Source organism: Chamaea fasciata, unplaced genomic scaffold (genome assembly GCF_029207755.1).
Source record: "Chamaea fasciata isolate MVZ Bird 193981 ecotype frontalis unplaced genomic scaffold, bChaFas1.0.hap1 SCAF_1, whole genome shotgun sequence".
Lineage (NCBI taxonomy): Eukaryota > Metazoa > Chordata > Aves > Passeriformes > Sylviidae > Chamaea > Chamaea fasciata.
Window position 1 is genome coordinate 7,930,535 of NW_027094086.1, and position 144,179 is coordinate 8,074,713.

At 43.2% G+C, this 144,179-nt stretch overlaps 1 protein-coding gene across 6 annotated transcripts; it reads left to right on the forward strand.

Moving 5' to 3' along the window:
• Window positions 1-17,606: 17,606 nt before the first annotated feature.
• ST3GAL1 (ST3 beta-galactoside alpha-2,3-sialyltransferase 1) lies at window positions 17,607-95,327 on the forward strand. Of its 6 annotated transcripts, none has more exons than XM_066175612.1 (8): window positions 17,609-17,694; window positions 33,704-33,831; window positions 69,333-70,136; window positions 79,681-79,877; window positions 83,147-83,326; window positions 88,062-88,107; window positions 90,321-90,440; window positions 91,852-95,327. In XM_066175612.1, exons 3-8 carry the CDS (start codon window positions 69,825-69,827, stop codon window positions 92,023-92,025), a joined length of 1,029 nt encoding a protein of 342 aa, XP_066031709.1. In that variant the 5' UTR covers window positions 17,609-17,694; window positions 33,704-33,831; window positions 69,333-69,824; the 3' UTR covers window positions 92,026-95,327. The 6 variants fall into 6 exon arrangements, with proteins under 6 accessions (XP_066031689.1, XP_066031709.1, XP_066031720.1 ...); XM_066175623.1 differs by lacking the exon at window positions 33,704-33,831 and adding an exon at window positions 33,347-33,379 and having other exon boundaries at window positions 17,679-17,694; XM_066175603.1 differs by lacking the exon at window positions 17,609-17,694 and adding an exon at window positions 33,346-33,412.
• Window positions 95,328-144,179: the final 48,852 nt, after the last annotated feature.

Here is a 144,179-nt window from a genome sequence, read left to right on the forward strand (position 1 = left end):
ACCCAGCTGCTTAACATGCCATGCTCCCTCACACAGACCCTTATCCTCCCTCTTATCCTTCCTTGTTTTGTTTTTCTTGCAAAGAGAGAATATATTTTAATGCCATTTAAGCTGAAGGAATCTGGCTGTTGTTACTGTGCACTGTAATTCTGCTGCCCTTCCAGCACAGCACAGCCCTTCCCTCTTCATGGCAGCTAAAAGAAAAGGAGAGAGGAATGAGATCTGGGCTACACTGAGGTGATTATTTTAAAAAGCTCATTGAGTAGATCATTTGGCAGGACAGATGTCACCTGAGATTAAAATGGGAAAGGAATTTGCTCTTTTCTCTAGCACACAGCTGTGGGTTTTGCCTCACTGAAGTGTAATCCAGGTAACTGCCCCATTCAGGATGTACTTCCAACCCTGCAATTTGGGAGTTACAGCTGTTTGACTCCTTAGGTAAACAAAGACAATAAACTCTTCCCTAAAATAAATAGGAAGCAGAAGACTGGACCTCATAGCTAAAAAACATCATGTGAAATCATGCAATGCCTGTCCCTTTGTCTCTGTATGTCCACGTTATCTCCACGTGACATGCACAATCACCAGTTCACATCACCAGCAGTGAATTGGGTAGCTGTGGTTTTCTGTGTGCAGTGACCAGCTCAACCCACCCATGTCAGAGAAGAAAACAGAGAGGATTTGGTTATTCAAAACACTTCATAGCCATGACAGTCTGAAATTAAATGGAAATGCTCTCATGTCCTAGCTAGGACTAACACCCTCTAGGCCCAAAAATTGGCCTGGTTGCTGCCTCAGAGGGCAGATATTAGGCCTTGAGCTTGTTCAGAAGTTAAGCAGTTAGTTGATGTCTCTTAGCTGAGAGAAAAGGCCTCACACATGGAACAAACCCAGCTCTAAGGAGTTAATCCGCTCAGGTGACCATGTTCCAGAAGTGGTCTCTATCCCTCAGCTTTGCTGAGGGGCAGCAGCTAATGGCTCCCTCTCACAGCTGCAGGGAGCTGAGTGTTTGTGTGGGTCACTGTCAGCATCAAAGATGGGACAAAACCTCCTTGGCGTTTACTTTCACTTTCTGGTGAAGCTTTGCTCTCCTTCTTCTGAAGAGTTTCCTAATCTCACTGGGGTGAGACAGTGCTAAATCCAGCATTTAAAGATGCTTAAGGATTGAGTGAAATATGAATCAGGATTCACCTCCTGTCCCAAAGGCAGGTTTAGCGGGAAGCACACCTCCCTTGTTTGTGCTGCTTATTCATTGGCCTTGCTGTGATGAACTTACACCTTACAAATATATTTAGATTTACTTTTCAGACACGGTCTCTCATTGGATACAGTGAACCTGGAGTTGTACATAGGAAGAATAAGGCAAGTTGTAACTCCAAAATACCCCATACCTGCAAAAAGGTCGGTTAAATGTGAATTCAAGAGCTCCAAGGCAAAATCTGCTTGGGCTGCAGTTGTGTGAGGTGCTTTGTTTCTTCTTGACTTCTAACTGAGCATCTGAAGCCTCTCCTTAGACCTTCAGCGTGCTGTGGTCTGCTAGCACGGAACCCTGCCTGTTCCATGGAAGTTCCAGTCAGCCCATATAACTTCCAAATGCACCCAATAGATCCTCACTGATTTTCATAATAATACAAAATTCTAAACAGGTGAACTAGATCATTCCCAAATCTCCAAATCAATGTTAAAATAGCATTGAATATTTTAATAAATTTTGGAAAGTTTTGGGTTGCATTCTGGTTTCTGAACCTTCAGGGCACATTCAGTACATGTTCCTAGCAAAATTAGAAATAGCGTATATATAAATTAAATTACAATTAATATATATTTACATTATATTTAAGTATAACTGTATAAACATCCAAATACATAAATGTTAATATAATTCATCAATGCTAGAAATATTATTTAGAAATACTATTTTTCTAAATCATAGGATATTTCCATGTATATTTTCTTCCAGTGATAGTGTTAATTTTCTTTATAGTAGCTCATATGGTGCTGCTGGGGTTTGGATTTGTGCTGAAAGCCAATGTTTTCATTACTGCTGAGCAGTACTTATACAGAGTTGAGGGCTTTTCTGCTTCTCAGCCCACCCCACCAGTGAGGAGGCTTGGGGGGAACAAGGAGTTGGGAGGGGACACAGCAAGGACAGCTGACCCCAACTGACCCAAGGGATATTGCAGAACATTTGGGGTCATGCTCAGGGTATAAAGCTGGGGGAGAAGAAGGAAGAAGGTACATTCAGAGTGATGGTGTTCCCAGGTAGGGAGATGGATCCTGGCTTTCCCAGGGATGGCTGAACACCTGTCTGCCCATGGGAAGTGGGGAATGAATTCCCTTGCTTGGGCATGCAGTTTTTGCTTTACCTGTCAAACTGTTTTTAACTCAACCCACGAATCTTCTCACTTTTACCCTTCCCCTTCTCTCCCCTATCCCACATGAGGAGATGAGCTGACTATCAGGGTTAAACCACAACACCCTCAAAAAAGCTATTTCCAGAATTGGGGGATTTCAGCGAAACAGCAACACTTCTGTGCACTGTGTTTGCTCAAATAGTGGCAGTGATTTTTCTCCCCTTCAGATTTTGTTAGGGATTGAAGCCTTAGCACAGATCAGCTCTAGAATTGCCACACAAATATTGCTTGTTACATCTGTAATTTGAATGCTGAGTATTCAGAAATGACAATTCAGCTTTCTAAAACTGAGCACTAAAAAGTAAAAGCTATTTCCAAAAGTCCATGAATAACTTGCTTATGCAATAACATCCACAATTCCAGTGTCAGAGTTAAACTTTGAATTCCACAAACTTTAACTTGCAGAAACACAGCCTCTGCATATGCTACCTTGGGAGATGAAGATCCATCTGAAAAAGACTATAAATTTGAAAAATAACTCTCATAAAAACTAATGTGATTTATGTAAGCACATTAAGGGGAAAATACCCTGAACAGTTGGTTTAAGTGCTTAGACTTCTTTAGCTGAATATTTCCATATGGTTACTTTGTAATTTTAGATTTTTTCGTTGCTTCATACTCTTCTTTGTTAAATTTAAGAAACAAATCAAGGTACTGGCACAAAGAAATTAAGCAACAAAGATGCCTCCAATGAGTGCTTGATTGTTCCCACAGGAAGCAATGATTCTTTCTACAAATTCCCCTAATCCTCAAGGAAACATTATTCCAATTGTCACAGGGTTGTTTGTATGATTGTGAACAGACAATCATAATTTTTTTCTATATAAAAAGCAGAAAAAATAAGTGAAGAAATGAACTACATTTATTTTTTAGAAAAAAACAGGATTACATTAGCTAAGTAAAGATTAGCTTCCAAATACCAGACATGGTTTGAATTCTTAGTGAATTGTTTCATGTTTTTAACACTTTCACATTTATCCCACAAGATTTTCACTTTTGCCTAGACTTTACTACCCCTGCAATGATCCACCACTAAAAATACTCAGTTTATCTGGAGCTCTCAAACTCGATTATGTGCTGTTTTTAAAGTACAGCTTCCAAAGATTATTGAAAATGATTATTTAAACCAGCACAACACATTGTGTGAACCTTCTCAAACCAATGCAAGCCCACATTATATTGATTTAACTGAAGTTGATTCCTACCAACTAAAACTAAATGGATACAAATCACTTTTAGAGCAATATGGAGCTGCAGGGGAGTGGTGTGATCTCACCTGCACATCTCAGCTCACTGACTGCAATATTTTACAGCAATATTCAACAAGATTTTTTTTTTTTTTGAGGAATTTCTTCTCCACTGCAATTCATTCTTCCTGTCCTAAAAGAACATGGTAAGAGCAAGTGAGAAGACAAAGTAATAAATGCCATAATAAATTATCTGTGTTGGACCAGTTCATGGCTAAAGAGGAGGTTGATGTTCAGATGTCAGAGCAGGCTGAAACTTGATTCTCTAGCATGGCCTGAACATCTGTGGGGGCACAGACAGAACTAAGCAAAAATGGCAACATTTGTCCAAAAGTGCTGTTCATTTTCCTGAAAGTATCTGCAATCAGAGCTAGTAAGCATGATGGGGAGAAGAAGACAGGGAGGGAGAAAGAATGGGCAAAAAAGAGGGGAGAGAGAGATGTGGGGATAGGACTCACCTGAGCTGCTCCTGCAGCTTGTGGTGGAAGACCTCCATAAGGAACAGCAGGATTGTCTTGGGAAAACTTCTTATTTCTCCCAGACAGAAAGACTGGAAGTTCCCTCTCAGCCCTACCTGCCACCCATGCAAGTAGGCAATATATAAATATATCATATTTATCACGTGAGGACATTCCAACCAGCCATTCTTAACACAGGGATAAGATGCTGGGCAGGAGAAAGGATTTTAATTACACTTCTTTCCTTCAGACCTAATAAGCCACGATGGATTGATGGTCAACACCCCAACACTTAACACACTGTGTGAATAAAGGGAACCTGCTGAGATACACAAATCTTTCGGCATTTGTTGCAGAGTATGTAGTTCATAGCGTGTCTTCTTCAAGTGACAGAGGGAAAAAAAGCCATCAAGAATGGGTTAGTTGCTTTCTGCTTTATAACTTGACAGATGTAAGAATTTATTTAACAATAAAACACCTGGCAGCTGTCTGGCAGGGCTAGTGGCTGAGCCTGGCACAAGTAGATACAGCTGAATGGCTAATGCTGGAAACCAAGCTGGATTGGAGGAGCTGAAACTTGTGATGCAGCAATGCTTTTTTGTATCAGAAAAAGGGAAAACAGTTATGGGGAAAAAAATCAACATCAATAGTTACATAATCTTCTCTTTTTCCAAGGGACCATAATTATTAAGGCATTTTCTCATCTGAGCCACATGCAACTCATTTAAAAGGTACAATCAATAGCAAGCACAGACTGTGGACAGCATAAGTATTGAAATGCAGCTCTATCTCCCTAACCAGACTTTCAGTGAACTGCCCCTGTGTGCACCCCCAGCACTTTAGAGTGACTCCTCTCATACATAGGCAATAACACTGTGCATCTGCTGGAGATCTGCAAAGCCTCATCAGTGTGATGTGCAGAGGAGGGTGCCAAGGAAATGATTCAAACCTGGGAAAATGCCTTAGTCCAAAAGTCAGATTCATCTTGCCTAAATACAGAAGTCTATAACGTAGGCTGTGATATGAGAGGTAGCCAGCACAGGGTTCCTTGATTGTTGCTAGAGAGAAACAGGAATGCTGTGAGGGACATTTATCCAGTATGGTTTAAAGTTTCACTTTGGGATGAGATGAACTTCAACGTGAAAGGGCTCACTGCTCTGAGCTGACTCCAAGGGGATGGTGACTAGTGCTGCATAGCCATCTGTTGGGTAGGAGTGCACATCTGGCCAGATATATCCATGTGAGAGACGGAAAAAGTTCAATCTACTTAATTCTTCAGAAGCGGATCACAGTGCTAACATATCAAGGACACCTTCATGTAAAGACAGTTTTGTTTCCAATGGGCATTGTAAACAGCAGACAGAAACAGGAATTAACAGGTGTAGGCTGAAGCCAGATACGTGCAAAGAAAACACAAAGTGAAGGGTTTAGTACAATGAATGAAATAAGCCACTGCTCAACAGTAGAAGAGGTGGCTTCTTGATCTCTGGGAGCCTCCAATGTCTTCATGAAACATCAGTGCCCCAGTTCCACTTGATGTAGATTAAACAAATAAACTTATTAACCTGAATAAAACTGTGTTGCTCTATAAATCAGACCAGATCAGATTACTTCAGTACGTCTGGCTGGTCCCTGTCTTAGATTTAAGACCTGCATAATCTTCTATACCTAACAGTCTTCTCCTCTGTTCTGCAGAGGAAATAAATAAACACATAGAAATACAGTAGGCTTTTTTGTCTTTAAAAGAAAGATAACGCTTTTCAAAAATAACTGCGTTCTACTCAGTCATGGCAGTGAGCGCAAGGATTTATCTGCACAGACAGGAACAATTGTGCAAGCCAAAGAGAACAAGTCACCTGAGCTGCTGTCCCCAGAATTAATGGTTCTTCAGTCTTGTACTTACTCCAAGTGAAAAATGTAGGTTAGAGGGGTTGAGTTTGTTCAGCCCCCTCCAGGTGGTACTGGTGTCCATAACACCTGGTTCCCGAGATAACGAGAAATATTTGCCCTGAGCTCTGCATTGCTGACTCAGTTTAGATCTTAGAGAATTCAGTAGAACATGTTCTATAGCCTCACATGAACTGCTGCCAGCTCCTCTGAGTTCTTTGTGAAGCAGAGTTAGAGTATCACAGGGATATCTGGGAGGTGATGCATGCACTGTGCTATGTCCTCATGTCTTTACATGCATTGTTTCTTGCTTTGCACGTTTTCCGTGCTGGAAAACAAGAATTCGTTTTGTGGAAACATGAAGATACCATTCTTTATATAAGGAAATGTAGATCTAATGTATTAAGGCAGGTTATTTTCTCAAACAGGAAACCATATAATATATTTGTCAGGAATGCATCATGCCCCATATGCAAACTTCAGAGAATTTGTTCTTCCTGGAGGCTTTCTTGCATCTTTTTGACTTTTGATATAATGGTTACCAACATTATTTTAATTTACAGCCTGAATACATTCACCTGCACGATACTCTTTTCTCCTTCATCTGCTATACATCCTCCCTTTCCTGACATTTACTTCCCTACCAATCGACAGCAATAGGATCCCACCTCAGCTTTCCCTTTACAAGGCTGAGCAAATTTCATTCGCCCAGTTCACGGTGTCAGCCTGCCAGCAGCTTAAAGTCATCATGTACATCACAATCTTTCCCCTCCTACAGGAAGCAAATAAAGAGCTCTTATCCCAAGGCAGACTGTTTAATAAATTTCTAAGGGTGAGGTTCATTCAGTTACCTTGCCCTAAAGGACATCTTGGCAACTGCCTCAAATGTGTTGACTGCTGTCCAGCAGTTAATCTCTCAGTCCAGGTAACTCCTCCTACACAAATCTTGGAGATAGTTTCCAATCTCAATGATTCCATGGTTCTGTGCTTTATTTGGATACCTTCTCCTCCTGAGTGGTGGGTTTACCTATTACCTTGGGTGATGTCTCACCCTGTCTCATGGAAGTGTGCTATGCAGCACACTTTGAACTATACTGGACGTGACCCTTGCTCCAGGGGCCTGTTTCTGCACCCTGGCAGCAGGCATAGCCCTGTAGATCAGCTGGGCTGCAGCAGTGGTGAAGGAGAGCACCTCAACATCAGTAAAAAAACAGTACATCCAATGAGGTGGTAGGAGATTGGGAAATGTTCTCATGTATCCGTCGGAAGCCATTTTGAATCCACTTTCACTAAAAGCACCAAAGGCTCTGTCTGGACTTTCATAGAACCATAGTTTGGTTTGGGCTGGAAGGGATGTTTTGGGTTTTGTAACCAAAAAAACATGTTATTCTATTTCATCTGTTGAAACCGGGTGGAGCAGTGTTGCTTATCTTTGCCCAAATGGGTCAGTGTTGCTTATCAGATGGTGCAGTGATCCTTAAACAGATGGTGCAGTGATCCTTAACACATAGTGCACACCTTGTCCCACTACCCCCATGGGATATCTTCTGCTAATGGACCATTAAAGCTTACCAATGACATGACACACTACATAATCCTATTGTGAGATGCTCCGCCCAGGGAGGCGGAGCCAAACCATCCTCACCTAGATAAAAAGGAGCCACAAGTGCCACCAGGTATCCAGTTTTCCACTGGATTCCTGGAGGAAGACTGGACCCATCTCACCATTACTGGACCCTTTTCTTTGACGGGACCATCTCTACTCCAACAGAACCACATCTGACACTCCAGGAGGGCTTAATTTGGACAGCTTCCAACACCCTGACCAACAAGGCATCAGGTTGTATTTCTGACTCTGTCAGGGTTTTTTCTAGGATTTCTTGTTTGTTTGCTTGCTTGCTTATTCTTCTGTACTACAGCATTTATATTTTTATATCCCTAGTAAAGAACTGCTATACCTATTCCCAAAATCTTTGCCTGACAGTCTTTTAATTGCAAATTTATGATAATTTGGAAAGGGGGGAGGGGCTTACATTCCAAGGGAGACTCCAACCTTCCCTGGCAGATACCTGTCTATCTAAACCAAGACAAGGGAACATAAAGATCATCTAATTCCAACCCACCTGCCCTGAGCAGGGACACCTCTCACTAGTTTAGGTTGCTCAGACCCCCATCCAATCTGGACTTGAACACTTCCAGGGATGGGGCATCCACAGCTTCTCTGGACAACCTATTTCAGTGCGTCACCACCATCACAAAAAAGAATTAATTTATAATACACAATCTAGATCTCCTTTGTCTCATTTCAAAGTCATTCTCCCTTGTCTTATCACTACATGACTTTAGAAAAGTCCTTCTCCAACTTTCTTGCAGCTCCTTTAAGTCCCCAAATGTCATCTGAGGTCATTGGTCAGAGACAGACAAACAACAGGAACTCACTGAGGGTCATCAGCAAACAGCCTATTTTTATTGTTCAGAACTTCTTTTTATGGAGGGTTGAATTTCCCAGGTTTGGATAGCTGACTACTTGGGATCTGCACCATCCAGATCTCTAGCCAGCGATGTGTCTACGTTTATGGTTGCATGGGATTCATTGAGGTCTCTGTTTGAGTTCAAATCCCTCCCATCATTGCTCACCCAGGGACTCAATTTCTAGGCTGGTCGAGTGTGTGGGGCAGCTTCAGACCAGCTGCACTGTGACACCCAAAGGTGCTGTAAGTTCTTCTTGCTGACATTTCTTACCTGGGCTGAACAGCCTCAACTGTTTCAGCCTGTGTTCATAGGAGAGGTGCTCCAATCCTCTCATCATCTTCAAGGCCTCATTTGGAATTCCAACAGATCCACATCCTTTTCATGTTGGAGACACCAGAGCTGGATGCAGTACCCTAAGTGGGATCTCACCAGAGCAGAGCAGAGGGGCTGAATCCCCTCCCTCACCTGCTGCCCATGGGGCACTGGGTGCAGCCCAGGACTCCTTTGGTTTCTGGGCTGCCAGAGAACATTGCAGGGTCATGTTCAGCTTCCCATCCATGAGCACACCCAACTCCTTCTCCTCAGGGCCGCTTCTGACCTGTTCCTCCCTCACTCAGTGTTTGTGCTTGGGATTGCCTCAAACCAGGCACAGAATAAACCATGCTTAGCACACATGGACTCTGGACTACCAGTCTGATTCTACCCTTTTCCCCCATGAAAACAGCCAATTACCTGCGTATCTTTTTTCTGCTTAAGTCCAGGTAAACACAATATATTATATTAATCTTTTCCTGAGAATCATTTCTTGCCTCAATAAACAAGGTTGTGGCAACTGAGATAGCTGGGATGAATAATACCTTACTCAGGTAGCCTATGCAGAAACCATAAACCTGAGACCATAGGAAGCAAAATACAGAAATTAGGATGCTAATTGTATCATTGCAAAATAGGTCATGTCTCTAGTTCTAGTTCTCCATTAGTTTGGGACCTCTGAAATATACAGTCAAACCCCTATCCCCTGTTTGGGATTAGACCCCTACCCCCAAGTAATCTCATACATTGTTAGATTAGCCACACCCCTGGGTCTTTAGTTGCTGCCTCCTAAACCATGTGGCCACTTCGTTTGTGATTGAACCACTGGTAAAGTTCTGGTTTCAGGCGCTCCGTTGTTCCCGTCCCCCCTGTGTGTTTTTGCCACGCTCCACCTGGCCAGACCGGAGCCGGAATCACACAGCCAACTGTGATACAAGGTAATCTTGTTTACTCCCTCTCTGAGAAACACAGATTTGCATTCTCCGGTTTTCTAAATCATTTTTTTCCCCAATTTCTTAGATGTAAGCTATGATCTGAATGCAGCACCTGTCTAGTTTAGACTAAGACCGTTTCCAAGTCTTTGAAATCTTTTGTCCAGATCTCGTATCTAATCATAAAAGCAATTCCATAGTTTATAAAACTTCACTCTTCCATGAAGAAGGCGGTAAGGTGTCTAATCCCGAACGAGGGAAAGAGGCTTGACTATATATGTCACCTTTGATGACAATATTTTCTCTAAAATTATTTATTCATTTGTTAATATCAGGTCTAGAACAGCATTGCAGCTGAGTTAGTGTTGCTTTAGTGAAGAATTCTGCTACCTTTTGCACACAGAAATAATGTGACATAAGTATTTTCTAGGCAACATCTGGGGAACTGGTTTCTAAATTCTTTTAGTTTTTTTTTCTTTAACAGCATCTCAGCTGGTCTGTCCTGCATTGAGCTCCAAGCTGTGGGTTAACAGCAGATCATCAGAATTACCCCTGCACAAGCACTCACCAACCCTCCTCTGAGGGGTTCTGCTCATACCATTTATCCCTTCCCAGCCTATCTCAGTAGCTGGAATAGACTGAAAAGTTATTTTACCCTATATATCTGGCAAGAAAGAAAAAACACACAAACTTTTCTATCCTAGCTGGGTTATTATATTGCTTTTCTACCATTCAAAATAAATGCCTATCCATACTAAATTAAGCTGTGTAACATCTGCCAGGTGTGCTTCAGTGTTTTATTCACAATTTTCCCTGGCGATGAATTCCACCTGCAATTACCATTTTGTGTTTTTTGTGTTTAAGTTAATACAGAATGTACAGCCGCTGGTATGTGTGTGATGTCCTTTGAGGAAAAGAATTTATCTTGAGAACTGAGTGGCACAGCTTGTGTACTTCTGTGATATTCAGGAGAGATGAAACTGTTAGCTGGTGCTGATCAAACAAGCACATAAGCCTGACTTTTAAAAGGTTCTTCTGTGTTACTATATTTATTTTGTTGGAGCCACAGAAAAATGCGTTCTTGTCAAAATGTGTCTTTAACAGGCTTTGCTTGCCATTCTTCTTGTGGGCTGGAAACTTAAACAGAAGCCTAATAGACACTTCAACCTAATCAACAACATTTATTTTCTGGGTCTAATTTCACCTTCTGGTTTATTCCTGACTGTCCTGGGGGATAAGTGAAATGAAGTAAAATTACATGATGCTAATAACTCCACAACCACTTAATGCACATATTTTCAAGTCTGTGCTTGGGAATACATGGTACTCAAGGCACTGTGAGGTCCAGATGGCTAAAGGTAAATTAGGTTTATTGTACTTTTGTGATGTTCTGTAGGTGATGTCTGAACTGCAAAGAAGGGTCATTTATATTGGAGAGATTGAACATGCTACATGTTCAGTCTGTGAAACACACAGAAAATACACATGGCTGTCTCTCTTTGCCATGTAGTTGCTTACCTTTATCCTCATTTTAGGTGCTTATGCCATTTCTTTCTTTCTGCAGTAAAATATTAATGGCAAATTGTTTTCATGTTATTTAAATTTTCCTGTATCCTGACAGAGGTAGAATCATAGAATTGTTAAGGTATGAAAAGACCTCTGAGATCATCAAGTCCAACCTTTGACCCTGCCCACTGAGCCATATTCATGAAGTGCCATGTTCACTTGTTTCTTGAACAGTTTCAAGGATGGTGAGTCCACCCCTACCTGTGTTATTTTTTTTCTAGTTTCATATCCCATCTGTGCCTTTTAATTTTTTTTATAAGTGTTTATTATTCCTCTAAAGCTTTATACTGTCCTTATAGCAAAACGTGCATTTATCTAAGAGTACAAAAATAAAGAAATATTTCATAGCACAGAGAGGGTTTTATGTGAGTTTGTGGGAACTCCAGATTTGCTGAATATTTCTGCAAATCCCGCTTTTGGTCTTTACTGTGTTTTTGTGTGCTGCAATAATGAAAGGTTTCTCTGACTTTCACAGACATTTATTGAGAGCAGATTGTAACAAATCACAACCTTTACCCATAGCCAATGCTCCCACATACAGCACTAATGAGTCCTAGCAGGTAAAAATGCATCTCTGTGTAGTAGTTTGGCCTCACAAGAAATCTTTCTCTGATGTCACTGCTGTCTCTGATGTGGTCCTGCACCCAGATCCTGTGAAGAGATGCTGAGACCACTGACTGTGTGTCAGTACCACTGAGCTCTTGCAACTCCTCACCATTTGAATTCCAAGAGCAAGCAGGGAAGGAAGGATGTTGTTTATTGTTTCTCTTCTCTTTGCTCTTAATGAACCTCCATGCCAGAGCCTGGCCATGTGAAGCGTGGAGGCTGAGGATGTGATCTAAAAGCCACCTTTAAGCATGCACTCTTACCACTTGCTTCCAGAAGAGACTGGATCAGGGAAGGCTGTTATGTCCTGTGACATCTGTCAGAAGTGTGGGGTGTGGTTTGCAAAAAAAAAAACAGTGAGAAGACCAAGCCAGACATGATAAAACTGTGAGTCAGTTATCGCAAAATCTATGGCCACCAAATAGCCTTATCAAGTTTGGTAGCATGGTGTATAAAGTGCTATGGTTGCAAGTTACACAAAATGAGGGCAGTGATTCTTAAGTGTTTGAATACAGAACACAATGTACCTCTTCAGTGGAGATAAGGTAGGTATACACATATCATCTGTCATATGTATGGATACACATACACCATCTGCCTCTTCTGCCCATCAGAATAAAGAAATAGTGTGCAGTCCATCTGTGGTCAATCTTCTTAGTTTCACATATATAAAGTTTGGAAGTATTTCATTGGAAGTATTTCTTTGGAAGTATTTCACATCTAGTCATACTGATCAATAGGTGTGTTTCTGTATGGCATAAAGTAATCATGAATCATTAGATAATATATCTAATCATAGTTAATAATAAATATATAGATTACCAATAAATCACTTTGAAAGAGAACCACCTGTGTGTAGCTTGGTCCTGATCTGGGTGCATAACCAGCAAGGTCAGTTATCACTCCTATTCTGTTCACTGAGACAGGAATTCTCCAGTGGCCTTTTGGCCTGTGCAAAGAACAATCCCGTTCAACAGAATGAGTGGGAGAAGCTGGGCATGGGACACTAGCTGGTCACACTCCTGGAGCCTCTCCTCTTTCCTCCCAACTGGGAGCATAGGGTAGTGGTAGCGCTTAGCACATCTTTTAGAGTGAGCCAATCATTTCTGAATGACACTTTATTTACATAGGCAAGGAGAAATAGCTTCTTGGCAACTCTGTACATGCCAAATGCTGATTTTCTATTTTAACTTCTAGACACAATGGCAATTGGCTTGTTTGAAAGATGATGGATTATGAACTGAAGGGAGAGCTAATGAGGGGGGAGCAAACATGAGCACAAATCTGCACTTTCCCAGTGCACTGCCTCAATTTATAGCCTGGTGAAACACTTGAAATTGGGTTTGGGCCCAAGGAGCTTTTGAAATAACCAAAACAATTTATTTTTAGCTGCAATTAGGGAGTAACTTCAAAATAGAAATAAAAAGCTGGACAAGCCAGGAAAACAAGGAAGAGTGTGGGAAACAGTTGATAAGGTTGAAACCCAGGCTGCTTTGAGCATCTGCAGGGTAGATGCCTCCTCCCTTTCTTGTTGCAAGGAGTCAGGAAAGGACAAGAAATTAAATCCATACAAGGTTGTTATTCACCAGCAATTAGTTTTGCCTATTAAAACTGTCAAGAATTACTCAGATGGCATTCCTAGCACAATACTTAGGGAGTTGACAGGAGGCTGGAAAAAAAATACTCCAGCCATCCTTCAAAAAATAACCCAAAGGCATGTTTCATGGCTCCTTCTCCAGCGCCACCTGGGTCCATCCCTTTTGCAGGCTTAAAGCAAACAAATCACAGCTCCTCTACCTCTACCTTGAGATGAGGCTTCTTAAGATGGGAGAGCCATAGTTCTGCCCACATCTGGTTTAGCAATGTGTGTAAGAGGAAAAAAGCACTGCAAGTGCTGGTGATAACAGTTTCCTTGTTATGGCTTGTAGACTCCAGCACGCTGCTGTGTTGGAGCATAAGAGGGCTCAAATCTGACTCTTAAATAAAAAAGCTTTTGGTTCCAGCACAGCATGTTTGTAAAATATCTACTGACAAGTCAAAAACTCTTCCACATGGCCTGTAAAGCATATGTTAAAAATTACGCATCATAGACCAGCTTTAAATTATTCATTTTTAATTCCTTCAGCCTTCAAGGGCCTTTAAACATTGACTACTGAGAAACAATCCTGCCACTGAGGGAACAGCTATAAAATAAAAAAGCTGGCTACTTAAAAATATAGAGAAAAATGCTTTACCTAGGCATAGTTTCTGAATTTTAAAATATGAATAAAGGTCTGGATCCCCACTTGGTAAAAACTGATCCAGCTCCTTTGAAGTCTGGATAACTATCCCCCATCTGCAGTTGAAAGCCCTGGCCCAGACTTTAGAATAGATATAGTTTCTCTACATAAGACGACAAGCAAGATTTGCATGGTTAGTTGAAACTATTCCATATTCACTGAGCTGTTGAGGAAATACTGTCTGTGAAGCAAATCCTGGATTCTTTCCCAAAACCATCTAAATGACATTTGCTAGTGAAATGCCACAGCATGAGGGGGATCGGATCCAGCACGCTGGGCTGGACCCTGCTGTAATTCCAATGGCATTACCAGAGAGCACTTGTTACCTCCACCCTCGTTGGGGTGCATCAGGGAAGTTGAGAGCGTCTGAAGGAATGGAGTGTAACACTGATATAAAAAGGAGAAATTGGCTCCACATTTGCTGTTTCAGGTGGATTTGGTCTTGTTTGCTCTCAGCAGAGGTGGTTCTCTTGCTCTTGGCTCAGGCGCCGGCAGAGACCTGTGGATCTTCTCCATGCTCTGCACTTACCCATGAAACATCCCTATTAGTGTCATGCCTCCCTGAGGCATCTCTGGGGCAAACATGCTCCTCTTCCACCTTGCTTTACAGAAAGGAGTCTTTCTGAGCAAACCCAGCCACTGCAGAGCTCATTCCATATCTCCTCCTTGAAACTTGTGACCAGGGTTGGTGTGGCTGGAGGGGTGCACCATATCTTATCTCTTTTATGCTCCAGAGAAAAGGTGCAGAGACAGGACTGAAAACACAGAAAAAAAAAATCTCTCACTTCCTTTCTTCAGTCACAGAATCATAGAAGAGTTTGGGTTGGAAGAGATCTTAAAGATCATCTCATCTCAACGCCCCTGCTATGGTCAGGAACACCTTCCACTAGACCAGGTTGCCCAAAGCCCCATCCAGCCCAGCCTTGAACACTCCCAGGGACGGGGCATCCACCGGTTCTCTGGGCAACCTGTGCCAGTGTCAACTTAATAAACTATTAATAATTAGGACATTCTTCGCTGCTGGGTTAAGCTTTCCTTGATACAACCTAGTGAAAATTTATATGTTGTATGACGATAAATCAGCTGTTTTACTAGATACATTCGTTCTTTTCTGTTAAACTCATGGACAGACCAGGTGTGGTACAACAGACTGTGAAATGTAGAGTGCTCAGACTCTTCTTTCTCATCACTCTCACTCCCCTTTCTACCCCTGGAAATGCTTGGGAGAAATCTCCAAACCTGATGCACAACCCTATTACTGGTGAGCTGCTCCCCAGAGATTCTTTTTTGTAAACAGTCCCACTAGCCCACTATTATTGTGAAGCAAATGAAGTGTCAAATTTAACCAATTTTCCTGAAAGTATGAGAGTGTCAAGGCAAAAAGGTAACAGAGACACTAACAGACAATCAAATTGAAACTCCTCATCCCATCTCCAGCAAAGTGTCAAGCAGCTCCTGGGAAAAAGCAGTGAACAGCTATTTAATAGACAGTTTCCACCACACAGTAATTCGTTGTATTGATACATTCCTTGTAAAAGAAGACTAATATGGTTTTGGTTTTCTTTTTTTTTTTTTTTTATTTTTTTTTTTTTTTTTTTTATTTTTAATGCTCATTACTGTAAATTAAATCCCTTCCAAACCTTCTTTATGAGGGACATAACACTATGCTGTTCTTCAGTACCCAGAGGCAGGATTTAGAGATGGGGTGAGTCCCTCGAAGGGCTTGTATGGGCTCATGCTCCCTAAGCAGGAAGCTCAGGCTGTCACAGGTGCTCTCACCCGCATGCAAATGTCTGGACAGCGCGGCACACGATGTGACACTGCTCCAAGTCCACACTCAGGCTTTTGCTAATACAACTCTATGGAAACAAGCTCTGTGGTGATTGATGAATTACAGCTCCTACATAGCACGTTACAGTTTCCAGTGGAAGTACCTTATGCTGGATTTAATAAACCAACAACGTGGGCAGCTTCAGTAACTAGATTAATCACCTGTAAACTCATCTGCTTTGCAAAGGGAGCTGTGCACTGGCTGTCCAGTGTTAGAGAACATGTTTTTCAGAGCTCAAGAATGCATTCTTCTCTCTGATATGTGCTGTGCATGTTTACTGTGTATATTCACCTGCCTGCAGAAGGGTGGAGGAGAGAAGATCAGAGATCATTTGCTTCTTTGGAGGTGCTATAATCCCCCCATTTCTAGTCATGGCCCCAGTCTTTACACATCTCATGGCTACAGTCTTTACACATCGACACTAAAAAAGCCAGCATTATGTTGTTAAATAGTTTTAGCAGACACTTTATCAGAATGTATCTGTCTAGGGGATTCTTTAATGATGCTGCTTTTTTTTAATTCTACAGTTTTTTATAGTCACCTTAAAAATGTCTGATGCCGGACGGAAAGAAGAGGGCTGAAGTATCTCTCTTGTAAAAACAGGCTAAGGGCGGGGATTGTTCAGCTCAGAGAAGAGAAGTCACTGGGGAGACCTTATAGCACCTTTCAGCATCTACAGGGGCTGTAAGAAAGCTGGAAATGTTTGTCTGTTTGTCTGGTGGTGTTTTTTTGTGGGTTTGTTTTTTGTTGTTGTTGTTCTTTTTTTGTTTGTTTCCCCCCCCCCCCCCCAAGGGAATCTAGTGATAGGACAAGGGGGAATGGCTTTAAAATGAAAGAGAGTAGGGTAAATTAGATATTCAGAAGATATTCTTTCCTGTGAGGGTGGTGAGACAGAGGACCAGGTTGTCCAGACCAGTCATGAATGACCCATCCATCAGTGTTCGAGTCCAGGCTGGATGGAGCTCTGAGCAACCTGGTCTAATACAAGGTGTCCCTGTCCATAGCAGGGGGATCAAAACTAGATTATATTTAAGACCCCTTCCAACCTAAACCATTCTATGACTCTGAATATCGACTATACACTATTTTTATTAGGGATGCCACTTAGACTTTCTGTCCTGAGAAGCGCCAAATTTCTTTCCACTTTCCCTGCTGCGATCACCTTTGGGGTCCACGCAATTTCAGACACAGCAGTTTGGGGGCTGCGGGGAGCACAGACATTCCTGGGAGGTGACCCTCGAGGGAGGACCCGACGAGAGCCGGATTTCACCCCGGCGGCGCTCGGGGTCAGTCCGGGTTCCCATCGCACCTCTCCGGGCGCAGCCCCGCTCAGCGGCCGGGGGGAGGGTGATGGGAGGGGAATGGGGGTGAGATGGGCGGCGATGGGGGGCGATGGGGGGCGATGAGGGGTGATGAGGGGGTGTTGGGGGGGTCCGCCCCTCCCGGCCCGGCCCCGAGGAGGAGCCGGCGGGCCCCGCGCCGTCCACGTGGCCGAGGGCGCGCTATATGAGCGGGCAGGAAGCGCCGGGGAGGGAGTGAGGGGAGGGACGGGGCGCCCGGAGCGGCTCGGCCGGCAGGGCCGGCAGGGCCGGCAGACGGACGGACACACAACGCAGCGGCGGCAGCCACATCAGCGACTGTCCGTCCGTCCGGCCGGCCATGGGGCTGGGCCGGACCCTCGCACCCCGCTGTGAGTACCGCCGGACCCTCTTCCTCTCTCCCTGCCGCCCTCCTTCCTCCCCGCTTACCTGCAAATGCCCCGCTCCCCGCTGCTGCAGAAGGCGCGGTGGGAGCCTCCCAGCCTCCTGACTCCTCATTCGGCTGTTGAGTTGTTGTGTTTTTTAAAAAATAATTTCTGTTGTTTAGAAGCAGGGGTGGCCCCGGCGCTGGCGGAGCTCGCAGCATCCTCCGGTTCGGTGCCCCGGCACTCCGGAGCGGGGAGACTTCTCCCCATCCAGCCGGGATTTCCCCACTGGAGGGAGGCAGAGGGGAGGCGGCGGGTGCTGGGGTGGGCTCCGGAGCAAGGGGGCACCTTCGGGCGATGCTCGGGGGGCGACAGCGCCGGGGAACCCCCCTCCAGCTGCCCCACGGGGGCCGGTCCTGCCCAGCGCCGCCGCCGGGTGGGAGCAGCGGGAGGGACCAGCCCGGCGGAGACCTGCACCATGGTGGTTTTGTGTTATTTCTTTCTCCCCTGGGTAGGCTGTGTGCCGGAAGAGTAAAGCCAGTGTTACTCCGTTAGAGGGCAAAACGCAGACTAGCTGTCTTAGGTATCCGCTCGCACGTTCCTCCTTGCAGAATTATTTTCTAGAGGAGCGTAAATAACTAATCTTCGAGGTCAGCAGTTTGTTTTTATTGTGCTTGGTATTTTTAACTCAGTGGCAAACATCCATCCCGGGTCCTTGGTGTGACTGTGTGTAGTCTTAGCACAAACGAAAACAAGCCAGTAAAAAAAAAAAAAAAAAAAAAAAAGAAAAAAAAAAAAAGCCTTGATGTATATTTACTAATTTGAGGCACACAAGATTTTTCAACTCTTTGTAGCGGTTGGACTTGTATGTATCCAATATACTGAAATAACTCATTCACGTAATTGTAAGTCTGAATTATATATTTGTCTGCTGGGCACATATGTTGAAGGAAAAACCTCCCTAATTATGGATCTTTGAGAGATATTGGAAGGGTGACAAAGCCCTTGTAATCTTTTGGGTCAATTTTCATAAGCTCCAAAAGCTCTCTTTGAAAAGGAAATTAAATTTCCGTGTACAAAAGGGACAGGCGATTCAAGGATATAAAAAAAGAGTCTCTTATTCTACTTTGATCTTGTCCTCAGGAGTTCATTTACTTTGGTGCTCTTCAGTGACACAAGTTAAAATTAAGAGTTGCCTTTAACTGGAGTCTTCCTGCCTCTTGGCATTTTGGGAGGTACTCAATTAGCAGCACACCCCTCCTGTACATTATTTACACAGCTTCAGCTGGAGGGGTGACTCTTTGTGAAGCATCTGCTTGGAAACACTTGGCTTGTTATATCCACAGCACTCTGTGCCACCCATGCCTGCCAGTACCTTCCACAAGGCAGTGTGTTCACCCCTCCTCAATTTTTCTGTCCCAGTCCAGAGCTGATTGTGCTCTGCCCACTGTGCACAATATCTTGACAGAGCTGCTCTCATGTTAGAAGAAGTTGGGGGTGGCCCTGGGTTCCCTTTCCTGCTTTCAGCAGAGGCAGAATACTATCTGCAGGGCATGGCTCCTTTCTGGGCTTATCTGGGAACCTGACAGTTTTTAATCATGTGCTTGAGCACATGTCCAGTTGGTAGCTGGGAGTAAAGGAGGGAATGGTTGGATGTGAATAAAGAGTGGATTTGTTTAGTAGTTTATAGCACATGTTTCCTTGATTAGCCTGGAAACAGCAAAGCCTCAGCATAGGTCTGTGGTGAACTTGGTGCTCTGTTCCTCTGCTGATTTCTCACTTTGTTTGCTCTGTTTTGGTGCTGCTGTAGGGTGACATTTCCGTGTCAGGAGGTTTAAATCCTGTGCCTCAACAAAATCCCAGTCTATGGCTCTGCCAAATGAGCTTTGAAGTTACCACCCAGATTTTTAACTACAGTTCTGCTAATGCACATTTATTTTAGCTTTTTGCTTAGCAGTGAGTAGAAGCATTGTCTCTGAAAGCGCGAAAGAGAGGAGCTGTATTACCTATTCTTTTGGCTCACTCACTTGGTGCACAATCTGATTCTGCAGGGGAGAGAGCGAGTTGCCCTGTTTGTATGAATTTGTCACACATCCTGGCCAGAAACGAACTTGAAACCTTCTTTGCAGTTTTTCTTCCGAACTTGATTATACTGCTAATGGTAATAGCCTCTCAATTGAGGAAAGCTGCTTTTCAAACTAAACATAATTTTATATAAGACTTGGTATGTGCTTATCAATTTTCTTTTTGTTTATGTAAAACTGGGAGCAACCTGAGAGGAAATTAAGGTCGTGCAGATGGCAGCTCTATCTTCTAGGTTATAAAAACATCTTTTATGTCAAGTGAGTTGCAAATGCTGCCATTAGTGATAGTAGAAATAAATTTTTACTTGGAACATCTTTTGCACTTCTTTTCAAAAGCGTAGTGAAGCAGAAACCTGCTTTTAAAAAGCAAAGGAGAGAGAGCAAACTCAGCTCCACAGCATATTTCAAGTGCTGTTAATCCCACCACCTGGTGGAGCTTTTCATGGCTCAGGCTGAGGGAACTCTGAAAAGGATACATTTTTTGTCTTGTTTCAACACTGTCGCATGCCACATGTGGAGTTTCTTCAACTTTTTTCTTTTTCATACCAGACTTAATTTTTTTTTTTTGTGTCTTCTGTATCTTTTATACTCTGCAGAAGGCAGCATAGGATTATTGGTGTCTGATCTGAATCAGCAGATAGATGAACTGATGAAGCAGGGGATAAAGTTTTCACCTCCAAGTACTTCTCACGTGGAAGAAATATTTTTAATAACCAGCCCCTCTGCTGGGATACTCTGGTGAAACCTTTCAGTGCAAGCCCAGTTAGCTTTGTACTAATAATTTTATATTTTTATATATTTTTATAACTATTTTATATTTTTATATAACTATTACTATAAAATATTTTTTACTGTAAAATATTCTGAATATCCTGTATTCAATCTAGCTTGCAAGGAGCAGAGAAACAGATACACTTTGAACTGATCTGAGATTCCTAATGTAGGTTAGTAAATCATGGGAAATAATTTCAGGAATTAAGGTGACTTATAGCAGACATACTCTACCCCTTCTGCCACAGTCTTGCCTGACTGCATCAAAACCTGTCTGTTATGTTTATGGTGTGCCTCCTAACTGATAAATGGAAGTCTGACTCACAGGTATGCAAGCTGAAAGTAAACTCTGGAGTTATCTGCCAGCTCACAATTCAGAGGAATTTCTTACAACAGCAAGAAAGCTTCTTGACCCATACAGACATTTCCTCTGCAAGACATGCAGCCTTGCAGGCAAAATGCTGCTGTAAATGTTTATATTGCTCTTTTTGCCACTGTGCCTGTAGCAGCAGCCAACAGACCAGTGGAGGCCATGGCTAGCCTAGGGATGTGACAGCTCCCATCTGCCTCTCCAGTCCTTGCAGGAATGATGTGTCTGGTGTCACGGGTGGGATGCGCAGCTGCCTTTGCAGCCCATCCAGAGCATGTCTGCATCCCTCTCTGGGCAAGCTTGGGGTCTCATTCATTGTCCAGGAGGTATCTGCTCTGTATCACCCACATGTCTGCTCCAGGGTGCTGGGAATCTCCTACAGGCCTTCAGGGATCTTGGCTTCCCAACTTCCCAAGTCTCTCAGAACTGTTTGAACTGCCCTGGAATATCTGTCCTTGTCTTCTGGTGCCAGTACAAAAAGATGTGGCTGTCTGACACCTGGTGTTGTATTTGAGACTTCAGGAGGGTGGGTTTGATGTCTGAGGTATCTTCAGTGGCACCTAAAATGTGTTTGGCAACTGAATTGACCCTGTGGGAACTATCTGTGTTTTCTGGGCACAAACCTCTCTGTTGTGAAATAGATAACCTTATCAACATAAGTCTTCTCTCTTCAGGGTGTATGTCTGTTAGTTGTTCAAAGTTGTCACTTCTTGTGACTGCTCTTGTCCTGATAAGGGCTCTGGGCTGACCTGGCACTAATTAACAGCAGCCACAGAGGAACTGCTGTCACCCTTCTGGTCACCTTTTCCCACTCTTACCCCAACCCCCACTGGTGCCAAGTGTCCCATGCTCTGGTTTGTAAGTAACAAACTCATGTTACTTTGTGTAAAATGTTCTATAAAACTTAGAAAAGCTCTTTTAAGTCAGGGCTGCATAACCCCCTCAAGCTATGAAATAGCTGTGGAATGTGGAAAATGGGGGGGTCTTGACAGACAGGGAGCTCTTTTAAAAAGAAACTCCCCGTAGTATTGGTAGAAGCTTGCTCTGAAGCATGAGTTACAATTAGGAATGTCATCAGTTGTAAAGACTGTAATAATTGTTAAAATACAATTCTGGGGCAGAGGAGGGTGAAGCAATTCTTTCCTGGCTTTGCTTCACTTTGAACTGTGATTAAGTTGCTTCATCTGGGCTGACATGCAAGTCCTTCCTCGGGGAGAGGAAGATTTGTGCCTTGTGTATGAGTTGGCCAAACCTTTGAGCAGAGAGGAGTTGTACTGTTTCACGAAACCTGTTAACCTCATCAAGCCACATCTGTTTCTCTGGGCCAGTCCCACAGCTCTTTCTGCCAAGCAATTGCAACCCTAGAATGCAAAAGAGACAGAACATAAGTGGTTGAAACCTGCACCTGGTGACAAATGTTTGAAGTGTAGCTGTCTTTCTCTGAGGATGTCATCTCAATAGAACTTTTTTTTCTGAGTTTTTTTGTAGTAACTTTTCCATCTCCTTGGAAGTCCTTTGTCCCAGCAGGTTTTCAGTGCAGGCTCAGTACTCTGTAGCTTTCCATCCCAAAAGATTTGAGGGGAGGACAAGGAGGAATTGGTGACAGGTTAGAGCCCACAGGGTCTAAGCACAACATTTCCCACCTTGCTGGTGCCTGACAGAGGATTTGCTGTCATGGAGGTGACCACACATACTCTTGATATCCCCAAAACTCCTGCAGTGGACTCCTTATCCATCCCTTTGGAGGACTGTTCTGCACAGTGAAAACTGTCACAGTGACAATGAGGTATTAAATCTGATGCAATTTTAGAAGGTCTCTGGACTAAATAATTGCTACTGACATTTTTTTCAGGATCCATGGAGTTTTGGATTTTTTAAATTTTTGTTTTTAGGGCTTTGGTACATCAATACAAAAAAAAGGTTTTTCCTTTTAAAGGACACAACATTATTTCTAGAGGGTGGATCTTCAATCAATGACTTAATCTTACTTATCTGAAATACTTTGTGTGCTGACACATCACAGTGCTGTACCAGCTCAAAAAAGAAATCTAATTCTATCAAATCTGCCAGCTCAGTTAATATGACCCTGCCAGGGAAGCATAAGGCATCACCTCCAGTTCTTTTAGGAAGGTATCAGATTCCCACTGCCAGCTCAAATTCAAAGCACAGTACACATGGCCAGGTTTGGATTTTAAAAAAATTTACTAAGGTACTTCTTGCATCCTGACATACAAAACCACAGATCAAATTGGAAGATGTCATCTGAATGTTTGGATTGAAATAGTTTGCTTCAAGACTAATCCCAAAGGACATTCTGTAGGACTCAGACTTTTGTTACTTCACCCTGAGACTTCTACATACTTGTGTAAAGAACATGGTGTAGGACTACCTGCAACTTGAGTCATAGCTGACCTGACAGGTTTTGTCTCTTTTTTGACACTAGAGTGCATCCAAAGCTGTCAGGGTGTGATAAGGACACCCATGCCTGTATCTTAAATTGCCTTTGCCTGATGGGATGTGGTGATTCCTTCTATGGAACCTGCAGCCTGCATTACTGCAAGACTTATGCAGTAAATGCTGTTGCTCCATGCATCTAATGCTTTCTCTTACTAGAGCTTCACTTAAATCCGTTCATGCAGATTATCTGACTTAGAGTTTTTGGTGACAACTGAGAAAAATACTCATTTACATTGAATTGATGCAATTTTTAGTTAAGCAAAGGCAGGTCGAAGTAATTTTGGTTTTGAGAAAGTGGTGCATTGTTGCTTTTAGATTTACTTTGTCTTAATTCCAGGTCTGTTTCAAACCTCTCAGGTAGTCAAAATTACTCATTTTGAAAGAACCAAGTTTGCCTTCAGATGTGTCAGAATGATTCCTCTGAATTTGATGTGACCTGCATTGTCACAGTTTGTCAGCCAATGGCAGTACTGATATTACAGCTGAATTTGGGGGTTTGCTTCTTTTCTCTTTAAAACTATTTTTGTAGTGAAGTTAGTATTCTTTGGAAGGTTTACCCTATTTTTCTCTTCAGAGACAATTCTATATATTTCTAGTAAGAAAAGGATCTCTCCTGCTCCTCAGTCTAGTGCTTATTAAGAGAATTAGAACTCTTCCTTCTTGATCTCTCTTCTCTTTTCTGCTCCTGTATCCTCTGCTTTTCCCCTTCAGTTAAAATCTGCCTTTATTGAGAAGCACTGACTTTATGATCAGGTCTCCTATGGCTTCACTCTGCCTGTTAAAACAGACCTGCTGCTCTTCTCAAGCAGCTGGCTTGATTCTAGCCTAAAAAATTAACCTGAGAAGTGAAAATGAACTTCTGCTTGTCCTCTATCCCATTAAAAAATGTTCAGCTTCAAATTTCAAGCTCTAATACTGAAGGCTGCCTCATATCAAGGGGATCAAGCGGTAGCACTTGTGGAAACACAAAGCAGGTAGGTGATAAATTTGCTGGCAGGACACTGATGCATGTACAGCAGTTGATAATGACACAGCCATTAGAACAGTGCAAGTTATCATGGAATCATAGGACATCCTTAGTTGGAAGGGACCCACAAGGATCATTGAACTGGCCCTGTGTAGGACGTCCTGAGAATCCCACCCTGTCCCTGAGAGTGTTGTCCAAATGCTTCTTGAGCTGTGTCAGGCTTGGTGTTGTGATCACTGCCTGGGGATCCTGTTCCAGTGCCCAGCCACCCTCTGGGGGAAGAAAGTTTTCCTGATATCTGACCTGAACCTCCCCTGATACAGCTTCAGGCCATTCCCTTGGGTCCTGCCCCTGGTCACCAGAGAGAAGGGATCAGTCTCTGCTGGTCCTCTTCCCCTCCTGAGGAAGCTGAGCCTCTCCCCTCAACCTCCTCAAGGCTGAACAAACCAAGTGACCTCAGCTGCTCTTCATACGGCTGCCCCTCAAGGCCCTTCACTGTCTTCATAGGTCTCCTTTGGGCACTTCCTAATGTTTTTCTATCTTTCTTGTTTTATGTTGCTGTTGTGATGTTACAATGAAGTTCTTTCTTGTGCTCTGGAGATTGTCTGGTAATGGCAACACAGAAGTACAAGGGAAAACTGCATTACCCTTTGTAAAAGGTCAGGAATTAAACAGATCCTTGTGAAAGTTTCTCTTCCTTAGAAAGGCAATATTGAAATGTAAACTGGCTCTTTCAAAATGTATGGTAACCAAAATTGTCTTTTCGGGTGCTAAGAGGAAGAAAACAATTTGGGAGGGTAGTGTGGGAATGCTTTATAAATTTGGTAAAAGGCAGCTCCCTTCTCTTGGGCTGCCAGAAATGCCTGTCGTGTGGCTTGCTGGTGTAAGTGGGGACTCTGCAGTGGATTCATGGAGAAAATCTGGGCAGGGGACACAGCTGTGGGGTCAGGATATGGCTTCGCTTCAAAAACACAGCTACAGGCAAAAAGACATCAACTCCACCAAGGTTATTCTGATGCCTGCAATGTGGTGATGTGAAGTGCTCATGGAAGTACAAAGTGTGTGAGATACAGAGAGCTTCTTCTGAGCTTCAGGAGAGTCTTTTCTAGTTTTGTCTCCATTTCTCTCCTTCCTGAGTAGGTACTGAAATGTCCTTTAGTCCTGCTCTTCAGGTTTTGTTTTTTCCCTTTCATGGTTTAATTCCCCAGACAGCAGCTAAACTCCACACAGTGACTCTCACCTTCCCTGCAGTAGGAGAGAACCGGAAGGGTAAAAGTGAAAAAACTCATGTGATGAGACAAATTTATTATGTAAAGCATAAGCTGAACATGGCCAGCAGAGCAAACTAAGGAATTCATTCATCACTTCCCATGGGCAGTTGTTCAGCCATACCCAGGAAAGCTGGGCTCCATCCCACGTCATGGTCAATGGGAAGGTAAATGCCGTCACTCTGAACGTGCCTCCCTTTCTTCTTCTGCTGCCATCTTTGTGTGCTGATCATGATGCTGTATGATGATATGACCTGGGGTCAGCTGTCCTGGCTGTGTCTTCTTTCAGTTTCTTGTGCATCCCCAGCCTCCTCGCTGGTGGTGTGGGGTGAGGAGCAGAAAAGGCCTTGGCTTTGTGTAAGTTCTGCTGAGCAGTAATGAAAACATGCCTGTGTTATCAACAGTGTACCCAGCACAAATCTAAAACACAGCCCCATACCAGCTACTATGAAGTAAGTTAACTCTCCCAGCCAAAACCAGCAGAGTCCTTCTTTTGCACATTTTTCCTCTCATCCATCCTTTTCCCACAAATTCTTCTTGTTCGAAGGGAACAGGCTATTCCTGCAGCTCCCACCAACTCCCTTCCTCTCCCATGCTTCGTTCTCTGTGTGCCAGGATCAGAGTGAACCAAGACAGCAGGAGAGCCAGGGACACTTAAACTTTGCATCTGAGGACAAGTGTGTGGTGTTGGGAAGACGCAATTATGGCTGAGAACTTGGAGTGAAGGCCTGCCCCTTCCCAGGTCCCTGCTCCAGACTTTCCAGCTGCAAAGGACAGTATTTTGGTTTCCTGGAGGTTTAGTTCAGCCTGTAAAGTGGTTGGAGATTCTAGTAAAGATGTAAACCTTGCACTTTTGACCAACAGCTTGATTTTTGAACTATGAAACTAAAGGGAAATCTACCGCATGGAGAAAAGAGCTTTAGAGAAGAGATTTACTATCTGCCACTCCATTGAGCAGTGCAGTCAGCAAAGATGTGCAAAAGCACAGCTGATGCAGTATAAATCATCTATATTTCTGGTTTGTTTACTACAATGAGGTTATCACCATAGTGCTACAAGGATTGTGCAATTTGGTGTTTTTTCCATGTTCATGAACTGCTTTTGCTTGCCTGGGTCCTAAGACCTTACAGAGGAACATAGTGTCATTGACTCACCATGGCTGTCACTGCAGATTTTCTGTTAAAAAGTATGCAAAAATAGATATGCAAAAGTAAAAACTGCTTCAGAACCAGAGTTATAGAGAAAAAGTCTATATTGTCATGGCAGGATGAGTGAAATAGCAGCAGCTTCACAACTTTGTGATAAAACTGAGGATGCTGGAGCACAGCTGTCCTGCATCCTGCTGTTAAATCCATGTCTCTCGAGCTCAAAGACAAGGATGTTGTTTGGGACAGTGTGTCAAATGCTGTATTCAAGTTCATGTACATGATGCCAATGCCTCTTCTCTCATTCCATAGCATTGTAAGACCCTTGAATGTCCATTGTAGAAGGCCACCAGATTTGTCAGGAACAATCTGACATAATGCTCACAATTCAGACAGTTAGTTAATTACACTGACAGAAGTTGGGTGTTAATGCCCAGGTAAGACTCTGAGTTGTGTTTCTCCCAAAGCTTTGTAACTCTTGTGTAAAATGCTCAATGCTCCAAACAGAAATTACTTCAAGCAACTACATAACTGGTTGTGAGGCCAAAGAGCAGAGGGGCAGGATATGGATACTGGCTGTTGAAAAATAAAAGGTTATTGAACAACAAAAGGTGATACAGTAATTGCAGAAGTGGCTAAAACACTTGGAAGTAGCAGTGAAACAAAGGAGTTTAGGATAAGCTGCTTCTCCCCAAGGCCAAAGTCTCCTGTCAATGCGGAGTTGAGTATTGGCAGAGGATGTTGCTACGCAATTGCAATTGTTGAATTGCAATTCATTTTGAAATGTTTTTAATAGAGGAAAAGGGTGGAGGTCTGTATGGAAAAGAGTCAATAGGTTAGAATTACCTATCATACTCCTTTGGAGAGGGTTGTCTCTGTTTCACAGAGCACCAGAAGAGGCTGCTTGCTTCTTCCTCTGTCGCCACCTGACCTGTTGCTGCTGTGGGAGTGGGGCTCATTTGCTGAGCTTTGTTTCTGCTGTCTTAGGAGGATACATTCTTTTCCTTTACCAGTAAAAGGTCTAGATGAAGAATTCTGTCATGGAATCAAATAAGTTGGAAAAGATGTCTAAGATCATCAAGTCCAACCATCAACCTAGCACCAACACCACATAACCATCAAACCATGTCCTCTAGTGCCACATTCACAAGTTTTTTGAACAATTGTAGGGATGGTGACTCCACCACTCCTCTGGGCAGCCAGTTCCAATGCTTTATAACCCATTTCATGAAAATAAAAGAAGTCCCAATGTTAAATTTTAACTTTCCCTGATGTGACTTGAGGCCATTTCCTCTCATTTTGTCACTTTTACTTGGAAAAAGAGACTGACCTCCACCTGGCTACAACCTCCTTTCAGGTAGTTGTAGAGAGAGGGAAGGTCTTCCCACAGCCTCCTTTTCTCCAGGTTAAACACCCCCATATCCCTCAACTGGTCCTCTTAATACTTCTATTCCAGCCCCTTCACCAGCTATATAAAGCTAAAGTTCTGCGAGGTAAAGGCAGAAGTGCTCAATGTGGGCACTGTCTACTGTTCCTTGGAGAAAAGCTTCCCACACTCCAGTGACAGTAGCCCTTTGTCCCTTCGACTAAAAATACCCAAGTCCTGTCTGTAGTGACTGTTGTCACACTAATTGAGAAACAATCTTAAGAAATTTCTCCCATTTTCAAGTTTTTATCTTGGTAGAAGGATGGTTGTCTTGTGGGGACAAGCTGGACCGAGAGTTGTATCTTGGTGCAGCAGAAAGCAGTCCTTAGATGCTCAGGCAAGCTGTCAGAGACTCACACACCCAACTTTTCTTTTTTTGTGTGTGTGAATTTTTAAAGAAGCATTGCTGAATTTTTTTTTTATTTTTTTTTTTTTTTTTTTTCTGACTTAGCTTACCCCACACAAACTTAGAAGTTGTCTGCATTTTATGAAATAAACCCACCAGGCACAGCTCCATTTTGGAAAACAGCTTTTCATTTAGGTGTAACTCTCTCCTGCCTTGCTCTCAGAGCCACTAAACTTATTTTTGGCATGTCTCTAAATTTGGAAATTTGTATTATGAGTCTACCTGTTGTCTACTAGTACAATTTTTACGCCTTTACTGTCTTGCTTGGAAGTTTGGTGGCTCTGATATGCAGAAGATATCAGTATGTATCTTCAGTGAGGAGCTTCTTATGGAAAAGACTGGAGCTGGAACCAGACCCCAGGCAACCTGATGCACTTGCTCTGGGAGTTTGAAGGTTGCTTGGCAGAGGGGCGCACCCTGAGGGTGCGATTACCAGGGTGGCATGTAACCCTTCCCACTCCTGGAGCAGACCAGCTGGCTTTACAAGGCAGCTCTTCCGCAGGGTGAAACTCGGTGCCATTGGGACTGGTGCCACCTGCTGTGCTGCTGGCAGCCTCCTCCCTAAAACAGTGAGATGTGACACACTGCCACCCCTGCCCAAGGGTTAAATTAAGGGCAAAACCGGGAGAGATTTGCTTGTTTTGGAAAGTATCTCTTTCGCAGTTCTTTATCTCTACAAAGGGAACCCACCCAAATTTGCCTTTGTTACTTTTGTATCTGACCAGGCTTCAGTTGACAACTCTAGTTCTTGGAGCTGGAAATTTTGTTATTAGGGCACTGACACTTTTCTGAATATTAAAAACCGCTTCCTTTTATAGCTGTCAGAATCAGTCTTTCAGATCTCCCCTTCTAGCTGCTGTGCTCTCTTGTGAGCTGATTGCTACTCCTGGGCGGGTAAGTGTCGGCATTGTTTTGCCTGGCACCAACAATATTGACTTCCAAGGAAAGGGAGGGTGTGTTTGCATCTCAGATCAAGTCCTGTGTTTTGTTTATGATACTCTCTTCTGTCAGCAGAAAATGCTGCATAACACTTTCTCCTTTCTTCAAGAGAGAATAGGGTTGCACTCAGTAACCTTGAGTATAGACTTGTCATATCTAGTGAGCTCATTAGAGCTTGATCTGCTCATTACCTGAAGACTGTTGAAGGCAAGACCAAAATATTTCAGAAGTCAGCAAGGGCTGCACGCTTCCCTCTGAGTGAGCATGGGAGTGTTGTTCAGCACACATATTTGAATTGATTGCTGGAGCTGACATCTGTTTACTGAGGTTTACAAAGCTTGTGGCTTCTCATAATCTGTAAAACACATGGCATTTGAATGAACTTGTCAATAGTAGTTCCCTTACCCAAAGCCAACAGGACTCTTCCATCTGCATAGCGGAGCCCTTTCCTTAGAGCCATCAGTCATCGCTGTCTAAGAGTCTAGCTGAAAGTGAGTAAAAATAAAATTTTCTTTTTCACTCTTCCCTTTCCCAAGGAAATTCTTTCATAGGTGTGACAGCCCTTCCCAGTCCACTTATAGCTCCTATTGAATTTTAACTTCCTGTCCAAAATTGTTGGGACGTGAGATGATTAATGAGATGTTTTTCCTCAAAGGCCACAGGACAAGAGATCCTTGTCAACAGTACATGGTGGAAGATTTCAAACCTTATCAGTGATCTTTAGGGCATGCAGCAGGCACCCAGGGTGTGTCTTGGGTGTTGAGAGAGTTAAAATTGGTTTGGATTTCTTTCAGGAGGTGCAGAACAACTCCACAGCACTGGCATTAGCATTAAAGATATCCTTCAGCCTGCCCAATTGGCTATTTTAGGAGACATAAGTGATGTGAACATCATGGCAGAGTGACTAAAACACTTGGTTTTAGTGGTTTAACCCCAGCCAGGACCTAAGCACCACTCTCTCACTCCCTCACCAGTGGGACTGGAGGGAGAATTGGAAGGGTAAAAGCTGGGCTTTTACTCATGGGCTATGATAAAGACAGTTTAATAGGGGAAACAAAAGCTATTCACGCAAACAAAACAAGGAAATAATCTCCTGCTTCCCATGGGCAGGCAGATGTTCAGCCATCCCCAGGAGAGCAGAGCCCCCGTCACAGGTAATGGTGACTTGAGAAGACAATTGACATCACCCCAAATGTCCCCCTCTTCCTCCTTGTTCTGCCCACTTTATATACTGAGCATGGTGTCACATGGCCTGGAATGTCCCTTGGGTCAGTTGGGGTCACCTGTCCTGGCTGTGTCTCCTCCCAGCTTCCCATGGACTCCCAGTCACTGCCACCATGGCAGTATGAAAACCACCCAAAACACAGCCCTGTGCTGGCCCAAATCAGACACCACTCCACACCTGATAGAGGCTCATGCTATCCTTCTCAGTGAGTAACTTCATAGCTCCTCATCACCTGTGGGATTTGTATCTTTATCTAAACAGGATGGAGATTTGTCACTTGGCTCCTTTCACCAGGATTCTCTAGGCGCACACTGAAAACCAGTATGTTAGCAGGAGTGCACCACAGCATCATGAATGACAAAGTTGGCATCCTTTTGGTTTAGCTGAACAGAGATAAACCTTTCATTAAGGTGGTGACTTGGTTTCTGAGCTTGCCTAAAAATAAATAAGGTGCTGACTGGCATGGTTTTATTTTCATTGCTTGACCTATCAAAGGAGTCAGTGTCAGGGAAAGGACAAAAGTAACTTTCAGATGACATTGCATTAATTTGTAGCAATGCTGGAATTTCCATTGAGTTGCTTCCTAAGGATGTTTCAGGCATCTGGCAAAGGCTCTGCTTGTTTTTTTCCTTTGTTATATGCCCAGAACCAGAGACAAGTGCTGTAAAATGGAGTAATTAAATGTGTTGATTTCTAGTTAAAAATGGTTACTGTAGTTCATTTTACAGTTTGGGGTTAAGGGGGATCTTTAAACATATCTTTACTCTGCCTGTGTAATTTGAAGGTGGCCTTTTTTCTCTTTTTCTTTTTCGGTGTTGGTTTTTGGAGGGTTTTTTTGGTTTGGGTTTTGGTGGGTTTTTTTGTTGTTTGTTTTTTTTATTTTTATTTTTTTTTCTTTTTAAAACACATGGCTAATTTAAGAGCTTTGTCGGCAAAAATATTTTGCAATGCCAAACATCTTCTGTTGTGTGTTCAGAGCAGGACTTTCTTTGCTCTTCAGTTCAAAGTGCTTTAGAGAGAATGGGAGAAGGACGTGAAGGGGAACTGTGATGTACTTAGCAGAATTAGAATAAACCCACAAGCACATGGTTTGTACTTGTTAATTCCAAGAGCCTGAATCTGATCTCACTCCTACTAATCTCTAAAGGGATTATTCCTGATTTACACCATCCTGAATGAATCAGAATCTGGCCCTGAAAGCCTGTTTGTACTTCAGACATTGTCTCAAGGCAGCTGACCTGCAAATATGAAAAGGAGACCTGAGTTCCTGTGGGTTAACCGTTTACATTTGTCAAGCTAAGTCAACGACAGCTTGTTTAGCAGGGAAATGGTACTGCAAAACCTCGGGCTAGAGCCCATTTGCCTCTATTGGACTAATAGGAGGTAATCAGAGGATCCTCTTTGGCGCAACACAGTGCTCTGTATTTGCATAGCACCTTTCATCTGAGGATATTAAATAACTACTTCATTGCACTACTGGAAGCTGTTCAGCCGGACAAATCTCTTTAATGACCTTCTGCAACTCTGGTTGCTAGCAGTGAAGCAAAAATAAGTTAGTACATTGAGTCTCTGGTCATGAGTGGCATCTGTAAGAAGAGGTCTGCAACCTAGAACAGTGTGAAGCTGTTAGCTGAAAATGCTGGGGTTTCTGGAAAAAAAGACTACATCATACTTTGCAGTTGAGAAGAAAACTGATTTTTATTAGCACAGGTTCGGTTAGTGTTCACTGAGACAGGTACCAAAAGCAAATGTACAGTTTCAGGGTGGGAAAGCGCAGGTTTCCTTTAAGTCACAATGCCAACTCCTTTATGGCCCCACATTAATATTATTTTTGTTCATGTTTTGGTTGTTGACATGCTCATTTTTAAGACTGTGTTTATATTGCAATTAAGGGAAAGTTGAAAACACCTTTTCATGGGGCTGCTCTAAAGGAAACTGGTATATTATTATACACCTGTGCATATTCTCAAATGACCATGTTTGTCATTCTGCAAAGCACAACTTAGGAGTTGTGACACGTTTACACAGTGTTTGAACATACTAGGTACAGCCATACAGTGGGAACCAGATGGGTAGCCTCATGCAATGGCCCACCTATTTCCTTTTAGATTTTGGTCTTGAATTCTGTTATCAGCTCAGATTTCTTAGTAACTATCTCTTTGCCATGTCATTTTGAGATGCTCCAAGCTTTAGGCCACAGTAGTTAGATGACTGAGGAGGGTCCTTTCTTTATGGACTGCAGGATGCCTATATCCCATGATTCACCCAGCACAATGGAAAAAACACTGTACTCTGGGACACTTACCAAAAAGGCTCAGTATAGGAAGATTTTGCTCACACTGGTTCAGTTATCCCATACAAACATCTGCTCCTGCTTTGGAGTTGAGCTGCTTTTTCCTTTCCAACCTGAAAGCATGGTTGTGGCAATAAATATATTGAACCAAATTTGACATGCACAGTCATTTGTCTGGAAAATCCCCTAATTTTCCTTACTCTATGTAAGTAAGTCTGCTACTTCATCAAATATGTATTTAGTTTTATTGCTAGTCACTCAAAGTTGTTAGCCATGGCTGATGAAAGCCCTGCCTGTCTATCAGCAGAGACTGGAGGAGCTAATGACTGCATTCCTGGAGGTGAGACTTCATTGATTCAAGCTGAAATAGCTGGTGAGTGATGCTCTGAGGAGTTGGCATTAGAATAAAAAACCCAGTTGGCTTTTTGTCTATTGTTCATACGAGTAACCCAGAAAACTGTAGTGAGATCTCTGCATTTTTCTATTTTCCACAAAATAATCATCATCATCTCAGATCCACATCTCTACTTTTCTATATTTACCTGATATAAACAAGAGTAAGTGCCATGTAAGCAAATGTGGGATTTACTGGGGGAATAAGAATTCCTTGTTTATCCCACATTCTTCAGCAAAGCTCTCCCTTCCTTCAATCTTGCCTCTGCAGCAATGTGTACATCAACCTGGGTCCTCTTCAGTGAAAGAGAGTGATAATGGACCTTCCTTGGAAACTTTTGCTGTTTTACCAAATCAAATTTTCTAAAAATTCTCTCCATTCTATATTTCCACTATAAGGTAAGAGACATTTTTCCCTGTTTGTCTCTGCTCTCAGCTGGTCCCACAGCTGTTGCCACAACTGATATAAAGGTGGAGAAATTTTAAAATACACCACATACCAGATATAAAATCTGCTGCCTTGCTGAACTGGTTAATGTTGCTTAGCTGACATTTCTGCAGTGTAGGAAAAGCTGCATATTACTGGCCAAGCACTTTGTAATGTTCTGTTATTTCTAAAATGGATGGGAGCAATTGGAAATATTGAGTAATTTTTAATTGAAGTGATATGATCAGGGGGTGATTAGTTTCTGGAGTGCCTTGGATGTATGCTATGTTGTAGAGACAAGCCATCTGGAGCAGGGCTGTGGTTTAGCTGCTGTAATGAGTACCCATGGACTGCAGTGCCAAAATGACCAGGTTTATTACATCGATGAAGATCTCGAGTAATTCAATTCATTTTCGCAGATCTAAATGAACTAAAATGAGAACATAATTTGGCCTGAAGTTTTAGCTTGATGCTCTTAATTATTAAATCAAGGATCATCGATGCATTTTCCACTATGCTTAAAATAACCAGCCACAGCAAATCAGGCTGTTGAATTCCTTCCTCTGCCTGCAGCTTTTACCAAATTTGCCATGGCCAGGATTTCCCCACATTTTGCCTGGATGGCCAGTGTGACTTCATTAGGTGCTTCTTGTATTTGCTGCTCCTCTCACCTGCAAGCATCACACTCTGCCTCTGACCTTGGGGATAGGCCGGCAGGGGAGAAGAGTCATGGAATGACAGGAGGATTTGTGTGGGAAAGGACCTTTAGAAGTCATCTAGTCCCACCCCTGCAACGTGCAGGGACACCTTCACTAGATCAGAGCCCTCTCTGTGCTGACCTTGAACGTTTCCAGGTGTGGAGCACTCACCACTGCTCTGGGCAGCCTGTTGCAGTAGTACTCTCACTACTGGGGATTACTGGGCAGAGGAGTCCCACCATAAATCTGTGCTAGTCACAAAGTTTGCAGCTTGCATTGCTGCAGGGTACCTGCAGCAGCCCTGTTTATGTTGCCAGGCTTGTAGCTGCTGGGCTTAATTACTCTAAAATGAAGACTGATTTTTGGTATCACACCAAAATTAATCCTCCCCTCTTCCTGAAGTTTTCATTACGCAGTCTTTGTGCTGAAGTCTGATCAGTCATGGTGATGTACAGCCTTGAAACTTGAATCCAAAGTGCTGCCCTGTATTTTATGTATCAAGGAGTGTTTGGAGCAGTGAGAGTTATTGGAGGAAGTGATTGGAAGTGGCTGAAAGAAAAAAAAAGCTAACAATCTCTGAGAATGCTTTGATCTGAAATCAAATATCTGCACCAAGGAGGCAGTGTATTTTTAGGAAGAGGGCACAGGCTGCATGCAAGTAGATGCATTCTATTTGATGTGCCAAGATCAAGGTGTCTGAGTCTTTAACTGCTCATCTGGCCATGTTATCTTGTGTTTTCCCTCTTAATTTTCCCCTTGTGTTTTTAAAATTGTTTTTCCCCACTTGTTCTGTGGAACATTGTTATGCAAAACCAAGTCTCCTGAAACTCAAGCAAGCTTGCTTGTGGCACAAGAGCAAAGAGGTGTCAGAGTTTTGGTTTTGCATAAAAACACATCACTTATTTCCTTTTTTTTTTTTTTCTCCCCAAACTTGTTATTAAATGAGCAGTACTTTAATGAAGCATTTAATGGAGAAAACAAAGCAAAGCAACTTCTATATCCTCTAGATTGTTCCCAAATCCCTGAATAAAAAATTATTTAGAGATTAAAGCCCTTGCTGTTTCCTGTGTCATTGCAAAGCAATAATGAGTAGAACTTGAAAAGCTCTGCTCTCTACTGGTTTGGAGTACCAGCCTCTATCACAGCATCAAACAGCCATGCCAGCACTTTTTCATGATACCAGATGATTAAGTTTCATAGCAGATTCTCCCTCAATTTAATGCTGCTAATGACTATGTGAATGAGACTTACAATATAAGCACAAGTTTGAAATCTCAGCTTTAGCATTGGAGTTTAAACAATTTTACAGGAAGAGGCTGTTGGGAGTGTAAGCATCAGTTTAAAATGGTCAAGTTTCCACTTTCTATTGCAATTTCCCCAAAACCACACAATCCACAGCAGACCCAGGAATAAATTGCAGGATTCAGGATCTTGCTGTAATCAGGGACAAGTGGCATGCCCTGAGCACTGGCACATGATGAACAAGCTAGTGGTCTCTCAGCAAGAGGTGAGTCACTTGGGTAATTCCTATTTTAAACAGCAGAACTGGATTCATCCTTCAAGCAGCCTCAAACAGCTGAAAAGGAATAAACTTCAGGTTAAAACCTTGTGTTTTGTGTCATTACCTTCTTTTCCTTCCTTTTTTACTCCTGCAGTGACAGTGTGTCAGAGGGTAGCAATGGGAAGGGGAGCAATAAAAACTTGGCTGCATGTGGGAATAATAAAAAGCAGCAAGGTCTACACTGTGAGGTCCCAGTCTGCAACAAGAGAAACAGAGTACTTGTCTTGCCTTCTCATGTACAGGAAAGAAAAACAGAGGCAGGTTTAGATGGAATTTTAACAAAATGGTTTAGGTTTTGCAAGCTGCAGCCTTGCAGCCTTTAATGTACTGGATAAGAAGAATGAGTGGCTCGTTTACTGTGAGAGTGGTGAGACTGGAACAGGTTGCCCAGAGAAGCTGTGGATGTCACATTCCTGGAAGAGTTCAAGGCCAGGTTCTATGGGGCTGTGACTAACTCACTCTAATGGAAAGTGTCCCTGCCCATGGCAGGGGTTTGGAACAAGAAGATCTCAGAGGTCCCTTCCACCCCAAGCCATTCTGTGATTAATAGCTCTTGATACCTAGCACACATGGTTACAGATGACAGTACATGACTGACAGTGTGCTGAGAGTAGATGTCCCTCAGCAGGATTTGCCACCAGCATGGCAAAAATGTGGATCATTGTTTGAGGCATTATCCAAGTGGGATGCTGCTGCCTGCCTGCCATGAGAGCAGAGGGGAGATCTAGCCACCCTGACCCCTGAGCAGAGAATGGTGCAGTGGTGCAGGAATGAATCCGCCCAGGTGCACAGCAGTGCCCCGTGGGATGGGAGTTTGGAGAGCTGCCAGGCCCAGAGTAGCTGCAAAGGTGTCATGTTTTCAGCAGAAATCCTTGGTGGCCCGAGGAATTTCTGCTGCCTAGGCAGCTCCATAACCTGAGGTGCTGTATAGTCTGCAGTGACTCTGGTGACCATTCAGGGATGTTATTCTCCTAATGTACTTGACATGCAGTGATGGAGAGTGGAGGGAGCTGCCCCCATGGAACTCTGGCAGGATGAAGCCTGTCACTATTTTATCTGTCTCCCCTTGGTCCCAGTGCTGGGAAGGGGGGGTTGAAACGTGCCAATAGCACTGATGCCAGGGAAGGTGGTTTTAGGTTTTCAGGGCTTCCTGAGCATTGCAGCACCAGTACATTTTGTCCCCAGACATGTCTTTATTCTTCATTTCTGTGGCTTTTCAGGCAAGGTGGCTCAGAGCACTGTCTTCCTGGGTGTCCTGGGTTGGTGGTGAGGACAGAAAGGGTCAAGAGAAAACTGTCAATTGGAGCAAAGAAAACAAACAGATAGGAAAAACACCTGGCTTCTGGGACTTATTTCCTTAAGATGCAAAGTGGAGAGCAAAAACATGGGCGATGACTAAGATATGAAGGAAAAGCAGGCTCATGTCTGGCGACAAGCTCTGCCTTTCAGCACTGAGGGTAGGGCTTGCTTTCTCCATCTTGCTCCAGGGCTAGTTCATGTGTGGCTCTTGTTGACAAAACTCTCACTCCATCTGCCCCTTCTCCTGTCTGCTGGCTGAGAGCCACTGGCAGAACCAATACGAGGAATAATACCCTGCTGTGACCCCACAATGTAAAAACAACCTTGCAGAAATGAGTCTCAGAGGGAATTGGGTATTCATTTTCTTTTAAGAATATTCTAGTTTCTCTCAATCAGGACAAAACTGCTCTCCTTGTGAAATGAAAGGCAGTGAGTACATGGAGGACAGGCATGGTCCAAGGTGAAAGCAGTTCATGTTCCTTTTGGATCAGAGAGAGTTTTCCTGGGCTGGAACTTCCTTAGAGTGCAGATCAGTGTTGGGTACATCTGACGGAGTACAAGTATCTGCAGAGCATATGCTGCTGTCAGACCTGGTGATCTGTCCTCCTTTTATGGGTCACAGTGAAAAATAGGTACTTTAATATGTCATTTGTCTCATTTAGAGGAGGCATTGGAAAAAATAGGCTCTGGAGTGGGACTTCCTCTGTGCTGACAGTTAAAGAAGCCTCAATGACTTGCTCTGGCAAGGTTGAGGTGTGACATGAGATCAGATGGGTCCTGCCCCAGCACAGCTGGGAGTGAGATCCTATTAACCTCTTAGCTGGGGATGCAAGTGCCAGAGGGCAGAGGCTGGGGTGTCTAAAGGAGGGAGATAGTGCTGGGTCTGTGGAGAGCTGAAGCACCAAGGTAGTGCCCATCCAGCAACCTGATGGGAGACATTCAGAGCCCAAACAACTCAGCCCAAAACTGAGTTTTCTGCACCTTAATGAAAGTGAGGGCTGTGCTGCCTTGCTTCTTGTATGTCATTAAAAAACCCCAAACCAACAAAAGACATATATGTGTGTGTGTATGTTATCTTTTGAAAAATATCTAACATGTAGGTATTCCTTTTAGACAAATGTTGAAGAGATGGAGAAGCTTCCCTATGGTCCAAAATGAACAGGATCTGCTCCTCTTTCTGTAGGAAAAAATAATAAAAAAAATAATAAAAAAAATTTAAAATAAATAAATAAAGCACTGGCCTGGTTGACTGGTGTCCCGCAGAGCTGAGGACCCAGATTCTTTTCCATAAAACCTTAATATGTGAAAGAGAGTCAAAACCCAGATACTCAACTGTGCTTAGATCCATGGCTCAGCTGAAACCTGGTTGATGCCTTCCTGCTGGCTACACCCCCTGTACACTACCATGGATGGGTGACCCAAACTGACCCCATCCCAAGTGCCCACACATGCAGTGAGTGAAGCTTTTTCAAAGTGGTTCTTTTCCACATGAGGAGACAGCTTCCTCAAGTATTTATTCCTTTGCCTTGTCCCCTGATTGAAAGGGTGCTGTGAACTCTCTGCACAGGGCAAACGTTAGAGTGTTCTTTTTTTTTTTTTCTCGAATGAAAGAATAGCAGCATTCAAGTTCCAGTGGAGTGGTGATGCTTCATCAAAGTCTAGTTGACCCTGAAACTTGCTACTGTGCTATAATTTTGAGTCAACCAGGAGAGCAGGGTTTCTGATACACCAGGTGCTGTGTCTCATGTTTGGGCTGTATTTCTGCCTCCATAGGGTTAATGAGGAGATGGCTCTTACTGCCTGAAAGAACCTTTCATAATGTTCTGGTGGTCCTTAGGAACACCAGCTGCTGGTGATAACCTGAGCATGGAATTTCTCCTGTACAACTATCTGAACAATTGTAATTTCAGTGGCAGTTTCCCTTTGTTCACACTGCTCAAATGTGCTTTTCTGATGATTTGTAGCAGAGGATTCATTAGCTCCTTCTTCAGCAGGACAGCTCTGCTGTGCATGCAAGTCAGTGTTAATATTATAACACATTTGTCTTTAATTTGATAGCCCATTGCTCTTACACATGTTCGTTGTCATTGCAAAAGTGTGCTTTTGGTTGGCTTTTCTTAGGAAGGGATGAGGGGATGCAGAAGTGAAATTTGTTTAGCAAGGAGATGTCATTTCTGTTCTCTGTTAACAGCTAAGTATGTAAAAGAATAAAGCAAAAGATATTGGTCAATCAGAGACAAGTTAAAAGAGCAATGCTTTGCAAATGCAGCTGAGGGATGTGAAAACATGATTCATTTTCAGAAGATTTTGTATTGTAATTCTGCATCACACCTCTGGCTCTCAGCACTCTGCTCTCTTGTCTCTCTGTGTGTTCAGCTCATAATATTCTGATTATTTGTCACTAGCTGGGCAGCTAAAAGCCTTAGTTATGATGTGATCTGAAATCCCCTGAGACACCAAAATACTTGAAGACAAGCAAAGATGTTGCTAAATAACTGGAAAATCTGACCACAGAAAACCCAGATGTCTGCTAGAGGCACTGTTTTCTTAATTACCTAATTTTGGATACTTAAGGAAGTGTGTTAAAAAGAAACAAAACTAAGTTGTGGGCAGTTCTTTTGAGGTCTGACATGACTGTTATGGATGATCCTTAGACTTTCAGATGCTTACAGAAAAAACAGGCAAAGAAACCTCTACTGTATGCCATTTTAGCATGTTGATTATTTTATTTATTTTTAACTCTGGAAGCTTTTAAATCAAAAGTTACATTTCAGGTTGGGAAATACCAAGTCTGTTTTGCAATGATGCTTTCTTTATTTGCAAGGTTTTTGAGGAACCTTTTATGAATATTTGACTTTGCAGAAACCCTCAAATTACCATCCGCCCACATTCAGCTTTGCTCTGAGGTGCCTCTCTGGTGCTCTGGCTGCCCTTTCTCAGTGCCGGGCCTCAGGGAGTCACAACTTCCCTGCACAAAGCATTTGCCCTGTAGTTCTGCTTTTGCTTTGTTGTATTCCAATTTTTTTTTTAACTTTTCCCCCTCTGACCTGCTGCTGCTGGCCTTGCTGAACCTCTGTCCTGATCTGTATCTTATGCTGCCCTGAAATATCATGCACAGGAAGCATCTGGCTGTTCCCCTGCTGTAATGGGGCATTCTTTCAGCGGATTATCTCTGTTTCATTCTGCTTCGTTCTGGCACAAAGCCTGCAAAAGTCATTTGACAAACCTAAGCTCTCTGCAGATCCAGATCATCCATCTCTCGGCACTCCTGAGACGCCAGTGATTCACACGGTGTCCACCTGCTCGGAGCTGGCTGCCTTGGGGACCTGGTCATTTGTCAGGTTTGCTTTTTTCCCCTTCTCATTGCTTTGTCAATCATAACCCCTAGAAAAGGACCTGCAAGTTGCTAGAAGAAGGTGATTCAAAACCAGCTCCAGTTTGGGAAATGAAGTGTGTTATGAAAATGGGCCTTTTAATCCCCACTGACAGTATTCATGGTGGCAAGGACGGGGGGTATTTCTCAGAAGTTTCTGGCTTCTGCACTTGCAGATTTCCCATTGACAGGGAAGTTAGCTTTGGTTTTGCAGGTGCAAGAGAAAACAAGTGTCTGTGGCTTCCTTCTGATTTTACATTGGCTTTTTCTTTTTTAAAATAAATTTGGCTCGGCTGCTTTGCACAATCCTTGCAGGTACCCAGCCCCCTGTCGTGTTTCTTTGTTGAGTCAACAATAAATCCAGTCAGAGGAGAACAGCTTAATGGTCTGTAGTAATCATCCATCCAAAATCCTGGCTAAAATCTTCATCTCTCCAGCCTATGTAGCGCCTTTCCTCCCAAAGGGGAACCATTTGTGTGTGTGGTGGGCTGCCAGAGGGTCGTAGTTGTGCCTTCAAGGCCAGGTTGGATAAGGCTTAGAACAACCTGGTCTAGTGAAAATTGTCCCTGCTCACAGCAGGGGGCTGGAACTGGATGATCTTTAAGTGTCCTTCCACCCCAAACACTCTGACTGTCATGAGCAGTGCAGGTGATGTTGGTGCAGCATAACACGGCTGGGAGCCCTGGGACCCCCCCATCCCTGGTGAAGTATGTGCCTAACATGTCCCCTTTTGGAAAATCAGGAGAACCTTCAATTGGGATGTAATACCTTTTTCCAGGCTAAAATATAATCTGCTCAGTTCCAGATAAATGGGTTTCACTTAGATATTGCAGGTTTTAGTCTTGTGTGTTATTGCTGTGTTGATAAGATTAATGATGTTGTCATGGTCATCTTAATGGTGTTTCTCTAAAATGCCTCCTTTTCAGGTCGGGTAGCAATGTGGGAATCTCTCTCTTCATGTTTTAATTTTTTTTTTTCTAACTTTCCTATTATCAGGATAAGCATTGAGGTGTTATTCCCAGTGCTGAGACCAGAGGGTCCATTCAAAGAATTCAAAACCTCCTGGCTCCTAAGGGCCTACTGAAGGGTATTTAATATTTGAGGCAGCACCAAACCCCTCAGAATACAGCTGCAAGGAACAAAAGCCTCTGAGAAATGTACTTATTCATTACTGTGTGCAGTCATACATTATAAAGTTTGATGCTTGCTTGCAGACTGGGTGGCAGGGACTCCATTTGCACTGTGTTTGCCTCTTAATCATTGTAATAATTTGTTATACATCATCTCTAAAAGGCAGATTAAGTCCAAGCATGACGAAACCTCCCATGGTATTGCTGCTGAGATCTGCCCAATAAAAGCAGTGCTAGGTTTATTTGACTTTTTTTTTTTTGATGCAAGGTTCTTATTTACCTATTATCAAACCCTGCAGTTACTTAAAGACATTATTCTTCTGTTCAGTGATGAAATAAGCCCCAAAGTCACACCAGTGAGGTCACCCAGGTACCTGCAAATGAGGTGCTTGAGCTTAGCAGCGTTTTGCTAATTACAGCTGGTGCAGTGCCCTGGAAGCAGCATTCATTAGCAAGATGCTGTTGGGCTGTGGCAGTTCCCAGCCAGGGTGCATGGCACTCTGGTGGCTTTGCTGCTCTCAGCATCATGGAAATCCTGAAGTGAGTGATAACTCTCCAGTCAGCACTCGAGCAGAAGCAGGGCAGGCATCCTGACAGAGACCAGACCGTGCTGCTTGATTCACAGCACAGTCCTTGTGAACTGCAAGAATTCGTTTTCCCTTTCAGGGCCCCTGAGCTTGAGTTTCAAAATGAGAACCACATTTTGAGTTCTTTGTTCAAGCAGAAAATCAGCTCCTCTTTCCTGCTGAAACTCTCCCAGTGCTGCAAAGGTGTAAAAATAATCCAGGCTCTGGCTCATGCCTTAAATTTAGTGTTTTGTGTTTGGCTCTTTTGGTGGGCCCCTGTGCGGGCTGTGGCTCAGCAGGGGAGGTCCCACAGTCCTGTCACTGTACTGAATGTGCCTGCTCTCATTGCCTACAACTCCTTCAGCTCACTTTGTGTGAGATGTCTCTCTTCCAAGTGAGTAAACCACAGATGCAACTTTCTGCAAAATTACCAACTTTTACAGAACATTTATGGCTCCCTGCGAGGTCTCCTCCTCTGCTCCCACTGTGCTGCTGCTTTTCTGAAGGCAAATTAAACAGATCTATTCCAATCTGACTGAAGGCATTGAGTTACTTAAACAGATTGACCTGACTTGGGCTTATCAATTTCTTTAATGAGGTGTCCTCTGCAACTTCTGCTTGGCTTTTTGCCATCATTCTCATTAAAAAATTTATTTTGGAATCTCTTTGTTCCAGGTGGAGTCATTGCCAAATAGTTGGCTGGGTATATGCCTGACCCTTACCTCCTAATAATGCTTTAATTTTCATTTTTAAATCTAGCAAAGGCACTGAGAAATTACCTTGCTTATAGATGTATGATTTGGAAAGTTTTAACTGTAAGTGAGGAGCAGCCGTGAAGACGGTGCTTCTTCCCTCTGGTTCCATGGAAATAACAATAACTCTGCATAACAGAGTTTCAAGATTAAAATGCTGGGTTTTGCAGCCTGGGTGAGATGTCTTTTTATGTTCACCTTTTAAAACAACAACAGTGACAGATTACCCCCAGACTGGAGGGATAACAACTGCCCATTGAAACTTCTTTATGAAATTGAACCTTCGGCATCAAATGGTTGATATCTGAAAGGTTCATCCAAAGCATAGGGAAAAAAATAATTGTTGATGTATGTAAAACTGGTGTGCTTCTTTGGGATGAGAACGCATCAAAAATGGTTGGATTAATCCAGATTTACTCCAATAAAACTGTACTCTGTCCTTGAGCATCTCTCCCTGGGCACACCTCTCTTGATGCTGCTGGTCCTTCCCCTAAAGCTGTTGAATTGGCTGATGTTAGGAGATTGTTCTGGTCTTTTTCCTTGAGCCATTAAGGTCATTTATGTATTGTACATCAGTCAAGGCTAGATCCACATGTGCATGAAGTCACATCTGTTTGAAGGCCTTACTCAGACTACAAGGAGAATGCCTGTTCTGTACTCCAGATCCTTCAACTCGAACCTTCACCCAAAAGTACCTCCTCAGTTCTTCCTCCTCTCCAAAAAAATAACAAGCAGTGCTGGCTGTCTTCTTTCAGGTCACAGATTTTTAATCCTTCAAGTGAAAACCTGAGCAGAGCCCTCAGTGGTGGGAAGGGAGGATGTCCTTCAATCTTCCTCTCAACAAAACTGGCTTTCTACAAAAGTCCATCTCATCCGTGTGTGTTGAGCACAATACTTACGGTGAGGGAACTCTAAGGAAGCACAGACAGAGAGAGAAATGCGTGGTTTTGGGGTGCCTGTTGTATGCAGCCATGAGGTATAGGGCGAATGCTCACTCTATCAAGGTGCAGCATGCAGGCACATCACACCAGGTACCTCTGGGAACATTATCACTACTAGTACTTTGATTTTTGTCCTTTTAAGACAAACTCTGTAGAGTTTTGGTGCCAGTGTGGGAAGAGGGCTACTGACCAGAAGGGGTTTGATACACAAGTTTGCACTCAGACATCCTCTTGTTGTTGTCTCTCTGACTCTTTCCCAGTGTAGAGTCCAGAGTTCCATCTGAGCTGACTGGGTTTAGCAGGAACTGGTTTTGACTTCATCTTCTGTACGTTCTGTCTATACTTAGTGGGGGCAGGTTCCCAACTCCACTGAAGTGTTTTGTTCTTTCATCCTGGTAGAAATAAATCCAATTTCATGCAAAGTTGCTGCAGAAGAAAAGCCTTCTGCTCTGGCAAATAAACCACTTCTGCTCCTATTTCAGACACCCAGCCTTGCTGCTGACAGTATTTTCATCTCAAATGCACAGTTAAAAGAGCAGAGTAGGGAAACCCAAGATATATCTTGCAAAATAGATACTTCTATGTAGAAATACATTTCATTCCCAGACAGAGAGAGGAGGAGGAGTTTGTGTGGCTGTTGGCTCTGGAACTGAGTGGGATGCAGGGAAGTGGAGGCATCCCTGTGGCATTAGTGGGGACACTGAATTTCACATCCCAGCAGCGTGCTCCAGCCTCCTGGCTGCAGATCACACTCACAGTGTTTATTATTGTCTGCTGTTGGATTCTTATAAAACTGTTTCAGCAGAGCATTTGCATCTGCACTGTTTAAGGGAGTGGGGAATAACCGTGTGGTTACAAAGTTAGATGTGTGCTTAAGTGTCTTGCTGAGCTGGTGTTAATTTAGAGAAAATAAATTGGTGCTTCCTGACTTGAGTCTGGGGCCAGTGTGTGCAACCTGATTAGATTTAGGATGTTTTAGTTCTGAGTGCCTAACTTAACACACAAGTTAATAAAAAAATATGAGCACCCACCAGAAAAGCAGAGCCTTAATGGCATGGACAGAGGGTTTTCCAAGGTGTGTGATCCAAGCAGTTGGATAATAAATGTAAAGTTGTCCAGAGAACCATGTATATTGGATATTTGCAGGCAGTATTGTTGAGCTGTGGTCAGACTGACCACAGATAGACCTGTTCAGACTCAAATAGTCAGGTAGCAGTCTGCATAGAAGCCACAAGAGTTTGGAGAAGGTGTTTTTGTGTCCTGTGTGTGCCCAGTGGGCCTGATCCTGCATTCCTGTTCTGGTTTTGAGAAACTGGCCATTAAAATCAAAGAGGTTTTTGACTGACTAAGGAGTTCAGACTATATTGCTGTGGATTTTAATTCCTTCCATTCATTTTCCTTTGATTATCAGTACAATGCTTTATTTTTGCACAGTGTAATATTTTATTAAAGGCCCATTTGTAGCTAATAACATTTATGAAGAGGCAGCTTTGAGTGAAACTGCATCTGAATGTCACTTGAATAATGAATGGGAATGCCATATATCCATTAAAATTTGAACAATGATAACTGTATGTCTGTTAGAGTCCCCTTTTTGATGGATATGGCCCGCAGCCATTAAAATACAGTGAGAATTCTTGTTCACAGTCCCACAATGGCTGATAATAACACTCTTGATAAGAATTTGCAGCTCAAGACACCAATTTTACAAAGGGGATTTATTGCAGCTAACAGCAGCTCTGAAGATTAAAATGTTACCATCATTCAGGTCTACTTTTACTTTATTTTTTTTTAGGTCTCACATATGTAAAGAAAGGATTTTACTTCCCCATTGCTCTCTGGAGTTGGTTTCCTGCTGGCCCTTATTAAAAGTTACTCACTTTTTGAATATAAAATGTTAGCCAATATCCCCACTGGTTTAAAGAAAAAAAAAAAAACAAAAGTTTTCATCCTATTTTTAAACACAGAGGGTTTGTAGAATTTAGAAATAGATGTGGCCTACTGGGTCATCTACTCAATTTTCTACACCCCTCCATTATTTCTTGCAAGCCTTCATGTTTCTGGGCTTTTTAATGTTTCTAGATGCATTGCTGCTGCAGCTGTTCAGCTCAGTGACGTGTGGATGTCACTAGGCTCTAACAAGGAGACTCACGAGGCACTTTGAAGTTGGAGGAAAATAGGGAAAAAAAAATCTTCTTAATAGAACCTATCCCAGAAAGTGACTTTGCTTAGCTTACAGTAAATGTGGGGTGCTTTAAAAAATGTATCAACTGTAGAGTCTTGTAACTGTTTTCTTGGCCCTACAAAGCTGATGCAAGAAGCAGTGTAGTACAGTGGCTGAGATGACTGACAGATTTATGTTTTGCTTTTTGACCTTCAAAAAGTCACTTAATCGAGCTTTTCCTTTCCCCCCCTCATCCCTTCTGCAGAGCAGGGTTTATCTGAGCAGAAAGTGCTTACTAGGCACCAATTGAACACCTACTGTGCCAGGACCCTGAGCTTTATCTCTCAACCATGGTCAAATCCAAAATAATAGGTTGGTCTTCTGAAGAAATAGGTTGTTGAAAGAATCATGTAGGCTTGGGTTTTTGACTGGCACAAAAAATGGATTTCTTAAGGATTTGGCAAGCTAAGTTTAGTTTTTCTTCTATAATTATGAATATAGCTTGTTGAATTGCTGATTCTTTACCTCCATTCCTGTGTTCAGTTCCGATCTGGCAGCAGGACCTGGAAGGCTTGCATCCTTGTACATTAAACAGGATGCAGTGCCTAATTATTATCTTGATTAAATTTGGTAATTAAGTGATCTGTAATTGTATGCAAGCTCAGACATCCCAAGATATTACTCCAAGCCATGGTGACTGATCATTTGGTCAGGGTTGGGGTTGCACTGCATTGATTAAATCTTACTTTAAGAAGGAGTTGGTTCACATCTCTGCAAGCACTTAAAGCTCTGTGGAATTTTGCTACATTTCTCTTTGCTGAGCAATATGTAACTGTACATCAAGTGCAAGTCTAGTTAAGTAATAAATGTCAAGAAAGTATCTACAGAAAGACGTATTTGTAAAATATATTAATGGCTCCTTGTTTAATTTAAGAAGACAGAAAAATACCACACTCCTGATAAATTTCTCAAGTCAGTACAAAAAACATGAGAAAATAAATATAGCATCATAACTTCCTCTTGATGACTAAAGCTATGGCATTTTTAAAGCCAGGGATGAAGCAATTTTAGGCGTGATTCAATTGAAATCTCTGCCTTTCTGTGTCCTCTCGGAATAAACCACCCATGCATTTCAAATTTTGCTCCTTTCAAATGCTATGGGATATTGATAAAAAATATAATAATAAAAAAGCAATACCCCTTATAGCAAAGAAAAGGCAGTCTGGTAGTCAAATGTTTTTTAGAGCTTGGTGCAGCTTGGACTGAAAGACTGGAATATCACCCAGTAATAAGTTTGTGGAGATGAAATCCACTTGGATAAAAAGTACAGAGCTATGCAACTTGACAGGCTGAGTCCTAAAGGGCAGCAGTCTTGGATCCAATAGTCTCTCTCATTTTGAATAATTGCTGTGCAACACAGAATCAAACATTTATTGCTGAGTACAGGTGCATTTGCTCTCCCTGGTGACCCTCTATAAGCAAATGTGCAAGACGATTTTATTACCAGGAATGCAATTCACACAAACTGTTTGCTTTAGAGAATTAAATAAACCCAGACAAAGGACAGTCAATACTGTAGTTTTACCTTCTTGCATTTAAATGCTGCCTCCTGGATGGTTCAATAGCAAGCTGGAATACAGAGGGGTTCTGTGTAATGATTCATGTGAAGAAATTTACCTTTGAGGCAAAGCCAAGAGAGCACCAAAAGCAAGGGGTTACTTTGCTGTAGACAAATTCAGAGTATCACCTTCATCTGAGCAGGCTGCTGTGATTGATGACTAGTGGGAATTCGATTGACTGGAGAAATCTTGGCTAAAAAATTTGTTTCCAAACTAGAATGGCCGAGCAGTGGCAAAGCTTTGATTTTGCTGCCAATGCAGCATTTGAAGAGAGAAACCATACTTGTGGCTGTGGTTGAAAGAGCTTCTAGGAGACATTTGAACCCATGCCATGAATTTTTGAACTAGGAGCATTTTTCAGCACAAGGGAAAATGACATCTCAAAGCAGCACTTGCCTGGGGAGGGGCTGTGATCAGTCTTGCCGTTGGGCAGAGCCTTCCCTGAGACCAGCATCTCTTCAGTGCAATTAAAAATAAAGGTATCTGGTGCCTGGCTTGTGGTGATGACAGCACATTGCATGGCTGTGGAGGGACGTTAGGAGCCATTTAAAGTGGCAACAAGTGCCTTATTTGTTATTATGCTGTATTGGTGCAGTGTTGACTATCCCTTGTTCGGACAAAATTAGACTAAGCAGAGCAGAAAGGTTAATGCCTTTGGTCTTCTCCTTTCTATCAGCTTTATGAGCACAAGAGGGCTAAGGCATCACAGGTCTTTGTTGTCTTCATAAACCCCTAAGAACTCCATTCAGAGATACAGATACAGATCCAACACAACACCCTGGACTCTCAAACCTTGTAATTGCTTGCATTCAGGTACAGGCTGGTGTTCTCTTCCCCAGCACTGTGTTCTGTACAGTGATAAGGTAAAGGAAAAGAGAAGCACTATAAAATATATATTAGACGTGATTGATAGCACCTCATGGAAGCAAAAGTAAATACTGAAATGCTGACTTATCTTTCCAAGACCAACAGCTGGGCTTTTTATGAGACTTGAAGTAAGGAGCATAAACAGTGGGTGACAGCCACAGTAGGACTGACTATTTAGGCTATACTTCCAGTCTATCCAGTTATTGAAAGCCAGCACAGAGCAGTGCAGAGAAGCCATCAGAACATTGCAGGAGGTTGCACATCTGTTGGTGGGGCAGGGATGAGATTTCCTAAGGCTCAATCCTAGCCTGGGGTGTTCATCCTTTGCAGGGTTCAGGATCAGTCCTTCAGCCCCATGGAGCACAAACATCACAGGCACAGGATGAAAGCCATCACAGACCATTTTCTGTGCGTTGAACCCTGGATTTGGAGCAACAGGTTTTGTTGTGAGCAAAGATAGGTGGGAGAGATGTGTCTTCTCAGCACTCTTGAGTGTGTGATCTGGCAGAGAAGTCTTCTCTGCTAAAATTTTTTTCTTTAATGGTTTGTGAGATAAATAAACTGCAGGCATCACACACAGCCAAGAGAAATGGAAGCTATGGCAAAGCTGGTTAAGGGAAGTTTCTCCTTCAAAATTCCTATAATGGGTGACCCAGACTTTCAAGACAAAATATTTGGCAAGTGAGTTCAAACTAAAAGAAAAATCTTTTATTCAGTCAAAAGCTTTTGTTTCTTGCCAACTCAGTAATGTGCTGTTGGGACAGGTAGAAAGGGCTGCTTTCCAAAAATAAGCAGATATTATGCAACAAGCTTAGTTATATTAATAAGTGAAAAACGGATGTACTATTCATTATCTGCTTTCAAATCCAAGTAGACAGTCATACTGATGGTTACTGCTTATTTTTTACTCTTACAAAGAGAAATGTTTGAGGAAAGGCAGAACTCAGTCTTAAGCATTCTTTTGATTCCACACTGCAGCTTGGTAACTGATGAAAGATGTTCCATGTGTTGAACATGTTACTTGTAACTTTTCTGTTGGCTTTGTGATCTGAACTAGGTCTGACAAGTTACATCAAGAGTCTTTCATAGGACACTCCCTCTGGCAGGAGTAATACCCTTCTTGCAGGACCTGCTTCTGGAGTTCCCTTTGAAGTGAATGGACTTGATGTGGATAGACAGCACTTGTCTCTATTCTGTCATTTTGGGGGGGTTTGTCCTGATTCTGTTGAATATAGGAGCCGTCCTGCATGTAATGTGTACTGCTATAAATAGAAGCAATGCTAAAATTCGTCCTTAATTGTTTTTAGAAAGGGATTTTGGATAAAACAGCTGGTGGAAATCATTTGAAAGACTCAGCTGGCTTTGCGTGAAGTTGGACCAGACTCAAAAACAACTGACAAGTCCAGCAGTGAAAGAATCTCTGTTGTCAGCTGATGTATCTCCTTCCCCTGCAGTCTCTGTTATTCTCACTGTCTCTCCTTAGGCACTGGAGAAGTCTGTGGAGGTTTGGCTTCCTGAGGAGGAAGGAGCAGCAGAGACAAGGTGGTAGTGAACTGACCACAACCCTCATTCCCTGTCTCCCTGCACTCCTGGTGGGGTAGTAGAAAGAGAAATCAGGAGTGAAGTTGACCCTCAGAATAAGGGAGGAATGGGGGGGAAGATGTATTAAGGTTTAGTTTTATTTCTCATTGTCCTGTTCTGATTCCCAAGTTGAGTCTGTTTTGCCTGTGATGGTAACTGTTGGGTGATCTCTTCCTGTCCTTATCTCAGCCCACAAGTTTTTCATTATATTTTTCTCCCCTGTCCAGCTTAGGAGGGGAGTGTCAGAGTGGCTTTGGTGGGCACCTGGCATCCAGCCAGGGTCAACCCAGCACAGTGAGGCTCCCTACATTTCCAGTGGCAGGAGTGAGTCTCTGCACTGTGATCACTCAGGGGAAGAATTTAACTCCAAAATTACAAGCGTGCATTGAAAGCATAAGCCTGAGGCTTCTGTCTCAGAGATGGGCTGGAACTGCACATCCTGGCCTTTATCCTGGGTGCTTGTGGGGAGTGACCCAAGAGCTTAAACACCTCCATTCACCTGTTCCATCATCACAAGGGTACTTGCATAACCTCTCTGCATAAGCAACCTGCTGTTAATATCATACTAAGCACCCAGATTCATATCATTGAAACCTCAGTGGCTGTGCAAATGTGAATAGCTGCATGTGGCTTCTCTGACCCAGAGAAAAGCAGTATGTGAAATTTGGATATATTTGGACCATCCATAGATGGACGTATATAGCTAGAAGAAAACAAATCAGAAATGAGTTGATAAAATGTACACGAGTCACACTCAGAAATGCTTTTGAATAGGGTCGGTGACAATAGCATGGTGTCTTCTAGATGCAGATGGAGGCAGCAGATAACTGTGGTGGCTGGTGCCAGGCAAAGCAGTTCCTGCTACCAGGGCCCAGCATGGAGCCCTGTGGCTCCTTTGCAGGCATCACCATGGGTCACGGAATCACAGCCAGAGAACCAGCTGGTAGGTCTCTGTCTGCAGCTTTCTTTATCCCATAAAGAGTTTTAAATGCTGTCCCCCACTCCTTGCTTTTTAACAGATGACAATGAAGGATTTTCCCCTTTTTCCCCCAGTTTTTTTTAAACTGCATCGTCTCCCTGCATTATCATGTCATGGTTGACACTCCTGACTGCTGACCTCTGACTTCTGCGCCAGCAAGATTTTCATGGAGTCATAGAGGCATAAAAGCTGGAAAAGACCTCTTAAGATTATTAGGGTTAGATGTCTTTTTTTTCTTGTCCAGAAACCAATTTGTGGCAGGGCTGCCTAAAACCCATTGCAGGCACTAAGCCCTCACCCCACCCCAGGCGGCTGCTCCATTCTTCTGCCCGAGGCATCAGGGATGGGGCACATCCTGAGCCTGGGAACAGCCACCCTGCCTCCCTGCTCAGCTGCCCTTGTCCAGCAGCTTTGCAATCTGGGCTCAATTCCTGCAGCAGAAGGCAGCTGAAGCAGCTCAGTGTTACCCTCTCCAGGGACCAACTGCTCTCACCTGGCGCCTCGCAGCTAATCATAGTGACAGGAGCCATTGTTTATTTTCCTCCATCCTTGTCTTCCTTGTTTTATGGAAAATTAGAGCAGGCAGGCAAGCCATCCATCAGCCTGTAAATGCTGCAGAGCCTTTTGGCTTTGTGCTAAATAATTGTGCATTTTATTGCTATTTACACATTTATTTTCCGAGGCAATAAAATACAAACTGCAGTCCTCAAGACTTTATATTTTGCATCTGTATCGCAGCAGCCACACAGGCTTCACCAGCAGCATGCAGCCTCCTGCCATAAATTCACTTTCTTATTTTAGTAGGTCTAACATTTATTTATAATTAATGTCAGAGACCTTACACAAGAATGCCAATTATTGATTTTTTTCTTTTTTAAGGAAAAGAAATTACTTTTTTCTTATTACTGCCGTAGCAGCACAATCAAATTGCAGAGGCTAATCTTGTCCACCACAGTGAAAGAAAAGGCTCTTAAAAACTGAGTTGGTGGTAAAGTTATAAAAAGCATCATGCAACTCCTTAATTCTGGAGTTTGTATATATGGAGAATATTGTGTGGGGGGCAGGGGATGGTAATTCAAATTAGCAGCTCTGCTGGTGTCAGTGAAGGCACGTGGGAATGGGAAAGATCTACAGCAGGAGCCACTGTAACCACTGCAGAATGAGAGCCTCTGGAAGTGGCAAGGGGGCTCAGTGTCCCAGTGCAGCTGGGGATGGGGGCACCCAGGGTCTTGGGTGGATCCCCAAACTCCAGCTGTGACTGAGGAGTGACTGCTGTGCCTGCAGGTTTGCACCGCCAGCAGTGCCCATGGGGTGCAGCACTTCCCATACGAGGATTGTATGTGGGACTCAGCTCCACTTGCCACAATCACATGCACAAAGATGTGAATTGGACCAAAGAAGCTTTGAAACCTATTTTTATGGTTTGAATCTCCCATGCTAAGATATCTAGCCATGCATTTGTAAATTAAATGGCCCTTACCAGTGGTAGCCCCTGCACATCTTGTGCTTCTCCTTCAGTCTAACTATGCCAGGAAATCTGCTGAGGGAGGCATCAGACTTGGCAAACAGGGATAGGAACAGCAGCCAACTCCATCTTATACTAATTTTTACCCCTGGCAGGGATGGCTGCCTAACAAGTGTTCAGAGGCTGGAACACAGCCCTGAAAAAGCTGCAGGTTGGGGGTGTGAAGGGGCTGCACAGGGCAAAGTAACGTGTCTGCTATTGTACCAGCTTCCCATTCCTGATGATTTACCATGAAAATGCTGAGCAGCTGTGGGAAAGGGAAGAAGTGGAGCTAGGAGCAGAGTTGGGAGCCAGGGATGGAAGTTACATTTCTACTTCAGGCTCTGTAATGGTGAGAATAAGACAGATGCCTGCAGGCTCACTCACCCCTTCCGCATCTGCAAAGCAGAGCAGCAACAGCATGTCTGGTGTATGGTGGTATTTGGAGGAATTACCAAAAAAAAGGGCTTGCCACAAACAGTTGTCATGTGGGGGTTGAATAACCTGTTTGTTTTGTGCCGCCTCCCCCTCCAAGGGCTTCTCCTCCCACAGCAAGTGAACAACAGTGGGTCAGGAAATAAAACCAGAGGTGATCAGTCCATCTCTGTGACACCTTCCCAAAGAGCTTCAAAAACAGTAAGGAAGCCCTGTGTCAGCTGGGAGTGGTATGATGTCCATGCATGAATGTGGCCAGAGATGCTGTCAGTGCGAAGACGGATGTTGCTGAAAATGGGGGTGAACTGTGTGATTCAGTCTGATGAACAGCAAACCAATCCTGAAGGATTCTGCTCTGCCTTCCTGAGGGCACTGAGTGGCTAAAGTTGTGGAAAACAGTGAGGGGTGGAGTCTCAGCATCTCTGGAAACTCATACCCCAAACATCACATGTGGAGTACCACAAATGGAAGCAGTGAGTGCTTTGGCTTGTTTGTCTTTGCACAGCCACAAATGCCACCTGAATTTCGTCACTTAAAGTCTGGCTTCTTTTCTTTTTTTTTTGTCTAGCACTGTTAGGGTTTCTCTTTCTTTGCTTGCTCATCAGGAAGACAGCTCTATTTTCATTTCTTAATTAACTTGGCATTTCTACACTCATTCAAAGATGTCTGGCCAAGTTGAAGTAACGTGCAACACCTGCCAAGCCAAAGGCTTTGCACACCAGGACTAGATAGCCTGGGGACAGGAGAACATGTGCTCTCACAGAGCTGTATTCTCTGGGCTTGGGGCAGGTATCCCCCACAGGAACCTCACCTGCACAGGGGGGATGTTGTTGACAGGCATCTGGACATCAAGGAGCTTTATTCTTGCCCAATAGCACTGATGGGGCTGCAAAAACTTTTTCATTTGCTCTGTCTGCCATGACAGTGCTGGAGAGCCTGGCCACCAAATGTGCAGCTCACCACCATGGGTTTTGTAAAGTTGCTTCTGAAAGCAAATCCTGATTTTATTGTGCTTGTATTGAACAAGTTGAGCTGTAAATTATGTTTCACCCTATGGGTGCTATTGAAGACCCAGCCCTACTTTTTTGAGTTGGAGAAGGCACCAAAAGCATCCAAGGGCCTGTAGGAATGGGAAAAGGGGTAATAGCTTTAAACTAAAAGTGTTTAGATTCAGACTAGATATAAGGAGGAAAATTTTATGAGGAGGGTGGTGAAACATTGCCACAGGTTGTTGAAAGAGGCTGTAGGTGCCCCATCCCTGGAAACATTCAAGGTTAGGCTGGATGGGGCTCTGAGGAAGCTGATCTTGTTGAAGATGTCCCTGCTCATTTCAGTTGGACTAGATGACCTTTAAAGGTTCTTTCAAACCCAAATCATTCCATGATTCCAATAAAAGCTATGGGGAGGAAGAGGGGAAATGTCTCTCATTTTTCATCCTTTGCTATAGAAGAGGGGTTTTATCTCAGTGGGAGGTTGGTTTGGTTCAGACCAGCAGAAGTTTGGACATCCCTGTGTGCCTCCTGCCCTCCTTGCACGCAGCAACATGACCCATATAAGGGTTAATTCCAACAGTAAGCCCTGTCAGCAGGTCAGTAAACCTGCTCCCAGACCCTGCCAGCTCCCTGCTAATCCAGGCAAATCCTCTTTCCATGTACCTTCCCCCGTTTCTTCCATTACCTTGGAGTAAAAAGGTGAGGATAAAGGAAAAGAAGTTATAGAAACACTTTAACCATTTTGGTAGGTGCATGAGAGCAAAATCAGTGTCCCTGAAGTGCAATGTGGCCTCTGCTGTCTTTGTGGGCTCTGTACAGGTGTCTGTGTGCAGTCTGCCCACTCTACCTGGTCCTCCCCCCATGACTGCCTGGACAATGGTATCCCAGGACTTTCCCTGTCTTTCCCAGCACAGAGTCATGTCCTGTAAATAAGGCTGAGCTTATTTCCCAGGCTGCCTGTATCTAAAATCAGGAGGACATTCCTTCTGGGTTCATTTTGTCAGGAGAAAAGGAGGCTGAGGGGAGTCTTTCTCTACAACTCCCTGAAAGGAGGTGGTAACCTGGTGGGATCAGTCTCTTAGGAGAAGTAACAAGAGATGGAATGACACATTGTGCCAGGGCATGTTTAGAGGTGTGTTCGGACTGGATATTAAGAAAAATTTCTTCACCACAAAGGCTGTCAAGCATTGGAACAGGCTTGTAATGTTAAGCACTGGAACAGAGAAGTAAGGAAATCACCATCTCTGAAAATGTTCAAACAACATATGGATGTGGCACCTGGGGACGTGGTTTAATGATGACTTGAAAATGCTGGGTTGGCTGTTGGACTCTCTGATCTCAGAGGTCTTTTCCACCCTGAGTGATTCTATGATTCTTGTCCCCTGCACTGCTGTGCAAGCCAGGGTGCAGCCTCAGCTTGTGGGGTCTGCAGAGGGATGCTCTGAGGTGATCCCAAAGAGTTTGGTTTTTTTGAGGACTGAGAGGATCTCAACACAATGTTTCATCTGAAAGCTGGGCTTCTTTCAGTTTCTTCTTTCAATCCTTTAAGACTGTTAAGAGTTTGCGGAAGCACATTTTTTGCTGCTGTCTTATGATCTGATACTGATAGCAAATCTCTTGAGAGGCAAGAGAACTTCCTGTACTGGTTGTTTGTGGGGTAAGAGTTAAAAAGTCATCTATTAGTTATGTGTGACTGGCTGGTACTGCCTTTGCATGGGAGGAAACCTCTCAGCACGTCACCCAGCCGAGCCTATGAACAAATGTCCAGGATTGAAGCCAAACCGTCTCAGTTTCGGGTGTCAGCCGGGAACTGCACCTCTCCGAGTGGCTCTGAGGGGTGCGCAGCCTTGTCCTTGGCTGCCATTCTGGCTAGTAGCTCCAAGTACAGAAATTACTGCAGATATTTGTAAAACTCCGGAGAGATCTCTTTGCCTCCCCATGCTGTGTGCTGTCACTGTGAGCCTCACTGCCGTGTGTCTCTCACACTTCCTCACTGAGGAAATGAGAGGTGCACCAAATCTGCCATGCACATAAACCAGAGCAGGGGCAATGAAATCCAGAAGCAAGAAATACAGGAGGCTGCAAAATGAGAACAATTTCCTGCAAAATGAGAACAATTTCCATCAGCTGCAAGTTTGGAAACGTGTTGGCAGCAGTGATGCTGAGAACCGGAAACTTGGAAACTTCATCTTTCAAACAAAGATCTAGCAATCCACTGAGGGACACTAACCCCTGGAATCCATTCTCTTTTCCTAAGGATGGAGACTCTCCAGTAACACCAGTTACCAGGTTCTGGATCATGCCCCTGTAGCTGAGTGTGACAACACTTCTGGGGCTGGGAAATCACTTTACTGGAGAAATCACTTTTCACTGGAAATCATTTTAGAGGAAATTAAAAACAATGTGACCGTAAGAAGTCATAGGTCAGTTCTGAGAATGTCAGAGTTCTGTTTGTAATGACTTCCCTTTGGATGCAATCATTATTTTTCAGCATTCACTTTTTATTTTTGAACAAGAGAGATGTAGTGTAAAAAGATTAAAAACTCATATTTTCCTGTTTAAAACCAAGCCAAGCAGAACAGTGCATTTCCCAGAGTTTCTTAGTATACATTTCCTTGCAAATTTTAGAGAGATTTTAATTAAAAGTTTCTTTTTCCTTTCCTTAATAAAGGCAAAACAGAAATAAAAATCTTGCAGCTGCCACTTTCAAAGCAAACTTTTGGCACACAAATTGGTGGCTCATTTAAGAGAAAACCCAAAACCCCAGGACTCTGCTGCCTGTGGTCACTGGGGACTGTTAGTTTTTAACAGTGTGCCCATTAAAACTTGCCAGGAGCTTTATTTCTAGAGCAAGTGGTGACATTTTCATAAACTCCATTTTAAAAGTTATCATGAAATTTTTCATCAGAGTGGAAGCAGGATCCCACATTCATTGGAATAATCATGTGCACAAAACCTTGCAGTCCCAAAGAAAAACTTCCCTGTCCCAGTGCAAATGGAGGGATGATGTTGGTGGGGAAAGGATATTGCCGTGAGTGTGGGATCCTGTTCTCAGTGTTTGAATGGGAGGTGTGATCTTGAACCCAAGGACAGAATTTAGCTTTAGATTTTGCCCTGCTGTGGGGTTTGTGCTGACAAAGGGCTCTCACAGTTATGGTCACTTCAGGACAGTGACACTGAGGCTGAAGCTGAGGTTTCTGACAAGAACCAAATCAAACAGTGTAGGACTGATGTTTGTCTTTTGTTGGTGCACAAGAAGTTCTTGGTTCTCTAATGTGTCACTAACTGGGAAGATGCTGGGTAATGTTACTGGGGAAAAGTCAGCGGCTGAGGCTTCCCCATCCTGATTCAATAATAAGGAGCCCAAAGGACAGAGATCTCCCCTCTGCCACACTTTGTTGTAGGTATGAGGGTAAATTCAGGCTGATGTTCCCACAGCTGGCCTGCTACAGCTTGATTTCTAAGTAGCATGCTGGCAGCACTGCAGAGGGCAAGACCAAAACAATATTGAATTGGCCACCATTTTCTTCTGTTAAAATTTCTCCTTTTACGAAATCAATTATACCATTTTAGAATTGAAAATTTTAGTACTAAATTAATTGAATCTTCCTCTGCTAGTTATTTCTGTATGACTAAGTGATACTTTGAATTTCTCTTTGAACAAGGAAGCCCTTAAACATTCAAGGGTTGCTGGCTACCTTAGCAAGCTCCCTGTTTATGTTTTAGCCGTCTAAGTAAGACAACTACGGAAAAGATGCCGTAGTTGTGTGCATGTCTGTGTGTGTTTCTCCAGCATTCAATTATCAGCATCCAGAACCTCAGTATTACCATTTTTAATGCAGTTCAGGATGCCCAGCAGAGTGCTGTATGTGCAGCTCTGATGTATGCAAATCCATTTTGCATGCAGCTCTTGACATATTTTCATATTCAGGATTATGGGAAGCTTTTTGTGTGCCACTTTGATGTATGCTAATCTTTGTATCTCTAAAAACATTTTAAAAAGTCCAGACAAGTAGACAATATTTATTCTTCACTGAAACCCTATTTTCTTTTCTGTACCCGGCTCCCACACAGTTGAGAGCAGAGCTTCTCACCAGTGGTGTGCTGGAGGGCCAAATTCATGTGCCCTGCTCTGGGCAGCTGCTTGTATCCATCAGGGATCAGTGACAACCTGAGATCTAGCAGTCCTCTGGATAAAAGGCAGCCTGAATCATTCATTTCTTTCTTGACTGTCACCTGTGTTGTAGATGCAGGGCAAAAGCTGGAATGGGAACCTCACACAGGGAGGCTGGGTGATGCCTGGGCTGGTAGCAGGAGCACACAGTGCAGTTGGATCCAAATAGGTCAAGTACACATATTAGGGACATAAATGATCAATCAATGAAAGTGGTTGCCTAATGGCTTTGTAATTCTGGCTTGTAACACAGTATATTAATTATCAAATGTGTTACTTATATCTCTAATATATTTTATTGAATCATTTATAGACTTCTTGTAAACTTTCTGTGGCTGCCAAAATTATCATAGTGTGCACAGTAGATGAAAATCTTGGAAGTATTTTTTTGTTCTTGCAGGGTTTGCAGTGGGTGCCAGGTCCAGACTATGCACAGATGCTAAAACACTTCTGAATTTAATTGTGGGTAGTTTGACACCTTTGTAGCACCGTAAAGACTAAATGTAAATCCCAGGTTAATGAATGAGAAAATCCCTGTGGTGTCATTAAATCTTCCTCAGAGTGAACTCAGTCTGCCTGATGAATAAATGTTTAATGCAGTGCTGTGTCAGATGGAGCCATCGATTGTGAGAGAAACGCTGTTGGTTTAACGAGGATCCCATCAGCTGAGCTGCAGTTAACAGCCCCACAGTGCCAGCAACTGCTTGGTATTGCTTCAGGGCAGGAATCCCAGCAAAAACAGTCAGAGATGCTCACATGGGCACAGAAACATTTTTCCTGGATTTTCCTAGAGTTTTGCAATTATTAGCAATATCATCAAAATTATCATCATCACCATCTAATCTTTCTTGGTATTCAGTATTGTAATGCCATGAGATCCCCTGCTGTGCATTAATCACTTCAGTCACTTCCTTAATTTCAGAAATTAATGTTCCTCACAACACATTCTTTGAAGTCATGAACAACTGTATTTATAGCCACATGCATTTCCCTACAGCTTTAACCAAGGAATAGGTTGGCGAATATTTTTGAGCTGGATATGTGCAAATGATGTAGCAAAACACCTGTGGTTGGGTTCCATTTTGTATTGGGATTGCATGGGCAGGTTTTGGTAGTGAGATTCGGGTTGGGGCTACTGAGTTGGCTGCCAGAAGCTGTCCCATGTCCAGCATGGGCACCTGGCATCCAGATGGGCTCAACCCACTACACACCTTTAGTTCAGAGTATTCTACCTGAAATAATCCTATATCCTCACCTGTAATCCTATAAAGCTAAAATGAATGCAGCCACAGGGTTCACTTTTCAGTAGTTTTAGTTTGCATCTGTTTGTACTACTGCTGCTATTGTTAATTAGTCACTATGTTCCTGAATTACATGCGAGTAGCTTTCTTACTGTCTTTGGTGAATTAGCAAGACTTTCAAAACAATCCATCGTCATCCTAACATGAAGCTAAAACTAAAAAGAAGAGGCGATTTATTTTTTCCTTTCTCTTACAAGGAGTAAAAGGAGTGCTTTGTATTTGGAGGGTGGTGGTGGTGTTTTGTTTTTTGTTTGAATTTCAAAGTGTTTTGGTATCCTTTATTTACCAAAAGTTACACATTTTCTACGAAAAGCTTTTGCAAAATGAAAAGGAGATTTCTTCATTTAAAATGTCATAGATTCTTCTTTTTGAAAATTTCTTAATAGAGCAAATCAAGATGAAAAAATAGATTTAATTTTGGCAAACTGGTTTGAAACAAGACAGAAATAAAAATAAATTGTGCTTAAAAAACTCCTTACCAGCTCCAGTTCTAGACTTGTCCTATCATGAACCACTTAAAAATTCTTCTAGGTGCAAACACACATAGGTGCCCTGAAAATCCCTTTGATAACTGTTCTTTTCCAAGCAGAGGGTAGCAGAGCTTTGATCACAGCCTACAAATCACGTAATGGCATGGGAAGGATGTAGAAGTACAAGGGCAGTATCTCCACCATGGGCTTTGCTATCAAAGTTTGTCAACAGGAATCAAACAGCAATTTTTATGTGTCCAGTTGTCTGCTTGGATGTTTTTAAAGAAGTCTTTGAAGTTGAGCAATTCACAGAGATAGAGTGAATAAATTTTAGTGAGTGGGTGAATTTTAGTTTAGGATTTTCACCACAGAGTTACTCTTTTCATTGTCCCAGCTTTGGACTCTTGGCACGCAACCCAAAAAAATCCCGTCCCAACCCATGGTGAATATTGGCCCACCACAGAAAAGCTCTCATCCAGCAGGTTGAACCTATGTGTCTGTCCAGCACTGCAAACTACAGGACAAGGAAGGAAAAGATAATTTTTTAAGAACTTGTAACAATATATTTGCTATTTAAAACATTGGCGTGTCTGTGGGAGAAGGGATTTGGAATATATAAAAGAAAATGAAGTACCACCAGGGAAGCAGAGCTGCCATTTTCTGATTAATGGAGTGTGTGCAAAGAGGTAGGGCTCCTCCAAAATCACTTTCTAGCAAGACAGGGGATGTGGAAGACATTCTCACCAGCAGCTTATTTTTCCACTGTTGTTTTTCAACACACCCCTGGTTGACCTGGCAGACTCCTGCCTCTTGGCCGTAAATGCTACTGTTCACTACTTGGCTGGACAGTTCCGTCATTCCAGTGCTCCTGTTTTGTCCTGAAAATATTTGAACTGAGGACAGAGCCAGAGGAATGGACCATAAACAGGTCAGCAGTGGAGCTGGACGCTACGTTTGTATTCATCAACAAATTCAGGCCTTTTCACTGGCCTCTCCCAGTTTACCTCATGGTTGTTTCCCGGTATGAAGATGAGGCTGAGTGCTCCCTTGGCACTGTAATGACCTGGAAAACTTAAGAGCAAGCTCCCACTGGCAAGCTATGGTGCATTACCAGTGTGCTTTTCTTCACTAAACCTGGCATGACACCAAGCCTGGCTGCAGTAACAAAAGGCCATTATGTGAACAGTGACTTACTCACATTATAGTTCCCAGTGGAAATAAATTGATGCTGAGTTTATCTCCACGGTCCCAGACACTCATGTGTTTCCGAATGATGACTGATACCCAGGTGAATATCATCCTTGCAGAGCTGGTGCCACAAGTGGAGGGAGCTGGGCTCTCCCCAGCCTTTCCCTTCACCCTACACCCAGTTTCACTTCTCTCTCAAGACTGCAAGCGAGGTGCTATGTGAAGAGATGGTGGCAGGGGACATGAAATTTATCAAATAGGAGGAAATTTTATTGGGATAATAGAATGGATCATAAACATTTTTAATTCTTAGAATCACAGAATCATAGAATTGAAGTTTGGGTCAGAAAGAACCTTTACAGATCATCTAGTCTAACGGGGCCCCTCTGCCATGGGCAGGGACATCTCCGACTAGATCATTTTGTTCTGAGTCCCATCCAACCTGGTCTCTAACACCTTCAGGGATGAGTATCTATCACCCTTCTGGGAAACCTGTTCCAGTGTTCCTCCACTCTCACTGTAAAAATTCTACCTTGTATCTAGTGTAAATCTACCATCTTTTAGTTTAAAATCATTTTGCCTTGTCACTACAGGCTCTACTAAAGACTCTCTCCCTACCTTTCTTAAGCCCCCTTTAAGCACAGAGAAACTGCTCTGAGGTTTCCCCAGAGGCTTCTTTTTTCCTGGTTGAACAAACCCAGCTCTCTCAGCCTGTTCTTCATAGGAGAGGTCCTTCTCCTCAGATGTGCTCTCAATCTTTTCATCCCCTTGCCTATATTGATACCTTGGGTTGCTGGTGTTGAACCTCATGAAGGAGATTTTGGATCCAGATAATCTTTCATGGCATTTGCAGTCCCATTCAAAGCAAAAATCTCCCACTTGGCCTGAAGTCATGAGTACGGAGCGTAGCCCATGGAAGACAGCACAATTAATCCTGGGTATTAATACTGATTTCTCCAGCCTTTGCAGGAGTGAACTTTTGGAATGCAAGGGAGGAGGATGTGGTGGAGGAAGAAATGTCTTCACCATGGTGGGAGGTGGCAGGGATGGCAGTTCTCCAACCCAAGGATAAGGGCAGACTCATTACCTTTTCCACACTAGATCCTCCAGCCCTTTCTTCAAACACTGTGAGGGAGTTTTCATTTCCAGACCACTCAGCAACAAGCCTGATAAAGTCTGCCAAGGTAAATACTTATTTTGAGGCCACAGAATGAAAATTCCCCACTCAAGTTCCTGTTGATCCCATACACATCTTGCACAAAAAGGTGCTTGTTTACCCTGACCATACAGATCTGCTATGCATGTAGGCAGGGCAGGCTGTGTCAGAGTACCAGGGAGATTCCCTATTGACCTGGCCAGCTCAGCCTGCTGCCAAACTGCTCACTTATAAGGCACAAATTGGTAATGATTTTTTTTCAGATCACTGGCACCTAAAATGCTGCACAGGTTACGCTCCATAAACCATCTCCAGTTTTTCTTCTATTCACTGTGATGGATGAAACACTGCCCAATAGCTGGCTTCACATTCAAGAAACATGGAGGAGCTGCTGCATTCAAATTTTTCTGAAGCTATTTCCTCTCATGGCTTAAATGTTCCTGAATGCTTTTGTTTTTCAGGCAGTGTTGATATGATTAGTTTGAGTTGTTTGGAGTGAACATTTTAATAAATCTGAGAGCAATATACCAACTACCTTGCCTGATTTCAATGCTGTGATGCCATTTGACAGTGGCAATCAAACAGATTTATGCCTCTCATCATGGTCAGTGATGGGGCAGAAGAGTTACAGATCATTTTCTCCCTGATTAAATGGCAGGTGAGACTTGGGTCTGCCTTTCTGTCTGTGAGCACACAGGACAGGAGCACACAGGACAGGAGCACACAGGACAGGAGCACACATGCCTTCTCTGTGAGGATGTAATGATGGACAGGAGAAAGGAGCCAATGAGCTCTGAGAGACAAAACACAATCTGATTTTAATTAGTCACAGAATGATTTGTGCTGGGGGGACCTCAAAGATCATCTAGTTCCAACCCCCCTCGGCTGTGGGCAGGGACACCTTCCACTAGACTAGGCTGCTCAGGACCCCAGTCAGATTGACCTTGAACACTTCCAGGGATGAGGAATTCTTTGAAATCCATAATGTAATTAAGGGACGGACAGACGGACGGACGGACGAACGGACGGACGGACGGATGGATGGATGGATGGATGGATGGATGGATGGATGGATGGATGGATGTAGGGAAAGGGATGTAGCATCGTGTGCTTTTCCAAAATTGTGTCATGTGGTGGCTTTTGGTGCCCTGTGAGCAGGGCTCACCTTTGCCTGCCAGAGCATCAAACAGGCTGAAGTGGCAGAGGCTGGGCTGGGGCACAGGCAGCATCCTGTCATGTCTCCATGAGGCTTCAGTGCTTGGTGAGACTGATCTGCTCTAGCTGAAGGACATGGACCAGAGGTCTGACAGGGGGTCCCAACATCATCTGGTGAAGATTCATGCTCACTCCCCATGCTCAGCCCTGACTGTCTGCCAGGCTGTCCTGTAATTCACATTCTGTCTCATGTAGGAGAGGCTCAGAGGTCTCTGGTGTGGTGTCAGACCAATGAAGTGTTTCTTTCTAAATGTCAGCCAGCTCTGATCAGGGGGAGGTGGGTGGTGATGAGCCAGGGTAGGGCAGACAAGCTGTGGTTTAGAGTGAAACAGTTCCCTTCATTGTTTCTCTCCAGGCCTAGCACAGACCTGGGGTGTGAATTTATGTGTGTTTTTTCAGGGACATGCTTTTTGCTGCCCTAGAATGATATCTTTCACAACTGCTCTGGGCCCTTGTGGGTACAGTAAGGCAAGATTTAACCTCCCAGGCCAGAGCTTTGAGACCAAGGGTTGCTTGAGTAGTTACTCACAAGAAGTGTGGACAGGAAAAAAGTCTTCGAATAGCAGAAAGGATGCTTAGGGACACACTGTCGGTGCTGCCAAACTTATAACAATATAGCTGTCAGTGGCTTAGCTGAGAAACTGCTTAATCTCTGTAGGTTTTACAGGGGAGGAATCTGAGCTGTGCTTCTGAAAATGGGCACTTGCAGTTCTGCTGCTGAGGCCTTTCTAGCACAGCACATTCTCTTAAAGTCAAAATCGTGGCAAATCTTGAACTTGCTCCTTCAAATCTAGAGTTTCCAGCTGTAAAATACTCTGGGATGTCCAAGGGTTGTGTGATGGCCACCCTCAGTCATGAGAGAGCTGCAGCAGGTCACACTGTCCTTTCCCAAATTCCAACAGGGCAGGTGGATATGTGAGTTTTGAGTCTAAAGGATTTGGGGACCTTTGAGCTGTTCAAGCCCTGCATGGAAAAATGGCAATGTCTCTGTGCCAGGATGCTGCTGTTCCCTGTTGCCTTTGTGCTCTTCTGCCTGACATGCTGTGTCCGGAACATGCTGGCAACTTCAAACTAGAGAGTGAATTTCACACCAGGGTTTTAATGTGAGTTACAGACCAGAAAAGCTGGATCCTGAACCATCATCATCTAACATGAGCTAGCAAAGGTCTCCTCAACGTGGTGCTGGTACAAAGCACTTCTTTGCTAGGAAGGTAGGCATCAAAAAAGAGCCAAACACCAATGTACTGGGACATTTACAATGTGGGGGGATGAGTAGTAGTAGTATGGTGATTTTTTTCACAATATTTTTTCATTATTATTTTCTTCATGCATTTTGTCTTAGGCCCATCCATGAAAAGAAATCAAAATAAATTAAACATTGGCCTAATATTATGTAGCTGACCACACAGATCTTGTGTAATGCCCAAATTCCCTTCCCCTGCACCCCATAAGTTGTCCCATGCCCAAGGCAGCAACATACCTGAGCCCCAAAGGCAGAGTTGACTCACCAGGGTGAGTTTCATGCCTGAGGCTGAGGCTGTGCAGGGCCAGCCCTGGGAGGGATGCAGGCAGGGTGCCCCTTCTTTGTGTCAGGTTCCCACCTGCCCTTGTGCTCCCCGGCTCCTTTGGGCTGGTGCAGTTGATGGCTCCTGAGATGGCCCTGGGAGCAGCGCCAGCAGGGCATTATTTAGGTTCTCCTTTTCTTTCCGTGCTCCTTTGTGGGTGTGCAGATGAGCTTTTGTCAAACAACCTGACAAGTGCAGTGAGAATACATTGCTTTTGTAAGTGGATTTGAAGAAAAAAAAAATTTCCTTAAGGTGTTAAGAATTACTTTATGTTAGTCCACTGGACCGATGTGGTTGAACCATTGTTAATTACCAGATTGGCAAGGAAGGGACAGGGATGTTTTTCAGACTGTAAGTTTATAATGCAAATAAAATCTACCTTGGATGAGAAGAAAAAAAAAAAAAAAAAAACAAAAAGAAAAAACCCATAAAGCTCTTTTTGTTCCTTCTTTCTAACACTTGAGAAGACAATGACGACAATCACAATTGACTGATCCTGGTATCTTTTACAATATAAAATGTAGACAGAAGATTAAGGTTGACTCTCGCTTAAGGCCATTTGATCACCCTGGACCCACCTCTACACTCAGAACATAGTTTGGAGGAACTTGTCTCTTCTGAACCCACCTCTGTGGTCTTCCTGGGACATGACCCTTTGCATTTTCCTTGCTCTGCACATCACTGGGTATTATCAGCATGAATAAGCTGTCCCAGGGTGCACAAAGGTGCCTTTGACATCCGTTGAAAGAGGGGGGAGTGGGAAGGTAGCAGGCAAAATCCAGACCAGAAATAAGACTTTAAGCACCCAATCACTTAAGGTAGCTTAACCTGCTGCTTGCATGGGCTGAGCTGGGATCTCTGCACACAGGCACAGCTGCAGGCATGCAGTATTAAGCTCTGCTTATCTCTCAGGGGACGGTAGCTGGGAGAGGGCTGGGCACTAAATCTCCCTACCTTAAGTCCCCAGAAATTGTTTCTGGGTCTGAGGCCAAAATAGCCTGGTCACAGATGTGCTAAGGCCGAGGTCATGCCAGGGGTGGTGATAAGGACTGTGGCTGGTATCGTGCTACTTGCTTGTAATGGGCTGGTATCGTGCTACTTGCTTGTAATGGCTTAATTTAACTATCAGAAGTAGTATCCAGGAGTGAAACATTCCCAGCAGCTGGGGTTGGCATCCTTGCATGATTTCCCACACCAGTCCCTGACCTTCCACTTCCCAGCACCTTGGTGGATCCTGTGGAAACATTTTTGCAAAGATTTATGCATCTTGTGTGAGCAGAGGGAAGGAGACAGACACAGGGATAGTCTGAGATGTGGTACAAGATGCTGTGAAGAACAAAAGTAATGATGTCTGAGTTGGATCTTCCAGGTGTTTTAAGAAAGCAAAAAGCAAAAAAAAGCTCCAAGTCACACTGAACTCAAGAAAAGGTTTTACATTCATTTCAGTCATCCTTTTCCTCAGGCCCTAACTCAAATGTATAGTCCCTGGAGCCTTTCTGTCAGCATATATACTTTTTTTTTCTTTTTAAATATATATATGTATGTGCATGTGTGTGTGCGTGTGCACGTGTGTATATATTTGTATATATATTTCTATTGTAAGTATCTATAGGAAGCATAAACATTCAGAGGAAACTGTAAGTAGAAAGAATTAAAATAGCGTATCCAGTGTTCACATCCACAAGGGAAAAGGGCCTTGGAAACTCTTCCCATCCCATGCTAAAAAGATATGACAATTAGGAATTTGAAGACATTGTAGCCCACTGTGTAGACACTGGTTTGGGTTTTTTCCTCCCCGAATTATAAATATAGATTTAACCTTAGCTGAGTTACAATAAATAAATAAATAAATCTGGTAAAATGGTGCTTGCTTTGGAGGTCAGAGCAGTTTTATCAACAATACTCCATTTTACAGGCTTTTCCAAGAAAGGCTGGATAATCCCTCTCCCTTCTCCTCTTAAAAATACAACAGAAGAGCAGGAGCTGTGTTTACAAATACTGACTTGGCCCAGCGCTGACAGCAGTGGGGGGTTGACCCGCCAGCATTACAGCTCTTGAATTATCCACTCCATAAATGGAAAATCAATTTGCTTCTGGGATTCAGCATGTTTTCAGGGCTGTTAAAGGCTGTGTTTTTGTTTAAACTCACAGCTACATCCAGGCTAGGAAAGCAAAAGTGTTTGGGGCCATTCTGCGGCACAGAGAGCAGCTGGCGTGGATGGGGCTGTGCATTGGGTCTGTTCTCCTGAGCTCCTTTTCTGGCTCTCCAAGGCACAGTGGCAGCATCCTCATCACGTCTCTAAGGTTGGGATTCCTGAATTTTACCCAGGGATACTTCAGAAGATTTCTGGCTAATGCAAAAACTTCTTCTGCAACATTAAAGTGAATGCAGGATGGTTCCCTGATTTACTGTTGCAAGGAGCCCAAGCAGATGGGGTTAATAAAGCCCTTTGTTATCCAGCCTGACCCACTTGTCAGCCCTTGAGCTCCTATAAATGCATGTGGAGGGGGCAGACTTAAAATAAATCTCGAGGCATTTGGCAAACAGCAGCTAATTGAAGGGCACATGCTGCCCATCACGTGCTGAGGAGGAGAAACCTGGGGCAAAGGCTTAAAACCGAGGTCTGTTTTCAGAATTAGCTGTGTGGGACTCTGTAAATATTTACACACCACCTCTAAAATCCAAGCTGTTTCCAAGGTGCTGTGTCAAACCCCTTGGAAAAGTGGTTTGGCCTGGGGCAGCTCCTCACAGATTCCCAGGAGAGGAGCCAGGATGAAAGCTGGGGATGCTGCAGCTGCATTTCCCTCCTGTCTGGATAAACAGCTCCTTTGGGTGGTGCAAGGAGGGGGGTCCTGCATCAATGCCATGCACAGAATGGGTTAAAATGGTCAGGTTCATGATAACAGCAGTTTTGCTGGCTCTTTGCTGCTCTGAAGCCTGCAGCTGAGCAGTGAATGAGACTTCTCTCACTGGGCTTTCACTGGTTCATAAATTGCACGTATTCTGACATTGTTGCTTTTCTGATTTTTTTTCCTACCTTTAAAAAAACCAACAAAACAAAAGAGCATTATTTAAGCAATGGCACTTTGGGACTTTTTGTAAATATCTGAAGTTTTATAAACATGTTTTTCTTCCCACAAAACAATGCCTGTCCCACAACAGCATTCCCACAAAACACTGTGGGTTGAAGGGATTCATTTTATCACTTTTAAAAACTTGTTTAAATCACTGCTGCCAGGCAGAGAACACCAGGAGAGGAAGGGAGAGCAGCTCTGGGTCCCTCTGTACCTCCAAAGTAGCTCCATGCCTCTCTGCCTGGGTTAGGGTCAAGCTGTAATCACCTACATTTCCTTGACAGAAAAAAAAGAGCAATTTTCCATGGGAAACAAAGGCCATTTATACTTTGATTTCCCGTGTTTGTCCCAGGACATATGAGCTGTTTTTGCTTGGCTTTCCCTAATCACAAATCCAATCCCAATCCTTAAGAAATTAAACTGGCTGGGGAAAGAAAAACACTGATTCATCTTCCTTCCTATCCTGCTCCTCCCTCCTTTGTCGGGAACTTGCTGTTCAGCTGCTCTGAGTTATGAATACTTTGCTGCTCGGTACCTTGTGGCTATCAAGGTCAGCCTGAAGGAGGGAGGTGAGTCATTGTCATTCAAATAGCTACAAACTATAATTCAAATAAGGCCAGAGCAGAAGGCTGGTTCAATACAAAGAGACTCAATGTTCACAGGTCTATGCTCTGCTCTTTCCAAAATTTCACCCTCACACTCCTCAGTGTGCAAATAACAGAGCAGAGCTTGAAGCTAGGGCTGCTGTTTCGAGGGCTCTGACCTGATCAGAAGTTCTGGAATGGGGAGGGAAAAGCAGAGAAATTAGGTAGGGAAAAATGAAAAAAAAAACTGACAATTGTTTTTTTTTTTGTCTGTGTGGCTCTAGGTTGCAAACTTCTCTCCATGGCTTAAATGGACATCAGATCATGTCTCTCTGATGGAATGTACAACCCCAGATGATCCGATCCTTCAAGAACTAAATTCCAAGAAAAAGAATACAATTCTTTCTACAATCTGCTTGTTTTAATCTATGGCTTGCTCTCACACACAAAACCTGAGTTTTAATTTCTGTACACAGAAAGGCAAGGGTCTGCCTTCAGTAAACCCTCATCAGGAGAGGTTAGAAACAGGACACAGAAAGGTGGAAGGAACTTTGAAGCACTGTGGGGAGGTGAAAGAAAATACCCAGCTTGTCCTTTTTTAAGCCCATTTGGGGAAGATGAAACTTCTCCCTTATGGCTGGAAGTAGTGGAGTCAATCTTTCCAACCTAAGCCTGGGGTGGTGACTGGCAGGCACCTGCTGCAGCCTTTCCCTTTTGCCTTACCTTGGGCCCTGTGTTGTTCCCAGCCGGCGGTGGGGCAGAACCCGAGCGCAAAGATGGTTGTGGTCAGGAGGAGGAATGTGAAGATGTTCACCTTCGTCTTTTTGCTCATCACGGCAACGTCGTTTCTGCTGAACTACACACACCAGGTGACCACCACCACCTGGGACCCCATACAGCTCGTGGTGCAGTTTTCAGAGCACGTCCAAAAGCTCTTCAAGTACCCCAGGAGATCTTGCAGCTGTCACACATGCATTTCAGAGCTGGGGCATTCCCTCTGGTTCGATCAGAGATTTAACTCAACTATGCAACCTTTCTTGACCTCACAGAATGCCTTCATCCCAGAAGACAGCTACAGGTGGTGGCTGGTAAGTGGGGGGTGTGGATGCAGCCTGGATTTTGGGTGATGGTGGTGGTGTCAGGCTTCCAGGGATGCCAAGCACATAGAAAGAGATGTTTTCTGCCCAAAGCATTTGCTGTCTCAACTGACAAGGTGGAGGTGGAAGGAAGGGGGTATTTGTGCTGCTGTTTAGCTCGGGGGGCTTAGATTGCACATTCACTTGCTCCAAGCTAGAGAAGTCTCTGACAGAGTTCGGTGGTAGATCCAGAATTTGGAAATGTCAATACTGTCATTTTCTCCCTTCTCTTCCAAAGATCAGGCTTTGCAACCCCTCTGTTTCTGCTTTAGATGGGCTTTTGGCCATTCATCAAGGTGGATAATCAAACTCATTGAAGTGTGTGTGGTGTAATTCCCCCAAGGCTCTCCCTACCATAAGATATGTAAATAATTAGCAGGATTAAATGGGAAATTATTAATTCCATGCATGTGAGAACATTCTCTGTTGTGGCTGATGGTGTAAAACAGATCCAGAAGGCTCATGGGTGACTATGGCCATTGAGAAGGAGCAGCCCCAAGTTTATCCTTGAGCAGGGTGGTCCAGCTACCCCTTGAAGCCTGATCCAAGCATCATGAAAGCGAGAGGATGCCTTGTTCATAAAGCACAGAAGGGGAAAAGATGCATCCCATTGTTTTGCCTAACAAAACATTGTTTTGCCTTTTATGTTCTCTTGAAGCAAGACATCAGTTGTTTGGTTTACTCATGGCTGTGCTGCTGAGGTGCTAAAGTGCAGGTTCTGCTGTAACAACCCCAGTGAAATCGCAGTTTCATTGCACTTGCTTTCCCCCTCTTCCAGAAAAATAGTCCCCTGTGCCTTTCTTTGAACACACAACAGCCTGCATCTTGGTGTCTTGCAGTGAGCATAACCCTTGTTGTTGAATTCTGGGCTTTCAGGCCTTCTCTGGCACCCTGAGGGGGCCACTCCAGCAGACACCCACTATTGCAGTGGGGACATCTCATTTTTGGAGGGGATGTCAAGTGCTGTGGGAATGAGGCTGTATGGAATTCATCTCTTCTCATTCCACTGGCTGTTGAATGCAGTGTCGAAAAATAAATTCCACTGAACTCTGCCATCTTTAATTGTTGTGTAAATGATATTGTTTTATGATGAGGTCCTCCTTTTTGCAATGAGTCTCAAGTACTCCAGGTGCTGAATCTTTTCACCTGCCCCTTGGCCATGACTTTGATTTCCCATTGCTTGTGATTATTCTTGCAGGTTTCAGACACTTTTCCTTCTCATCCCCATGTTTGTTGTCTGGACTTTGCTGGAGCCTTGAGAAGGAAAGATGGCAAGCTCAGGTCCTTGCCCTTGCCTGGCTTGAGGTTTCGTCTGCGTTGATCTAACAGCTGACAGTTTTCAAAGGAGTAGACATACGCCAGATTGAGCTCAATAATGAGAGGATGAGGTTACTCATGGACACCATGAGCAAAGCCACTCTGCATTCTGCACTCAGAACTCACTGATTTAAGCATGAGGCTTGAATGCATTCACTCTTAGGAAAAAACAGTAGAAGGGACTCAGTACAAAAGCCTGAATATATAATGCTCCTTCTTGTAGTGAAACAGAAACAAAAAGAAGCAGTGCTTCCTCAATTTACAGAATCAACAAGGTTGGAAAAGACCTCTGAGATCATCGAGTCTAGCCTGTAACTGAACACCTTGTCAACCAGACCAGGGTACCAAGTGCCACATCCAGTCTTTCCTTAACTCCAGGGATGGTCACTCCACCACCTCTCTGAGCAACCCATTCCAATGTCTAATCACTCTTTCTGTGAAGAAATTCCTTCTAATGTCCAGCTTAAACCTCCCCAACCATAGTTTTAGACTGTGTTCTCTCGTCCTGTTGCCAGTTCCCTGGGAGAAGAGACTGACCCCCACCTGGCTACAACCTCCTTTCAGGTGGTTGTAGAGAGTGACAAGGTCGCTCCTGAGCCTCCTTTTCTCCAGACTGAACAACCCCACCTCCCTCAGCCTCAGTCACCTCATAGAGACTGTGCTCCAGACCCTTCACCTGCTCTGTTGCCTTCTCTGGACCTGCTTCAACACCTCGATGTCCTTCTTGAAGTGAGGGGCTAGAACTGGACACAGCACTCGAGGTGTGGCCTCACCAGTGCATTAAAAATTCATCTCAACCTTAAACAGATTCTTTCAGAGGAGGTTTATTTCTTTTTCAGCAAAATGAAAAAAACAGGCTTTCAGAACAGCTGAAAGTCTCCCTATCCCAAGCAAAAGCAGGTCATTAATTTTCAGGGCTGTCTAACCATGTTTTAGTGTTTGCATTTTTATTTTTTTTTTTAATTCAGGTCAAGTTCAAAGGGAATACACCACTTCAGAATACAAAATCAAAGCAATTTTTTTTTCAGATGGTAAAAATAAATCTTCTTAGATTCCTAGACTTTTTCAGTTTTCAACCAGGATGTGTGAAATATTTTGATGTCCCGCATAACTGCATTGTGTATTGGAATTTCTTACTTCTAAAAGTCTTTGCCCTAATGTGTAGTAGATGGAGAAAGTGCCCTGACTCCTCTGAAAGATAGTTTTGGGTAAACCCCAAGCATGATGTAGCCTCACCTCCTCATTGCAGCTGATTCCTTATGTCCATGTTGCTTTGGGTAAGCTTTTCCAAGACAGTGTCATTCCTTCAGTAAATAATTCCCATGTGTATCCTGAGGGCAACTCCCTTTTTGCTGTTCATTTTTAGGCTCATCTTCAAAGCAATTCTGAGATTTTGGCCAGTCTTTAGGAAAACATTGCTCATGGCCATGTTTCATTCTTGTGTGCTATGCCAACTCAGTAATTTGTGACTTTTTGCTATATTTGTACATAAAAAGGAGGCATGAGGAAACCTGAGATTGCTAGAATTTCTGTTCGGATTGGGGGAATGACTGTGTGTTCTCTCTCTAGAGCTGATTTCAGACAGTGTGGTGGTTTTGTTGAGCTGTAACTGAGGCTCTGAGGTGCACTGGAGCTCTTTATCACACAGCTGTGGCATCCCTGTCATTGGGAGACCCATGTGATGTGCTGCCCTAAAAGCAAGCAGAGCCCTTGCCTGTCCACCAGACTCATCCAAATAGTCCTGCACCATTGGTACCCCTCCAGTACGAATCAGTGAGGACTGATTTCAGAGATTAATGACCAGTATTGGAGACAAAGGGAATTTCGGGGCCAAAGAATGGGGTGGTTTCCCTTGTTTCCATGGCTGCCAGGCTGCTTCATGGTTTATTTGGAGAATATATAGTTTGAACACTTTCAGCCTGGTAAGATAGGACCTTTAGAAGGAAATATTCCTGCTTGCTCTGAATAAAGCTGTTTGTGTATACTGGATTTAGTGCTACCACCTGTGCAGGTGGGAAGGAGCAGGGGAGGGAAGGTCAGTGCCAGCATCCCTGCAGTGGCTCATCTTGCTGCATGGGGCAGGGCTGCTCGAGAGAGGCCCCTGAAAATGTACCTGGCTGTTTGTTTGTTCATGGAAACAAGGGGGATGTTGTCAGGACTGTTCCCTGCTTCTCAGTTGCTTAAATATACACAGCTGATAAAATGTCTTTTCATTATTTTAGTCAGATAGCAAGTAATGGCCCGAATTCTCCTCCCATGTGCACCCCTGCAGCTGTTCTGTACTTCTTGTGACTTAGAGTTGAATTGGAATCCTCTACTCTCAGGGAGGATCTGGGCATTAATAACACTTCAGGCTGTGAACATTTTGTTAGAAATTCCTTCCTCCCTCCCTTTTCTCCCTCTCACCCTTCCTGTCTCTCTCTCTCTCCTCTGCCTTCCCTCATCTTATGCTCAGGGACTGTGAGAGTGTTTTTGCAAGGTGGCACCTGGTGTTACGTGATACATTCCTTTCTGTTTGTATTTTCTTTTCCACCTCCCTGAGCTGGTTCACCTGCAAGTTTTCCATTGTTTTACCTTGACACAAATGCTGTGGATGTTCTCACTAAATTTAGTAACCTGTATATAAAGAAACATGGCAAGAATTACGTGCTGTAACAAAGCACAGCATTTATTTATAGTTTTCTTGTTTTGTTCTAAGGGGAGGATCCATTGTTCTTGGTGGTCAGAAAGTATGAAAAATAGAAAATCAGAACCTGCTGTTCTAAACCCAAATGTTGAGGTTGGTGGATTGAAGCTGTGATAAGTAAATTTAGGCTCAGAGTTTCCTGACAATCTTCTCTGTAGCACATTGTTCATGAAACTATCATGTTATAAGAACTTTTATCTTGAGTCTTTCAATGTTTGAGGGTTTTGCCTTTTCTTTGGAAGAAAGCTCAGATCTTGGGGCCGTGTTATTAGCATATCTAAAAGAAAATATTAGTTTCAACTCATTATGTTTGTAGGTAAAATGTAATATATGGCTTAAAAATTTGCTTTCAATTGGTGAACAAAGGGGCATCCCCACCCAGCACGTGCTGGGGAAGTTGGGACAGCTGCACTGATTTTTAAGGCAGCAGCAGAGCTGCTTGGCACCTGAGTCATGCATTTTGAATGCTCTCTGAGGAAAATGTGTCCAAATACTTTGATCACCAGAAGTTTCCTTTGAAACTGGGATGCTGTCTGTGAAAGCAATTCAGAGGGCTGAGCACTTTGAAGGTGTGTAGCTACCAGATCACTGCAGAAGGTGGTACCAAATCTCAGATCCAGGCCAGGCCCCAGGCTCTGGTCCCAGTACCTGCCACATGCCCAGTCCCACCCAGTCCCCCCTGCAGTTGAGCTGCTTGGTTTTAAGTGTGACATTTAGACCAGATTTGGATATATGGGAAGAACCTGACCCTGAGCCACCTCCTGCCCTCACTGGCAGCCCCCACATTAGTCCAGCTGGGCTGGAGCTGCTTCTCCTATGGTGAGGACAGATGGATGTGAAGGTGGTCCAAGCTCACAGGTCTCTCTCAACACGAGGGTCAGAGTACTGTAGAGGTGACCCATACCAACTGTGAAAGTCAGAAATTCTACAACTCAGCATATTATTGTGTGTTATTTACAAAATATATATGCACATATATGTTTATACTTGAGAATGTAAATTTTTTGACTACACAGATCATTAAACAAAGCCCAAACTCTTGACAGGTCCTCCATTCTTCCATTTCAACTCTTAGATGCATAGTAATTGAAGGACATTAAGTATAACAAGAATAAAGCCATATTTTCCAGACCAAAGAGACATTTTCAAAATTGATGATTTCCTTTTAAGCTCTCCATGAGTCTGTAGAACAGAGATTACCTGGATTTGCCCCACCAGACTGTTACTAGGATTAATCTTGTAGCTGGGAAGTGTTGCATGAGTGTTAATGCCTCCAAACTGCAACAGTGAGGCAATGAGTAGCTGTTCAAAAGAGATTTTCATGGAGCTTTATTTGTTCTTTATCTTTTAAAAACAGTTTAAAAAAATTTAGAAAAGCCACAAACCCCAGTTTGGCTACCCCAGCGCCCCGCAGGCTGCCTGGCTGAGTGTTGGCAGGACTGCCTCTCCAGTGCTGGCTGCTGCCAAACCCACAGCTGTACCTGTCTCTCCACCACGAGGGTTCTGCCTTGGTCCATGTTCTATCTGCATCTACACCACACCAATGATTGCAGACTAATCTATTCTACCTGCTAATAATTTGGGATTTTGAAGTCATGCTTAATACACACCCCAACACGGCCATGGGTGCAGGATGCACACCAGGAGAGCTTTCCTTTGGAGTGCTCCTGACTCCTTAGAGGCCCCAAGATAAGAAGGACCTGGATGTCTTGGAGCAAGTCCAGAAGAGGCCATGAGGATAGCTGGAACACCTTTCTTGTAAAGACAGACTGGGAGAATTGGGGTTGTTGAACCTGAATGAGAGGAGGCTCTGGAGAACTTTATTGCTGGCTTTCAATATCTAAAGGAGCTGCAAGAGAGCTGGACAGGGACTTGTCACAAGGGCATTTACTGATAGGACAAGGAGGAATGGCTTTAACCTGGAAGAGGGCAGGTTTAAGATGAGTTATTAGGAAGAAATTCTTTCCTTTGAGGGTGGTGAGGCCCTGGCACAGTTGCCCAGAGAAGTGGATGTCCCATCCCTGGTAGGTTTCAAACCAGGTTGGACAGGGCTTGGAGCAACCTGGTCTAGTGGGGCCTGTCCCTGTCTGTGACAGGGGTATTGGAATGAGATGATCCTTAAGGCCTCCTCCAACCCAAACCATTTTGTGATTCCATGACTGTAGCTGTGTCCTCACCACTCCAAGCCATTACCTCTGAGCAGCCTTGGCTGAATTCACACTCTCCCTTTGCAACCCCTTAGCCAAGCTTTGGGTATTGCTGCTTGGTAGTGCTGTCAATGAGACGGAGTTGGAGAGCCCAGTGAAGCCTTCTGAGAAGTTTTAAAAAGCAGCAAATCCCTTGTCATCCGTAGTGGAGGCATGCACAGTCATGGGGAGGGAACAACAGGCTCTTCCTTGGAGAGCCGTTCATGGGTATAGAAAGGGAGTGCATGAACTTTGAGGGTTCTTTTTTCTTGCTTTTATTTTTTTTCTTGCTTGCTTTTTAAAATAGGAAGATGCAAAACCGGCTAGTTCAGTTCTATATGTGAGATGGGGAGTTTCTAAGGCAGGGAGATGATTTAGGAAGCTTGTCGATCTGAACTCCCAAATACAGTTTTTAACAACCTAAGGCGGAGAGTTGACTCTCAAGTGACACACAAATATTTTATGGAGGGAAGCTGGACTGTTTAGTGATCCAGTGATATTTTATATGTGGACACAAGATGGGTTAAGGTGCTTTATGATCTTGGACAAAAAGTTGAACTGCTTCTTTAGATGTACATAGTACTTGCACAGACCTCTGAGAAAAGCAGCCACTTCACTCAGGACACAGGGTGAAGTATTTCAGTGTAGTTAAGGCCATTTTTAGCAGCTATATCCATGCACATATCTCTGTCACACATCTACAGCACTTGGAGGGAGGATGCTGTCCTAGCAGAGCCTGTTGTGGCTCTTCCTGTTACAGCATGGACAGACTTTCCCTCTGTGCCTTTTGTTGATTTATGAGAAAGGCCAGACTGGTGGGAACTTCCTAAGGAGGGAAAAAAAATTAAAAAAAGACAACAATACTCGGAAAAAAAATATAATACAAAAATTTGGTGTGGGAAAGTGAACTATAATTGGCTTGTAATTGTAATGCTATTAAAATGGTCTTTTTGCAATAAGCCAAGCAAACATTGTGCAATAAGGAACTGGGTGCATGTTAAGTCCGAACATTTACAAGCTGAATACGCCTTGGGGTTAACCAGCTTTGTTGCTTCCTCTTCTCTGTTTTGCTGAAACATGAAAGACTAACCAGTGTTGATAGAAGATTAGGCCTGAAATGTATAGTTCAATCAGATAATCACTGGGAGATCAAAACAGAGCACTTAAAATGAGCTAAGGACAGATGTCTCTCATTGTATGGATGTCCAGCACACAGTGCAATAAAGTCACCACCCTATTTGCGGTCCCTGAGAGAATTTCTAACATTAGTAATGGTCTTTCCCATGGAAGTTGTGTACAACAGAGGGATTGTAGGACAGTGGTGTCCTACTTTGCGGTTGATGTTGGTTCCCATGTTTCAGTTTGGTTGCAGTAGAATTACTCTAGATAAGAGCATAAAAGAATGGTACATGCCTGAGCTCTGTAAATGGAGGTGCCTATCCAGGATATTTCTTACTATTTTAATGCAGAAAAAGATGCATGAATACTCCAGGTCTTTCCCTTTTCTGATGCTGTAAATATGGATGAACTTTAACTTTAAAGGGACACCCATGCCAAATATTTGGAATTTTCTGAAAATTGCCTTCCTGTTCTGAATTTTCTCAGGCAAAATCAGTTTAAGAATAAGGTTTTGGTGGGTTTCCTTTTCATTTCTTAAAGACAGTTAAGAGTCAGCTCATCTTTACAGAGAGAGAGGGTATATATGGATGTATACAAATGTGTGTTCAAATAACTCAAAATAAATTCCTTTTTCAAAAAATACCATATTTTAATACATTATACACCCATACTACTTTCTGTGACATCTATAAATCTCAAATTATTTTGAAGGCTGCAGGTTTTCTAACATTGTTTTTCTCATATTCAGAGTACAAAGAACACACAAGAATTTAGATATGTGACCGTGTGTTTGTTGCATCACACACAAGTTTAGAAGATGACCTTTTTATTAACGTAATTGAGCCTTGCACTGAATAGTGACATACATGGTCATAATTACAGCACTTGTCTGGTCATCCTAATTACCTGGCATCCTAATGACCTTGTGCAGTCCATATACAAGTATATAGATTAGGAAGGATTAGTGGGAAGATTAAGTCTGTGTATGCATTTCTTTGTCTTCTTTGTTTCAAGTTCTCAATGTCATCTTCTAGCTCTGAGCTCCAGAGACCTGTTGTTCATTTCAGTTCAAATAAGGTCCTGCAAAAAGCACAGAGTTTAAATAAAAATTACAGTGCTGCACCTGTTTATGTTTGTGTGAGAGAGATAGCAGGACAAATTAACCGTTCCTGGCGCAGTCAAGGGAAACATATTGGAAACTAAAGCCAAATTAGCCCAGGCCACTCCTGGGAGTCGTGGGAAAAGGTGTTTCTTTTCTCTCACTCTCTGTCTTTCCATGCCCTGGGCTGTCAGAGCAAGACAGAGCATTTTTGGCCCATTTTGTGCTGGAGCTGTTCTCCTTTTGTGAGCTGGGACGCAAGTGGCACCACGAGGGTGGACAATGCTGTTTGTGAGCATGCCAGCACTCCCAACCTCTTCAGTAAATCTCAGAGAGCTGAGCCCCAGAAAGGGAGTGTCCGACCATCACCTGCCCTGCACCGTGCCTGTACCTTCCCAATCCAGCCATTGTTTCCACCATGCACCACAGAGCTGCAACAGAACAGTTTTCATCCATGGCAACAGACACAATGACCAAGGTCCGGGTGGTTTTCTTCATCCTGGAGAACTTTTTTTTAGAGGATTATACATCTCCAGCATGCAAGCTAGCTCTGGTAGAGTTTCTTATTGCACGAGCAGCTGATTCCTCCAACAGTTCACTTCCCATTTCCCTCTCCCACTCCTGGCATATTCCAAAAATTGTGGCAGGGATCTCAGCCACTTCTGTCTTCCATCAGCTCCCCTGAGACTTTTCCATCATTTGTAGGAGAGTTAAAAGAAATCTTACCCATATCCTAACAGAAGATACCTGACCCAGGGTGGGTTTAGGCTTATAGAACACCAGAGGAGCATTTATTCTGCTAAGGCCAGCCTCAGGGAAAATGCTTGGTCTATCATGGCTAGATAGAGACTGAAGATATGTGGGAATCTGTTGAGAAGGAGGAGAAAAAGGAAGCCAAGTTTAAAAAGTTAAGGGGTTTTCCACTTGATTTTTTTCACACTTTGGCTCCCAACCCGCAGCCTTGCACTGCAGAAGGCTGTCTCTGTGGGTCAATGCAGGAATGCTTTTTGAGGAGACATTTCAAGCCAACTGTAGCTCACAGAAAATCTGCCTGTGTTAGTGACCTGGAGTGATTTTTCTCCCTAACAGAAACTGCAAGGGGAGAAAGCCCCGAGGAGTCTGAATGCCACCCTGGCAGAGCTGTTTGGGGTCATCCCGGGGGATGGGGACCCCCTGCAGGAGCGCGGCCTCCACAGCTGCCGGCGCTGCGCCGTCGTCGGCAACTCCGGCAACCTGCGGCAGTCCCGGTACGGTCCCGACATTGACTCCCACGACTTCGTGCTCAGGTGAGTGGAAACCACTTCAGCTACACATGCCTTTGTTGTCTAAAATTCACTGGTGTTTGGGGGGCAAGTGAGTGAACAAGGTTTCAGGTTCTGTCTAGTGAAACCTGGTACTTAGGTCAAGTCTAAGCTTCAAGGGCTTAGACTATGGGTGTGACTATAAACTATGTGTGTTGGCAATACGACCTCGTGTTTTAGCCTGGACAAAAAAACACTAATAGGTATTGATACAGTAGCTTGTTCTGCACAATTCATAATTGCCTGTGTTCAAAAATATAGGAGAAAAAAGATTTTCACTTATGAGTAAAATTTATTTCTGCTTCCAGTGCTCACAAATGATCTTTTAGACATTTAACTGACTGTTTTAGATTTGACTTTGTTTCACTAGTTCATTGTTGGAACCCCTAAGCAGTGGTAGGATAGGGAAACCAAAGACACTTTTCAGTTGACAGAAGTCACCTCTTTAGCCACAGGTAATTTGTAAAGGATGGCACTGCCTCTCCCTTTCGAGGCAACAAGGTTGGCTACTTTGTTCCACTGAAAGGCAAGCAGGATCTAGGTAAGCAGAGCTTATCACCCAGAGGGCAGCTAAAATATTTGGACTAAGTTCATCTCCAATGTGTCATCTGCCTTTCACATCTCAGCTGCCAGCACAGTACAATTTGGAGAGCAATAAAGGGCGGGAAGGGAAGGATTGCTCTTGAAATGCCACATGTGGGATTATTCTCTCAGAAGCAACAAAAGCCGTAGTAGGAAGCTGTGCACTGAAGTCAAGAATAAATCAACAGGAGATCAGCACTGTTTGAACTGTTAGGCCACCTTGGCTTCTGATGCGGCTTGAACATGGCATAGAGTCTTTAGGTGACACCTAAATCTTCACAAGTCGTATCAGGCATTGCTTCCTTCAGCTGCATGTCTTGCTCCCTGCCGAAAGTACCTCCCCGAAGTCAGAGGCACCAACCTGGCCTTCAGATCCATGAAGGGAAAGGGAGAGTGCTCAACATTATTCCTACAGGTTGTAAATGTGGGGCAGCTGCAAATGTGCGAAACTGTGGTACATTTATGCTTAACTCTGTCCTTCCATATGGAGACCGCCCCGTTTCTGTGTGGACTTTCTTTTATTGCCTGTCCTACATTTCCAGACTTGTGCAGAAAAGACTTTGCTAGACTAAAAAGCTGATAGTAATAACTAGAGAGTAACACAGCCTGCTGCTCACAGAAGAGTGCATGTTTCTGCTCCGAGGCCTTGCCCATCCCATACCCAGCCATCCCTGGCAAGGGCAAAACTCTCGGTCACTTAATGAACCTTCCAGTCTCAGATTTATATTTCAGAAATCTTAAGCCAGACCTGAAAGGATTTCACAAGGTTTTAGGATGCACAATAGGAATTTGTGCAGAGAAGGTGACCCCTCTGTGCATCAAACACAAAATTTCTGGTGACCTGAAATTCACTTTCACATGCTCTGCCAATACAGCCAAGTGTAGAGCAGAGCCAAGGAGTCTGAGAGGGCACCTTTGCTTCCAAACAGAGTGTTCCAGCCCACTCTTATTTGTCTAAATATTTACGACATTTATTTGTCTAACTTTCACGACAGAAGGAAGCTCCTGCTTGGTCCTTCCTGCTGAGGCTGGGTGTGAACTCTGCCTTTTGCCGTGTGGCACCGGGAGCCCCACCATGGGTGGTAGGAAAGGTACATAGACCCAAGGGCAGATTGTGAGATGACCAACATGTCACACTTGTCTTTGTCTTGATGAAAAGAAACACCCATATTTTATACCTTTGACTGATTAATCTCAAGGTAAAACACAGAAAGTCCCGTGCTTTTCCAGTATTTCCACACAGTATAGTGTGGGTCGCTGGCAGGGAAGCCAACAACAGGGAACTCAATAACAAATCCACAAGGCTGGCAGGATATTCTAACCACTCTAATAACTCCCTTGAAGGGAGTTAGGAGAAACTTAAGTAATTCACCTGGGGGAGAACTGCAAAAACACAGCCTGGCATGGACTTGATAAACAGATTTTGCCTCTCCTGTTATCATTAACCAGGGCAGCATGTTGTCTGGCAATATATTATGCTCCTCATTACCTCGTCAACTACATCCTTCCTTGTCCTCCCTGTGCTTCTGCCAGGAGCTGAGCTAATGTTATTGCAGAAAAAAAACAACCCATTTTGCTCAGAGACAACTGAGGGGTTTCTCCATGGTTTTGCACAGCACCATGGATTCATGTAAGTTGCTTCAGGGATCTCTAACGTGCACTGTGCTGCACCACAGAAATATGCAAATCTCTGCCACTGAGGAGCTCAAGCATCAGGGAGAGAATTGCTGATGTGCTCCCAGATTGGCTTTCAGAAGTGAACACAGGCATAGAGGCATTTCTGCAGTCCTGAGTCCAGAAATCCCCTCTCTGTTCCCTGCATGGGCTACTCAATTTAAGAGTTGGACTTGGTGATCCTTGTGGATCCCTGCCAAAAATATCCTCTGTTTCTGTAAATCTGTGATACATCCAGCGTAAGGCAGCGTAACCCTGTTAAGCCAACACGTCTTAACTGAGCCCTGGAGGCCCTGGGCAGAGCTCTATGCATTGACCCCAGGGTTTCCTAAGGCATCCCATGTGTGTGCAGGGACCCTGAGTATCTGTGGACATTGGAGGACATACTGCAAAGTAAAAGTAAGGTTTGAGTAAGTGAACGGTCAGCAGCAGGTCCTGTATTTGTTGTGGTCTTTGTATCTATTTGGCTGACTTTGGGGCCTTTTGTGGGAGAACCGAAAGGAATATTTGCTGCTTCTCATCACACATAGCACAGTTTATCGCTTTGACCCTATCCATACACCTGTATGGATAAGGGGGAAATGGAACTGCAAGATGTCATGTACTTCAGGGCAATGTTTTTCTCACCAGCCTGAGGATGCAGCTTTAGGATGAAGTGAGATGTGTCCTCATGGACTCACCACTCTTTTGATGACTGTAAAGGGGATGCAGGGATGTGCTCAGATATACACCTGCTTGTAGACACTCCTGTTCAGTCCAAGGATTTCCACACTAAAGCTGAGCTTTCATTTACTGTTCAATCACATGGGTTGCGATCATTCCATCATGCCTGAGGACCCCTATGCCCTGTCAGGGCTGTCTGAACACCCTGGATACGGCACTCCCCTTAGCTATGGGAGCATGTTCCTGCACCTCAAGCAAATGACTCGGTGAAAACTCACATGTACTTGTACTTACCTAATTCCTCTTCTGTCTCAACTCTTATTTTCGGGCTGCAGAATGAACCGTGCTCCCACTGCGGGCTACGAATCAGATGTTGGGAGCAAGACCACTCACCACTTTGTTTATCCTGAGAGCTACAAAGAGCTGGCAGCAAATGTGAGCATGATCCTGATCCCCTTCAAAACCCTGGACCTGCGCTGGGTTGTCACCGCTCTCACCACGGGCACCATCAACTTGTGAGTAAGGGCAGCCACAAGGGGTGGGAGCTCCATACTTTATGTGGCTGTAGGAGATGATAGCCTACATGGGGCAAATCCCTGTTTCTGATAAGGCCTAGGGGTGCTTTACAGACCCCCTCAAGTCAGAGTTCAGCCCTAAACACTCGATTTCTAGGAAAAGCTTAACGTTATGTTGCAGTTGTTGAGGCAAAGATCAAGATCTTTACATCCCAGCAGTCTGAGAGAAGTAAAGTTTGTCTCCTGTTGCAGTAGCCCTCTTGTTAGAGGGTAGATATGAGCCAAGACACAGACTTCTTGTTTATCACAGCATGAAAAGGGTCCTGGTTTATTTCTATTTACAGCTCAGCCATCCTGGCTCCAGCTATTCACTGACTCTGGCTGCAGCAAGCGCCTACTGTAGGTTTCCCCTGCAGCCTCTGACTGCTGGTTATTTCCTGCTAAACTGTGACTGCAGGAATTAGTTTGCAGACTCTGAATGCAGGCTTTTACCCAGCTAGACTGTGACTGCAGGCTCCAATATCAGGCTCTAACTGCAGACCCAGACTGACATCACAGCACTGATTCTCTCTCCTCAGGATCCTTCTTCTTCATGACCTTCCATCCATGATGGTCTTCCTCTCACCAGCTAACCCTCTCCCTTTTATCACACTTATCTTTATTGGATATAGCTGTGTCTCATTGGGACAAGGCTGTATTGGGTAATTAACACAGCTGTTACTTATCAGGGGTGAGGTCACCTGTATTCCCTTTTCCTACAGTCTCCTGGTAGATACATTTAAGGCAGCGCCAGAATTAGAAATGTGATTAGAATGCATGTTTCTTCCTGGAAGCCTGCTAGCAGCCTGCTTCCTTCTTGTAAGCTGACTTTTCCTAATCCAAAGAATGAAATACATGACATTTGTACTGTGTGAGGTTATCTGCTGGATGTGAAACCACAGCCTTGTGGGATCACTTGGTGACACTGCTGCACACAGACAGCAAGAGCAGAGCAGATTACTTTACTCTGGGGAGAAATATTTCAAAACGTTTCAACTTTTTTCCCATTTCAAAGTCTCAGAAGATTTAAACTTGGAAAAATGCATCTTGGGCATGTTGACTTTGCAATTTTAAGTAAAACTCTTGGATGGAAAAAACCCCAAGGTTTTATTTCTTCTCTTAATTTTCTTTTCTCTCTTTGTAGATACTTGTTAGATTATTTTCGTTTCTTAAGATTCCCTTAACTTGTACGAATCTGTGTTAGCTTCCTTTTACCTTTTTCTCACCAGCATTTAATACATACAATCATAAACTGCCTTGAAAAAAATCCACCTTCAAGGTATCCTCATAACTTGGGAAAATCAGTACACTTAGAAAAGTGTACCACTCATTACAAGAAAGTCATTGAGGTGCTGAACTCTGTCCAGAGAAGGGTCATGGAACTGGGAAAGGGTCTGCAGCACAGATTTGATGAGGAATAGCTGAGGGAGCTGGGGGTGTTCAGCCTGGAGAAAAGGAGGCTCAGGGGGGACCTTATCGCTCTCTACAACTCCTGAAAGGAGGCTGTAGCCAGGTGGGGATTGATCTCTTCTCTCAAGTAACAAGAGATAGGAAAAGAGGAAATGTGTCAAGTTCCACTAGGGGAGGTTTAGATTGAATATCAAAAACAATTTCTTCGCCAAAAGAGTTGCCCAGTGCTGGAACAGGCTATCCATGGGAGTGGGAGAGTCACCATCCCTGAAGGGATTTAAAAAATGTATAGGTGTGGCACTTAGGGACATGGTTTAGTGATGACTTGGCATCACTGGTGGGTTAACTGTTGGACTCAATGATCTCAGAGGTTTTTCCAACCTAAATGATTCTGTTCTATAATTTACACGGACACACATTTTGCAAGCAGGTCCACTGCCTGGCCCTGTCCCAGGAGAAAGCTCTTGGTACTTCCTGAACTCTGAGCCCTGCACTGATTTCAAGTGAGCCCTTAGCCTATTAGGAAGATATAACTGCTTGACCACAATGCAGTGGTCACAGCACATGAAAGGGAAAACACCTTTGCTTAATAAATTACAGGCTATATTATATATATTTATATTTAGATTGTATACATGGACTTGGTAAGCATGTGGTATAAATTAGTGTGTATTTAACCACACAAAGGAAATACCACTATTTTAAGATATTTGCCATACTCAAAACAGGGAAATTGCATAATTAATAAGCTGGAATAATAAAAGTAGAAAATCATGAACATACTAATCATAGCAATGTACGTAGCATAATTTTAGCCTTGTAGAATTAACCTACAAGCATGCATTAAACACACAGTGTTAGATAATGGGTATAAAGAAATTGTTGAGTGCACATTTTTAAAGGAGAGAAGGCATGAAATAAAAATAAAACACATTTGAAAGTCAGTATTTTAGAAAGGAAGAAGTACTTATCTCCTTAACCTGGTCTGCTTGGGCATTGTTTCATGTGCACAGGCTGCATAGTGTCAGCTGAGTTTAGGCTAACAAGAACCCAAGTGTACTCGTAGCTAAAAAAGATAAGCATCCTGTATTGACTTTTACACAGTGTTTAATTTTCTGTATTTCAGCCAAGTGAATGAATTTCTTAAAACTCAAAACCTGAGAGTTAAACATATTCTTTTTTTAGTATTATCATAATTCTTGCATTTTTTACGATTCAAAACAAAAGCCAAACTTCAGCCTGCCTTAATATTAGCTTCAATTAATAGCTGAGTGATTCTCTGAGACATTCTCAGTTGCATTTGACTGATGTATTTCCATCTAAAAATGTGTCTCTAAGACTAAGCATTGATCCAGAAAAGACTAAGAAATGCCTTTTCTGGGATAGGAAACTTTCAGGCCCTCATCAGACGTATATTTACCCTGGTAACCTTCACTTGCAAGTCTTTTAGGAATCTGTATGGTGAAAACACTCCACTGTCAAAGACAGGTATTGTATTCTTTAAAATGTTACACACCTTGGGTCAAAGGTCCAGTAAATGTTTTGTACAAGGTGGCCAGGGACCATGACAGAGTTCACTAGAGCCTTGCAGAGTGCCTCATGGAAGATGTTTCTCAGATGATATGTTACACTGCCTGTAGCCACCTTCATCACAGGTATCACTCCTGTCCCACTCCTGTGTGGCACCTCCTGGGTCTCTCATTCCCTGGCTGCCCTGCAGCCCAGGTTTTACATGATTGTAACAGCAGAGGTCTTAATAAGTGTGCCAATATTTTCTGTGTCGTTTTATGAAATTCTGCAGCCACATGACAGCAGGACTTGGGTATTTCTTCTGAAACAATGAAGTAGCCCTTGGTTAAAATGACTAATATCACTTGACAAAAGCTGCAGCAGTCTCCTGGTTGGGTCAGACGTGTCCACAAGTCATGAACACTGCATTCTCGTCTCTTTGGTGTTCTACTGTATCTATCCATGAACTACAGCTTTCTTGTTTCTTCCACATCACCTTTTTAAAAAAGATTACTGTTTATTTATATGATATTAAGGAGATTCTACCAGCAAAGAAGCCCTTTTTGTCTTCACGAGCACAAAAAGGGTGTGGGATCTCCAAGACTATGTTTACTGATTTGCTGATCAAGGTCAGGCACAGGCTGCAGCTGTTAGGGCGTATTTGCTGAGACCAGGTTGAGAAGTCTGCATGAGTGTCCCTTTCCCCAACAGCATCACCTCTTAGGAGCCTTGGAACAACCCAAAATCTGTCTCACTGCCTCCAGCCCAGAGCAGGGATTGCAGGTCAGGAGAACATTGCCAGGTCACCACTGGTTTGGAAAGATTTAGACTGAGTTTTAAAAGTGATGATGTTCCGTGGTTCAAAGAAAATAAAACCTTAATAACAGGGGCCTTTTCACCAAAACCCAAGTGAAAACCTTTTGACTGAACTAATGGAAGGCTTTGGTGATTTACCACAACCCATCTAAAAAGTATACAGGATGTATTTTGGGATATACTCCAATTACAAGGCCAGATAACCCGAATTTTTTCACTTAAAACAAACTCAGAATGATTTTTTTCTTACAGCACTCGTGATGAGCTGTGCAATGCCAGCACACACTGTGCATGAGATATGGGAAATGAAAGGTTTTTTCATTTTCAAGACATGACTTGTGATTTCAACCCAGTCATAAGGTGTAACTTGGAATTTTTTTGCTGGAAGCCTTCAGCATCATCCTGGGGAGGAGGGAAATAGCTTTCTGTGAGGGGCTGTGTCCTGGGAATTCCCGAGTTTCATATAACCACAGAACTGGTGAACTCTGCTGCCACAGGCTCTGAAAATCCTGTGGTAGCTCCGAGTATTAGGAGAGGAAAAGTCTCCCCCTGGTGGGAGAAGGTTTTTCTGCCATGAAATTAAACGGAAAGTCTTTCCCATCATCAAAGAGCAAAGACTGCAACAATAATGATCCAAATATTAGAAGTCTAGAGCTCCACATAGTATTTCCTCTACAGTGTATTCTCAACTAAATCTTTGGTGTCCTACTGTCAATAATTAACTTGAATATTTAAGAATGTAATAGTTTCCCATAAAATTGCTGCAGTGACAGCTCAGTTCTTTTCTTGCTGTGTTATTTAATTGCAGCCTCATTTTACAACAACTTTGAAATTCACTACTTTTGAATAATTTGAATTTATTACTGTATGTGAAGAATATTCTTTCTCTGGAATTACATGAAAATACTAAAAAGTTGGGTGTTTATTTATCATGGTGCTGTCTTTCTTTTTTCTTTAACAGCACATATGTTCCAGTTCCAAGGAAAATCAAAGTCAAAAAAGAAAAGGTGAGCAATGCTGGTTTGTGTATTTGTTCTGCTAATTTATTTGTAGGTCTTTTGCCTCTTTGGGAGACTGCAAGAATCCAAGCAAGCCCTTGACATTCATAAAAAGCTGCAGCCAAAATACAGACACTTTACAAGGCTCAGCTAAGCTAAAGATTTGGCTCCTGTGTGTCATTTAGGTCACAGATCAACCACTAAATAACTGTGGTTGGAAAGAAATTGCTTATGTGGCTATGTCATTGCATGAACACTGTTCTGAAGGTTGCATCACTTCCTCTGGTGCTGCTCAGGGGCATTAAAAGTGCAGCATTGTCCTCCACAGTAACTGCTCTGTTCCTACCCATTGCAGTCATTTGTATGTAATGATACTGAGGAGAGACTTCAGAGGTTTTCTTAAATAATTTTAATATTTGAACCCCAAGGATGTTTCTCACTCCCAGGTGAATTCCTTGTAATAAGGAGCTAAGTGAACTCTGAACAAATAAAGCTGTGTGTTTCCAAGTCAGTGGAGAATTCTTGGTGGTAGGCTCTTAGCCCACAGCTGCAGTAATTACCTGTACCCAATTAAACAAGCTTGGAGGCTGAGCTCAGGCCAAGTCCAGAAGGGTTTTGCTCCAGGTGTATTACAGGTTTCACAGGCTGTGCTCAAGCACAGTTTGCATGGGAGCACAGACAGGGACAGGCTGAAGGCAGGATTTGCCATGGGGCAAGATGTTAATTCCCATGTAGGAACTTTAACCCCTGTGCAACGACTTCTATTGCTGTAGCTGCATTGTTTGAGGATATAACCAAGGCAGGCTGTGTGGGAGAGGAAGAACCTCTTCCATGGAGCTTCCAGAAAAATAAAGGTCTCAGTCTCTCAGCCTTTGGAGGGACTGATTTTCCAAAGAAGTACAGGTGTATAGTCTATCAAAGGTTGTTAAAGTATGAAATTAGTTCCAGAACATTAAATTTACAAATTAAAGCACACACCTTTCATTTAAGAGGCCAGGTTTTGCCAAAGCCTTCAGGTGAGACCCTGAACTACTATCAGTTTATTTTCCTTTGCTTCAAACCATGGACCTCTAGGGTGCATTAAATAATCCCTCAGCTCATCCTTACCTGTTGTGAGGTATGTGATAATCTCTGCAAAACCCCTGTGAGAAGCACCAGGGCAGGTTGTTAAACTCACATCACAGCTGAGTGCCAGCAGCCCAGGGTATGGTGATATGCAGCAGCTTCCTGGGCACGAGAGGAGGAACCTGTGTTTCTTCCCACATTGTGCAATGCAAAACACCCTGTGAGAAGAGATTACACACTCATGCAATATCAGCAATTAACCTCTGACTTTGTAAAAGGAAAAGCCTTGCAGCTAACCAGATAGCACTCAACTGCTGTCACTCTAATTACAAGTGTAGCGTGGAGGGAAAAGCCTCTGTTTGCCTCACTCAGGGGAGGGGGTTGAAACCAAGGGCTCCTACCAGTCCTTGGATTTACTTTATTCTCAGGTCTTATCTTAAGTGCTCTGTATCTGTGAGATGACCTCTGTGTGATAAACAAATGCATTTTATGTCATCTAAGAAAAAAACCATACAGCATAGAAAAATGGTACATTTGAAAAACAGGATAAAAAGAGCATAGAGGTCCTGATAGGCTTCCTGATAGTTTACATTTGGCCCTTGGTTTCCTTAGATCTTTACCTATAGAGACACCAAGTCATGGCTGGCACACTGTGCAGAAGAGGCAATTGTTTTTATGTTCCCACTGAAATTACAGTTGGACTGACAGTCTTGGAGGTTTTTTCTAACCTAAATTAATCTATGGTTCTGTGAAACATGTCATGGCATCTCATGCTTGCCTTGTTCAGGACTCCAACTCCCCAGAGCTCACCTGCAGGGTGCTGCAGGGAGAGTTGAATGGCTAATGCCTAATTTCCATCTCACTTGTGCTGTTCCATACCCATTGGTTTCAGTAGGAATCTCCAGGATTTACATTACTGTAAGCAGGAGGGATATCTAGACCAAGGAAGGGCTACTGATATGTAATTGCACATAGGAAATATTCCTGAATGCACTTAATAAGGGACTTATTTTTGCCTTTCACCTGACTTCAAGGACTAACTATTATTCCTTTCTTACCCGGTCCCCTACCCCGGTGTCCTTTAGGAATGATGTACTACCATTGTTTCTTTTCCCAGGCTATTTTACTAATGAGTCTTTCTCTCCAATTTTGCCTAGATCCTGGTTTATAATCCAGCTTTTATGAAATACATCTATGAAAACTGGCTCGAGCATCATGGGAGATACCCCTCCACAGGCCTTCTGTCTTTGATGTTTGCCCTCCATGTATGCGATGAGGTATAGTCTGTCTGTGTTTGGATCCATGGATGAAAAATCAGGACATTTCACACTGGAGAGCCAGGAACAACTCCTGGCCACTCACTCAGCCTTTGTTTCCCCCTGTCTACCTTCTCTGCTATTTACCTCTGCAAACATAGGCAGACTCCTCAGAAACATGCAGACATGCTCAAGTGACAGTGATGGATTTTTTTAATGTCAGCAAATCATAGAGTTTACAGCGCACTCCAGGAGAATATAATTAAACAGAGATTCCAGCTGGTATCAAAAGACGTCTAAACATGAATGGTATCTGTGCCCATCTTGCTAGTGAAAGTTTGAGTTCTGTTTTGTCTCATATTTTCAAACTCAAGCTTGTGGATTTAGACTGTAAGTTATAGTAATGCCTTTGCTCCAGCACTTACTTGGGGAAATTCCCTGATGTGAGCGATGTGAGGTACTCCAAGGTGTCTGGAGACTCATCTGGTTACAGTAAGGCCAGGTCAGCTCTACAAAATCCTGCAAGCATGGGCTTGTCAGCATAGGGTATAAAAACCACGTTGCTGGCAAAATTCTGTTCTGGAAGCACATCTGCTGATGAGGGTTTTGGTCACCCACGCCTGTTCTGCTTGGAGAGGTGATGGAAATACTCCTAAAGATACTGGAAGAAACTCTATCATAGTCACAGCAGACTGGGTGGAGCCTGTTTTCTGGTAAGCAGGCAGTGAACAGGGCTCTGATACTAGCAAAAACGACTTAAAAATAGCTCATATTTGAATGGGCCTGGGTGTGGTTGGTTTAGGGAGCTGCTTTGGGGCTATGACCCATTCAAATCCAGTCAGACATATCATCACTCTCAGTTTAAATAAATCAGTGGTGATGTTTGTTACCATCAGAGGAGACAGGCACAGCTTTCGGATGGGAGAGGCTGTAGGTGGGTACATATGCAAAGAACAAAAAATCCATTTGTCTCTGAAGTAACTGCAAGTATCATATAATCACGCATATAAATGTGGTCACCATGGGTCATTATTTGGAAGACCAGGACCAAACCAAATTTTTTTTCACTCTTTGTGGCTTAATTCACTAAAGAGGAGATTCCCATCCCAAGCCACAGATCTCCTGAGGTCAATCATGCTTAAGGGAAAGGAATGCATTTTCCTATTGCTAAACAAGAATTAATGGATAGAAATCTCCTTTTCCCTCTGAGTTCAGGTCTGATGTGTCTCAGCATAGCTTAGGGTGTCCCATGCCTTGGGTAGGCCTTGGGCTGTTTCCTTGTGGTCCTGTCATGCAGCAGAAGAGCTTGGGATGCCACTGAGGACCTCTAGTGCTGCTGCCTATAAATACACTAATAAAGAGTTTCTTCAGCATTTCAGATGAAGAGAAACTGCTTTCCAGTCTGTAACAGTAGTTCTCCTTTCCATCCTAGGTGAATGTGTATGGCTTTGGAGCTGACAGCAAAGGACACTGGCATCATTACTGGGAAAACAACACTTCAGGTGGGGCTTTCCGGAAGACAGGTGTCCATGATGGGGATTTTGAGTTCAATATAACTTTGACTCTTGCCTCCATTGAAAAAATAAAATTTTTCAAGGGCAGATGACCCTGGCCACGGGGACAAGTAGGGGCTGCAATTTCCAGCACGCAGCAGAACAAAGCTCAGTGAAGATGATCTGGGCTCCAGCCAGGTTTGAGTGCGTGGGTCTGTGGTGGGTTTGGAGCATCTCACACTGCAGGGAGTGAGGCCCAGGACCGGCTTTGAGCTGCACATGATTTCCTCTCTGCAGAGAGCCGGGAGCTGCCAATCAGCTGTGGGAATAAATTAATCTCTGCTTAGGCTCCACGGCTCAACTCTTGAATTACTGATGAAAGATCTGCCTGTTGCAATTAGAGGAAGCCTGAGCACAGGAACTGCTGTCTGTGTGTCTGTTCTCTCCTCGAGCAAGGCGGGAGATCCTTGAAGAAGAGTGAAAATGACTTCTGGGACTTGAGATCCGCTAAGGCAGCTGTGAACATCATAGTAAGGATTACCTCAAAGAAATGAATTCACTTCTGCTGTTGATCTTCTTTTTGAACCACCTCTTCTCTGTTCTCTTATTACTTCTGTTTTCATGCTGTGTTAAGGAAGAACATAATGAAATTGCCTGGGGGAGTAAATATTTCAATCATTGCCTCATTTTATATTGAGAGTGTCTAGAAAGTATGAATCAAATCATCTCATGTATTATTTAATATTGCTTCTTACACAACCATAATGATGGAGAAGATAATACTGAAAACTCCAGGAAAAAATGGCCTTTTTAGCCACTTGTCTGTCTCATTTGAGTGTATGTAATTTTTGAGTTTTTTGTTGTTTGTTTGGGTTTTTTTCTGGAAAATACTCTGGATTTTTTCTTTTTGGTTTTTTTATTTAATCAGTTTAAGATTGGAAAGTGGACTTTCTTCAACTCATTTATATGTGCCTTTTATAATTGTGCAACAAATGTGATTTTTTTTAAGATGACAAAACCTGAATTAAAAATTTTATAAAAGGGGGAAAATTAACCAAAGTTTAGCTTCTGTCTGGTATGTTTTTATAGTTAAAACCAATAATAACAACTCCTATATTGTATTTGAACAAACAAAAACAAGACAATTTTTAATGGTAGCTTTTACCTTTTTTATAGGAAAATTTTCAAAATTCCCAAGAAAAATTTCCTTCTTAATTTTTTTTTATAAGTTTAAAAATGCGGTATCTCTTTACAAGGTCTCAATCTGAAATGGAAAAGAAATCATGTTTTGGGATATTGACTAGTTATACACTAGAATCTTTTGTTCTGTTGCAGCACCTCTAAAGACACAAATCTGCACAAGCTGATCTTAGGGCGTGAGACAGACTTTAAAATTATGTCTATCTCTGGAAAAATGTGTATATTGATGTCGGTACCTCCAGGCAGTGAGAGGAGGGAAGTTACAGTGGAGGTTTTATATCCACAGATTTTTACTGGAATCAGTGCATAAAAGCTTCAAGGACAGATTAAGTATAAATCCAAGTTCAGGCAGTGAAGAATGGCAAACAGTGATCTTTTCCTCTTGATATCATGAAAACAGGACTCATGGATTATGGATCCTCTTTCAGCTTTGGTGAAACCAGGAGTTCTTGCCACAGACTTCAAGGGACTTTTGATAAGGCTTGGGAAAAGTGGCATATTTAATTTTTAATGTATCACACTGGTTTGGGTTTATGGCACAATAAATCATCATCTAAATGTCCTCTCTTCTATGCACCAGTTGTGGCAGAATGTCCAAGCAGATGAGTATTTGAGATGGGTGAAAGCCCTTCAACAGTGATGTGCTTCATCCAAGATTTATCCACTTGTCTTTCTGCACCAGTTGGTATCAGTGAGGTGCCCTCCAAGGCAGAAGTACGTGGCACAGTGTCCTGGTCAGCACCACTGACCAATATGAATTGCTTTACCCACGTGAGTATTACTGGACTCATGGCATATAAAGAGCCCAGGATGCCAAATGTCTGTGTGGGAATCGAGCTCCTTCAGCTCGTGTGACCCTTCAGTTCAGCAATATGGAAAGGGCAGGATTTTCAAATCCTCATAATGAGACCTGTTAATGATCCTCATGTCAAGAAGCCATTTCCCAGCATGGTGGCCAACAGAATCCACCTGTGTTTCACAGGCACAGTGGATTTGATGGGCTTAATGTCTTCTACATGTTCTTTGTACAAGAATGAAGCATTACTGCCTGAACCATGTTTGTTTGCTTTAAGCATTCCTGCTTGTATAAATTGCTGTTAATCAATATGCCTCTTGTGAGATGCTGCAGTAATACAAACAAAGCAAATTTAAGAGGTAAAAGACTATGTGTAAGATGCCAGTGATAACTTCCCAGTGTGGCTGGATTTTGGAGCTTCAAATACTTTTCTTTTTTTTTTCCTCATGGACAATTCAGAAACGTTGACTGCTCTTTCAGTCATTCTTAGAAAGACTTGGAAGAAAACTCATGGTGGTTTATCCCCTTGATAGTTTCTTTTTTTTTTCTTTTTTCTTTTTTTTTTTTTTTTATTATCACAGGGGTCAATTTGGAATCAAAGACAGTGGAAAAAGAAGCCAGCTATATTCTAGCCTGTGTTGTTCTGAAAGTTTCCTTTTGCTGTTCTAATAAAATTTCCATTTTCCCCTGAACATTCTGCCTCTGACAGCACATATAAAACCTCATGGCTCATACATGCAGATAGATTTAGTGTTTTCATCATGGAACAAGCTGCAATTCCCATTTATTTTTTGTTGCCAACAGTAAGCAGTAACTGTGTGCTGCTGGTATCCATTTTTCAGAGTGTAAGGAGAGCAGAGAGTGGATCTCTCCAGGTGTAGGATGAGGAATAGTCTGTGCCATCACATTTCTATTCCAGGGGAACTTTTTCTAGAGTCCTTTAGGCAGCTGACTGTTGCGTTAGATTCTTGTCTCAGTTTCTCCACAATTTTGCTGCTCTTTCAATTGCCTTCAGAATCAGGAGATACTGACCGATGATGCTGAGGAAAGAATTAATTCCCACTGGCATTGTTGAAGACTGTTTTCCTGCTAGAAACTTTTTGGGTTTATTTGGTTTAAAAGAAACAAGGAAAACATTTAACAACATGTCAAGCTTCAAACTCTTGGACTGTATTTGCCACCACTGCAAAATCTCTGAAGCACTCCTTGAGTGTGTGTTATGATTTTTACCAAAGCCAAATCTCTTGAGCACTTTTTTCCTCCCATGACCAGGTTTTCTTTGTACTTTTCTCTGACTACACAATCAGTTATGATTTTTTTCTCAAATGGTGGGGAGTCTCACACAATCATTCGTTGACATTTTATTTATTTAATTTTGCAGTATGATATGAATCAAAATAAATTTTTTATTGTAATCAAATCAAAGTGTTTCTGTGCACACTTCTTCTCGACAGTATTTTGATTATCTTCTAGAACCTCCTCTGTCACATAACAGTGTACTGAAGCTCATTCCACTTCCTGACACCCATCCAGTTGGACTTAATGGTCTTAGAGGTCTTTTTCAGCCTTTATGATTTTGTGATCCCTTGGGTAACATTGGCATGTTTCAGGCTGCTTGTGGTCATGGCACCACACTGCTCACGTGGCAGTTCTAGGCGTTGCTGAAGAAAAGAAAGTGAACTTAATGTGCATGTGGTCTCCTGATGGATCTATGCTCCATTTAAGAGATAAATAAGGGAAAATAATGCTGACTCAGAAATCAGTGACTTGAGAAAAAATTCAACTTTTCTGGCCTGTCTGAGATCTGAGGATCCACCCCAGGTCTGTGTTTTCAAGGCCTGCTGTGGTCACACAAGCACTGCAGTCATGGCTGGCTTAGCTGTCCTTCAGAAGAACCCCATCCAGGAGATGGATCCCTTTGGTCAGGTATCACTTCAGCAGGTCACACCTGCATCTGCATGACCATGGCTCTACGTGTGGAAACATCACCTTGGCTGTTTCTCATGGATCTCATCAACTGCTCACTTGCCTTATCTGTCCTTTCCTTTTAATTGTTTAAGGGACTGAGTAGGGTAGATGGTCTGGTAGTGATGCAAGTTGCCCTTTGAAATGCAGCCATCCTGATGGCAGGAGCTCAGGAAGCTCCTGTTCAGACACAGACAGTGGTAAGCTGGTCACAGTAAGCTGCTGTCCAGTGTGACTTTCAGAGGAACCGGTCCTCAGAAACTGTTTGACCTTTTGCTTTTCAACCCAGGCTCTAGACATGCTGCATCAGTGAGATATTAACCACCATTAATGGATACAGCCCAGCCAGAATCACACTTGCTGAAAATGAGTAGGAAGTGGAGACACACAGGTCTGAGGAGCTATTCCAGTCACTTCAGGTGCAGAGGACATGCAAAGCATTTGCTCCTCTGTTATCCTCAGCAAAGCAAAATAACACCAAGGAACAGATTTCTTGGAAATCATTTTGTATTCTGCTTCATGTCCACTCACAAGAGGTGCAATGCAATGCAGCTTCCAGGTCTGAAATGATTTTGTTGGGAAAGTAATTTGCATAAAATTACAATCTGGGAACCACTTGAGACTAGTAAGACACGCAGCAACGACAATGGCAGCATGCAGACAGATGGACCGACCACAGGACTTGGACAGAGGACTTTGTTTATACCATCAAATGAAGAACAAAAGTACCCACAGGGGAACTGTATGGCTTGAGTCCAAAGGGGTTCCTTTGATGGCTCACAGTCAGAATAGCAATTAAACCAAATGAATGAAAAGGCAAAGGAGTCCCTTGTCACCCTTAAAAATCTGTTTTCCCTTGTCTTTCCTATAGAATTTGAGGTAGTTAATCTCATTACACTTACTGTCTTCAGCCAATATGAAATAAAATAGGGTCCACACTGTGAAAAGTTCTTTGTGGTTAGGTACTTGTATGCAGAGGTAAATCTCTGTGTTTTCAGTTAAATTTTCTCCAGTAGGAAATTTACCATGTTGGTCTACTCCTTAGTTTGTAGTTTTTAAGATAACCTTTGGCTGGCAGAAGATAAATATATCCATGTTTGTCTGTCCCAATACCATTAATACTCCCACTAAGACAGGACATTTTCCATAATAGTTAATGTTTCCACATAATCAGAGACTCCAGAATTATACAGCAACTACCAGCTGACCTCCTTGTCCACCCAGACACCAAATCAGTAAGGAGAGCATCCTGACGTGTGCCACAAATGCTGCATCCTGCAGCACCATGGGTTCCCCCAAGGATGCCTCAAATTAAGGAGCATCCTTATGGCCGTGTCTCCCCGTGTGCATTTTTGTGTTCCTCTCCTTTACTGGGGCTGGCCCCCAAGAGCTGCCACCATCCAGGGAAGCTGCACATTTCTCCCCCAGCCCCATCTCAAACCCATAGTCTGGGGCTGGGGGTGTGAATGGACTGACCATTCTTGAGCTGTGCTCTGAAGCATGTCCAGGTTGCAGACACATTCCATGTTCAGCCTGTGCAAACACCAGAGTGGTAGAAAATAGCAGAGTGATTTCATAGGATCAGTCATAGAATCATTGTGTCCTGGCATGACTTTATGATGCTGAATTGTATCGCCATTCATCTGTTTAGCCCAGAAGTTTTGTGCCTTTAAAACTAGATCCAAGAGCGAAGAGGGAGAGAAGGAAAAGCAGTGGAATTTTTGTGCAGTTTCTATTCAAAAACAGAGATGGTTGGATAGAATGGTTGGGTTGGAAGGGACCTTCAGGATCATCTGGTTCCAACCCTACTACCATGGGCAGGGACACCTTCCACTAGAACAGGTGCTCTGAGATCCATCCAACCTAGCCTTGAACACTTCCAGGGATGGGGCATCCACAACTTCTCTGGGGAACCTGTGCTTGAGTCTCACCACCCTCACTGTAAATAATTTCTTAATAACATCTAATCTAAATCTCTGGTCTGTTAATTTAAAACTATTCCCCCTTGTCCCATCATTATTTCAACTCCTCTTTCTCCTTTAAATGTTGAAGGATTCAGGTATCAGAGGGTGGGCAATTGTGAGCAAGTTCCTCAAGATGGTGATAAGGCACAGAGCTCCTGCCTGCAGTGGTAGACACAGGAAAGAGGCATGGGAGAAACTGATGACCGATAGTTTTTTACTGGGGACACCAAAGAGTTTGCTGGAGGGAGGAATTCTGAAGGCTGATAGGCTCTATCATTTGAGGGTTTGATTTGAATATGTAAGTAAGGAAATAGAAATAGATTTAAAAGTGAAGACAGGATACAAAAAAATAAAGCAAATGGATCTTTTGGAGAACCTTTTGAAGAAAAGTAGGGTTTTACTCATTTATTTGGTTCATCAAAGTGATGCCTTGGGAAGGCTGACCTGGAACAGAGACTACACAGAGCTAAGAGAAAAAAGTAGGTGTTTATTAAAAGGCCTTTAAGGATACACCTTGGGCAGTACAAGAGCCTGGCCCGGGCTACACCCAAGATGGACCCAAAATGGTAACAAAATGGACGACTGGTTACAAAGTCTCCACTACACTTTTATAAATTTTGGTCCATTTTCATCTTGGGGTTAATTACTCAATTACAGCTTCAGATTATGGAGTCCCATCCTTGTTTTCTCTCTTCAGTCCACCATTGTTTATGCTTTTGGGCCTGAAAACTTGTAATGGTTGTACTAGGTCCTCAGCAGGAAAGGATTTGTTTTGTCTACCTACTCTGTGAAGAGAGCTTACTGACACTTGATATGAGGCTCAGAGCTACACACCTAGGCAGCAAAGAATCTGAAAACATGAAAGCTAAAACTTAAGGCATCAAAAGTAGGTGGGCCAGGAGTGAATCAGGCTGGTGATGCTTTTGGGCACACGCATTGTGATTTGACCGTGACCAGTAGCCAAATGCCCACACAGTCACCAATCTAAAGCACAGCACTATATGGGTTCTAGGAATAAAACTAACTCCATTCCAGGCAGATTAAAATAAACTAGATACTTGAATCCTGTGGATTTCAGGGGATCTCTGAAAGTCTGCGAACGTATTTTACCAACAACACCTGAAATAAATCTAGGTCAAATTTACACCTAACTACCTCAATTGCTGGATGCTTCTAATTACACCTCCATCCCAGAGATATCCCATTGGGATCAGGTGAGATTAATACTCACCACTAGCAGTAAAGACGGGAAACTAGCTGAAAAAACTACAATCTGCTTCAGGAGGAATTCACCTGGGGCATTGGTGGCTCTTCACTTCTTGTTACTTGTAGGGGCTGGAATAACATTTTAGACCAACAGCCAGAGCAATGAGAAATCACTCTTATTTGGCTGTTGGTACCGTGTTTGCTTCCTTCCTTGAAGGTGAGTGCCATTTCACCTCTCTGTGGTGGATTCCTGTGGGCCAAGGGAATGTCACTGCTTGTCACCAGTTGCAGGTTTTGCAACGTGGCTTTGCATCTTAGTAGAGAGATCCAGCAGATGCACACAAATGAAGACAGAATGAAGTTTTTTATGTCCTGTAATAAGCAAAGGAATGGGAAACACCAGCATGCACACAGATTAATGGGCCTTTGAGCAGTGAGATGTGATTAACTCATTTTAGTCAGTGCTGGGGATCTCAGCACCTCATTAGCTTTTTCATTAATGGTTACAACTAATATCTGATTAGTGACTGTTTTGCCAGTAATGAGTTCTCCTTCTTAATAGAGACAGAGTTTTCCACTCTGTGACAGTGAAAGGAAGAAGGAAGGAGCTTGCTAATTACTGTGCTGATGGGGCACTTTGCTGTCAAGGTCTGACGCAAGTGTCCTCCCACTCCCCTCTTACTGTCCCTGCCACACTGGCACAGGCAAACGTGCCCTGTGCCAAGTGCACTCAGCCAGGCAGAGGGAGAAGACCCATTTCTGGCTCCTTAAATCAGCCCAAGCTGTGTGTCAGTAGGTGGGACAGCCTTGGGAGGACTGTCCCCCTGCCTGGGCTAAGAGGTACCAGGGACAACAAGTGACAGGAGATGCACAGTGATGGGAGAAGGAACACTGGACAGAGATAAGAAGCAACAGCTGCTCTCACATGCAGTATTCAGCGCAGCGATTTGTTTTCTAATAGGTTTTTCTAATAGACTTTAATAATTTCCCCACTAGAGCGTGCTGTTTTCCCATTCCCATGAGTTATCCCGTGGCTTCAGGAGCACTCTCACAGCCGTGTGTCACATCACAGGCTCGGAGCGTGTTCCCTTCTGACACTTCTATCTTCACAGCTGTAAGCCTTGGGATTTATTTGCTGAATCTCTCTATTTTGGCCTCTGGGTAATAACTAAATGCGAGAGCCCACAGGCCATAAGGGAGAACAAGATGGCAGAAGTTCTGCAAGGCTTCACACCCTAAGGGGTGAAATGCTGCTTTCTGTGCAGTTTTCCTTTCTGTTTGAAAGGGGACAGCACTCCCAGATATGTTGTGGATTTTTTTTTTCTGACCCTTTAGAAATGCTCATCAGTGAAACAAAATGAATAAATTCTTTCCTTGTAACCTAATTTCCTGATAAGAAACAACTATTTTGGACTCCTGGCTATGTTGTAGTGGTACAAATCTTTTATTTGGGGATGTAAAAGGCTTTAGTTATAGCAAATGTCCTTTTTGCACCATGCAACTCAGAAAGCTAAAAGAGCTTTCATGTCATGCTACCGATACCATCAGCTTGTGTGGTTTTGGATTTATTTGTTCCCAGCTGTAGTACCCAAATGTTAAATGAGGCACAGATATATTGTAAAAAACAATCAATGCTGCAAATTAATTATCTGGGTTCAATGAAAATAGAAGGTCTATCTGGCTGCTGGCTGCCAGCAGTGTGTGAGCTGTTTGCCCAGTGCTCCTCTTTGTGATAATGGAAGGCACAGTGAGGCTCATCTACCAGCTCTAGACATCTTTCCAGGAATAGCCAACTATTCATTCCTGTGGCTACATCAGCACTGCTCAGACATCATTTTCTGGAGCTGGTCTCACCTGCAGTGCTGAGGATGAGTTCTCTCTAGCAGACTGACCAAATCTGTTCTGATAAGCACCTAACCCTGCATCCCTTGTAGCTCCAAGTACCGTCCCTGTTACCTAAAATAATGTTATTCCTTAAACTCATATATATTTTAACTAAAAGTATTTGAAATAATGTATGAGTACTGCAGCAGCACCATCAGTGTGGGATTCCTATGACACGAAGCTGAATTTTTACAGTGTCCCCAGAGGTAGCAGGAAGGGAACGCTGGACATTGCAAAGGGTGAACTGGCAGCTGGCCCTTCAGAGGTGTGTTCTGGGACATGTTTATAATATGTAGATATATAAACATAAAAGAAAGATAAAGATAGGTCATATCCCATTCTTGTGACTGAGGGCATGGAGTATGACTGTACAGTTAAACCTCAGTGTCTTAAAAATGCTGGATGGCTTCATCTCTACTGTCTTTGGGGACAGTTCTTGGCTGATGCTGTGTCCCAGGCTAAACCTGAGCACAGTCTGTGAGGGGATGAATAACCATGAGCTGAAACTGTGCCAGGAAACACACTATGGACTACACAACATTGATGATATCAGGTCCTGGTTAATCCCTAGCCTAAAAGTGTACCCTGACCCTTCTTTTCCACCATATGAGCAAACAGTGTATTAAAAGGCCAAGAGATACTGTCTGGCTTTGGTGTCCTTGCCCTTCTGTTAAGGGGAGGTGAAGATGGCTGAGACGTGTTCATTTCTGTACTATCAACTGGCAGCAGAAAAAAAAATGGCCACACATTGCAGCTTGGGAGGTTCAGGCTGGGTATTAGGCAAGATACCCTTCTCACTAGGAGGGTGAGAAGGAAACAGGTCAGCCAGGAGAAGAAATGGGACCTCTGCCGCTGAAGGACATCAGAGCATGGCTAGATAAAGCCATGGCTGGTCTCATACAGTGCTGTGGATTCCCTCTTGGATCAGACACCTTCAGAGAGTCCTTTCAGCTGAGGTTTCTAGGAAGCCCTGGTGAACAGTGTTTTTCTGTTGATTTGCAAGGCTGGGGTTACAGGGTTATGGCAGTGGGCTCCTCCAGGAGGGGAATGACTCTGGGGAACCAGCTGATGTTGCAGGGTTTGGAACAAATGACAGAAAAATTCCTTTAATTTCATCAGTGAAGAGTCTCTGTCATTCAGAATTTTTGGGAGAGGCTCTATTTTGCAGGAAGGACGGAGAGATTACTGTGCTTACAGCAACAAATGTTGGCCTCACAACTGGTACAGAACAGCTTTAGTTCTTTGTGTTTCAAGTATTCACTTCCTTTGATAACGATGCCCTTCAGACCCTCCTTTTCTCTGCGGTCATACAGCACTGTAATACTTGGCCATGTTCTCATGGATCATCTCCTCCCAAAGGTCAAAGCTACATCAATTTACACCAGGCAGTACTGTTTTCCATTAGTCCCAGAAGAAATAAAAAGGGATTAAAAAAATTCTATTTTTATAATCATCTGTGCCCTCTCCTTGAATTTAATTTTCTGGATCTGGATTTATGGAAATGCCATATGGCATTTATAGATATGCCACACTTGGTATCCATTCCATTCAACTCTTTCAGCTTGTCTTTTGTCAAACCTCTGCCTGGAGCTCAGCACAGGAAGATCTGGGCCTTGACCAGACAGTTTTGACGTGCTCAGCAGCCATGAAAAAGAAAGCCTGCCAAAACTTGTCTGTCAGTCAAATGTTTTCCTGTACCTCAGCAGGTTCCTAAAAATTCTATCACTGAATGGCATGCACCAGGGCCACAGGTTGTCTCTAAAATGACAGTGATATGGTGAGTCCTTGTTGCTGCAGCAAAAGTATTCAGTGTGTCCATAATGGTGTCTGTCCTCAGTACCAGATGTACAAACACAGAACAAAAATGATTCCTATCTCCAGGATACACAGGCTATGTATTTAATATATCTACTGTGCTACCAAGAATGATCAAGAAATGGAATTAATGACTACATAATTTTCAAAATTATCTTGAACCTTATTTTTACAAAGTGAGTTGTATAGATATATGCATATATTTACACAACAAAAATCTATCCTTAGAGCTTAAGTTTTAATTTTTTTAACATGTTGTCCAAATCATTTTTTTCCTGCTTCTAAATTCTTAGGAATTGTGGAGTAATTTTGAGGGTCAGAGAAAAGAGTAAAAAGCACCTGTGTTTATAACGTAGCAATAGGTTCCAGAACAAAGAACATTTCACCTACAATAATTTATTTAGTAGGTCAGTCATTAACCATTAGCCAGCTATCCACTATTCTAAAATTTACCCTGACTGGACTTGTCATGCTCCCAGTTTTAAACTCCTGGACCTGATGACCAACATCCATCCTGGCTTTGAGGAAGCCCTCACCCCTCAACAGCAACCCAGCTGCTGAGAATTCACACTCCACTGACATCAGCCTAAAGCTGCTTAGGCAGTGAGGTTGGTCTGATCCTGTGTTGGCCTAAATTCAGTTTAGGACATGACACAGAGGCTTGCTGAAGCCACCAGGTGATCATTCCCTTGTCCTTAGTGGGTTTGGATGAGGATTCAGGTGATGTCTGTGTCAGAAGTCACAGACCTTCAGCACAGCTCACATCCACCCTGCCAGCTGCATTTAGAGCCATGTTCCAGGTGTTGCCTCATGGGAATGGCCCCCAAAACCTGGACAGCAAGTGTGCAAACAGCCAGGCAGAAAGGACAGGACAGCTGTGGGACAGGGTTTCATTCTGTGTTTTATTTATCTCTATGGACCCACCCTGAGTCAGCTCAAAGCCAGGTCCCACCAATGCAATCCTAAGCACAAAGGAAATGCCTTTGTGCCAGGGGCAGGTTGAGCCATCTTCATGTTCTTTGCCATCTCCATCACTGCTCTTCCCCACTGCCAGGCAGGTGTTGGCCACTCACTGTTAGCTTTGACTCAGAGACCGGGTTTGGCACTTCTCCTTTACTAGCAAGAGAGATGGCAATCAAAGCCCATGCATGTTTTCTTTTCCACTTGCCAGTGGACTGGAACAATGGAAAGTGATTTATGCTGAAAAAAAATTATACAAAGAAAACGAGGCTATGAATGCAGTCCCTACCAAAATGGGAATGGGCAAGGGAAGGGAGTTCACAGCACACAGATCAGTAAAGTAACTTGTGCTGGTTAAAATGCTAATTGAGTTGTGGGTCCTGATGCTGTGTGAAGGACAGAAATATCATTTCATGGCTCATTCACTCTTTCCTATGGAAAAAAACCTACTTCTCTTGGAAAATTGTAAGTTCATTTCATAGCAGTTATCTGTGGAAAGACATCCCTGAACTGGCCCAGGGAATGGAGAGAAAGAGGTCAAGTGGGCTGGGTTGGACTTGATGATCTTGGAGGTCTCTTCCAACCTAGTGATTTTGTGATTCTGTGTGACCTGCCTTCCCCACTTGATAGCAGGGAAACATCTTTATTCATTGCAGGCTGGTCCACAGATCTCATCACTTCATCATCATACGAGTGCCCCTATTCTACCCAACCCCAGTTAAGTCCATAGCTGATACCAGCCTGCCACCAGGAGGTGAGAGGTTCATCCTCCCTTCCCATATATTTTCTTCCCCGTCATCACCAGTGCAATCAGCTCGGAGAGGAACAGGCAGGAAGCCCATCAGAGGATCCTGCTGAGTCAGCCCTCTGTTCTGCCTGATTTTGGGTTATTACTGACCTTGGTAAGACAGAAGGTAGTGAACTGAAAGCTGGAAAGCCTCTTGCTCCATTCCTCATCCCCTGCTCCATGCAATAGCCTCAGGAAAGGGTCTGGCTCATCAGTTTGTTATTGATCTATGTCACAGCAGTTGTAATTGCAAGGATGGGAATAACAATTAAAGCAGTGGAAACAGTGACAGCTGTGGGAGTTTCCAGAGGAGGAACATCTCCCATACAGGAGTGGGCAGAGGCCGTCCAGAGACCGCATGGTCAGGAACAGCACACTTGGTCTCTGATTCTCACTTTGCAAACCTGGATGGAAGCCACTCCATTTTCTTCAACCCACACCTGATCACATGTGATTCCACCTGATTTCTCCTGGCCTGAGGACAAGCAGACCATTTGAACTCTTGAGGATTTTTCAAAATAACACTTGGACAAAGGGACCCCACCCGTGCAAGAAGATAAACAATATTCCACTGACCTTGAGATGATCTGCATAGTCCATGTGTCCTGCTGCTCTGTGCTGGATAACAGAGCTCAGCATCCTGTGATCCTCCCTTTTAAGGAATAATTAAGCAGATTTTAAGCCAGAACAGTTTCACAGAACAAGAACTAGGATCTCCACTGTTTGGAGCTAACAAAGCAGGATTTAACACAGTAGTCTTACTGAACAAAAGAAAAATTTACAGAAGCTGGTAGAGCTCCAGCCCCACTGATGTGTATTTTTCCCCTTCCCATCCAAGCCACAGCTTGTGCAAGACAGCAAGACTGCACTGGTGCAACTGTGGGGAGGAAAGGAGAGAGGTAAAAAGAGGGAGTGAGACCTGTCCCTTCCAGCAGCCAGGAGATGCCAGACTGGCTCTTCCATTTTGTGTCACAAGGAAGAGGCTGTGCAGATCCACAACCACATCAGTGGGCACAAGGACAAACAGCAGCAGCCACTGCTCATGGGGAGGAGCCCATATCTCCTTTTATTTTCTCCCCTGGTAAATCCATACTGGTTTTAGAGCTGCTCTGGAGTGACTGTCCCACGCAGCTATAGGACCCAGCAATAACCAATAAACACAATTAACAGATTACATCACCCAGCTTCTGGCAGAAAAACCTCAACAGTTCTTTATGATCTTTTACTAGAAGGGTAAACAAGGACACATGACATATGTACAACTTCGTTTATTGTGTCCCTGCTCTGCATTTTAGTCCCGATTCTAGTCTCTTCTCTGCTGACAGCTAATGAAATCCCAAAGTGGGCTTTCTCTGATTTTTCCCACCCCTCCCATCGCTCCCATTTCTGATTTCTGAGATGTTCTGAAAATAATTCTGTTAGCAGGAAAACAAACAGGACATTACCCTTGATGGCATTCAATTGTATTTTCTCTTTCCCTGATGTCAGGTCCTGGCAGAGGGGGGTAAAGAGGAACTCAGGGCCATCAGAAAAGCTTTTCTGGCACAGACGAGAAACCTGCATGCTGCCAAACCCTTTGCTATTGTTCAGTGTGCACCCTGCTGTCTGTTTGGGACCTGGAAAATAGAGCCTTACTGTGAAATTTTGAGTGAAAAGTATTAAAGCTGGGCATTGCAAAGCCAGGTCAAGCAGCAGAATGAGCTTGTCCAGTAAATGGGCATTTTTGCCTTCCGTGGGAGCTAATGGTGAGAAACAAGGGTTTGGATTTTTTAATGGCTATTGTCTTTGGCTTATAGATGAGGAGTTTTAAAAGAGACTGTGCAGGAGTAAGAAGGAACACAAACCAGACTTGGATCTTTTCAGACTCCATTCACAGGGCATCCTTTATCCCCAGAGACACAGCTAGGCCCTCCTTGGCTCAGCTCACCATTGTCTAGCACTCACTTTAATGGGCCCATGACATCCTGCTCATTCAGCAAGCCTGTGTCCATCTCTACTGAAGGTGCTAAGTGCTTCGGTTTATTTCTTCACATTTCCCACCTCAGAGTGAAGCAGAGATGGGGGTGTCACAGGATCAGTTCCTTGCCAGAGCAACTGTGCTTAAGCACAAGCTGTGTTAGTTAAATTGCAGTTTTTAAACTTTGGAAGGACTTTCTCTGCACCACATGGCAAAGCTACCCCTCTTCAGGGACTCACATCTTCAGGAGTTTCCTCACATCCCTGCAAGACCTCAGGATGCTCTAGTCAGGCAGCATAAGGAAGAGGCAGCAGCTGAGGAGGCTCAGCTGAGCCCCTGATGGCAGTGAGTGCTGCCACCTCACTTCTCAGACTTACCTCCAGATGGCAAACAGCTTGTGCTCCCTCAAACCCGAGTGACAGGCTGCAGTAACAAGTGACAACATCAAGACTGACAGCGAGGGAGAGAGATAGCTTGAGGCAACACTTCAGGCTGAATGCAGCTGGTTAGGTGCAGGAGGGAAAACAAGATGCTTCAGGTGGAAGAAGGCATCTGAAATCACCCTTATTTTCCTCACAGATGAGCATCAGCCTGTTCTCCATCCTGCCAAGCAAGTTGCACTGCTTTCACTGCGATTGCTCCTGAACCATCTAAATCTCCACTTTCCCTTCCAGCCCCGACTTTTCCCTGAGAGCATAAGCCTGGCCACAGAGTGACAGACCAAAGGCTCAGCTGCCCCACATCCTATCTGCAATGGATATCCTGAAACAGATGCGTGAGGATGTGCACACTCAGAAAGTCAATTATTCCTTCTCTTCGCTCCAAATTTCTGGCATTTGACACCCCAAAGAAGAGGTTATGCTTCAATCCACCCTGTCCTACATGGATTTGTCTGGTTGTTTTGACTCACATTGAAAGGCACTGCAGGTGTTGAAAGGGATCTGAACTCTTCCCATCAAGAGAGGGCAGTGCTGTCCTCGCTGTTGCAGCTCAGGGACACCTGTGCCAAGGAGAGATAAAGTGCATTAGAAGTTATTGAAGTGGCACAGCTCTGTGTTTGGTCTCCCAGTAAGCCAACTGAAGAATTCTGTGGGTTACAAAAGCCAGGAGTTAATCAATAACTCAGATGTTTATCACCTGCATGTTTAACTATTTTTTCCTCCCTTGCAATACCTGCTGGTCTGGGTTATTTTGCCTCCTTTTAATGAATAACTACTGGGAAGGGAATTAAATACACCTGTTCTTTCAACATATTATGATTTTTGGTGGTGGCCATTTTGACTGTAAGTAGATGTTTCCCACAGTCATTGGCACATAGAAAGGAAAATTCTAATGATTCTAGCAAAGAAAAAATAAATAAATGAACCCCTTCAATACACACCCTGTATAGTCTGGCATGTCCCCAATCCTGTGCTGTTCCGCAGCCACCTCCATGCACACCCCAGTATGACTTTACCCCTTATATGCTCTCTCAACATCTCCTGTTGTCCTCTCCTTTCCACCTGCTCACTCAGAACAGAAACATTTGGAGAAATGAAATCTCTGAAAGTTTTGTGTTCCACATATCTTCCCTCTGCTCTCTGCCAGTGCTTGCTGGGAGAGGAGCAAGGAGGTGAATAATTTTTCATTGTACAGTGAATTTTGGTTTAGGTACTTTCTATAATTTTGCCATTGCTACCTGTGCAGATGAAGGAAGCCAACAACTCTGCCTGCTCACATGTAACCTGAGGCAATGTGGTCCATGAGCACTGCCTAAAACAGCTGAGCATGAAGGCTTTTGACATCTATGAAAGTATGTAAAGGCAGCATTAAGCATTAATATGCACTTTTAAGGCAATTCTTCGTCTACAAAGGATGGGCTGATCTCTCTGTGCCCCTTCCCACTCTATTGCTCTCATTCTTTTTTGTGTTTCATTTCTCCCCAGGTCTTCACTGTGTTTAGTTGCTTTTCTCTCTCTTCAAAATACTTTTAAAGTATTAAAAGTAAATATATAAAAGCTTTTAAAGCAACCATTTAAAAAGTTCATGGTATCAAATCTTTGTTCATGTTCATAATCCTCTCGTAATCAAAACTCTTCTCACTACTGATAACAACGTGCAATAATCCAATTTTAACTCCTCTCTGCCCACCAGAAGTGCTACAGCTGCTCTCCTTAACTCATCTCCAGCTCCCTGGTGGGGCTGTCCCAGAGCCTCTTCTCACCCACATAACCTCCAGCAGAGAAATAGGCTGTGAACATTGGCCTGAGCTCACTCAAGATAAAAACCAGGGGCACATAATTAAATGAAGGCACAATGCTTCTGCAGCACACACTCCTGGTGGTGTTGGCAGAGCCTGAAAGCACACTGCAGGATGCCTACAGCCCAGGAAGCATTTAAAGGAGTGGTACTGAGAAAGGAAGGATGAATTGATGGACATATTCTTCCTGTAAACTGGAAAAGTCTAACCACAGAAAGCCAGAAACAACAAAACCAGAACTGCACAGGGCAAATTTCATGGTTGCTTTTGAGAGAAGAAACTCTCTTGACCTGGCAATGATGTTACTTGCTTCCTAGCATTGATTCTGAAATCCCCTTTTCTCTTTCCAGCCTGCATTAAACACTAATTAAAACTACCTATTGCAAAAAAAGCCCTAGGTTCATAGTACTATTTATTAAGCTGTCTGAAAACTCCCAGCTCCCCAGTGAGATAAGAGAGAACAATATTTTTGTGTTACCAATTAGTTATTAACTGTTTCAGTTATATGCAGTGAGAAAGAGGCAAAAGAAAGGAGAAAGCAAGAGGTAGAGATCTCACCCAAAAAAAAAAAAAAAAGGGGTCAGAACAGAACAATAAAGAGCAAGCAGAGGTCCATGCTGTGCAGCATGAAGAGAGCTCAGCCTCCACAGAACATGCCAAGAAAACCTGTGACCACAGTGACAGGTTAATAGTGTTGCATAATAGGTTTTCCATAGCAGTTCTCTTGTTGAACATGAAAATGCCATTCAAAGTCATTGGTCAGGCTGAGGAACTTTGGTCTTAGAAAACACAAGCTTCACATGAAAGCCAGAGTCATCCCTAGATACAAAGGGAGTTTTGCCATTTTCCATAAGGCTCCAGGAAATCAAGGGAGTCAGCCTTCTGCAGTGGAGGGGCTCAACTGTAAATTACTGTATTTCCTGCCAAGGCATTGTCCAGGTGTCAAATGCCGTATGGGCTCTCAAAGTGTTAAACCTTAAAATCTTTGCTGCCCAAATTTCACAGTTACCTCCAAATCTGAATTTATGGTGGTGAGAGACAGCAGTGAGTGCACACACATTTACCTTAAGTGCAGTATTTCACATGCCACTGAGAGCCCCCCAGAGCTCCTTACACAGCTCAAATGTGTTTGCTAATTACACACCCAGGGTAGCCTCCCTGAACTGAGACATCCAGGCTTGAATTGGTCAGGGGCTGGACAACCACCATATTGTTCTATTCAGTGATTGTTAATAAGGAAGTAGTAACTTTACATTTCTATCTACATTCAGCCACTCCTTGTACAACTAATTTATCTTTTCTGCTCAGTTGCTGATGCATCATCATTTCTGGTGGGTACGTTCAGTCAAATGGCTGCAGGTGGGGGAAGCACACAGGGCTGTGTGCTGGCTGTGGAGGAAGGAGAAGGGTTGGATGGCTGCAGCAGATGAGGGGCAAGACAGCAAATTCCCATAGTTGCCCACTGATTTCCCACTAAGTTCTCCAGAGTAGATGTTCTTACACTGTAACCTCTTCTGAAATCTTCTGATGAACAGTGTTCGTGGCAGAAAGAGGCATTATAGGCACGTAGGACCTGTGAACTCGGAAAGGTAATTTTCTCTGTTTGGAAATCTTTTCTGCAGTTTGCCTTGCCTGAGGACAGCCACTCTTTTTATCTGCATTGCAAGAGAAGGCATTATCTTTCAGAAACATATCAAAATCTTCACATGGAAACAAATCACACCCAGACCTGTAGTCAACGGATATGAGCAGAAGCACTTTTTATGACTGCAGACCTTAATTCTCAGAGATAATTAAGGGAAGAGATAGGATAAAAGAGAATAGCTCATCAGAGGCAATGACATGCTCAGAGCACAGACAGGTCAAAACATGCCAGGCAGCACTGTTCTTCTTTTAGCACAGAACTCAGGATCACTTGGAAGGTGTATGTCCCAGGAAAAGGTATCACTCACTCTGAGACGTGATGGACGTGCTCGCAGGGCTGTGATGTTAGAGAATTGGTTGCTGATTCACCACTGGGATTTTTGTCTGAGTTAAAATGTTACTTTACTTTCCTGGCACTATGCGGCGCAGCCTGGAACTCACCAAACCTAATGAAGTTTATAATCTGCTAAACTTCAACTTTACCTGCAGTTTTTTCCTTGCTTCCTCTCCTATGCTACTAATCATTGCTTTATTTCTGGAAAGGGGAATCCAGACATGGGGAAAAGTGACCAATCAAGCACTAATATTCCAGTTCTGGCTAATGCCAGACACAGAACTTCCTAACTGTGTGCTTACATGTACAAGGATTTGGAGTCCGAGAGCAGGAGATTGGAGATGACTGCTCCTTATAACCACCTTGAAGGTATTTCTCCATCCAGTTTTCTTCCTCTCTCCCTGATCAGACACTCAAAAAATTCAAGGCATTGCCAGGATATAGTTTCATTTAAGCCAAAGTGGATTCTCAGAGGAAATTCAGCAACAGTCTTGCCTTGGGCTCTGGGCACACCTGGAAAGGCCTAACACAATCTTAGCACTTGTATCTATACCAGCTCCCGTGCCTGGGAGGGAGCTCTCAGATTGCCCTGCACATTCAGTGTAGCTTTCACCACCATTGCCACTCTGGGAGGTGCACAAAGGGGTTTGCAACACACAAACACACCCAGGCACACACAACAGCATTCAGGAATCTCACAGGAGGTTTCTGAGTTCATTGTTTCTCTTCAGGTGTCAGTAAAACCAAAAACTGAGACCCAAAGTAAAGGAAAAGTTGGGGTCTTCTGGTCATGTGTTCCATGACAGTTCCCTATACTCTCAGGTGCCTTTCACCTTCTCTGAGATTGGTTCTTTGTCTTGATAAAACAATGACTATCTCTTCCCACTACTGCTAAGTGGTTTCCATGAATCTTGGCAGTCTTTCCTGTTTTAAAACACCCTGTATTACCCTGAGCTTGTGTGGGAAATATTTCAGCCTCCAAAATACCTTCCAGCACACAGGGAAAGGAAGGAAAAGAGGTGAACTTCACCCTGCCTTGTGCTGTGGGAAGAATGAAGTCATCATATTTGATGACTCACCTTGCTCCTCTACGCAAGGTGAGACATTGTTTTGTCATCAAGGGTGGCTAAAAAGAAAATTTTTGATTTACATCTCAGCTTCCTCGTACCAAAACCATGCCTGTGTTCTGTGTAGTGCTCATGTGCTGATACTCAAACAGCACAGCATGCCCCATCTCAGAGCTAAAAGATTAAGAGAGTCAGGATTATTCAAGACATAAATTCTTATTAAGACCCTTAATAATTATTAAGAAAGTCATATCCTTGAAGTCTACAGGCTTGGGGTCAGGATAGAAAAAAATCAGTCTAAGCATATGACAAAGAGGAACAGAGGTGATGACCTTAAGGAAATGAGTGTGGACCAGGATATAAGTCTCTTACTCACACACAGATTGTACAGATACCAAGAGCATCACCCTTCACACACAGACATAGCAGCACCCTCTCCTTTTTGCTGCCATTTATAGTATCAAAAAAACCCAACCAATCAATCAACCAACCAACCAACCAACCAACCAAAACCAGCCAAACAAAACAAAACCCCTCCATATTTTTAATGGTCTGCACACTCCTGCTAGTAGAAGCCAAGATTGGACCTGCCCAGGATTTGAATGGGAAATCCTTGCTGTGGGTTCACAACAAAGAATGAGAGTTGAACAATTGGTAGAAAAACAGTAGAGCAAAATTAAAATGTTCTGTTTGGTACCACCTTCACAGAACAGCAAAAAGAAGATAATGGTGACATGAACCCCTCCACAAACTGTTCTTCCTGACAGGTCATGACTAAGAGGAGGGCCTTGCATTAGTAGCAGGGAGACTGAGTATGGCAGAGGAGTAAAGGATTTGTGAAGAGCCTGAAGAATTAGTTACACAGTGCATGTAGACTTGATCTTAGAATTTTAGGGGTTTCTGAGATTGGGATGGATCAGCTGTGATGCCCTGTATGAAGAAAATTCTGGTTTTGCTTCTCCAAGGTTTGAGTATGTTCCATCCCCAGACAAATCATAATGAAATTATTGATGTTCCAGACATGGACCACGAAGATGTGTCTACTCTCACATGCCCAGCTCTATGTTTTTGTGTGCTGAAAGAAAAACAGACATTCCCCAGATGAAACTCATGTTGTTACCACTTGCCCTGCACTAAAAATGTTTTTGTATTGAAAAGCAGAGGTCTTGTGTGAGTTGGGATGGGACCAGATTAGCTGAGTGACTGGATGCTAATGCAATTGAAAAAATGTCAATATAAAACTGAATAGCAGGCAGTGGAGTTCTGGCTGAAACTTAAGTTTTCCCTTTGCTCTAAAAGAGCTCAAACAAATAATAGAAGCACCCACTTGAAGAACTACTAAACTCAGTAAGGCCCAGGATGAATCATATCCATTCAGCTATTGGCATAAAACTTCTGTTTCAGCAACTGATTTCTGAGAAGGTCATCAGTTGTCACATCTTTTCTTTCCTTCACTTAAGGACTGCAGGGCTGAGCTCAGACCATCCCTCCCCTGACCAGACAAACCCTGCCAAATCTGAAAGCCATCAGGTGTGCTGGAAACTTCTGTCAGGAACGTCAGTGTTACACAGCACGGTGATTTCTTTAAAATATGCAAGTGGTTCCAGGGTAAATTGTGCCTGAAAAATGTTTGCTAGAGAGGAAAACACTTAGCCAGGTTCTGGAGAGCATGGCTCTGTGTCAGCACTGCCAACACTGTTTCTGGATGCCAGATTTTCCCAAGACTGCTGCAGTCTCAATGCTACCCAGCTCCTCACAAAGTACTGTACTCCTACCCTGTCCTCCAAAAAGTCCTTTCAAGAGGAGAGAGCTAGGAAGATCTTTCAGATTATATCTAGCTGAGGTGTCTTCAGTATATTCCCTGTTTCACTGCCATGGTTTTGAGAAATATACCCTTAATCTATGGCAGAAATCAGGAAATATTAGGATGCAAAGCTCTACACATGTAGACTGTGGTCCTTTAAAGGACCTGTGAATATGGAGGAACAGATGCTTCAGGGAATTACCATGAGAATTCACAGCATGCACAATGCCATACAAAAATGCTGTTATGGTTATTATGTCATTTTTGTGAAAACAAAACAAGCAGCAAACAGGCTAGGATAGCACTCTTCAAATATTTCAGAAATGCAAAGCTTCTCTAGTTGTTAAAAGCCTGATCTTTCTGCAATGTAAATACTCTCTGGGAGGACAGAAGTTATAAAATATGGCCCCAAGTCTCCCAGTTTGCACTGAGAGCCCAATCTAGAATTAAGTAGTGCACCTGTAAATTGAATTTCAGTGACAGACAGAGAAAAATTTCACCTTCAGCGTAAGACAGGCTGCAAGCAACCTGCACTAGATGTTATCTAGTAAATAAATCTAGCCTACAGCATGCTTTCTCACAAGTTTTCTGGCAGCCATCCTATTTTCATCCCTCCCAAGAGCTCCACCCAAAGAAATTGAAAAGTCATGTGAGGAGAAGCAGAAATCCTCTTTCCCCACCCTCTTTGCAGGTTTGCCTTCCATCCAGGCACTTGAAGTCCCGCACACCTCAGTGCTACTCTGCACCAGCAGATAGGTCCTGCCACTACTTCTGGCATGGAGCATCCTGCTGTCCCCAGCTGTGACAGAACAAGGCACTTCTGTGGACACCATGGAGTGCACTGAAAGGTTTTCTGTGACATAAAATCCTAGGGGTTTTTCCGGCCCTGTCAAAACTCCAAGAAACTTCAAGGGCTTTTAGCTCCCTGCAATGAGGCAAGAATGCAATACCTTACCCACATTTTTGTAAAATATGCAGCACAAAGGTAAATTCCTAGTGTAAATTTCTAGTGTAAATTCCTAAATTCAGGTGTTTAATTTTCTATCAGACCTTACAGGATTTATTTGCCAAGAGCAAGTCTTTTCAATTCAGTATAATGTTCTCTTCAGGCTCCAGCTCCTTGGCCTCCTACCCAGGGAACTCTGTCTCACGATTTTTCCCATTACAAGTAGGTTGGGCCTCACCTGCTGAGGGCTGGACTGCTCCCTGCAGGATCCCAAGTGCATTCCTGAAATAGTTGTTGGGTGGAAACTTATCCTGGGGTCCATTCTGCTTGAATATGTAAAGGATTCCAGTGTTATCTGCAGGTTTTCTGCAGGGTACTGCCCTGTGCTCCCCTTTCTCACCTTATCTGGGGTTTCCTACTCTTTGAGCCAGCCAGGAAGATGCTGGTGGTGCCTATTACCTACAGCAATGCCTCTCTCCAGTAGGTTCTCCCCATGGATCCCATTGTAGTGGGATGTGTCCCTTGCGCACACACTTCTATTCCAGCCACAAGCAGTCCACACAGGATTTTTTAAGTCTAGTCACATCCTCATGAAGACATGACATTAAATACTAACTATTGATAACAATTAATATATTAGTATTTATTGATGTGTTTATTTATTATTAATTATTCATTTCTTTGTGGTGTATAGGAGAAATACCCTTTCTGGGTGTTGGTGGAACCGGTGTGTGTGAGTGTGTGTGTGTGTGTGTGTGTTTGGGTGTGCATGTGTGGTAACTGTGCATATACTCTGCACCTGCAGGACACCTCAGGTACTGTGTGGTTGTGATTGCAGACTGCTGGTAATCTGAGAAATCTTGATCTTTCGTGGGAAAATGCAGATGCAAATAAACTCAAAATGTATCCTAGGAAAGGGTGATTAAAACTTCATAATTTCAGACAGGAGTGTCAAGAAAAAAAGCAACCCACCCAATCAACACCTCAAGTGGAAAAATCTGTTCACTTTTCCAGTGAAAAAATCAGGATTTCAAGTCATAAATGGCCTTTTCTTTCATAATTTAGGTTGCTTGGTGGAGCTGGGGTTGCTGTGTGCAACACCTGGGCAGGAAGAAGTCTTCAGCTGGTTTGTTTGCTTCCCACATTCTGTTTTTATTTATTATTCTTTTTAAACTCAAAATTACACCTGAAAAATCAAGTGGCAGAGGTATACTTTAAAACACAAAGCATCCTCTGCCTTCCTGGGAAACAAGTGGCAAACAAGGCAAAAAAGAACAACTCTCTGTGACTCAGTGGCGAGTCATCCATCTGCCATCAGTGCAAGTGATAAATCCTCATTTGGAGGAATACAAAACTTGAAAGATGGCTGTGGCTGCAGCTTTGCTGTTCCAGATTTAGTGATGTTTTTAAGAGGCAATCAAACAATCTGTCTAGTTAGTAAAACTTGTGACTTGCTTTCTCCCACTCACTCACCCCAGAGCCAGCACAGGGTATAATAATGTCCATTGTTTTGATTACAAGTAACGTGGGGGAAGTAATACTTCCCTTTAACTGAGGCAGTCTGAGGCAGCATTTTAAAGAATGCTGAATCGTGTTACAGGACATTTCAGCTTCTGAGAAATGCAGTGCAAGGCCTGGATAAATGCATATCTGCTCCCAACAGGCCTCTCAGTAAAGGTCAGTGGGCAGAGTAGCTGTCTGAGGTTTCAAAACACTGGTGTCCTTCAGGAAGGGTTATCTTTCGCCAGACACTGGCAGGTGGGACAGGACAGTGCAGCCTTTAGAGGCAGCACTGCCCCAGTTCATGGTGCAGCTCAGCAGTTTGGTTGGGTGAGCAGTGCAGGCTTTCAGCTACAGGCTGGAGTTTGTTTGTGTGGAGCAGGGACAGTGACCGATGTGAACCTGGCTTCTGCTCACACTGGAGTCCATCTGACCTTGTTTCCTCTCTCCTCCCTTCCCAGCTTGGGCGCCAGGTCCACGTTGCTGCTGCAGCAGCTGAGCTGTGGCAGCTCTAATTAGAAAGGTTTCTTTTTCTGCCATCTTGTCCATCCCTCTCAGGGTTGCAGCTGCACAGCCCTGTGTGTTTCACTGCTGAAGAACACACTCCCTGCAATAAGCTATGTGGTTACTATTATGGCCACTATTAAAACATAAAAGAGAGATAAAGACGTGTTTCAAAAGTGACAAAGGGACAGAAAAGCAGATGCACACAAACGGCTGAGTAGTTAACATGTATTTCTGGGAAACTCTTATCTGAAGTCAGAATTTCATGTTTACATTTTGAACTCTCATAAACCTCTGCTGAGCAGAAAGCAAAGTACAATAAAGCAGTACTTCATTTCAGGATGGTATTGACCAAGCTTTACCACAGTCCCCAGCAAATCCCGCCAAGTGTGCCGAGGGCTGCCTTAGCACAGTAATCAAATCATAATGAGGATTTTATCAATAACTGATATTCAGGGTGTTTTCAGCAGACATCACAAATCAACACTGATCTTTGCTCAAGGACATGACTGCTCTGAATAAACACATGCAAGAAAGTGAGTGCAAGTGTGCTAGTAAATAGTGCCTCCAGAACAGTAGCAGGAGCAGTAGTTTATCTCCTGGTTGGTATCAAGATGGCAGCTCTCATTTTGGAGGTCTGCAAGGTGAAATCAGCAGACACTGATCCCAAAAGGAGGAGGCTCAAGTCTGTAATTAGTATTGTGTCCTTCACAGGTTGTTCAGTGATCTCAGCTCCCATTCCTTTGGCCCTGGCCCTTTGAGTTGTGGCTACAAACACACATTTGTGAAAGAGAAGGTTTCCTCCCTTAGATACATGGAGGGTACATTTAGGGGCCATCAGACCTGTTAATTTCCATCACTGATGAAGGCTTGTTTTCCTTGTGACTGTTGTTTCTATGGCTGATGACTCTTCCCATGGTGCTGTTCCAAGTTGTGTTCACTGTAAACAGGTAACATTCAATCTGTCTCAATTTACATCATCATACAGTGGAAAGGGCACCAGACTTGGGTCAGGGAGGCAAAGGGAGCTGCTGGAAGAAGCTTGGGGCTGTAACCATAAGCAGAAGTCCCAGCTCCTCCCACTGCTTGTGAATAGGGGCTGTGGATTTACAGTGTTGAGTGGGGCAACCAGAAAGGAGTGGAGAGATGCTGGAGAGCCCTCTCTGCAGAGTGTGAGTTTCTGAGCTCTACCAGTATGAAAATAACTGACATCAAGCAAAAAAGTGTTAATTTAAAAGAACCCTGAAACTAAAAGGCATTCCCCATTGACATTCCTCTCCGATATTCCCCTCACCCACCCCCAAAAAATGTATTTCCATAATGCTATAGTGATTTCTTCATTTCTTTATCTTGCATTAAAAAAAACAGGCAAGGTGTTATGTAAAGCACTTGTTGCATAAACTTCAGTGATTCACCATCTTTGTGAACATCACATTCCCAAGTGCCAGTCCAACACCAAAAACCCTGGTAAACTGAATAAGATAATTTACAGCAGTACCTTGCTCCAGCATTCAAAACGTCTTTTACATAACTGACTCTATTGATGGCATCTTCACCTTGGCAAAGAAAACAAATGTATACATATATTCTGTTGAGAAGGTGTAACATGTTGCTACTGGCTTTACCAGACAAGTTTGGAGAAATGGAGGATGTGCTCTATAACATCGATGGGGGAACAAGATACTGCTCAGAGGTGATTCTACTACTACCAGAGGTGATCAAAGTAAGAGCAGTCAGAAAAGAAGGGGTGCAGATCTGTGCTTGCCTTTCAATCCCAACAGTCTGCCCAAAAAAATCTGTCTTCTGCACTTCCTTTGAACAACTATATTTGGAGCTGTAGATATTCTTTTGTCCTGTCTTCTCCAGATCTTTTTGTTCCAGGAGATGCACCTTTCTCATGTGCTGCATACTTCCCAGCTATGCAGATGCTCCAGTCATGTAGCTCTCACGGGACCGCCCAATCCTGAACCACAAACCCATATGGAAGAGGGTCAGCTCTCAGGTTGCTGGAAGAAAATCATCTGCAAGATCAAGGCTGGTTTCCAAACCTTTATCTTACAGCTAATACTTTTGGCCTTGAAAGGTCACATGTCAGCTCTGACATGGCCTCAAGGGCTGGGGAAGGAGCTTCCCACCCGCCCTCCTGTAGGAGTGCAACCACTTCTCACTGTTATCTTGAATGAGCATTGCCCAGCCCTTTACACTGCACATTATCTGACAACATTGGGAAAATCTTGCTCAATTCAAACACTCAGAACTCCTGATGTGAGTGGGAGCCCCCCATCAGCACTAAGGTCATTACTGAAGTTATTTAAACACTCCCCACTCCCCTCCCTTCTCCTTCTCCCTCTGCCCACTTCTCAACACTCCAAACCAAACAATTTCCCCTTTCTGTGCTATATTAAGATAATATGCAGAAAATCCAATACATTATCCTCAGGATTAAGTGGCATCAGCAGAGCGTATTCACACATTGCTGCAGTGCTTATATCAGGGGCACATTTATTCTCAGCAGGCACTAAATGTTCCCAGCTATTCCCTGAGCAGGGAAGGTGGGTAGCATACCAAAGCCACTCATTTAGAGGCTGTGGAACAGTTTAACTACAGATATATTAAGGAATTTGCCTCAGGAATGTAAACAGATCCAGAAGGTTTTGTGTGCCAAGGCAATTAATTTTAAGAGTTCCCTTGCATGCACACACATGAGTATGCACACGTATCTGCTACACCCTTCTGCCTGTACCATATATAAATATGCAACAAAAGCAACATTTCTGAGGCACTAATAATAGTAAATGCTCCTACCACAGAGATAAAAACTTCATACTTATTTGGGGTAAAGTTGGAGGTCATTCACTGGTCACACAAGGAGTTGTCCATTCATGATACAATATTTAAGGATGACTTGGGCTTAGCTGAAATGCATGGAGAGTGTACATAAAATACATCTTTGAGGAGGTGAATGTGGTTAAATAACTTTCCTGGAACAAAGAACAGCTTGACCTCAGGAAAGAAAAATCAAATTTAATCTTGTCAGGCATTTATTGGAGCCTTGGGTCATCTTAATCCTTCGGTGCAAATTGTTTACTCCCTGTGTTTTTGCGCAGATCTCAGACACCAAAATGAAATGTTTTTACATGCCCTGGTCAGTCAATTCTAGGTTTAATCGCTGTCATACTCTCATTTTAGGCATGGACTGCTTCAAGGATAAACTCAAAGCACTGCACCTAGAATTTTTCATGACCCTTTGGCATAAAGGCATCAAGACATTAAACAGGACTTCAGCATTGGTGTTCAATAATGCCCAGTCACCATCCAATTAATCAGTGTACTGATCAACTTATGAACATGCACTCAGCTGCCCTGTCTAAGCCATTAGGGATCTATTCCTCATCTTCACTCTGTTTTGAAACCATGCTGGCCACTAGCTCAGTCCCTGAGCATTCTGTTCCATTTTTTGTGCCAGTAAGACCATCATCCTGGAAAGACCACACCTCTCTCAAAATCAAAGTGTGAGCACCTCTTTTTTAAAAAGTGAGCTTGTCACTCTCCACAACTCTCTGAAAGGAGGTTGTAGTGAGCTGGGGATCAGTTTCTTCTCACAGAAAACAAGTGACATTTTCTCACATAAATAATTCTATCATTTTATGACCCTAAATACAAATTTTCTTCAGTCTAAGTGTTTGGGTTATAAGAGTCCTTCAAACATATTTAGGTCAAGGAATTAAAATTTCAGAATATTTTCTCTGAGGCTTGTCTATTGAAATAAAGCATCAAAATACTTACAGTTTATGTCCACCTTTAATTTTAATATAGCCATTTGGATTCCTACCATGCTTGAATTTTCCTGGGTTTTTTTGTTTGCTTGTTTGTTTGGGGGCTTTTTGGCCTGTGGACTTGGAAATTCAGTGTTTAATATACTTTAAATGAAACAAAATAAATATTAAAACAAAATGTACTTAAGCAACTAATTCTATTGTCAAAAAATTCTGCTCATTCTGTTTGGAGATTGTTCCCAAAACATTACACTTCACAAATTACCAAACTGCCATTCCTTCTTGTTCAAATTTGTTCACCTTGTTAAAAGCGTTAAGAAAATTCTTCTTTACAACTTCAGATAAGATACAGCATTTAGTCCAATATAGACTATAAATCTTAGTCTGATTTTATCCAAGTAAAAGCTTACTTTTTTTTTCTCTTTTTAACTTTTATGTAGTTTATAAATAGTGTTGAATGATTTTTTTAATACAGGCAGCATCTAATAAAACCCTCATCTGAAGCAACCATGCAAATACCATGGAGTGGGAGGAGAAGGGAATTCTGTGCTCCCTGCAAAAGGGAGGGACATAAAATTACTTCTGAAGGACTCTGGGCAGCCTAATTCTATTCAATCTGACCACGATAGGAGGTTTCCCTAACAGATCCTTTCAGCAGGAACTGCACCACACTCTTGGCAGCCCTTCACACATAGGTTCTGTGTGACACTGTCCCTGCAGAGCTCAGGGGACACCTGAGGGGGCACTTGGAGGAAGGTGTTGGTGTGAGCTGGTGCTGCACCTCCAGCACCTTCACGGCATCCAGATGGAGACTCACATCCCTGGTCAGGACACAGAACTCATCTGCTGCTTCCTGTGTGCAGGGCACCACTGCACCTACAAGGGCAACTGAAACAAGCGGTGGCTTTTTGAGAGTGAAGTTAAGCTTTATGGAGGACACAAAGAATCCACACACCTACCTGATGTATGACAAAAACCAGTCCAAGTACTGGCAGCCTCATTCAAAACCCTCAGATTGTTCTTTCTTGGCAGTAGCAATTCAGGCACAAACAAATATTAGTGTAATCACTGTGGCTTTTCTTTATTTTTTGCCTTTTAATGAAGAGATGCTTCATTGCTGCACAAGATACTTGGAACTTATAACTAATAGAATCTTGATTTTTAATTAGTTCTAAGGTCATGCCTAGCAGTCCCAGCCAAAGCCCCACCATCTGGCTTTCCCAGTAGTGACAAAAATGCTGGAGCATGGCACCCTTTGGCTGGCACAGAGCAGTTCTTCCCTGTGGACATGCAGAGTGCAATGTGAGGGGCTCCACACAGCTCTCACCATGTGAGATGGTTGGACTTTTAAAGCAAGAGCAGGGAAAGGCTTTCCACAAACCTCTAATAAGCTCTTACAAGCTAGCTGTGAGGTCTCACTATAACATCTGCTCTCATAAAAGAGGCTCACATCATCTCTTCCTGTTCTTAAAAGCAGTTTCAAGGATGGGATTTTGTCCACCTAAACTTAGGATAAGTAATGCAAACTGATCTTGTACTCTCCCTCTGTAACCAGTGGAGGAAATAAACACGTGGGAGAGCAATCCACCCCCTCTTAGACACTTCCTTTGAGGATGGGAGGGATGATCTTGCATAGGTGCTTCTGCATTGCCTACAAATGATTGCTGCGCCTTTTAGTAGAGAAGAATTCCACCTTTAAATCACACTGGGGACAAAAAAAGAGACAATGCCCAGCAACTCTGGCTTTTCCCAACTCTGCATTAAAACTCAGCTGTCTCAGCAGTAAATGGGAAAAACATCTGACTGTCAATTGTCAACATCACAACTCCCCCACTGCCTAAGCCTTTATGTGAATTTTTTCTATGTTTATTTATAGCTCTTTTTCATTGAATAGACTCACCTGATCAGAGGACTGTCACATCACTCATGATACTATTTTAAAGGGAGGGTTTATAGTAAGCTACAGTAAAAGCCTGTCTCCAGCATTGTGCAGCCACAATTTAAGGTGGCTGCTGGTGAATTTTAAAGATTAAAAGTCCTTTCCATGTATTATTATAAGGACAAGGGGAAGAACAGTCCAAGAGCCAGAAGAAGCATCAAAATCGTTTTGTTGTTGATCAAAATCATCTGAAGTCACGAAGAAGTTCTGGCACTTTGAGCTTTTCATGGATATGAAATTTAAATGCTGTCTCATTAAAACTTCTGCTCAGAAACAGCTCGATGTAATCTGAAATCCAAATTTCATCTAGACTTACACTGTGGGCAGCTTCTTGCTTTTCTCAGTGGTGGGGTTTGGCTGCACAGGAGACACCCAGAAATCAGTTTCATTGAGACCTGCTAGACCAGTGTCCTTAGTGTCTCCATGGCTCATCCTCTTTCTTCATTCTGTTTTCCTAAAAAAACCCCAAAAAACCAACCACCATTTAACAAACAAACAAACAAAAAAGACAGCATGAATTATCACCTTGAAGTTTCTTTCTCCTTTGGATTGCTTTGACAGGATGCCAGCCTGAAATTAATAATTTCTAAGCTGCCCTCGCTCTTTAATCAGAAGCCCACTGATTACTGTGATCTAGTCTTTGTCCCTGGTTTCTTTGGAGAGGATGTTAATTAGTAGTCTACAGTATATTCCCTTGTACAAATGCTCCAATTATGTTTAATTACTACCACTGTACGTACAATAATTAATTTATGTTAAACCAGAGAGCTTGGCATTGTGATTCATTGGTTTGGTAATCTTTGGTCTGTTATTTGGCTGCTTTATCTTCTATAGTCTGTGGAGAAAATCCCTCGGGAATCTGGTTCAGTGTGTCAGGACTCTCAGGTTCTGTTCCAGTGCTACCAATATGTAGTTTAATATCCAATATGTCAATTTACCAGCACCCAAAGTCTGTTGTGAAGGTCTTCAGTGGTTGCTGAAACCAAATGAGCTCATCTGGGGTAGAAGGTGACATGGTGTGATGGGGTTGAGCTGCTAAACAGCTGGAGGAGGGATGAGTTTGTCAGACAGCATCATCAGTTCACCAAGGAGAAAATCAGAGACATCACAGGCTGTGCAAGCACCCATCCTACTGAGAAGAAAAGCTTTGCTTTGCCAGGGCACAGCAAACCACAACAAACACCCCCAAATATGGGCCAGTGACACCACTCCATCTCAGCTCTGATATAGGCCACTTCTTTTACTGCAAGTGCTGCTCCTGGACTTAAAATGAACCTGACACTTGACAAGAGGCAAAGCAATGGGTTTTGATTATCCATGCCTGCTTGAGAAGCCTCCACACCCAAGGACACAGCTTTTGTATAAGAGGTAAATTTCTTCCTGTCAGCAAATTAATCAGTGCATGGAAACTCATGATGTAAAAGATGAAGTTTTTCAACAGCATGTCCAAAACATTTTATTATCCTGTTTTGAGAAATGACGTATCAGAGGACAATTTTGTATTTTGAAAGTGGAAAAAGTTTCCAAAGCCCTCAAAGTTCATTTTCTCCCTGAAATGTGATATGGTGCAACACTACCTCACTGCAAACACTCAGCATGTAGGAGGAAAGTAGAACAAAATAATGGGCAATATTTTCCAAAGAAAAATATCATGTGCAATAGGGTTTTTTCTTCTTTCATTAAACAGAAAATTTAAACCACATTTTGCCAGCAAAAATAATTTCAAAGTTGAAGGGAGGACTGAGATAAAAATAAGCATCTCAGATTCCCTGTGGCCTGGCTAAAACAATATTCTGTCCCTTATCTTCATTATAGACAGTATGAGGAGCAAAATCCAAAAGAAATAGAATTACGTATTGAAGGTTCATGCAACAAATGGAGTTGAGTGAGCACTTCCAAGCCTTTTCTTCTGCACAGGTTTTGGTCTTCTGGCCAGTGCTGGGCTGCTCTGGTCCTTCCCCCAGCTATGTTCTCATGACTGAGCTAAGTTCAATAATTTATATTTTTAAGAAATGTAAAAGTAAAGAGCTCATCATGTCCTGTTGACACATCGTTTAGTGGCTGAGTCTTGCAATTTCTGCTTCTGGAACAGAGAGAAATTGCCTGGAGTTGGCTACTGTTTGGTGCTATTCTTGTTTATTTTAATGGAGACACAAATATATGATCCTCCAAACAGAAGCAGAAAACAGTCCAATCCCTTGCTGAGGCACTCCCTCATCCAGCAGCCTCTGTGCAGGAGGCAGCCCACATCTGAGACCCTGAGCATCACCTCAGCCTGGGGGTGATCCTGCATCCACAACCCACAGCAAAACACCACTGGAAACTCTCAGCACCAATTTACAGACAGTTCAATATGATAGCTGAGAGCTACACCCAGGCTCCAAGCCCCTGACTTCTGGCAAGTGAAGAGTTGAAGTCCAGGATCAAACATCTAAGCTGGGACCAGACCAGTCAAGGCTTACATCCAAGCACATCAGGGAGCATCACCACACTCCCCACACTTCCAGCTTAGGGCAGATCTGAAATACAAAGATTTACTGGCATCACTGCATTGATCTGGGGTGGGAAAGAATCATAATGTGAACTAAAGTCGCAATATCACAAAACTCTCCTTGGAGAGGCAAGATATACACAGAAAAGGAGCCTATTTATACATATTTTTACAGCTGATGCAATCTGAGAGGAAATTTGATCAAATGTTTTTTGTCAACATGAGCTGAGTCATCACTGGCTAAATGAACTGAGTCCATGGGTATTGCCTAGTCCTTCTGCCTTTCTCTTGGAATTTCCAAGGATCTCAAAAGCATGAGCCTTAGAGTTGCAGCTGTATGTCTTCATAGCTACATGTGGCTTTTTAGGTTGAAAGTGGTCATTATTTGGTGCAATTGGGGTGTAAGAAAATATTATTATTGTACTCCTCTAGCTCAGTGATTGAAACTATATTCATCAGACAATAAATCTGCCATTGATACCTATATTTTTCCCCATGGTCTGAAACTTCTTTGCCTTGTGTGAAACCTGAGGTCAACATTTGCGTTTTTGTGTTATTATTAGTTCTGCATAAACAACATATTTTGTACTCATTTATGCTTCCTTTAAGCACTGAAGGTTGTAGGAAGGTGGGTAATTGTCTGAGAACTGTACAGACTCAACCTGCCAGCAGCAGCCAGCCCTGTCCACTCATCTCTGGTTTAGAGACTGATGGGATCCACCACCTTCATTGCATCCATCATGCAAGTCCATGTAGCGGGACAAGCCTGAACAGCTCCGTTAATTGTGTCACATTGCTCTTTATGCATTTCTTCACTCAAATGAGTTTTGTTAGCTCAGTCCTGCTTTCAGCAGCACTGCTATAATCATCTGTGAAAGAGCTTAAGTGGACTGCCTTAGGCTGACCATAATATATCCTCAGGCTGATCATAAACTGACTCTTGTAGGACAGATACAACATAATCCTGACAAGCAGATCTGGACCCCAAATTTATCTGTATTTTCTATTATATTTGGTTTAATAATGCTGCGAAAATTGCTCTCTGGAATCCCTGAATTGAAAATGAAGCATTTTGCTGTTTAAGAAAAAAAAAAAAACAACCTTGAAAAATTTTAATCAAAGACATGTGAAGAAGAAGGGGGGCAAAGGAAGGTTTTATGGAACCTTTCAACTGGAAAAAATGCAGTTAGCTTTACTAATAATAATAACTGGACACACATGTGATCCTTTTTCAGGAACTACCACTGAGAAAAGTATGGAATAAGACAGCAGGAGCACAACTAGAGCCCCCCTCCCTCAGTGGGCAGATTTCTGTGTGGTGGCAGGTTTGAAATGCCCCAACAGGGCTGGCCATCACTCAGAGCACCAAGTGCCTCCTTCTAAGCCCACAAACAGTCATTACATTGCCACTCTTAGTGATAATTTGGCAAGAGGAGCTTGGTGGAGGATGAGAGAGGTTGAATTGTCCTATTTGCTCACAACCTATTCAGCAGCCTCCTGCCAGCCCTGCCTGAGCTGCTCATCAAGGGAGGGGATTTTGCCCCCCTGCTCTGCTCTGCTGAGACCCCACTTGCAGTGCTGCTTCCAGCACTGGGGTCCCAGAACAGGAAGAACACTGACTTGTTGGAGCAAACCCAGAGGAGGGATCCAGGATGATTATAGGGATGGAGCACATCTCCTACATAGAAAGGCTGGGAGCATTTGTATTATTCAGCCAGGAAAAAGAGAAGGCTTTGGGATGACCTGATTGTGGCATTCCAGTACGTGAAGGGAGCCTACAAGAAAGGTGGAGAGGGGCTTTTTACAATGGCCTGGAGTGACACAAAAAAAGGGGAAATTACTTCAACTGGAAAGAAGTACGTTTAGACTAGATATTAGGAAGAAATTCTTTATTTTGAGGGTGGGGAGGCACTGGAACAGGTTACCCAGAGAAGCTGTGGATGCCCCATTCCTGGAAGTCAAGGCCAGGCTGGATAAGACTGAGCAACCTGGTCTAGTGGAAGGTGTCCCTGCCCATGGCAGCATGGTTGGAACTGGGTGATCTTTAAGGTCCTGTCCAACCCAAACCATTCTGTGATTCTGTGTTGGAGTATGGAACACCACAAGGGAGAAGCCCATAACCTTGACCCAGGATGTGAAGTCTGATCATTTTGAAAGAGGATGGGAAACATATGAGGACCCCCAACATACAAGTGCTTTTATGGCAGAAAGTATCTGCTAACTGAACTCCATGTGCACAGTCCTGCTTTTACAGGGACACAGGCATTTTCTAACAGAACACTGCTGCCTTCTGGACTGGGAGTTACTGTTCTCCAGAAGCCTTTGGCAGGATGTTTTTCTCCTCTTGTGGAGAAACTGTGGTAAAAATATGAATTAGTAAGGGAGGTCTAGAGGCATGTTGCCTGCAAATGCAGGCATTTTTTCAAGACTTACCAAGATCTGCTTTTCTGCTGTGTACATGCATTTATATACACTTAGGAAATGTGATCACAATATACATTCAAGATAAGAAACAAAGCCAGTGATATCCAAATGATTAGCTCTGACTGGTTAATAAGTGCTTACAATGGCAAACATCAAAGTCCAATGGAAAGGACTGTTATATTAGAAAAACATTGAAGCTATCGTTAAGTCCAGGTTGAGAACAATTAGCTGTTTCAGCTTCCCAAGCAAAATTAGGCAGCTCATGTGCTGGGTGATCAGACCCAGGAAATACCCAGGTATTTCCACTAAACTCCTTGGGAAACAGTGATGGGTCAAGTTGGGATCACTTCTGTGTTTTCTTGTTGACATGTTGCCTCTAGAGCCTTCTTTTCAATAATTGGGAATGGTCTCAAATTTCAGAGCACTGGGCTGCAATTTTCCATGTTGTTTCCATGTTTTAAATGAGTCTGAACCTCGAGGTTTGAGTCTTAAGATTTTTGGTTTGCTCTTCTTGTGAGTTTTGGTTTGCTTTGAGTTTCTTGTAGGAGTATTCAGCCAAAAATTATATGGAAGGAAGGAAGGAAGGAAGGAAGGAAGGAAGGAAGGAAGGAAGGAAGGAAGGAAGGAAGGAAGGATTAAACTGCCACCCACAGAAAGGGAAGAGATCATAAAATAAACTAAAAAAAGAAAAGTGACTACACTGTAGCAAAGGACTTGATGCAAGAAGAGTTTTGGAAAAAACACGGAGTGCCAGTGAGGCAGAGCAAGAGTAGGTTCTCCATCCTGCAGCTTTGCCAAAGCAACAGGGAAGATGAAGTTCATGAAGAATTGAAATGAGCTGTCCTATTTCTTTTTTTAAAAAATCAATATCCAGTTGCAACATTCCCTTAAGCAAAGATTGCTTTGGATTAACATTAGGAAATAAAGCTAACTAACCTACTTAAATTGAGAGGCAAAAGAATGTGTGTCCCGGGCCTACAGTGAAAAGAAGAACATGGGAATAATAAAACCTCTGTTGGCTGTCCAGCATGAATGTGTAAGATGATCTTGAGAAAACCATCTGCAAAAAAAAATAAAAAAATAAAAAATAATTAAAAAAAAAAATACCGTAACCAAAAAATTTCAGTATCTTGCAGGAAGACTACCATATTTCAGGTACTACCATGTTAAATTCCATAGGATAGCTTAAACAATCCTTTTTGCTCTATACATTTAATTTCCAAGGGTGCTTTGAATGCTGCCTGACCCTATGGCCTTTACATCAGATCAGCTCTGTGAGGCTGATCTCTATCAGAGGATTGCTTTGGTAAAGGCTGTGGTACCCTGGTATCTCTGGATATCTAAAAAGGCAAGGTAGATTCACAGAAACCCTCCCGTTATACCTTAATTACAGCCCTGATCACATACCCCTGACCCAAAAAACCTTGCCAGCATGTACCAACTGCTGCTTATTCTGCAGGAATGAAAGCTGCAGCAGTGCAGAGAACTGCAACAACTCTGGAGCCTCTTTTGTTGGACCTGTGAGGCTCCTGACAGTGACCATGGGCTCGAGGCACTTCACCAGTCCCCTCTTCCCTGGTAGCAGGGGTCTAGCAAGCAGCCCTACTACCCAGGCCAGAAAGACACACAGAGGCAAACCAATCTATCTGGATCTTCTACAGGTGTTCTTTATCCTTTCCATCTGCCCAGCAAATCCTGCTCCCCCTGACACCGCTCCAGCTTGGCCAGGTTGCAGGTGCTTCATGCTGCGAATGCAAACCCCTCCCTCGTGGGGTGTGCTGGGTTACACACGGGGACATCCCAACCCAGATGCCTCCATTCAGACATGGCATTAAGTGGTGCAAAGGAACCTTTCAGATGCCCTCTGCACAGGATTTTGCCTTTCCTTCCTCAAAAGCCTGCTTGAGTTAGATCCTCCCTGGGGGGGCTGCCCATCCCTTCCCGCTCCCGTTCGAGCAGGGCCCAACCCTTCCTTGGAAAGGCATCGCTGGTGATGAGATTTCCAGCTGGAAGTGGGAGTCGGTCCCTTTGTTTAGGAACAGAAATGAAACATGCTTCACTGCACCTCATGAATTCTTCCAACATAGCCATCTTCAGTTACATGTTTCTGTAGCTGGACACGTGTGCCTGTCACCACGGCAAGGGAGAGAGGAATTTTCACCAAAGTGAAAGTGTGGTGCTCCCTTTTATCCTGTTCTCATTGTTAAACAAATGAGCTGCCTTTAAAAGCACTGCAACATCTATTGGTGCCTCCAAAAGAGGTTGTTTTCATCCCGTCCCAGTTTGCACTTTAAGTAGCAACATTTTTTTACAGGCTCTGTTAAGGGAAACAGTCTTAATTTCAGTTACTAAAATTGTTTTGTGGGTGTGTGAAAGTAATACAGTATCTTATTTCAAACCTCATGGGGTTTCAGTAATTATTCCTTTGACAGAAAATCTCAAAAGTCAACAGCCTTATAATGCCTAACTCCTGGGAACCAGGGTAAGGGGAAATTAAACATCCATCTCGGAGTTTAATCGTGTAAAAATATGTGTGTAGATAACTGCCATTATGTGCATAATCGCCTCCTGCTGAAATGCAGATTGCAAAAGGCTCACCTCGCCTAGCCAAGGTTAAGCCAGATTCTCTTTGCCCATATCAGCCTGCAGGGGAACATTGCACGCGGGGAGGAGAGGGGGCTGTGCCCGGGCAGACATTTCCAGGTGCAAAGCAGCACGTCCCAGGTGAGGGAAGCCTCGCCCACTTGTGAATAAACTTTTTTTTTTTTTTTTTTCCCTCTTGGCTGTTCCCTAGTCATCCCACCCTTCTTCAGCTCCTGGTCTTTTTTTATTATTATTATTTTTCTCCTGATCAAGGATATGCAAACGCTGCTCTGAGTCACAGCTGCTGCAGTAGGAGTTTCATCTCCTTAGCAGGAGTAGCACAGGGTGAGTGTGTGCATTTCTGCTGTACGTGATTGTCTGCACACCCCTTGGCAGGCACCAAGTATGTCTCCCAAACCACAGCTTACGTCTAATCACTTCCACTCCAGACTCTTGAGGCTGAGTTAGGGACAATATAATAACCAGTTTCTTGCAGGCAACTGGGCAGTGGTCCAGCCAAAAAAGTTTAGTGAATCTGCTGGCTGACATCTAACTCATCTGAAGTTCAGGTCCACAATTAATCTTCTACAGACTCTTGGAAGAGGTGAGATTCGGAGAGAACTCATCTTCTTGGGATTTCTTGCACTTGGCTGTGTAGGAGATCCTGCCCCAAAATTTCAAGGGAGTTGGGGTTTGTTAGGTGTTAGAAAGGGAATCTTCACACTTCTAGAGACTGAGAGCTTGTGTTTGTAAACCAGACCACCATCATTTGAAATTTGTGATTTATTGGCAACAGAGAGCTTTGGATTCAGGTTGGCACAGATTTAAAATTCTTCTGGTCCTCAGCTGCTCTAAGATGTTCACACACAGTCCAGTTTAATGGGATCTGGTCCCAGTTAAGGCCAGTTTAAGTGCATATAGTAAATAGCCTGGAGAAATGACAGCAAACAAGACCTTTACACAAGAGGCACTAAAGTGAAACATCACCATGTAGACAACAGAGACTTTGAGACAAAGACTGGTCCCACAGCCCCATTCTTACCCAGCTCCTTCCTTCCTTTCCTTCCTTCCTTCCTTCCTTCCTTGCTTCCTTCCCCACTCTCCATTTTCTGATTTCAGAAGGTTTCAGGTCCAGCAGAAGGCAAAAGCAGACCTTTGTCCAAATTTGGCACGTTGCCTCCAGGAAGATTTTATTTGAGAAGATAATGCAGGGGTGGGACTAGTGATGCACCTTCCCATTTCCACTGCAGTGCACCTGAAGCAGGGGGGTGGGTCAAGTATGACAGGGTGTGTGTCATGACATGATTTTTGACTTTTAGAGCCACCCATGACTGAGTGTTTCTTAGAAGAGGGTGTGAGGCATGACAGACTCTTCAGACACTTCAGCAATTTTTTATGGTGCATACAATACAATCTTCCTCATACTATTCACTACGTCAAGTGTTAGTCTGTTGCACACTGTAGTGTGCTCTAGAGTGCACTTCAAAAAGTGCACAAGCCTTCAAAAAGAAACTCATTAATTCTTTGTGAGTCCTTAGAGCAATAACTTATCACATAAATAATAACAATAGTAATTTTAAGCATTTTATAATCTTTCTATTAAAATGTGGCTTAGTATTAAAGGTTTTTCTCTTTGGCGTTTGTCTTGTTTGTCTATTTTCTTGGTTTTGTCATTTAAAAATTATTGCCCACTTAGGAGGAGACTTTGTGACTTTTGTCTGAACCAGGAGAAACAGTCAGACCCTAATTGGCTCTGTCAGTACGGAAGGGATGGAGGAGGAAAGATGGAGAGGAGAGTATTTTTCATTTTACTTTGGCCATGTACTGCAACAGTTTGCAATACCTGTTTACAGGCAGAACTGGCCACTTTGGTGGCACATATGAGTCATGTGAGCCAGAGCAGACTCCTTTCACAGCTGTTAACCAGTGCTTTATTCTGACAGAGGCAAGGAGGTACAAGAATTGGAAAGTCCTGTTGGGATAAACCTGAGGACAAGCATAAGTATGATAAAACTCAGTGAGAGTTGTCTATAACTCACCAAGTAGCTCAACACACAATGCAAAGGCTTGGGCTGGAGCAAGAGCAGGTGGAAAGGGGCCCTTGCTCCAGCTTCTCTTAAATGGAGAAAAATATACCCTGTGTAACTATGATTGCTATGGTTTGGCTCTTGGTACCCAAACAGGGATGGTGCAGGTACAGTCTGACAATGTAGGAGGGCAGCGGGCTGGCAGAGAAATCAACTAATTCACTAGGCCAGCCCTATCAAAAGGAGATTAAATAAGCCTAAAGGCTCAGCAAAAGCTGCTTGAACACTAGTTTTCCTAGTCTGATTTTGGTTCCTTGCACTGGGTAGTGAATGGCTGTCTGTGGAAGTCATTTTGTTTAAAGAATTAGTGGACAGAACAGTCAGGGAAGTTTCATTTATAAGATTTTTTTTAAGCATTCTTTAATGACAGAAGTTGGAATGAAGAGAGTGAAAGAGAACTTGGTCTGGGTTACAAACAAATTTTAATGGAAGAAGAACCAATTATGATCCATGTCAGCACACAGAGATGTGGGTTTGTGCAAACATCTTTCTCAAACACTCACCATGGGCACCCCTGTTTTGCTGTTCTGGCACAGATGTCTGTTGTTGAACAGATGTTGTCTTGTAAGCTCCCCTAAGCAGCTCCATTTTCCAATCAGAATTGTAACTGGAATTATGTACAGAAGATAATTGCAGCATTTATAAAAGGGGAGTCCAAAAACTGGCCTTGCAGCTCAGCGAATTGAGGTCACCCATCAAGCTGCTGCCCTCCCCTCCTGCTTGTTTCAAAAAGCCAGATGATTTTATTAGAGTCAGCTGCTGAATAGAGACTGTTGGCATTACAGTCCAGGAAAGGCAGCTAGGATCTTCTTGTCACTAACTTATTTCTTGGACAGAGAACAAACCAATGCTTGCTGTATCGTCAAACAGGTAATGGTCTCTTGTGTAATTAGACCAAATTATTATAACAGTGATTATAATAATTTGTAGCTATTCGTCCCTTAAACCAGCTCCTTCATCTTGTTTTTCACTGTCTGCTCTGTGACTGTCTTGTTGAAATCATGAGCATTTTGGGCAGGGACTGTCTGTGTCATATGCAGGGCTGGTCACCCTCCTAATGCCCAAGGAGCAATGTTTTAGTAATTATATTTTGTCACAGAAATCAGCTAATAGTAACAGGAGGCAACAGTGTAACATCTGGATCAGGATATAATAACTGCAAGGAATCTCAGTATTATTTTCCCTGCCCTTGCTTTCAAGACCTGTGCAAACATGTAAATCCACTAGGATTGGGTTGTCTCTGCAGCTGGCTAACGAAACATTGCCAGTAAGTTTAGGCCTCAGCTTGTTAGATGAAATGACCTTGCTATTCAGCAGGTGTAATCAGTACAAAATAGTTGTTGAAAATTTGAATAGATTAGAGAGCTATAAGTGAAGGCAAGGAATGATCTTCAGATATAGCACTGCCTGAATTTAAAAAAAAACAAACAAAACAAACAAAAAGGCAAAAAACACACCCAAACCAAAAAACAAAACAAAACAAAACAAAAAACCAAACAACAAAACAAAACTAAGCAAAAAAAAACCAAAAAAAACCAAAAAAAAACCCCCCACAGTTTGGATCAAATCTTCAGTATGCAATGATAATATAATTATATTGTCAGAAAAAAGAAAACATCAGCCATGTTAAATAACCATCTCTGTGGCAGAAAGAACAAAGCTTTTTAAAAAGACAACATAAATCTGCAATCCAAAGAACTCCTAAGAGGCTCTCCAGAGTACTTTTTTTCAAACAACTTAAGTTTCTCCATAGCTCCCTTTTTCTTCCATGTTCTAATCTCAATGAGATGATTTTCTAACAGCAGTTTCAGAGCATGGCAGATAGATGAAACATTCCACCGCAGACAAGCTTGTGGCTTGACCAAGTTCCACTGTTTTTCTTTGTACATAGACTTGATTGCAAAATGTCTGTAGATGCGGAAGTGTGTACATAAAATCCAATGTTAAGATCTAAATAGGGCACCACAGACCCTTGGATAATGGGCCATGAAACTAAAGTGTGCAAGTTGAGACTTTGCTTCAGTCTCAGCTATTCAAAGACCCTGCAGTGGCAGAAGTTATGCCTACTGGAAGTTCACTGCAATCACCAGCACAGACTCCACCAATGCAGAGTGACAGCATGGCTTCTCATTCAAAAATAGATTTTGTTGTTGCACTCTGCACGGTGTGCAGAGCACACTCTGCAAAGCACACATGGATATATTTATGCGTACTAAATTATATGCCTATATAATATACACACATGCACACCCCAAACAGACATGTATATACTTAAAACTGAAAGGAACAAATATGAATATTTTGAAAAATAAGTTCTTCATTGTCTTCATAAGTTTTCAATTTCTCTAAACTATAATTTCCACATAAATAATTTTCACAATTTTGACCTCATAAGCAGTCAGACCGATGGCGTTAAACCGGGTTATTATTCTTGCCCACTTAGTGCAAGCTCTTAAACGACACTGCTAGTTAAAGGATAAGATGTATTCCAAAATACTGGAAGCCACTGGGATGGTGGATGAGTTGTGAAAACCCAACATTCCCAGCAGAAGCAGGTTGGCCGGCGGGTGAACAAAGGCCTGTCATACAGGTCTCTGCAGTTCTTTGTGTGCAGTTTTACTGAGTGCTTGGATTGATGTTGTGCAACTCCCATTGTGTGACAGGTATAAGGGACAAACATTCATAAACATTCTGTGAAATCCTCTAAGATCTACCAGTCACAGGACGGATATTGTTCTCCTAGATTCAGAGTGAGCTGTGAGCTGGAGTTTCACCATGCCTGTTGCCATTACTTATGGACAGCAAGAGGTTAAAGCAGTCAGAGTCAAAAATAAGAGGTAACAGAAATCACAACAAAACCAGTCATAACAGAAGGCTATGTTTGTGAAATGCAGCAATTTTAGAACCACTGGGTATTTCAGTATTTCAGTTGATCCCAGCAATTTCAGAGCTGTAAGGTTTCCCCTTGGTCAGCACAGCAGTTGCCTCCCAGCTTGACAGAGGACCCAAAGCAAGAACCAGCTCCTCTTCCACAGAGCCTCCTGTGCCCCTGCCCCAGAGTCAGCCCAGGGGCAGGCTTGGCTACCCTGGGCAGGGCTGGTTTCCTTCCCCTGCAGTGCCCTGGGAAACAAATTGACTTTAGGGAATGGAGGAGGGAGGTCAGACCTCCTGCTTGAAATACAAAAGAAACCATCCCTACCTGTGTACATGGTTTAACTCAGCCATCTTCTAGAGCTGAGAGCCAACTTCCATCCCCTGGATCAGCGAGGCTGTTGAGGGGGCCATCACTGAACCTGTGCTTCATTGCAGTTCCCTCCCCAGGAGGATGCTTTAAGGGTAAAGATCTTGTGTGCAAACCCTTCGAGGTACTCGTGGCTCTGCGAGCTGGCTCTGTAAGATGAGGGGCCCAACAGCAGGTGACAAACAAGAAATCAAAGAGGAATCAGTCCTCGGCTGCCCATCCATGGTCAAGAGAAAACTCTGGCCTCATACAACTTTAAAACATTTCAAAGCTTCCTTTTGCTGGCCTAAAGAGGCCTGGGAATTATGGTCTGATGGCCAGGAGATTTGTTGCCCTCCCCAGGAAGTGACAATAAAACAGCCTCCTCAGCAGAGCAGCCAAGGAGCTTGAGAAGGGCAGAGGAAGCACTTACACATTTGCTTTCTGGATTTTGACTGCCAGATCTCTCAGGAGAGGTTGGATTCTCCACAAAAATGCTTGATGGGAAGAGATTGTTCTGTTTTGTTTTGAACTTAAAGTCCTCCAGTTGACTTGGGACATTGCCACCAGCCACAAGAGGAAAGCTTGAAGCCTTCTTATTCAGGGTGGGGTAAAATCCTACTGTGGGCGTACAAAAGGCCTTCAGAGGCACGACTTTCCCTGGGACACAACCTTCTTGCCACAATATAGTTTGTGGTAGAACATAAACTGGGTGGTTTGGTGTTTTAATGACAAAATTCTACTGAGGTTCCTCTTCTCCCTCTCATCCCCCTGTGACTTTTACTCCAGGTTTTCCCTGGAAATAATTTTTTATGGGTCTTGCGTGCCTGCTATCACTTTTTCCCCCAATGACTTTTTTAACAAAAAATGCATAAACAATCCAAGAAGCAAATGGAAAACTAGTTTGTCTGCTCAGGGATAGGAACCTTCCTTACTGGCTTGAGCATCTTGCTCTCTCTTAACACTCTCTGTTGGTCCCTGAATCTTTCATTTTAGTCAGTACATCCTCACAGGGAGGAGAGACTGTTTTACTACCATTTTTTGTTTCTCTTGATCCCAGTTTTAATGCCTCCTCCCATAAGCCTGCCCTCCCCACCAGGGACAGTAGAGCCCCTTGGACTAGAGGAGGAGGGATGCTCATGGGTCCTTCTGCACACTCTGACACTGGGTTATTGGGCAAAACATGAACTTGTTCATGTCCACCTCGGTGCTGAGGGCTCTCAGCTGTCACAGCAGGGGCTCAGCAGTGGTGGTGTAGGAGCAGGGGTCTGTGATGCCTTGGGGTGCCTGCTGCCTGCTGCAGACACCCTCAGAGCTGCAGTCCACAGGTTTGAAGGTAATGTCATGGAAATTCTGGGCTCCTAAGTATCAGAGTTACCTAGTGGTATTTTGTGGATATGTCCTTGGGTTTAACACCAAATTCCTGTCTAAGTTCTCTCTTGCGGAGCTAAGTGCTATTTTGGAATATTGCTGCTTGACTGTTCTTGCCTCAGTTTCTTTAAGTATATAATGGAGGTTGCAATATTTTCTGGCCTTGCAAGTTTATTGTGATTATGGATATGTTTAAGACAGTTTAGAATGAGGTGAAATGAATTTTCCATATGTCCGTAATAAATAAACTGAACCCTGGTTATTTTAGTGGTTCACAAAAAGACACTTCTGATCAAAACCCTACACCCTGAGCATGACCTCTATAAGTCTGCAGATGCATTTTGTAGGAAGTAGAGTAAAACCAAACAGGTACAGTGTTGTGACTGCTAGAACTTCAGTCTAACTACCAGTTTCTTTAAAGACATCTTCATTAAGGATCAGATCTGTGACTATGTGAAAGATTGCAATATCCTGTGGTAAAAAATTTCCTTCTCTACAGAAGGAATACTGTTAACCAAGAAATACAAAATAAACACATAGTCTATTATTGACTGTTTGTAACTCTCATGACTTCCAAATCCATAGCATGAATTGCCCTTAAATTTGACTAGCACTATAAAATGCAAACACAGAGATAAGTAGAGAAATACAGGCAGAGCCTCCCGTTTCTTTTTCCTAGAGAGGTGACACTGGGAAACTGCCTGCAAGATGCACCACAGCAGTTCAGCTTCAGAACAGGGCTGGGAGCTTGACCTCTCCAGGTCACAGTGTACAAACTGTGCCCATGTCCTATTTAATTGATGTTCTGCTTACCACTCTGTTAAGCACCAGATTTGGAAAGTCTCCAGCTGGTGTGGATGAAAGAATGGCATACATTTGCCCCTATTCATTCCTCCACTTCTGTGCAGAGGAAGGTAGGATTTGCATCTCTGTTGGGATTTTAATCATTACTCTTCAAAATGAGTAGAGAGCATTTATGCTTTTGTTTCTGCCTATTAGGACTGAACTGTGAATAGAGTAAAGTGGTGGTGAAGTGCTTTACTTGTGGCCCTGGAGTCAGAAACTAACTTGTTTCTCATTCAGCAACACTAATCCATTGCAGACATGCAAGTGACATTTTTAAATAAGATGTCAATGAAAGGATTTGGTTTGCTTCATGTTAGACACATCCTCCTTTTAAATTGTAAATGTTTTTCCTCCCCCGCCCCATCCCATCCCTAGTGTGCCCAAGAGAGATTAGTATTATATTCTTGAACTACAGAAAATTTGGGCTAGTGAGCCAAAATAATTGTCATTATCAGTGTTTTAGATAAGAAAGATGGTGCTTGTAAACAGCACATGTAAAGAAATTAATTGAGCAGAGGTGATCCACATACAGAACCAGGCTGCTCATGGACATGGAAGGAAATGTGAATTGAAGGAAAAGCTAAGTTTGTTTAATATATTAGTGTGCAGATGTTATCTCTGTTTATAGATAGACAAACTGAAACTCATAAGGACTAAATTGCTTGCCAAGAAAAGACAGAAAAAGGCAACAGCAGGTCTGTAGAAAGACTTTGGATGTGCTGTCTCCAAATCATCAGCTCTACCAAGCAACAATTACTCCCTTTAATTAATAATTCTCTTTTAAGGGTTTGGAAACAGCTGAGCAACAAGCACAATACAATAAAAGATGTCTTGTTGGCATCTTTTTGGCCATGAAGGATGTGATTTAATATTCCCTCTTTTTGGCATAGGGAAATCCTATATATGGCAAAGAGCAGCTGTGCCTGGCCTTCATGTGTGATTAAAGGTGAACAATTGATTTACTATTTTACTGCAGATCTTGTTGGCAATCATGCAAAATGTGAATTGCCTAATTGTTTTTCTCTCAGTAAATGTAGTGTTTTTAGCATGATAAATATTTTTATTCAAATATTTATCTCTCTGACGACCTCTTCTTTTGCCTTGGCTCTGTTGTGCTAAACCATCACCTCTGTTTTCAACCTTATCTTCCACAGGGAAAATTTCAGACCCTCTTTTCACTCATAAGGAAAAAAGGGAGGGGGGAAATCCCTTGATTATTTTTGACATACAGAGATCATCACACCACTGAAAAAAAACCCAGCAGCTGGAGTATGTCATTAAGTAATTCCTTTCTGCTTGTTAAAACTGTCTCTTGGTATTTGACTTTAGCATTGTGTGTTTGGACCTTCCCAGGTGAAGTCCTGTAAGTTATCAGCTGTTTGTGTCGTTCTGAGTTTGGCTGCTTCTCAGAGTGTAGCAGGTGCCTTGGGATGCTCTGCAGACATCCAGTGTCTGCAAACACAGCAGCACTTCCCCAGCAGGAGCTTGAGAGGACTAGGGTTAGAGACATCTTAACTGGGTCTTTAAAGTCATCCAACTCTTGGGATTATTTACCCTGGAGAAAACGAGGCTCAGAGGAACCTTCTCACTCTTTACAACTGCCTGAAAGCAGGTTATAGCCAGGTGGGAGTCAGTTTCTCCTCTCAGATAACAAGTGATAGGACAAGAGGAAATGGCCTCAAGTGGCCAGGCAAGCTTTAGACAGGGTATTAGGAAAAATTTCTTCACTGAAAGGGTTACCAAGCATTGGAGCCTGCTGACCAGGGAAGTAGTAGAGTCACCATCCCTGGAGATGTTCAAAAGACATGTAGATGTGACACCTATGGACATGGTTTAGCAATGGACTTGGTAATGCTGGATTAATGATTGGACTCAATGATCTTGCAGCTCTTTTCCAGTCTAAATTATTCTAGTATTTTAGAAGGCTTAATTTGGCTTCAGGCAGCCTCAGTGCTGTTTACTTTGCTGAGGCATGGGGTCTGCTTGCAGTCCCAAGGACAGTGTGATGGTCAGGTGTTTGTGAGGCCTCCATATGGATTGAGGTTCCTTGTGCCCGCACTTACCCTGAAGTAGCTCTCTATGGAAACAGACAGTTAATACCTTACAAACTCCTGCATTCATGTCTAATTTATTTATGGCTGTCTTACACAAACACTGAAAAACTGCACGTGCCCACCAGATCATATGACTTTGCCCCTTTGCCTTCATAGCAGTGTCACTGCTGTGTAAATATTTTGAGCATTTATTTGGTCTAAGTGTTATTTGTGTGCTACATCCAGATCCCTACTGAAATCACTGTCCATGAGTCCACTTTCTCTCAGTCCTCCCAAAGTTCAAATATGAACCCTCTTTCTGCCAGGAGAGAAAACATGCCCCTGTGTTGCCCACCAGTGTCAGCTACCAGATTCCTAAACATGTGAACTATCTCCAGTGGTGCACTCCCAAGTACACAGAGAAATTATACACATCCTCATATAATGCCAGTGGACAAAGTCTGAAGGATTCCTTCTTTTTCACCATCCTCCTTTCCATGTGCTCAAAGTTCTTGCTCCAGTTAAGTTCATTGACCTTGACAAAGCCTTTCCTGCATCTCCACTCTTGTTAAGCTTATACTTACTTTGTTTTTCTCCCTGTCCCACCCTTTATCTCCTGACACCTGAGTCATACAATCACTGAATCATAGAATCATTAAGGTTGAGGAAAACCTGATCATTGAGTCCAACCGTTAACCAGCACCTCTATGATCACCTTTACACCACGTCCTCAAGTGCCACATCTACACATCTTTTAAATACTTTTAGGGACAGGAATAGACTACCATCATAAATCACTCCGAGACGGATGGTGAGTCAACCCCTTCCCTGGGCAGCCTGTTTCAAGGCTTGACAACCCCTTTAGCAAAGAATTTTTTCCTAATATTCAATTTAAACCTCCTCTGGTGCAAACTGAGGCCACTTCCTCTTGTCTTATTGCTTGCTACTTGGGAGAAGAAGCCAACTCCCACCTCAGCACAACCTCCTTTCAAGGAGTTGTAGCAAGTGATAAGGTTCCCCCTGAGCATCCTTTTCTCCAGAATAACACCCCCAGGTCTCTACAGTGCTCCTCATAAGACTTACTCTCCAGGCCCTACTCCAGCCCTGTTGCCCTTCCCTGGACATGCTCCAACGCCTCAATATCTTTTTTGTAGTGAGGGGCCCAAAACTGAGCACAGGATATATATGACCTCATCAGTGTCAAGTACAAGGGGTTAATCACTGCCCTGGTCCATGACACCTGGTCCTGTTTCTGATACAAGGCACTGCTTTAGGACCCTTCTGGGAAGACCCTTCTTGTAGGACACTGATCAGTACCATGTCGTGTCAGCACTGCTTTCAGGTTGCCACCAAATCTCCACTGTTTTCCTTCTTTACCAGGCTTTCTTTGCCTAACTGAGCTTTTTTCCTTAGTTTTTATCCCTGTCACCTGCAGAGAGCATTTCATGTTACCAGCCAGCAGTGGCAAAGAGGGTGAAGGTCCCCTCGCTGGAGTAAATTGAATAACTAAATCTGGCATGCTGCTGTCCAAGTGGAAAAAACCAGGCCTGTGCACAAAATACTGCAGAGCAGGGAAGTTCAGTGTGCTGTGCCACTGAACTTCACTGAAAGCCATGACCTGTGCACCTCATGTGATAGCAGTGCTAACTGAGCTCTGAAAAGAGATAATTTTTCTAGCAGCCTCTTAAAGAATGTGGGTGGCAAAACAGCAACAGTAATCAGCAATGCTAATTGCAGTCACACATCAGTTTTCATTGATGTTTTCCAACTTTTCATATAAAAGACATTGTTCCACTAGAAAGTGGAGGTCAAGTTGGCTAATCATTCACAGCACGTTACTTTCTCCCAGGATTGTTTGGGATGAATTGTATCTTGTGCTTTAAAGCTATTTCAAGCAAAAAGCCTAGAGAAAAATGGTTTAATTTGATTTCAAGATTTTTATAGCTTACCTGCCAATCAAAGGGGGATCAGGCAACTAGCTGGTCTTACTGTCTGGTGAATGAGAGTCGACCCTGTGGCACTGATTAGTGTGAAGAATATCTCCAAGAAAACGATCTACTTTTTTCTAAAATGTTGAGGCCAATGAAATGGTGCTACTAGATGTACTTAAAACCATCCACTATGTCTGTTGCTAAAAATCATGGGACTGTGAGTCAGTCATCCTGCATGACTTATGGTTCTCTCACTGATTCACTGAAAATGAATGTCTACACAGCACGAACCAAAAGAAAGCCCAGCTGTAAAGTGCAATCTAACCAAAGGCCAGAGGGTTTGTCACTGGCTAATTAGGGTAAATTATAAGGCTATAGTTTCATCAGTCTGTTTTATTAGGTTAAGATGTTTCCAGTTTGGAGATGTACTTGTTCAGAATGGACTAATTCCTTTGCAATCATGTGCCCCAGGTTATCTAACCATACCATGGGTGAATAATATATTTTCCCAGCTGAGAAATGCACAGACATGCTAAAGTGTTTAGAAAGGAGTGTTTTAGTCATTGCATTGCAGTGAGGTTTTTTTTCTCCAAGTTATGGAATATGACTTTAATAGATAAATGGGGGAGATTAAGCTTTCAATCACAATATATCTATTTATAGTCTAAATACAGAATGGATTAAAAAACAATCAAGCAAACAAACAACTATAATTTGTATTCAACTATATGACCTGATAAAACACTCTGCAGTGGCATCAGTTGGTGATTCAGTTTTGTCAGCAAACTAGACATTTTCAGCCTGATTAAAGACCTGGACCTTCTAATGCCACCTTATGCAGGCAAAGGTACTTGTCCCAAATTTGCCAGCTATTCATCAGCAGTCACTGAAGGCTGGAGAACTCTTGCCTCTGGGACACTTCTGGGAGTTCAGCACCAAGCCTGGCTGCTGCCCCTGTGAAGGGAAAAGCCTTAGGTCAGGTCACCTCCTCGCAGGGTCTGGTCCAGCTCCTGCTTACCACCCTTTTCCCAAACACCTGATGTTGTCTTCCAGCACACCACAGCCCCACGAGAGAGGGCTCTGCCCTGGAGAAGCTGCCCAGGGCAGTCAGAGGAGCTGTAACAGCCATAGCACTGAGGCAGCTCTGCAAAGCAGTGGGCAGTGAGCCAGCACCAAGGAGGTCCTGCTGCTGCCCCAGCACCCCCTCTGTCTGGAGCACATGCTGCTGCCTTTCTGCAGCAGGCATGAATGTTTTTATTTTTTCTTAGATGAACTGGCACAGAGCCCAGCCTCATATGTCCCACAAAAATTAAACCCTTAAGCTCTGCCTTACTTTAACATCCCTATACTTTTTCCCCAGGGAAGTGATAAGTTAGCCCCCCACGCTGCACATTTCATTGTGCAACACCACAGTTAAATGCATGCACACAGAATAGGGACAGAATTTACACAACATTTTGCAAATTGACATCTTGTCAGGACACAAATAAGGGAAACGTTTTTCATCCGTTGGCAAGTTCAGGTCATGTGTTGTATCTTTGCTTGCACCCTTGGTGATGAGTAACCACGTGTGACTGTACTGTTGTCTTTCATGTACCTCCTGTCTGGACAACTTTGAGCAGTGGAGCATGTCCTCCCATGCCATGAAGGAGCAGGAGGCTCTCTGCTAGAGGTTTTCTGTACTGAGAGTCCCTGATGCAAAGGGAAACCTTGGTTTGGCTGGGATCCAGGGCAGATTGGAAGGACTGGTTTCAAGAAAAGGTGCCAGGCAGCTAAACAGGCACGACTGGAACTTAATGTGCATTCTCACTCAGTACTGTGATAAGAGCTTTCCTTGCTTGTTCATGTCCAGTCTCCATGGACTGCCAGTGCTGCCCTTGGGTTTCCCCAGGACGGGGTGATTGCTGCTGTTGGTACCACGTAGTGCTGATAGGGGACTGGTTCTTTACAGCCTCTGTGCTTGCCTTTCACAAGGACCAGTCACTGAGCCAGTTCTGTGGTCAGGCTGATTCAGAAAGCAAAACATTGCTACTACAGGCATCTGTTTGTGTCTGTGTTTGGCACAATCTTGAGGCAACACCACCTCCCTGATCTTCTCTTCCCTGCACCTTATTTCTAATGCATTTTTCACTTCTTGTCCTGCCCCAACAAATCTCTGTTGTTTCATTTCCAGAGAAATGTAATCAATCTCATCTTGAATTCTAAAGGTATTTTTTTTAATTCCAGTGTATTCACTTGCTCATTACCAAAAGTCCTTATGTAAATCATGAAGATGTTGGAGGCTCAGAGTGTAAACCAACACACAATGCTGATGTTACAGTAATCTTTTATCACAGGAAAGGGAAAGAAACCTACTCTTCTACCAGCTCTGGAGGCTGGCAGAAGAACTGGCATGAACATTTATCTCTGCTCTCAGATATTCCCTTCTGCAATGGTCTTAAAGCAAATTATGCAGGACAGTTCCATATAATTGTCCTTTGTGTTCACACTGGGCAGGGAAATCGATTCCAAATTGCAATGGGAGAGGAGCTGGGTGCTCTTAATGCCTTGTGGTTCCCCTTCTTGATCCATTTTGGCTTCAAAAATACAAAAGGCTTTGTTTTGCTCAAAAGAGGCAGGGCAAATCTTTGAAAAAGGCAAGTTTAAGCCATTTGTGCTAGTTTTAGTATCCAGTGCAGCCCACAATGCAGGGCTTTGTGCAGACTCCAAGGAGACAAACATATGTGCATGTTTAAAAGGGAACTGAAAGAAATGTCCTGTCAACTGACCAGGAGCTGGAAAGTTAAGGGATCAGTTTCCTAAGTGAGTGCAATGGGATAAGAGCAGTTAGGAGAGGATTCAAACCAACATGCAGAGCAAACCTCTCTGAAAGAGTCTTGCCCTGGACAGATGATCTGTAGAGTAGATCTCAACTGAAATACATCTCTTTCTGAAGTGTGTCTGAGTAAAGAATGCATAGGCATTTTTTTTAGTTTTTTTAGGTTTTCCTGATCT

What these genes read in the sequence shown, in the direction of transcription:
- ST3GAL1 (XM_066175592.1), top strand. Translation starts at nt 69,825, where the DNA reads ATGGTTGTGGTCAGGAGGAGGAATGTGAAGATGTTCACCTTCGTCTTT. An exon ending in ACCACGGGCACCATCAACTT is followed by an intron (nt 83,327 to 88,061) that starts GTGAGTAAGGGC and finishes TTTCTTTAACAG; the next exon opens with CACATATGTTCCAGTTCCAA. An exon ending in TCAAAGTCAAAAAAGAAAAG is followed by an intron (nt 88,108 to 90,320) that starts GTGAGCAATGCT and finishes AATTTTGCCTAG; the next exon opens with ATCCTGGTTTATAATCCAGC.